At 33.9% G+C, this 114,048-nt stretch overlaps 5 protein-coding genes, 1 long non-coding RNA gene, 1 other non-coding gene and 3 pseudogenes across 12 annotated transcripts; 4 read left to right on the plus strand and 6 right to left on the minus strand.

Annotated features, from left to right (window-relative positions):
- The first annotated feature begins 15,151 nt into the window (after positions 1-15,151).
- On the plus strand, positions 15,152-28,264 carry LOC116106525 (annotated as a pseudogene).
- Positions 28,265-29,120: 856 nt separating this feature from the next.
- Positions 29,121-31,096, minus strand: LOC116106556 (pentatricopeptide repeat-containing protein At3g04760, chloroplastic-like). The gene is made up of 2 exons (XM_031392929.1): positions 30,640-31,096; positions 29,121-30,456 (listed from the first exon to the last, which is right to left on the minus strand). The coding sequence occupies exons 1-2, from the start codon at positions 30,973-30,975 to the stop codon at positions 29,431-29,433; spliced, it is 1,362 nt and encodes a 453-aa protein (XP_031248789.1). The 5' UTR covers positions 30,976-31,096; the 3' UTR covers positions 29,121-29,430.
- A 2,793-nt stretch (positions 31,097-33,889) lies between these two features.
- LOC116106552 lies at positions 33,890-35,859 on the plus strand (annotated as a pseudogene).
- A 3,222-nt stretch (positions 35,860-39,081) lies between these two features.
- On the minus strand, positions 39,082-45,379 carry LOC116106560 (protein phosphatase methylesterase 1). The gene is made up of 10 exons (XM_031392934.1): positions 45,261-45,379; positions 45,066-45,145; positions 44,350-44,434; positions 44,180-44,260; positions 42,253-42,347; positions 42,111-42,161; positions 40,564-40,644; positions 40,084-40,156; positions 39,917-39,994; positions 39,082-39,396 (listed from the first exon to the last, which is right to left on the minus strand). Exons 1-10 carry the CDS (start codon positions 45,318-45,320, stop codon positions 39,352-39,354), a joined length of 729 nt encoding a protein of 242 aa, XP_031248794.1. The 5' UTR covers positions 45,321-45,379; the 3' UTR covers positions 39,082-39,351.
- Positions 45,380-47,933: 2,554 nt separating this feature from the next.
- On the minus strand, positions 47,934-58,668 carry LOC116106548 (protein phosphatase methylesterase 1-like). 4 transcript variants are annotated; one of them, XM_031392919.1, is made up of 14 exons: positions 58,396-58,662; positions 57,401-57,478; positions 55,875-55,959; positions 55,730-55,800; positions 54,112-54,226; positions 53,917-53,996; positions 53,201-53,285; positions 53,031-53,111; positions 51,104-51,198; positions 50,962-51,012; positions 49,415-49,495; positions 48,935-49,007; positions 48,768-48,845; positions 47,934-48,247 (listed from the first exon to the last, which is right to left on the minus strand). In XM_031392919.1, exons 1-14 carry the CDS (start codon positions 58,521-58,523, stop codon positions 48,203-48,205), a joined length of 1,146 nt encoding a protein of 381 aa, XP_031248779.1. In that variant the 5' UTR covers positions 58,524-58,662; the 3' UTR covers positions 47,934-48,202. The 4 variants fall into 4 exon arrangements, with proteins under 4 accessions (XP_031248779.1, XP_031248778.1, XP_031248780.1 ...); XM_031392918.1 differs by having other exon boundaries at positions 57,401-57,499; XM_031392920.1 differs by lacking the exon at positions 57,401-57,478 and having other exon boundaries at positions 58,396-58,663.
- A 2,091-nt stretch (positions 58,669-60,759) lies between these two features.
- Positions 60,760-63,651, plus strand: LOC116106512. 2 transcript variants are annotated; one of them, XM_031392883.1, is made up of 2 exons: positions 60,760-60,911; positions 61,980-63,651. In XM_031392883.1, the coding sequence occupies exon 2, from the start codon at positions 61,984-61,986 to the stop codon at positions 63,430-63,432; it is 1,449 nt and encodes a 482-aa protein (XP_031248743.1). In that variant the 5' UTR covers positions 60,760-60,911; positions 61,980-61,983; the 3' UTR covers positions 63,433-63,651. The 2 variants fall into 2 exon arrangements, with proteins under 2 accessions (XP_031248743.1, XP_031248742.1); XM_031392882.1 differs by lacking the exon at positions 60,760-60,911 and adding an exon at positions 60,918-61,860.
- Positions 63,652-64,979: 1,328 nt separating this feature from the next.
- TRNAD-GUC lies at positions 64,980-65,051 on the minus strand. Its single transcript has one exon. It is a non-coding gene; the product is annotated as a tRNA-Asp (tRNA).
- A 149-nt stretch (positions 65,052-65,200) lies between these two features.
- On the minus strand, positions 65,201-68,761 carry LOC116106620 (annotated as a pseudogene).
- A 16,710-nt stretch (positions 68,762-85,471) lies between these two features.
- On the plus strand, positions 85,472-87,928 carry LOC116106584. The gene is made up of 2 exons (XM_031392955.1): positions 85,472-85,646; positions 86,275-87,928. The coding sequence occupies exon 2, from the start codon at positions 86,279-86,281 to the stop codon at positions 87,704-87,706; it is 1,428 nt and encodes a 475-aa protein (XP_031248815.1). The 5' UTR covers positions 85,472-85,646; positions 86,275-86,278; the 3' UTR covers positions 87,707-87,928.
- A 4,503-nt stretch (positions 87,929-92,431) lies between these two features.
- Positions 92,432-94,026, minus strand: LOC116106585. Of its 2 annotated transcripts, none has more exons than XR_004124334.1 (3): positions 93,595-94,026; positions 93,298-93,491; positions 92,432-92,888 (listed from the first exon to the last, which is right to left on the minus strand). It is a non-coding gene; the product is annotated as an uncharacterized LOC116106585 (long non-coding RNA). The 2 variants fall into 2 exon arrangements; XR_004124333.1 differs by having other exon boundaries at positions 93,298-93,473; positions 93,595-94,018.
- Positions 94,027-114,048: the final 20,022 nt, after the last annotated feature.

The following is a 114,048-nucleotide window of genomic DNA, read 5'->3' on the forward strand; positions in this document are numbered from 1 at the left end:
CAGCTTCATTGTGGTGGTTGTCACTTTCACGGTGGTGGCTGGTGCGTGTCTGCGATTTCGGGCAGTTGATTTCACGGTGGTGGGCTGTGGGCTGTTGGCTGGTGCGATTTCGCGATTTGGGGTTTGTGTGACTCTTTTTCCGGTTGTCGAGATCGGAGATGGCGATGGAGATGACTGATTTCACGTGTTTGGTTCGCGATTTGGGAATTAGGGCAAGTGGGCAATTGAAATTGATTTGGTGTATTCGTGTTATACGATTTTGCACTTTGGGGGGGTAACTGTCATTTTTTTAAGTTTTTCATTGGAAAATATCAGTTTAATACCTCATGGTTTAAAAATCACCAAAACACCCTGCGTAAGTGCACAGTGTATACACGAGCCGGACCAAGCTCGCGAGCCCACGAGTCGAGCTTCACTATGTTTGAACTTAACTCTGTTAATAAACCGAGTTTGAGCAGTCGACTCGATAATTACCGAGTCGAGCTCCAAGGCTCGACTGACAGCCTACTTACGAGTCACATTAGGTAAGACAGTTGCATAGTAATTTTTTTTTTCATGTACATGATTTGTTTGTGATGAATATTCCTAATATGTTATATTTAATTTATTTCAATTTGTTATTCTCATATCTTATCCATAAAGTTCAAATATTTTAGCAATTAATTTGATTCAGCATCCAATTTATTTATTGTTTATTGCATTTTTTTTTTTTTTTCAAACCAAGAAATCAAGCAACAAAGAATAGTTTATATATACCAAATCTTCAACTTTAATTCTCTTCTCCTTGATCATTGTGTAATCTATACACACATATATAAATATTCTTTTGAATTAACGCTGAATTTTATCACTTATTTATCCCTACATGGTAACCCTAGCTAATTTTATAGTATTACAAGAAAAAACGCTTTACACAACGATCTCTTAAACATGAAATATTTTATACGACAGTATTAAAATCCTATTTCAGTTGAAAGTTTCAGTTGAATTATTCTGTATCTCTATCTATTCTCAGGGAGATTGAAAAGTTTCACTGTATTATATTTAAAAATAAAATAAAGTAATTGTTTATTGCATTTTTTCAAACTAAGAAATCAAGCTAGAAAGAATAGTTTATCTATATTCTATACCAATTCTTCAACTTCAATTCCTCTCCAGCTTGATCATTGCTTAAACCTTACAGGAAAAACGTTTTTATACGACGATATATGGAATTTTTCATCCTACGGTGTTAAATTCCTTTTATAGTTTTCGTCAAATTCTTCAAAGATATATAGAAATCTTTGGCAGATTTAGCAAGCAAAGGATAACTCTCCACGAGTGTATAACTAACATGTTGGTTTGGTTGTGTTGTTCTATTTACAGCAAATTCCGAAATGGTGCATCTGGTTGTATTATTTGATGCCTACATCCTGGTCACTTAATGTTTTGCTCACTTCACAGTACGAGAGACTCAAACAAAGACATTGTTGTGTTTGAAGAAATTAAAAAAATCCCCACCTTCTTGGAAGAGTACTTAGGGTTTCACCATGATCAGTTAGCTCTTTCAACTCTTATTCTTATACTTTATCCCCTTGTTCTTGCTTCTCTTTTCATATATTTTATCGGACGCTTGAACTTTCAGCGAAGGTGAATCTCGCTTCTTCCTTGATGTTAACTTTGCACAAAGCCAAATGCTAACAACACCCTTTCTATTATTCTCTCGTTCTCCTTTTAATACATGCACATAAGATGAACTCTCCATTCTTTTTTTCTTTAAGAATTATAACTTAATTCTTTCATCGCTCCATGTACATTATCCTTATATTCAACCATTACATTTGTTCTCATAACGATTCTTTTGATCTGTTGATGCTGTATTTTGACACTAATGACCTCGCACGTGTAAAGTGCTAAGAAGGTCTTAGAAATTACATGTGATCAATTATGAGATTTGATTAAGGGTCACTGTTTTCACAGTAGCATGCAAAGACTTAATATAAAAAAGACGATGAGAATTTTTATAGTGGTTCTGATACTTTAAGCGATTCCTACATCCACTATTTTGTTTTATATGAGTGTTCTTAGTGATTAGCCAAGTTTACAAGAGGTCGCGAATATCGAACAGAATTACAAGTGTTTGGTATTCAGAGAGAATATTAAGTCAGTCTCTTTCCCGTAGGTTGTCTTTACTATTTACTTTGTTGAATTCAGAGTGTTTGATCCCCATTTTGTGAGGGGGAGCTCCCTATTTATAGCTGCTGAGTTCAAGATAATGATTACAAATCTACAAATGGGTAGGTATTGTGCAAGTCTTTTCTAGCCTCTCATTGGTTGATAACTTAGGAAATATCCTTAAATTAAATGAGGCTTGGACAAGTGTGCTTACCAAATTCATTCACAGACAAAACTTGAGTCAGCTGGGTCAGTGACAGCTATATTCTTTTTGTCTTGGGGTGACGTGGCAGATTCTAAGCGACGCAAAGCCTTCTTAAACTCTGATTGGTGCTCGCTTTAGCCCTGATTTAAGCTTACATCAGCCCTGATTTTTTAGGCATAACAGAAACTCCCCAGTTCTTGAGATTCAAGGAATCGAATCTTGAGAACTTCATGATTATGCTGCGATCTGACTTGACTTCAGAAATACTTGCTCGAGCTGAGAGCTGAGAGGCGTCACATTGTTGCAGACGACTTGAAGTCGACTACTTGATCTGATTTCTGGAATTCTATCTTGACATGCGAATTGGAAGCAGGTCGTGAACTATGACTTGAGAGTAACATAAGCGACCTGACGTGATCGTTTACTGAGATCTATCGACTTGAGCTTGATCTTGCCTTGACACCTCAGGAGCTGTTTTGAACTCTAACTATCATTCACGACTTAAAAACACTTAGAATATTCCATGGCTGAGAATTCTGAACCATCTTGTTTGGTGTTCGTGTTTGACATGTTTGAATAAATGTCTCTTTTGAACGACATTTTCATATGTTATTTGTTGCATTTAACAATTGGCTCTGTCAATAAAGTATTCTTTATCTAACAGATGTGTCTTTATGCACAATAAGTGTCAGCTATGAACATTAAATGCAAGCCATGCTGAAACAACATTCCCTTTTAGTGTATTAAATGCAAATGAGGATGTATTAAATGCGGATGAGATAATTATGCCGGCAATTGGTGTTCTCGATAAGGGGTAATGTCGGTTGGTTTCTGCGAGGCATAGGAGTTACTCTTCCTATGGATCGATGACACGCGATTGCAATCTACAGCCAATAATGAATTCCCGCCTAAACGTCGCTTATAAAGAAGTTGTAGCGTCGTCTTCTTCATTATAAAACCCTAACCTTGCCCTAACTTTTTAGAGAACTCGAACTTTTCAAAGAGAAAATATCATTTTCTTGCTCTCAAAAAAAAAATTATTCTTCCTTCACCAGTTCATGCGAACCCAACGCTACAACAGAGTACCTATTTCAGGCAACAGAGAGGTCAAGAAATTTCTTCCTTTTTCTCTTTTTCATATTCCTGCAAATTTTTTTTTTTTTTTTTTTTTTTTTTTTTTTTTACTTTTAAAATCATGGTGTTTATGGGCATCTGATAGTCTAGAAAAAGAGCACTTCTGGGTAGTGTTCGAAAAGAACATTTGAAGGCTTAAAACTTAGGGTAAAGAGTCCTAAAAGACTGTTTTTAAGAGTTTTTAAGGTTAGAAGTCTGGCGGCCATGGAAAAAACTATAGAGATTTCCTCCACTTCATCTGAGATGTCGTATGAGGTAGATTTTTCAGGGTTTGAGTCTCCCCTAAATGTCGTACCTTTACAAACTCTAAAGCCGATGGAGATCCTTGAAATGAGAACAGTCGACGAAGAAACCTCACACACATCAGGTACCTCTGCCGGTTTTGGGAAGGTGATAAGGTCAACTGCCACAATGGAAGAAATTAAAAAGGAATTGGACCAATACGCGATTGAAGTAGACATATACTGAAAGAGGTCGTACACTACTCAGGATCCTCCCGAGGGAATGGCTATGATCTTGGAAGCAATCTTTAAATGTGGAGTGAGAATTCCCTTCCACCCCTACATCAGGTCAATCCTCGATCACTTCCAGATCACACTATTCAAGCTGATGTCGAATGTATATATGATAGCTATCGCTATGTATATATTGTTCTGTAACCACAACCTCGGAGAGCCAATGACGTTGGAGCTCGCTTGTGCCTATATTTTGAAAAAGAGTAACAATAAGGACTTGTACTATCTCTCCAAGCGACCAATGATCGAGGGAGGAATATTTAGTTATCCCAGTAATGTGTGAGCTTACGAAACCAAATGCTTTTTCTTTAAGTACAACAGTGTCTGTAAATTTCAGAAACTGAGTAGGTTTTTCCCTTCAATTTCAGGTCCCTTGCCCCCTTTTTACTTGTTCTTTTTTTCAAAATATAAACTAACGAACTCTTTTCTTATGCAAAATACAAAACGACCAAATTGCAGCTGTTGACTGATCGTAACCACATTTAAGCATTTGGCCAACTTCTGGATAAAGGTCGCAATGCGAAGCTGCTCATGACGACTGAAAATCTTAGAAAGTAAAGATTCTTCCCCCTAGAAGCATACTTAGATAGTTCAGTTTGTAAGTTTGTCTTAAATTGAAAAACATAAGTCTTTTAAACATTTAGACTCTTTTCGCTGATCGTTTTTGTATGCCATGTAGTCGAAGAAAGCGAAGCGGTCTGCAGGAATCACATTCCCAACATTGAATCCAGATTCTCAAGCTAGAGCAACTCCACCTAATGTCCATGTAACGGGGACCCTAGTACCAAAAGGCAACTAGCTACGAAGCGACATGAAGGAAATGCCAAACCTGCTACGACACATCCAATGAAGAAGAAGACCGTAGGCATGAAGAAAAGGAAGACCATAACAGCAAAAGCGTCTAAGTCTGAGTCTGACGACTTCGGGGTACCACCAAACGAGCTGCAGCCTACCTAACTTCCTATTTCAAAGGCCCCTTCGAAAGATATGTCAAAGGCATCCCAAAAGGAGGAAGATGAAGCCACTCAAGGAAAAGGAGGAGCCGGTCAAGAACAAACAGAGAAAGTTCCCAACACGAGAGGTCGAGATCAATCCGTCTTAGACCTCCTAGGGCAGCTTCTCAATCACTTGAGGTCAGTGATCTTTACACTGCTTGAGTGCAAACTAGAGTTAACCTTCGAAAGATACATAGCCTCCAAACCTTTCTACCTTTTGGTCACCGTGCTCAAACTACAAAGTCAGGTAAAGCAAATCTTTCACTTTATGATCTCTTTAACGTTGATCGAGTTCCTTAGTTTTCTTACAAAAACTTAACTCTTATCCATTTTCATTGGCAATTTGTGCTCTCCTTGAACATTGCGCATAACAAAATGAAGATCAACTTTGGAGGTAAACTCCATGAAATGAAGGAGGAGATCATCAAATTAAGGTAAGCCCTTGCGGATTCTAATAAAGCCGCAAGTGATGCACAACTTTAGGCGAGCACACTTCTGGTAGAAAAGGACTCTACTCTATGAGTAAAGTTCTAAAAGCTAGAGCTTCAATAGAAGGACGATCAAACCAGAGAGCTGTAGACAACAGTTGTAAGGCTCACTAGAGATCTGAACTCATGAGAGTGTGAACTTTGAGAAAGAGAGAAGGAGTTCCAAGAGAGCATAAACCATGAAAAGGAGACAAAGGAATCTCGAGCTACTCTGTGGGCGAACACAGAAAAGAAAATGAAAGCCAAAGACATAGAGCTCGAGGTGACTCATGGGTAGGTCACTCTTGGGTAGGTCACGTCACTACCCGAGCAGATGTGATAACTTAGCAACGAAGTGGAAAGGAAAGCTAGTAATTGGTCGTTGCAAGTTATTCATAGCTTGCAAGCGAACAACCCAAACATAGATTTTTCCAGCCTCCCTGAAGAATATCAGGTAGCTCTTGCGTTGATGCAGTCGACTAAAGAACAAGAAGATTAAGAGACTGCCTAGGATGAGGATTAGCAAGAAAAAGAGAATCTCGAAGACCAAGCTACTGATCCTGAGATCGTAGTAACTGAAGTCAGGGACTCTGAAGTTCAAGAGAAGTGATCAACCTCCCTTTTGCCTGTCCTTGAAGAATCTCTTTTGTTTCTTTTTTTCTTTTGATGTAGCTCTCTGGTCATCTATGTACATATTCTTCAATATATAAATAGACTTTTATAATTTAAGTACTTCATGAAATGAATACAACCTTTGTGATCGCATAACTTGTAAAACATCGTAAATAATAGGATTATAAAAACTTGAGATTACGACACAAGTAATTATTGAAGAAGAATGAGAATAGTCTTATTGACAAAATTTACAAGTAAAACAGATTGTATAAGCTATACAAGAGTTTGAAATTTACTGATAATAAGGTCTTCCAAGCTCATGGTACTTCAGACCCATTAAGTCTTTTAAGACGATACGTCTCAAGTCGTATCACCTTAGCAACTCGATAGGGACCTTCCTAGTTAGGCCCCAATACCCTTGCGCTTGGCTCTTTTGTATGGAGAATAACTTCCTTGAGGACCAGGTCACTGACCCAAAAGTCTCTTCTCTTGACTTTGGAGTTGAAGAACCTTTTAGCCCACTGCTGGTAGGAAGTTACCTTAACCAAGCTTTGTTGCAGTGTTCTTCAATCAAGTCCAGACTAGCATGCATAAGTGTTTCATTGTCTGCCTTATTGTAAAATTCTCTCCAGAGTTAATTAGTTCATATTCAACTGGGACAATTTTCTCGTAGCCATATGCTAGCGAAAATGGTGTCTCTAAAGTAGAAGTTTTCGGAGTTGTTATATATGCCTATAGAACCTCTGGGAGATCATCGGCCCAATTACCCTTTGCTACTCCAAGTTTGGTCTTCAAAGTGTGCTTAATGGTTTTGTTGACAACTTCAACTTGACCATTAGCTTGTGGTCTTGCTACTGAGGTGAATTTCTTATGAATCCCTAACTCTTCGTAAAACTGTTTGAACTCCTCATCGTCGAATTGTTTGTCATTATCTGAGATGAGTGTATGGGGAATGCTGTAGTGGCACATTATATTCTTGAAGACAAAGTCTTTGAGCTTCTTCATAGTGATCGCGACTAAAGGCTCTACCTCGACCCACTTAGTGAAATAATCCACTACAACCACAGCATACTTGATGCCACCTTTATTGTTTGCAATGGGACCGATGAGATCAATTTCCCACATAACGAATGGCCAAGAACTGGTCATCACTGTCAACTAATGGGAAGGAGCTCGTGGGATGTTCGCAAATCTCTAGCATTTGTCACAGTTCTTCACAAAGTTGTAGGTGTCTTCATGAAGCAAAGGCCAATAATATCCTTGTCGGATAATTTTATTGGCGAGAGATCATGTGGCAGTGTGATTACCATAGATCTCTTCATGTATCTCTCTCATGATGTAGTCTACATCTTCATCTATTGGACATTGGAAGAGAAGAGTGCTAAATCCTCGTTTATACAACTAGTCTCCAATTAGAGTGTAACAAGCAACTCTAATCTGTAAGAGTCTTGCCTCAATCTTGCTGTTAGGAAGAACCCATTCTTTAAGATATTGAATGATTGGAGTCATCCAAGACATAGATTCAATTGTAGCCACTGTCTAGTCAGGTGAGTTGATGCTAGGAACTTCGATATACTTGACTGAGATCTTATCCGACACATCAGAGTCCAACGATGATGCAATCTTAGCCAAAGCATCCATGATAGAGTTGCAATCTCTCATGATCTGCTTGATCGTATAGTACTTGAAGAGCTCGAGTACGGCCTTAGCTTTCTTCAAGTAATTGATCATGTTCTCTTCCTTAGCTTGATATTCTCCTAATATCTGGTTGACTACCAGTTGGAAGTCGCTATTGATGTCAATCATTTTTGGTCCCATTTCTTTTACTAATCGCAGATTATGGGAGACGCAAAGCTTTCCTGAACTTTGATTGGTGCTCGCTGATGCAAGCTTACGTGAGCCTTGATTTTTTAGGCATAACATGATCCAATAATTTTATTTTTTTAAATGTCCGTTTACTAATTATCTCTAATGTTTGATTATGTTTACATGTATTTTTAAATTATGTAAAGTTTAACTTAACTAGTTGTACTTTTGTTGCATTAAATCGTTCTCGCTTTTTGATTTTATATATCATTATTTTTTAGTCAATTCGACAACGTTTTAACTAGATCCGGCCTTGAGGGAGTCGCTTGAGGCTAAATTCAACCTCATTGTTAGAGGTGGAACAAATGGGCCGAGTTAGGCATGTCAACCCTAACCCGACCCGTATATACCCCGCTAGACGAGCTGGGCCTTCATAGATCAGCCAGGTGACCTGGTGGGTTATATATATATATATATATATATATAAAAACTTGTCCAACCCGCTGGGATGACCCGCGGGTTGGACAAAAAAAATAATTTAATTTTTTTTTACAAATACCCATTTTATCCTTGAAATATAACCATCATCCCAGCGGGTTGGACAAAAAAAATATTTTAATTTTTTTTTTTTTTTACAAATACCATTTTATCATTGAAATATAACCGTTTTATAGCAATTGGAGGGGTTTTTTTTTTTTGTCATTTTCTTTTCCCATTTTTTTTCTATAAATAAGGCCTAAACTCCATATTTCCTCACATCCCAAAGTCTCTCATTTTCTCTATTGAAATCTCTCAATTATTCTCTTTGTTGTCAATTTGTTCTAATTTAATTTTTATTAGTTTTTGCAATTTTCAATTCATATTTCCAAATTCCAAACCAATTCTCCTTCTTTAATTCTTTATTTCTTCTATATCCAATTTTTTTTTTTTAATTAGAATGGATAAATATTTTCATCCCATCAGTTTCAATGATGAAGGAAATTATCCTAGTCCCTTTGAATTTACTAACGTAAATGTAGTAGATTCAAATAGTCCTGTTTTCTCATTCTCAAAATCCGATACACCTCATAATATTCCCCCCTTCCTTCCCATGCTACTACAACTCCCAATGGTTCTAGAAGTCATCCTCGTAATCGTCGTCCTCGTCCAACTCCATCTCAAGTAGAAGCACGTTCATCAACTGCAGTCAAAACCGACGACAGACACACATCAGACGTTTAGGTATATTTCGATAAGTTTTACGAGACAGAAAATGGAGTTCACGTGAAGAAAGCAAGATGTAAATATTGTGGAAATATTTATAAAGCTAATGCAGGAAATAGTACTAGTATTTTAAAAAGGCATGCTAATAAACATATTACTCAACATGGAAATAGAGAAACCAATCAAACTCAAATAACTAATATGGGTACTACTTGGCATTATGATTCTGATATATATATGGAACAATTAATTTTATATATTGCTGCAACTAATTAACCTATTAATATGGCTGAAGATAAATATTTTGAAAGATTTATTAAAAATTCATTTTTTTTAAGATTTAAAAGTTATTCTAAAACTGCAACTAGAAATGATTTAATAAAATTGTTTGGAAAAATAAAATTAGAATTAAAAAATAAAATACACAGTTGTTATGTTAGTGTGGCTCTAACCGTCAATATTTGGAGTGGTTGAGCTAAACAAGATTATATTTGTGTGACTAGTCATTAGTTTGATAACAAATGTAAATTAAATAAATTTTTATTGGGATTTAGATTAATGAATGTGGATCATAGTGGTCAACAAATTTATAATAAAATTGTTGAAGTTTTAGAAGATTATGATGTTGTTCACAAAGTGATAAGTTTAACTTTAGATGATGCAAGTGCTAATAGTAGAGCTATAAATTTTTTTAAAATAAATTTATCTTTTTATGACAATTTGAAGTTTTTTCACTAACGCTATGCATGTCACATTATTAATTTAATTATGAAAAGTGGTATGAAAAAAATTAGAAATAATATTGATAGAATTAGGGATACTTTAGCTTGGATTACTAGTAGTGATAGAAAAAATGCTGAATTTCAAGATGTTTATACAAAATCAAATATGTCTCCTAGAACTTTTGTATAGACATGCTTGTTAAATGGAATATTACTTATTTAATGTTTGATTCATGTTCACCTTATGCAAATTTAATTAGTTATTTTGTAGCAAATAATAGGGGTCCTCATTATTTAGTAGACAGTGATTGACATATAGCTCAAAATTTCATTCTTTTCTTAAAATTTTATATCAATCTAACTTACAACTTTCTAGTGTGTATTATCTTACTAGTTCATTGGTAATACATACAATTATAAAAATTTCAGATTTATTTAAAAAAAATAGAAACAATAAAATTTTAGTGGGACCAATAAAGGCAATGGAATTAAAATTTCAAAAATATTGGAAACTCATTCATTTCCTTTATTGTTTAGCTGCCATATTTGGTCCTAGAATTAAATTAGCGCGTTTAGAAAATGGTTTAAACACGTTAAGTGAAAATTTACGAGACGAAGCATATGTCAATCAACTAGGAGAGATAAGAAAGTGTCTTGCAGAGGCATATTTGCAATATGAAAACAGGTATGGGAACCAGCAAAGAGGCGAAATACTCAAGAAAGTAGCATCAGAAGAAACAAATGAAGATCTACAACAAAGAGCCGACTTTGATGTCTTAGAATATTGGAAAACTAAAAAATATATTTTTCCGGTATTATCAAGACTTGCCCTAGATGTTTTCTTAGTTCCGGTCTCAACTGTCTCATCCAAACAAACATTTAGTGCAAGTGGAAGAATTTTAAATGAAAGGAGGACTAAACTTTCACAAAAAATGATTGAAGTCCTCACATGTCTTCGAGATTGGGAACGGTCACACCATCAAGATCAATATGAGGTTGTCAACGATACTTTAATAGAATCATTTTAATTTTGTAATATATATGATACAGATGAGGGAGATCCTAGTCAACCCCTAAATTAGTTGTTTTGTAAATTGTAACTTTATAATTTGTAAATTAATTGTCAATTATTGCACTATTTTTTCCTTACCAAGTTTTTGTCCCAATTGGGTTTTTCTTGGTAAGGTATTTAACGATTCAATAATCGTTGTAATTTCTTATTTTATTTTTTGATAAATGAATAAATCTAACTTTTCTTATATTACAAGTTAATTGTATTAAAATTGAATTAGTATTTGAAATGTTAACAAAAAAAAATTAATTTAATTGAATGATTGATATTTGAAAAGTTAGCTAAAAAAAATTACACAAAATAAAAAAATTATGGGCCAGCCCGGCCTGACCTGCACCAAAACCCATCGGGTAAGGGTTGGCGAGTTAGGCTGGGCCAACCCTTCTAGCCAAGAGGCATGCTTGGTTGGTGGGCCCGGCCTGCCATTTTGTTTAACCTGCCACAGGCAAGGCGGGTCGGGTTATTTTTCCACCTTTACTCATTGTTGCTTTCCAAGCTGGTTCTAGCCTCTAACAACACTTCTTGAGGCCAGGCTAGCCTAATAACACCATAGAGGCCAAATTTGGCCTTGTGGCGCTCTGCTAGAAAAAATGGGGTGAAAAAGAGAAAAAAATAAAGATATGGGAGAAAAAGGAAGAGGATAAAAGAGAGAATGAAAGAGAAAAAGGAATAATAGTGTACTTCTCCACTCAAGTGATATCCCAAATTTTGTATGGCAAATTTCAACAGGGGTTAGGATAGTACTTTCCATATAAGTGAGCTGATACGTAGGGGGCTTTTTCATAATATCTGAAGTAAGAAGTTTATTGCTACTTTTAAAAACAAAAAGGAAGGATCATTTTTGCCTAAATTGAGAGATTCGTACTAAATTTAAAATCACGACAAGAAAATTAGCCACGATCTAGAGTTATGTTTTTGTGTGTGTGTGTATGTGTTTTTTTTTTTTTTTTTTACTTCTGTGACTATGTAATGTTTAGAAATTAGATACTAGAACAAAATTAAAAAAAAAAAAAATAGAGAGAGGGATTTGATGTGTTGTATTAATTTCTTTAGACCCCTTTTTAGGATATACATAGATGAGGATAGGTCAGTAAGGTGACTTTTGAGGGTCGTATGCCATAATTTTGATAATATGAATGTATGGTTGACCTGAACATGATGATTGCTAATCGACGTTTGGCTAAGATAGAAGTGGAGGAGAAAACTTTCTCATATAATAGAGTGCTAAATAAGAACTTTGTGATGTTTACTTCGTAGATTATATGGGAATGTGAATAAGGATGAGGATGAGAATATGAATGTGTGAAAGAATAAAATATGATTACGGTATTTACTTTTAACAATGACTAATACTTAATAGTGGAATGGAATAAAATTTTCGATTTTTGATGAAAAATAGTATACTGTATACCCTTAAGTTTAAATGATTATATACGTATTTTTATCACCACAGAGATTGCTTAAAATTATTTCTTAAATATTTATATTAAAATATAATTAAAAACTAAATAAAACAGTTATCCATTCCAATCCACATAGTTGGCCATTGGGTTCTTTAGCTTGTTCCATGGGCTTTTATTCTGGACTTAAATAAATTGGGGTTTATGTAATTTTATACCCGACGTTCTTACCGACAGAATTAATAGAATTTTCTTTTTCTTTTAATTAAGACCACGTACATGATACAACCCCACTAAGGTGAACTTATTAAATTAATAAATTATCAAAGTAAAATAAATTAGTATACATATCAATTGAGTCAAGATCTTCAAATTAATTGCTTAATTAAAATCACAAAGATTAATTAATGCTCACTTAGTTAATCTATCTTAATTACTAAAGAATTGTTTTAGATTAATTAATGTCTTTATTGGTAAGTAAATTAAGAGATTTATCATAAACAAACACAAAATCTTGAAAGCATGTGGGAAATCTCAATCTCAAAATTTGTCCATAGGAGATTATAGAATTAGTTATTTCTAAATAAAATATACCAAAAGATGCACGTTTCCAAAACAATCAAATAATAATAAATGAAATCAGATTAATTGTGACAGCTTCTTAACATCAATTACACAAAGCACAAAGATAAATTAATGCTAATAGTTAAATCTATTTAAAATCTTTCAAAATCTTATCTTTAATTAATTAAAAGTAAGAAGTAATTAATGTCTTTATTGGTAACTAAAGCAAAAGATTATTTATGAATTTAATTTGATTAGGAGAATCCATTTCATATTATTTGTACTTCTCCAAACTGAAAGATCAAGCATAATGATACTTTATATTCTTTAAAGTTGAACTTTCTTGGTTTTGTGTGTTCATGTGATAAAATTTGATTGATTATCACTTGGCTTTTAAGTTAATAGAACAACTTTGACATGGTTGAATCAATTAATTAATATGAGTTTAATGGGAGAATCATAGAATATCTTCAAATTTTGAAATTTATTTATTAATAGATCTTTAAAGTTTAAAAAATATATTGCTAATACCCTTTTATGTATAAACTGGACCCTTAATGTTTAAAAACTTTATCAAATACACCTTTTTACCCTAACTTCGTTATGTTATTGTTCGGTTTATAAATAACTTTCTTATAAGATCAAAGTAATCATTTTACTCCAACATTTCTTATAAGATTGAATTTATTATATCACCCATCTACCACAAACAATAACATACAGAGTTAAATAAAAGGGGTATCTACAATACAATTTTCCAACTTTAAAGGTTCATTTGATAAAAAGTGTGAAAGTTGTTATCCAAATGATAAATTTGGAAACTTAAAGTAATATATGATATTCTCCCTGGGTTTTATTGGCATACATTTCTAAAATCAAAGTAGTTTTAAAAATTGTACAATAATATATTTATATGATTAAAATAAATTTTATAGCTATTAGTTTTTTAAACCACTCGATCAAATAATTTTATAGTTATAGTAACAATGAGATGTTGAGTGCTGACCCAAACACAATAAGCTAACATACAAAGTTGGATCCTAATGCTATATGTCACATTATTGTACATAATAATATGTAATTGATATATTAACAAACAGTAAAGCTATGAATACAAAAGTTGTGATTCTAATTGCGATATATCAACATCAGATTAATCATAAGAAACGCAAAAACTTCACAAAATTGTATAATCAATATGATGTGGTGTTGATTAAATTGGCACCATATCAGTTAGAATAAAAAGTTGAGATACTATATCACTCGTTAGCAGATGAGGTGACAATCCTCTCATTCTTAATATAAAACAATATATGAACCCAACAATTAAAATATATATATATATATATATATAAAGAGTGTTGCTAAATCAAGGCTAGGTTTTCATAAATTTTACAAAACAAGTCAAGATTCCTGATTATCTATGGTTGGATAATTAATTCAACAGGAGTTTGTGATAACTTTCATGATCGCATCTGAATAAAAAATAATTAGCAACCTTAAGAGTTGATCCTCTCTCTCTCTCTCTCTCTCTCTCTCTCTCTCTATATATATATATATATATATATATATATATAAAGAGAATGACTTAATATCCGCCCTTGAGTTTTAGTCCCATTCAAGGTCCTAGCCATTCAAATACTGAGAAATACCCCTCTCAAACTAATAACCGTTACTCAAATCTTAAGTCCAATACAACATTGTTCACAGATAGAAGAGTCAATTAATGGTGAATTACCCATTTTCCATTTACGTATACGAGTGAATTATCTGTTTTGTCTTTACATAGGTTAACGTAAATTAGAATAAGATGAGGTCTATGTAATAGTTTAAACTGCTGGACCAGGTACATGACCCAAACCCTAGGGCGGTAAATGTAATTTTCTTTATTATATATCTTATCCTATATTAACAAGCGACTAATGTCATCTTAATCATTTATTAATTCATGTGATAATATTTTGTCAGTGACGTTGTATCACGGAAGTATCTTCCACCTAAGCATATCTCACCAACTCTGGCAATAAAGGTCAACCGCAGATTCCCAACACCAAATCAAGGATACACCAGCTATCATTTTCCATGTTTATACTCAGCAATTAATGACCTTGATTCTTAGATTCTTACTTAAAATGATTCCTGTTAAAGTGTATATATTCTCTCATATGAATACTTGTAAGATGTGTGAAAAACAACTGAATATACAGCATCAATATTAAATAGTAATATTCTCAAAATCTCATTACGTTGTCTCCTATCACTAAACTTTGCTTATATTTTAATTCTCTTCTCAAATCAATATTATATATTGAAGAAGCCGACTGGTTTACACAGAAAAGCATGGCTCAAAGAGGCGATTTAGCTTCAGGTTCTTTGAAGGAAGACGATGCAAATGATAATGAATATCATGATTTACAGTGGGGTGAAATTCAAAGGCTACCGACTTTTAAACGATTGAGATCATCATTGTTTGACAACGATGATGAAAACGGACGGCGGGTGACCGATGTTACGAAGCTTGAAGCTCTCGAGCGCCATGAATTCATACAGAAGCTCATCAAACACATTGAACATGATAATCTTCTGTTGTTGCAGAAGATTAGACGAAGAATGGACAAGTATTTCTTTTCTGGCTGCATTCATTCATGCATGCATGCAGTTTCGTTTTGGTAAATTGATTTTGTGTTTTCTGGATCGAAAATATTAGAAAAGCGTTCGTATTTCTACTTCAAAACTTACTATAAATATTACTATTTTTTTTTTTTGTTTTTTATTTTAATTTTTTGTGAGGAAAATCGATGGGAGGATGCCTTCGAAATCGAGTTAATTTTCTATTTATTGAATTAAAAAATATAATAAGAAAAATGCTTTCTATAATGTCTTCAAATAATAATATATTATTAAAAAAGTTTGTTTTATAAGTTTTATAAGTATTTCTTAATTTTATAAAAATCGTTTTATAACTTTTGTGGGTGCATGCATTCATGCAGTTTCGTTTCGTAAAATAATTTTGTGTTTTCTGAATTTGATTCAGAAATTCGAAAACCTTTTTTTATTTTTGCTTCAAATGAAAGATACCACACAAAATAGTTTTTTTTTTTTTCTTAAATTTTTTTTTTTTTTTGGATTTACTGAATTTAAGAAAAAAAAAAATGCGTTCGATGACTTGTTCAAAGTACTATAAAAGAATTGTTTCTCATTTTTGGAAAGAAAATAGGAAATAATTTTTGAGTTGGTGTTTTTTATTTATCAGTTTCCATATTGATGATTAATTAATGTATTATATTACATTTTTAATTGATTAATGTAGAGTTGGAGTAGAATTGCCCACAGTAGAAGTGAGATACAAGAATCTGTGTGTGGAAGCTGAATGTGAAGTGGTTCATGGGAAGCCCTTACCAACAATTTGGAATTCCATTAAAAGCACTTTTTCCGTAAGTATATGTTGAAAATAGTTTAATTTAGAGATATATCAACATTAAATTTTGTTTATATTAATTAATGACACATATCTAATATATATACTAGTTGTTTTAAGGTACAAAGGAGACAAGTATACTCCATAATTTTTTTATTCAAATTCTATTAATAAGCTATACATATATACAATTTTATTGGATCGCATATAAAATACAATTAATTAATATATATGTTGATTCGGAACTTAATTTCAGTACTTGGAGAGGTTGTTTGGTTCAAAGTCAAGTCGAGCAAAGATAAGCATTCTTAATGAAGTTAGTGGTATAATAAAGCCTGGAAGGTAAGTTACATAAACTTAATTTATGAAGTTCTATTTAAAGAAGCCGTTTAGATATATAAACTTTACGAAGTTCTATCCGAAAAAAAAAATTGTATCAAATGATGCAGTTGTCATGTTTATTTGTCTTGCAGGATCACTCTATTGCTTGGTCCTCCGGGATGTGGGAAGACCTCTTTTTTAAAAGCTCTTTCTGGAAATCTAGAAAAATCTCTCAAGGTAAATATGACAATAGTTTTTACATCATAGAACATAGGAATGAGGTGATGATGCACCAAACAAATCCTTCCACCATCGGAATTGAACTATCCACCAACGCTAAAGCCTGACGCCGCGACCTAGCGTCAATACAATTATAGTATGTCGACACGATTTCGTGTTGATATATAGTTTAATACCTTGATTCATGCGAGTTCTTGGCACAAAATTTCATGTCAAGGAAGGCTTACTTTGACACAAGATTTATCTTTTCCAACATCGAGCTTATTTCGGTATAAGACGTATTTCTAATAGTGTTTAAATATAGTTTTTTTTAATTTATACAATTAATCATGTTTATAGTATAGATATTTTTTTCTCTTACTTCTTTTTCTCTCAATTAGATTACAGGAGAAGTTTCTTATAATGGATACAAATTAGAAGAGTTTGTTCCCCAAAAAACATCTACATATGTAAATCAATACGATCAACACATTGCTCAAATGACTGTGAGGGAAACCCTAGATTTTTCGGCTCGTTGTCAAGGCGTTGGAAGCAAAGAAGGTAGATTAATTTCTATATTAGTTTTAAATACTATTAGCATATCAATTGATTGACTGATAGTAGTGACCATATTTTATTTTATTTTTTCCTCCTATTAAGAGATTATGCTCGAGGTCAGTAGAAGAGAGAAAGAAGCCGGAATTATTCCAGATCCTGACTTAGATACTTTCATGAAGGTAATATTTGGGCTGATGTCTTGGAAGCAATGAAATTAATTTAGCATATGTGGGCTTTTTGGTAATTTTAAACGTTATGATAAAATATTAATGAAACCCCAATGGTTTCTTAAATTTCACTATAAGCCAACATGAAGTATACTTGTCAAGTTTATAAGCAGGAAATTTCAAATGGGGTCAAATTAATGTTTAATGAATAAGGAGGCTAGATAAAAATTAAGTTTACGAGGTCAAAGTGTTAACGCATTTCTATATAAATTTTGTTGTAGCTCGGCTCTGAGGTTTATTGTTGATTATACTTGGATTAGTGGTTGATTAATTTTGATTAATTTTAAGTTAATTCGAAATAAATTATTTAAATGGCCAAAGTTGGTCAAACAAATTTAAATTGACTGAGATTAATGTTGGGTGGAACTTGACAGTTTTGGAAAACCAAAGGTCGGAAAGGGTTTGTTTGAAAAAGATGAGGTGGTGAAAAGTTTTTCCGGCCCAAATGTTATTAATGGCACTCGAAACGACGGCGTATCAATATCTCCATTCTCTCCTCTCTTTTTGAATCTCTATCCCATTTTCACTTCCAAAGTCCAAACTGTGTCCAGTCACTTTCAAATTTTCAATCTTGCAATCCCGTCCCACAGCCATTTCTCCTCCTCGTGATGAACCGGCGTCGTAGCAGTGAGTGCTATGGAGACTCATTTTCTTACGAAATTCAGAACCGAGTGGTTCCAAATTTCGGAGAACGCCAGCGAATTGGCTGCGTAGGTGAGTTTATGGGCATAAGTAACAAATCCCAGGAACATAATATTTCTCTTCAAATGGGTTTCGTTTTTTATTAATTATTTTTTTCCAGAAATTTTCAGCCTCTGAATTTTGGAAGCCTAAATGTTAAGTTATTCAAATCCCCAAATAGAAAGAAATTAGGAAAAAGAAAAACCCCTCTCAGTATTTTATGTCGACACATTTTGTTAAAATGTATTATTGCAATACTAATTGACTTCGTCGTGGTTGACGCGCTCGACAATTAGAACATGGAGCATGTTCAATGTAATCTTAAAATAAGAACTTGAGATTGTCATGTTGTTGAGCGTATAGAGTGCCCCTAATTAGTGTCAGGAAAGGGAATTCTGGTGCATTTTGATGAAAATGTAGTTAAATGTACAAGAATTTTTCGCAATATCTTTGAAAAATATGTTCATGTGTGCCATTATACCCTGATAATCTAAATGCTGATATAGCAGTAATTAACACTTATATATAGTCGAGAAATGCTGACAAATATCATTCAAATTCATACTTGGACCAATTTAGATTTATTCCTTAACCTGAAATTCAAGTCTTTAGGTATAATTGTTGTTTGAGTTACTGACAAGGGAGATCTCGAGTTACATTAGTAATATGGTTCAAAGATCTATTTTTTGGGTATTGGTAACTTGATGTTTCTAGTTTATGATGTTAGATATCAGTTATTTGGTAATTTATGTTATTGTATCTATATGATGATGATTGTATATGCTAATGCAAAAGTACCATGGTTATATCCGACCATATTAGATTACCCCTAGTACCATATTTTGACCCTGTAAGTTATTTTATTTTATTTTTTCGTTGATCTTATTCTAATAGCTTTCACTTTTTTATGACAATGAGTACGGTGTTTTTTTTTTTTTTTTTTTTTAAACAGGCAACTTCTGTCAGAGGAGTAAAGAGAACCCTTCAAACGGATTACCTACTAAAAGTAATATTTCTTGGAGACGGGAAATTATGCTTCCTTCCTATAACTCTTTTGGTATAAAAGTTTTATTAGTTAACAAAAATGTTTGTTTATTTTTTCCTTGGTTTCTCAGATCCTAGGACTTGATATATGTGCTGATACGTTGGTTGGGGATGCCATGAAACGAGGCATTTCTGGGGGCCAGAGAAAGAGACTGACTACAGGTACAGATACATATAGTAGCAGCAGCTTCATTGTACTAGGCATTGTATCAATAAACTTGTTAGAGTGAATACTGATGTCGGGCTCTTGTCGAATTGTTAGTTATCATGATGTTAGAGTTGGCTGACACAAAATCTTGTATTTCAACCCCTATGCATAACTTTTTTTTTCTAATAACAAATTTATATTACATTTATCTTGGTCTCATAGGAAATATTGGACCTTAAACACAGATTCATATTTTCCGTTTTGCTAGATCCATTACAGCTTATCAAATCTAGTATACAATATTAAAAATACTAATGTTGGACACTTGTTAAAATATGTTATATCTGGATCCAGTTTTGAGTTAAGCATCTTCTACTTATATTACGCAGGGGAGATGATAACAGGTCCAGTAAAAGCTTTGTTTATGGATGAAATAACAAATGGGTTAGACAGTGCCACCACATTTCAGATTATTTCTTGTCTAAAGCAGCTGACGCACATAACAGATGCTACTTTACTGATTTCTATTCTTCAACCAGCTCCAGAAACCTTTGAACTCTTTGATGACATTATTCTGATGGCTGAAGGGAAAATTGTGTATCATGGTCCACGTGAGTATGTTCTTAATTTTTTTGAGGAATGTGGGTTTAGATGTCCTGAAAGGAAAGGAGTTGCCGAGTTCCTCCAGGAGGTAATTACATCAATTTTTGAAATTCTTCTTGTACTATATGCTCTTACTTCTTATGATGAAGTATATATACTTGACCAATCTATGCAGGTTATCTCAGAGAAAGATCAAGCACAATATTCGTACAAAACGGAGCTTCCTTCCGATTATTTTTCAGTTGATATGTTTTCTAGAAAATTTAAGGAATCTCCCTTAGGGAAGAAGGTTGATGAAGAGCTATCAGTGCCCTATGATAAATCCAAAAGCCATAAAAATGCTCTTTCCTTTAGTGCCTATTCAGTTTCTAAATGGGAACTCTTCAGAGCTGGCATGTCAAGGGAACTTCTTCTTATGAAGAGGAATTCTTTTGTCTATATATTCAAATTAAGCCAGGTTAAATTTATTTCCTAAATTTTCGTTCAACTCCTTATTATTTAGTTGGCAGACTCAACTTGTTTAGTAAATGGGCAGCAGAAGTTTGTGATAACATTTATAAAGCTTTAGAGAGGCTTCCGACAATATTACAAGATATTTATGCAAATTTTCATATTTGATGGATGTTTCTTACAGACTTCAGAACCAATAGAGCCTGTCTATATTTTAGCTACTCCTAATGATTTTATCTCCTTTTGTGGGCATGAATATTGTATTGCTAAAAGTTAGGATTTTTTCATTTACAGGTTGCCATCCTTGCATGTATCACAGTAACTGTATTTTGGCATGCTCGAAATGCTACTGATTCTCGCCATGCTGTATTCTATATGGGTGCCATGTTTTTTGCACTCAACCTACTTCTAGTTGATGGGTATCCAGAGGTGCCAATGACTATTTCAAGACTTCCACTCTTTTACAAACATAGAGATCTGCGTTTTTACCCCGCGTGGGCTTATGCTGTTCCAGCCTCAGTCTTAAAGCTTCCTTTTTCATTCTTAGAATCTCTAGTCTGGACATCTATTACTTATTATGGCATTGGATACAGCCCTCAGTTTTGGAGGTTAGTATCACTTCTCTTTTATCTAATTATAGTCTTCAATCAGACGTACTAACCCCATCATTCATATGTTTGTCCAATTAAATCCAATCGCTATTTTTTTTTTTTTTTTTTTAAACCACCAATCATGGTAATGCTGGCAAGATGAAAGAGAATATAGATGCATATATAACATTAATTTTATTGAATGTTCATATAGATAACTTAAGCACATAATACTTTTTCTATTTTAGTTTTGAATAGTTCTATATTTCATGGCTATTGATTTTAGGCCTTCTATGATATTGACCTTTGCTTTAACATTTTAAAAAGTTAATAATCATTTCTATCACCACCAAAAAAAAAAAAAAAAAAATCCTTTAATTTTCATAACCATGGATTATGGTATCATATGTCTTTGGCATATGTCAATGAAAGACTCTTGGTGTCCATAATCTTAGAAAAGTATAATAATTTACAGCATCTAATGCATTTAAAATGTATGAAAAATCTACGTTGATGTATTATTTAGGAAGCATTTATTTTAGGAACTTACATATTTAAGTTAGATTACTGCTTGTTTTGTTGGATTTTATTTTCATGAAGTTGGTTTCTTTATCTCATTACTATTAGAATTATTTCTATATTATCTTTTGTTTATGACACTAGCCACTACAAATGGGGGTGTCAGTCAGATATTATAAGACTCTTAGCTGAGTGCAAAGCTCATGATAATTTTCTTAGCTTCGACTCTAAACTTTGATCATGTGCTTTAGGTTCTTTCGGCAATTGATTCTACTTTTTGCTGTGCACGCGGCATCATCATCCATGTTTCGTTTCTTGGCCTCAGTCTTTCAGACTCAAGCTACTGCTTTAGCAGCTTGTCATCTTGTATTAATTTCTGCCCTCACCTTTGCTGGCTTCATTATAACACGACGTAGGTTATGCATACTTCAATTTTGATTTTAGAATTATATATCAACTAAAATGATTAACTTAAGATGTGTGATAAATCGCAGCCTCGATGCCAATTTGGTTGAAATGGGGTTTCTGGGTATCCCCTTTGACGTATGGAGAGATAGGCCTTTCCATAAATGAATTTCTTGCTCCAAAATGGCAAAAGGTGAGCCTCTCATCTTAAAAGTTATGGTCCAGGTAAGGTGACTCCTAGTAACATTCTTGTAAGAAATGTTTGTTTTGGTTTTACTTTCTAGGGTTTTTTCTACTTTAATTCAAAGAACATTACTAGAATGGAAAAAAATTATAAATTGGGTAAATACACCTTATCCTATTTATGCCCCTCTCAAAAAATAATGCCACATTTGGATTTATTTTAGTTTTCTATCTATGTAGTGACGCAATGATTCTTAGAATGAATATATTTCTAGCAAGATTTTATTTGATAGACATATTGATGTCATGTTTGTTTGTCCATCTCATTTAATCATTGATGCTGTCTATTTTTGCTGAACTTAAAAAGTTTTGTTGCCTTCATATTAGTACATGATGAATATTGGGGCATGCATTTTAATTTCTTGATGGTTATGAAAATGCCAGATGAGTAACTAATTTTGTAACTCTATCATTCAGATCAAAGCACAGATGATCTCACACTTTTAAGTTTTCTGTTTATGTATTTGTAGACACTTTCAGCAAACACTACCACTACTATTGGACAACAAACTCTAGTCAGTCGTGGACTAAACTTTGGTGAAGAGTTTTACTGGATATCACTTGCTGCTTTAATTGGGTTCATTTTAATTTTCGACAGTGGCTTCAGTTTGATCTTGACTTTCTTCAACTGTAAGTTTCATCTGTTTATTGTACTTTATTAAACTTGAGAAATATAACAATCTTATAATTCATCACGTTACATTTTCAAACTCAGATTCCAAATCATCTTGTGCTATTGTTTCACTTGAAAAGCTCTCCCACATACGAAATATTGACAGTGGGGCATGCGTGGAAGTAAAGTCTAAGGATTCTCTTCCTAGCGATGACAGCAAGTCTAATAAAGGTTGATTTATTTTCTTGCTTTCCTTGTTCCCCATCAGTTCATTTTTATTTTAGTACTTGTCCCCTCTGGTTGAATTTGGTTCCCGTTAACATGTATCTGGAATTAGAAACTTTGGCTTTGACCTTAGAAAGGATAGGAACCTGATTGTATCCACTGCTACTCAGATCTTGTCCTTTTCAAGACTCTTGGCAGCAAGAGTTTTCCTTGATATGTGTACTTTGAACATACAATTTAACATTATGATTAATTTTTATATTTTCAGAAAAGGCACATGTTAATGAGATGGTTAGTTTTTATTCAGTAAGTTTATCAGTGTTTTGTTTCAATCAACAGGCAGGATGGCTTTACCTGTTGAACCCCTGACATTAACATTTCAGGATGTACAATACGCCGTTGATACCCCTTTGGTAATAACGTAAACAGTTTTTTCTTATTGTGTGGAATCACTTCTATCACTGGATATAAACAGGCATTTCATGGCATACAATAATTTCATCTTTTCTTTGGTACAAGGAAATGAGAGAAAAAGGATTTGCTCAAAGAAAACTCCAGCTTCTTTCAAATATTACGGGTGCATTTAGACCTGGTATTCTCACAGCATTAATGGGTGTTAGTGGAGCTGGAAAAACGACACTTTTAGATGTTCTTGCTGGAAGAAAAACTAGTGGTTACATTGAAGGGGAAATAAAAGTTGGTGGGTATCCTAAAGTTCAAGAAACATTTGCTAGAATTTCTGGTTACTGTGAGCAATTCGACATACATTCTCCACTAATCACTGTAGAAGAATCTTTGATATTTTCTGCTTCGCTGCGTCTTGATTCTCAGATAGACTCAAAAACTATAAAGGTAAGAAAGACTGTTAATGCTTAGTCTTAGAAAGGACATGAATTCAAATGAAAAGACTTTTCTCTTAAATCAATAGAATCTTTTATGTGTTGGTGCAATTTCCTTGTATCAAATTTTATTTTATTTTATTATTATTATTATTTTTTTTTTTTTTTAATTGTGCCTTAAACATTAGTTGGTCCTAAATCCATTTTTATTGTAAACTAACTCGTATGTGTCTCTGCAGCTGTTTGTCAATGAAGTCCTTGAAACCATCGAGCTTGATGGAATCAAGGATGCCTTAGTTGGCATGCCTGGTGTTAGTGGTCTATCAATTGAGCAACGGAAGAGGCTAACAATAGCAGTGGAGCTTGTTGCCAACCCCTCTATTATCTTCTTGGATGAACCAACAACTGGTTTGGATGCTAGAGCAGCAGCAATTGTAATGCGAGCTGTGAAGAATGTAGCTGATACAGGAAGAACAATTGTTTGCACTATCCACCAACCAAGTATCGAAATATTTGAAACATTTGATGAGGTAAAACTTTGTTTTTTTTTTTTTTTTTTTTCACTAATGAACTCCTTGAGATAGACTGAGGGGAACATCAGCCAACATTTTCTTGTCAAATGACAAAGTTGGGAAATTGATCTCTTTGTTTATAATATTCATTGCAGTTGATTCTTTTGAAAAGAGGAGGGCATATAATCTACTCTGGACCATTAGGACAACATTCATGTAGAGTTATACAATATTTTGAGGTTAGTTTTGTCTTTAGTATTGCGCCTATTAGATTATGCATTATTCTTTAGAGAGAGGCATAATATACTACCTGCTTGTACTAGATAATTATTTGTTTAAAGTCGTCATGTTAACAGGGTGTCTTTGGGGTGCCAAAGATTACAAAAAATTATAATCCTGCAACGTGGCTGCTTAGAAGTCACTTCTCCATCTACAGAAGCTGAACTTGGTATAGATTTTGCCCAAATATACAAGGATTCTACTCTATACGAGTAAGTTCAATTGCAATATTTACTGGTTTCGGACTTACTAATTGACCACTAGGTTACTTGGTATCAGAAAAGCCATTTTAAATAGCATAGCTATTAATTAGTAATTTAAAAGGCTTCGAGGTTGACGCATCAATCATCAGTATAACCAAATACATAAAAGCAATGTTAATATACCATAGCAAGTAGAAGTAGTTCATAATTTATTAGCAGCGTGAGGTATTATTAGGACATCTTTTAGAAGCTGGTGTTAAAATGGGAAATCTGTCATGGTATAATCCCAGTATTATTTCAGTAGTTACTTAACATGGTACGAAAGTGGCTATGTTATATATACGTCTGTGTTTGTATCTGTAAATCTGTGTGTATTTGGGCTTAGTCCATTTGTTCCATCTATTTTTGTTTTTTTTTGTTTTTTTTTGTAAGTATTTTAGCTATTGTCTATCCTCTTAATAGACTAAGCTTCTGTCAGGTGATTACTTAACATATTATCAAAGCAGAGGTTCTTTTTTCTGAATCCAACTTGAGTTTAGTTCACACTGCATACATGAGAGGCCACCTTTTTAAAGAGCTTAATACACTATAGTTTAGGATCTTTTACTAGCTTAATATTTTTTAACTCAATTCTACCTTGCAGTTTATTGTTTGTGGTTTTGCATCATAGATTTAAGTTGCTATACTTAGACTGTAACAAGCAAACACTTACAAACTTTTCATTTGTAGGTATAACAACGAGCTTGTAAGAGAGTCTAGTACTCCACCTCCCGGCTCAAGGGATCTGAATTTTCCAACTCGTTTTCCACAAAGTGGTTGGAACCAATTCAGATTTTGCTTGTGGAAACAGCATTTGTCATATTGGAGAAATCCTTCTTACAACTTGTCACGTATGGTGCGCGTGGTTGTAGGATCCTTGGTTTTTGGCTTACTATTTTGGGACAAGGGAAATAAAATGTAAGTTTATTTTTCTTTTAACTTCTTTCATCTGTTTTAGATTTTTTTATTTTTTATTTTTTTTGGTTACATTTTTATGTCAATTTGGATCAGCTTGTATTAAAAAAGTGATAGCCCTGATCAAATCCTTGATATATAAGTATGCAAGATAATTTTGTAGCATGTTCAAACACACATTGCTTATATGTAGGCAACATGTTTGCATATAAGCATCAATGACTTCCAAACAATATGTATGTCTTACTTTTAGTGACAAGAAATTTAGTTTTAATTGTGCATTTAATAGTTTTGGACCATCAGTTGGTTCATTAAGCTTACGCAACTGATTATCTTTAACATTTAATTAGTTTATTGAAAATGTTGACTTCACTCATGTAGTTGTACCATGGTATGATAAAGTACAATATATGTGTCTAGATATGCCTGAAGATTTTTAACGAGTTAGAACTTTACCACGATATTGAGAAAGTTTGTTGGGACATGTTTTTGTAATGTAAAGCATGTAATATTTACAGATCATATGTTGTTACAAGTTTATTGTTCAATGTTGCAAATATAATGTCCTACATTTTGAAAGACCTATTCCAGTAACTTTATTTCACTACTATTGTAGCAAAAGCTGATTAGGAATGACCATCAAATTTGAACTTCTATTCATACCTAGATTTAACTGATCTTATGACTCTGTACATGACATATGAGTTAGTCTTTGGTAGGCTAACTTTGAATGTCTTTTTCTGTCAGCAACAATCAGCAGGATATGCTACGCATACTCGGCTCAATGTTTATTTCTGTAATATTCTTGGGCATAACTAACTGCTCCTCGGTTGCACCATCAGTTGCAACAGAGCGCACTGTTATGTATCGAGAAAGATACTCAGGAATGTACTCCTCTTTGGCTTTTGCACTAGCACAGGTAATGCGTACAAGGACATGCTTTGAGATGTTTATAGACTTGATTTTCTAGACGCTTGTAATACCATACTTTGTAATGTACAATGTCATAAGTGTCATATTGTAAGAAATTTTCTCTGAGACAGCAGATGTGCAATCGTCCAATCACAATGCGCTTGCAAGTCATGTGCAATGTCATGACATGCTGTGATTGAACGGATGCTTGTTTCCCTTCTCACTAAAGAACTTTCACATATTAAGAACATTATTAGGGAAATTTTACTGGGATTCTGATTTTGATAACGTGCATACTGGTTTTCAGGTGACTATTGAGATTCCATATGTATTTATCCAGATAGTAATTTTTATGGCCATTGCATATCCGATGATTGGATTTTCTAGGTCAGTCCATAAAGTGCTTCTGTTCTTCATTGCCATGTTCTTTACACAGCTCTACTATCTTTATTTGGGAATGCTACTTGTGGCATTGACACCTGACATTGCGCTATCCTCAATTTTCACATCGGCTGTCTACAAATTATTGAGTCTCTTCTCCGGGTATATGCTTCCTAAACAGGTACGCAACCATTCTTTATCCAAAAAGAAAAAACTGCTGAACTTATGTGCCAAGATATAATGAAAACACTGGAATGCTTAATGTATAGGGTAAATCTTATTTATCTTCTGACCCATTTGGTTCAGATAGCCAAAGATTTATCCTATATTCTATAAAAAAAAAATAATAATAAATAAATGAATTTTATCATAGGTCTCTAACAATTTGATAATCCTTATATTGTTAATAGAGATTTTTTGACAAACTTCCAAGTTTAGTGGAATCTTCTTTGTATTTTAACCCAATTTCAAGAGAGGTCAATGAAACTCGACTGTTTGGTAGATTGCAATATAGATAACCCAAATAGTAAACTAATGGTAAAAGAAAAACATGGAATGAATTGTAAACTCAAATGTCTTAGGTTCGAATTGAACCATATAAAGCACAACATTTTTCTTACCATTTTAAAAAGATAAATGAACAACTCTTAAAAGAGTGTGTAACTTACATGTTGTTTTGGTTGTGTTGCTCAATTTGCAGCAAATTCCGAAATGGTGGATATGGCTGTTTTATTTGACGCCTACAGCCTGGACACTAAATGTTTTGCTCACTTCGCAATATGGGGATGTCAAAAAGGACATTGTTGCTTTTGGAGAAACCAAAAAAATTCCTGCCTTCTTAGAAGATTACTTTGGGTTTCACTTTGATCAGTTAGTTGTTTCAACAATTATTGTTATGCTTTATCCCATTGTTCTTGCTTCACTTTTCACATATTTCATTGGACGGTTGAACTTTCAGCGAAGGTGAATCTACCTTTGCCATAGATGAAATAGTTGCACAGAACTAATAAGCTATGAATTTGTACTGTGATATTACAAGGTTCAATAGTTATATTATAACTTTTACCATAAAAGCTTTGTTGTAAATTCATCAATTTTGTTTTTCACATAGTATTATGTTGTTAGCTTTTAGTCTATTTTGTATGGTTTTGTTTTGAGATCACCTAAATGTTCCAATACTTATCATAGGCTTGTGTTTTCTTTCCTACAGCCAAAACCTTGAGGTGAGGTTGGATCAAGTCCTCGTTTGTTTCTCATTAAAACAAAAGTGTTTTACTTGACATAAATGTAATGATAAGAAGCTGTGGTAACATTATTTTGGTAACAATTAAGAATATTTCAGTTTCGTATATTAATATTTTAATTACGATAAACGACTCTCCAGCTACAAAATTGTAACTATACTGAATCAGTATTGTAGCTTAACCCTACAGTCAACGGCATTGTTTGCTGACTTGCCACTGCAGAAACAGTCTTAACCTACCTCTTCTCAAGCACAAACACAAACTAAAACTGAATCATCCCAAAATTCATTTGAACAGCATTGATTACTTTTCAAATTTGTTTTATTACACACTTTAATTATTCGAGTTTCGATTTGTATTCCATATCCAACATTATATTCATTCTGGACACGGAAAAATTAGCACAGGGTAGCACAGAAGCAGATCTAAAGACATCGCAAGAAAATTTATCGACTAATACAAGCAAATAGAGAGTTTAAATCATGCACTTCAGCCGCTGTTTTTCTCAGCAATCACAGCATGGATGTGGAACTCTAAAATGAATACTAAAGCAAATATCTGACAATAATTTCCGACATTAATCACAGAAACACATATTGGAGGAGAAGGACATGAAATATTTTAAGAAACAGAGTCCAAATCATTCACCTTTATAATTATACTACAAAACTGAAGATCAAAAAAAGTTTAAGGCCAATAGATGGGGAAAATGGATTGTCATCATAATTTACAAAGGTCAAACTCAGTTTGCAACAGCAAGGGAAGTACAAAACAAAGTTTATCTTATTTTCAGCAGCCGACACCGATGCTTGATACAATTAAAAATAAAAAATAAAAAAATTCACAAGGCGGTGTTTCAGAATAATCCTCTGGCAAAAACTGCTCTTGAGCTTCATTTTAGCTGCAATGCTCCTAAAGGCTACTTTTACAGAGCTAAACTAAGAAGACGAAGAAATAACGTAATGGAATTTCATTTAAAAAAAAAAAAAATCATACAGATTCCTTAGTGGAATGTAAACTCAAACTAGAAAGCCCGCTAGCTAGAGAGCTAGCCATGTCTTCTCTATCTGCAATCTGCAGATGCTTCAATACTCTCCTATATACTGAAATGTTAGGTTTAAGACCTTTCTTAATCATTTCCAAAAGAATATTCTTAGCCATGACAGCATTTCTGTTTTTATCATGCAGGCTCGCAAGCAAACTGTACATCATGTTGCTTGAATTCTTATATTTATCAGCTGAACCAACCACATACTCATGTGCCTCCTTGTATCGCTGCAAGTTGAAATAACCCTTGATAAATGCAGCATGCGCTGCAGGCCGAGGTTGAATACCTCTCCCCACCATGTCATCGAAGAACTGAGATGCAACACTAAACTTCCCAAGTCTACAAAAGTTATGTATAAAAATTTCATAGGTTACAGCATCAGGAGGGCAGTTTTTTTCTAGCATATCTTTAAACACGTTACAAGCCCCATCATCTTCACCCTTCTTAAATAAACTACTAAAGATATAATTATAACTTTGACTGTTTGGTTCACACCCTATTTGCCTCATCTCATCAAGCAAATCTCTCACTCCTTTAAAATCACATTTCCGACACATTTGCCCAATCAAAATATTGTAGTAAGAAACTTTCTTCTCGGTGTTCGTTATCACATACCGAGCCATTTCAAAGGATCCAAGAACACTGAACCCCTCAATCAATGCACGTACACCAGAAACACGACATGAGCCCCTAACTTCATTCAACACCTTAACTACTCTCCTTATATGTTTCCTAGTTGAAGCCTTACTCGAAATCATTACCGGCAAAAACCCAAATGCCTTTTCAGTTAGACAAACTTTTTTCACATTGAACTCTTCCAAAAGAGCACGCATCTCTTCGTAATCATCCAATCGCCCACAATTATCAACAACCAAACTACAAATGTCAAAATTATCATACAACTCAGGCTGCACATGTTCAATCCACTTAAAGAAACGCAATGCACGAACTTTATCACAATTCAAAACCTGAAAAATCTCAATCAAATTAGCAGTAGACAAACTGACATTCATGGAATTCAACTTGGACTCCATTTCACTATCACTATCTCTAATCAACTGAATGATCTCAGAAACTTGCTTTGGAGTCGCATATGGCCCAAACGTATCAATACCCTCATTACAAAACTGAAAATTTCTACTATAACTTACAGTTAAAGAGGATGAAATGTGTCTACAATAACTTCGAGATGTAAACAAGCGAAGTTCCAACCTTTGACTTCTACGACCATTACAGTTCTTGAAATGTGAAGACTGAGAAGATTGAGAAAATGGATGCCGAATAGAATAAATTGAAGACGACCCAGTTGAGGAAACGAAGAGATAAGAAGGATTTGAAGTGGGTTTTAAGTGGAAGTGATTATAATTCAAGATTGGAATGGGAGAGAATGTGGGAAAAACTAGGGATTTGAGATAGTTAAGACAGAAATTAGGGTTTGAAATTGAAAAGTACCTAAGCATGTTCTTCGCGGGATTTGATAAGTCCATAGTAACACAACGATGAAGATGTGCAAAATCACATTGAATGAACTTCTTTCTCACAGCGGCAAAGAGAGGGTTTCAGATGTAAATGACTTCAATTTTTTTTCCTGTTTAGGTAATAACATGGACCTCCACCGGACGTTTGAGAAAATACAAAATGCCACCTAAGGATGAGTAAATTGACCACCTGTCCCCAGTGTTGCGTGAAATTATTTTTGTAACCTTTGAATGGCTTAAATAAAATTCATTTTAAAGGATTGTCCATGAATTGTTGCCTTCGTCGTCAACATGAATGGTGTCATCACAAGGAATACTTTGTTGGTGGATAACTTATAAGGATTGATAAAAATCTAGAGGATGGAGATTTGGACAACTAGAAATGAAATCTAGAGGATGGAGATTTGGACAACTAGAAATGTCCAATACGTACTACGCTGACATGTATCCAACAAGCGGAAATAATACGTGGAGCGTCAAGATTTTGCCGATAGAAAATTGCGCAGAAGATTTAAAAGAAATCTTGACTAATTTATCATATGTAATAAAAATATGTAAAATGTAAAACATTGTGTTAAACATGGGAAACACATGGGACCCATGTCATATTTTCTTTATGCTTTTTATTTCTTTTAAGTTACGTATTAAGTTTTGTTTAGATAAAGTCAAGTCACATGTATGTTGTGATTGACATGAGGTTTGTGTAATATTTATCTTATTCACGGATTCAAAAGATTTTGAAATCCGAACTTCTCTGTATAAGGAGAAGCTTTGTACATTTGTATTCAAAGAAAGTTAATAATATTTTCAGTTTTGAAATCAGAATAATTTGATCATTTTGATGCTAATAAAGGTGATGATGCACTTTATTACTAATTCGTTGGACAATGATATTCTATTGACCCGTCATGGTTCTTACTATGATTTCGACAAGATTATAGGTAATATCTATACCATTGTGTAGACATAAAAATTCAAGTTTGTGATATTAGCTATACTATTAAGAGTTTGTTTGACCGAGTTTATGAACATACGTTATAATCGTTTTAATTTAAGTTTATAAGCATTTGAAAATAGTTATTTTTTTTGTTAAAATATTATAAATGACTTATAAGTAGTTGAAAATTGTACTATATTATTTTATCAAATAATAAATTATACTAACTTAATTTTTTACTATAACTATCAAAATATATTTCGTCATGTTACAATATAATTTAATTTTAGAATTAAATACACAATACTTTATAGATAAATATTTATTAAAAATTTATATGAATAATTATAGAAGATTTTTGCAACGAATAGTGATAGAAGTGTGAGTTGATTGAAATATAAAGTAAGGTTTATATAGATTTTTAAATTAAATAAGGATAATGTGATAATATATTTGTCAACGTAACTTACAAGTGATGTTTATAAGAAAAAAAAAAAAAGAGTATATTCCCCAAACTTTTTTTTTTTTTTATTTTTTTTTTTTTTTTTTTTTACATATAAACTTAACTTATAAGTTCAAAAAAGTTGTAAACAAAATATCAGCTTAATTTTAAAGTTTAATTGATTTTCTCAGTTGATAAGCTCACAAACACCCCTTAAACTAGTTAGTTTAGTGATTCTATATTTTAATGATTTAATTTAAAAACTATGGATTTAAGTGTTTTTTTTTTTTTTTTTTTTTTTTTTTTAATATCTTGGTTATAAAATATGTTAGAATGTCCCTACTCTTCCCTATGCAATTGTTAGTTATTTTTTTAGCTTTCATTATAAACCCAATCTTCAAAATTAGATTATCAATGAGTATAAAAAGATTATATTTTATCTTTTGTATGAAATTGAAAAAGAATAGGTTAAAAATCTCTTCTCCTTTTTCATCCCATGACTAAATACATTTTTCTTATAATTGGTACAATAAGATTAAATTTTGACTTAAAAATATGGTTGATGGTTTACTGCAGTGTTGACTTAATATTTTTATCCCTATTCTGGATCCTATTCTCCAAATAAGTTTTGGCACACTATTCCAAATACTACCCTATTTTTTTAATTATATTTTAACCCCATAAGGTTATTAATTTCACTAAATACCCCCTGAAAAGTTTAAAAATTAACAAAAACCCCCATCACCCAACTTGTCAGATTCCGGCAACCACCGTCGGTGATAGCCGAATCTGTACAAACGCCTAACTACTCCGACCAGAAATGGCAGGAAGTTCACCGCTGTGGCTTCCTTTCCGCCAGATCTGGCCGTTACGACGGCCAAAGAAATGGCCGTCATTGACCGAAAAAGCCGGCCAAAGATGGCCCTCGTTTGCCTTTTCCGACTGTCGACGGCCATAACAGACCGTAGATCTGGCCTTTTTCGGCCAGTCCACATGTCTGGCCGGAAAAGGCCATAACGGCGTGTTACGGCACAGATCCGACCGGTCTGTGCCTAACGAAATTTTTCGGTCAGATTCCGGCGTTGGTGGCCGGAATCTGACACTGCAGGTGATGGGGGTGTTTTTGTCATTTTATATATTAGGGTCTTTAGTTAAATTAGTAAACCTAAGGGCTTTTTCACAAATTTTTAAAATTTACCTCGTAATACTCCCCTATCCAATAACCCAATACTATCCCTAAAATCCTATCCAAAATACTAAACCAAACGCACCCTTAGATATTCAACCCATTTGAGATTTTTACACCCGAACATAGTATCGGATTCCTGGCCACCTAATTCACACCGGACCCATTAGACACCTCTTCAACGCAACTTTCTATACCACTCCACCCAAACTTTTTAATACTACATATTAAAATGGATGGTTGAAATTGATGTTTCTTGTCACCACTAAAAAATCGACACGTGTAACTCCGCCCCAAAAAGAGCCATGCAGCCACGTGCTTTTCCCTCTCTGGAATATTCCACGAAACCCCGCAATTCTCAAGAAAACCAAATCAAATTACAACTTTACAACGACCCAATTGAATTCACCCACCAAAAGGTCCAAAACCCTAAAACTCTCTTTTTAAATACTCCCTCTCTCTCTAAAGTTTTCTCTTTGTAAAAACCTCTGATATGGCGTCGTTTAGCGAGGCTCCTCCCGGGGATGCGAAGGTCGGTGAGAAGATCTTCAAGACCAAGTGTGCCCAGTGCCACACTGTTGAAAAAGGCGCCGGTCACAAACAGGGTGAGTTGATTTATCATCAATTTTTATTGGTCTGATTTGATTTGATTTTGATGTGTTTGGATCTGATTTGTTTTAGATCTGAAAGTTATGGGCGGATTTGAGTATATTGATTTTGTTAGTCTTTGGTTGATTTGTTTATAGATTCGTGAAAGATTAAATTTTGTTAGGTTTTAGGGTTCAGAAAATTGATTAAAACATGTTAAGGTTTGGTGAGTTAAATTTTTTATTGACTGTGCGTGATGGAAAGGTTTAATCTTTTTTTATGTAAGCATGTGATTTGCTGATTTTTTTTTTCCCCCGAATAGATTTGTGTAAGAGTAAATTTTCCTTAGGGTCTAGCTTCAAGAAACTGATTAAAATATTTAGGATACGGTGAGTTAAATAATTGAATGTTGGTATTGGAGGATGTTTGATTTGTTGATAGATTTCGGGAAGAGTAATTTTTGCACAGGTTTTAGGGTTCAACAGACCGATTAGGGTGTGGTAGGTTGATTGAAAGTTTAACTTAAATTTTTTACATTGATTTATAGCCATCCAATGGTTTAGAAAGTTTCTGAATTCGACGTTAAAAAGCTAATAGTAATTTTGTAAGTAAGATTCTGTGTAGTTTCTTTGTTGCTGCAATCTTATTTAAACATGTTACAGTGTGATATTGTCAAGTCTTAACTTTAATTTGTAGCTCTAATTAAAAGTAATTTATGTAGCTGAGATGAAAATAAAAGGTTAAAAACTTTTTTGTGAATTGAATCAGAATAGTCAATTTCTATGTTCGTTATCATCGGTGCAGATAGAAAAGAAAAATAGATGTGTAGATTGTCTTTTTTTTTTTTTTTTTTTTTTGACGGGTGTATGGAGTATGGACATGTGGTTGTCAGAGGATTGCCGTGACTTTTCCTTAACCCAAGGGATTCTTCAATGTCCGTAGTGTGTTCAACAACATAGTTGGGAACCATAAATATGTAATTTAATTTGATGTTGAGTTGAGTGAGCTAATAGAGTCAGAAAAGTATTGAATTAGTTATTTGAGAAACTTGACATTTTAGGGTATTATAGCAATTAGAAGGTGCTTTTGTTCTGTCTAAATGGATGTCATTTGCAGGGCCCAATCTTAATGGACTGTTGGAAGGCAATCTGGTACAACACCTGGGTACTCCTACTCTGCTGCTAACAAGAACATGGCTGTGAATTGGGAGGAAAAGACATTGTACGACTACTTGCTCAACCCCAAGAAGGTATGATCCCTATATTATAAGGAAAAAAAAAAAAAAGGGCAGTTTGTGTGATCAATCCTAGACAGAATTAAAACTTCTTCTGTACCAAAGTGCTTCTTAGTATGTCATGTTGAGTTTTCTGACACTTTTGAAACCTTTATGCAGTACTTCCTGGAACAAAGATGGTTTTCCCTGGTTTGAAGAAGCCACAGGATCGTGCTGACCTCATGCATACTTGAAGCAATCCACCTCATCTTAAAACATTTGCCGATACTCTGTTTTTCCAACCATGCCATTTTGCAGTTGTTGGAGATCGTTTCGCAAAGCGGATGTAGTACTATTTTTTACCATAAATTTAATAGACCATTTAGGTCACCAGCCATGCTCTTTGTACAATGAGCATTGCTCGTCATTGCGCATTTGAGAAAAAAAAAAGGTTGCTGTCATGGCAAACATATCATTCAATTCAAATTGCTGGTTCTAATATATTTTATGAATATTTTTTTGGTGAATCTTATCTGCAAATTATTCCATTTTATTTACATTTTTTATGAAATTGCGTCACAAAGCACTTCACTATAAGTTTTATCATTCTTCATTTTTTTTTTTTTTTTTTTTACCATACATGATTGTCGTTTGCCTTGGTTATTTAGCACACATTTGTTTGGTTATACACTTATTTTTATATGCATAGGGGCTTTGGCAAGTATAGCGATTTTGAGGGATTTCCTTCTTCTGATGAAATTTTTAGTAATTTTTATGTATTTTATGGTTAACTAATAGCATGAACATATGACGAAAATTAACTTACTATCATTTTATAACATATTGGTTGGATCATATAGTCTTGCTTCATTATTCGTCGGTCGGATCATACAGATATTTCTTTAACACAATAGATGGTCAAAAAAGTTTTGTAGACTACCAAATGGTCCAAATCACAAGAGCCAATGAAATTGGATTCCCATTTGAAAATGCATGGCTGCGTTTGGTTCAAAATTTAGGGGTTTGGAGAAAAGTTTTTTGAAAAAAGTTAAAAAAAAGTTGAATTGGGCGGGTATTAGACGGTAAATTTATAAATTAATAAAATCTCCTTTATGTTTGTTTTTTTTACAAAATACCCCCTATAATAAAACATTAAAAGTTAACAAAAAACCCCTAACCCACCCTTAAACACCCCGCCGGTGACCACCACCGGAGGTGGCCGAAGTCGTCGTATGGGCGCATGACCGGTTGGATCTTGCCGGTCATGCGTCGCTATGGCCTTTTCCGGCCAGACCCACGGTGGATCTGGCCGGAAAAGGCCAGATCTACGATCAGATCTGACCGTATTTGCTCTCAACGACGGCCAACAAACGGTCGTCGTTGACCATCAACGACGACCGTTTGTTGGCCGTCGTGACTGAGTGTTACGGCAAACGGCCAGATTTTGGCCTTAGATCTGGCCTTTCCGGCCAGATCCACCATGGATCTGGCCGGAAAAGGCTAGATGGCGCACTGCCGGCCAGATTCAACCGGTTAGTGCGCCATTCTACCAGATTCGGCCATTTTCCGGTGGTGGTGGCCGGAATCTGGTAAATGTGGATTATTGGGGTGTTTTTGTAATTTAAAAAAAAATATTTAGGGGTATTAATTAAATTATCAAATTTAAGGGGTTTAAAAAAGTTGAATAATTTTGGGAGTAGTATTCCCAAAAATCTGAATTTTTGGATATTTTACTGTTTAACTTTTTTGGGAATACTAAAAGTGTATTCTCAATGTGAAACAAACGCAGCCCATAATTCTATGTATAGGCATCACTTCATTTCAATTTGAAATTTTCCTTCGAAGGTATCCACAACCACAAGGAGTTGCAATGAATAATATTTCATTCATATAGATAAAAAGTTTTCTATTGATTCTAATGTTGAGCATTTGGATAGAAAAAGAGAAAAACTGAAGATTTTAGACTGATTTTTGCTTTTAAAATCCACCCAAAACCCTTTCAATCTCTTTATTAATATTTAAGAAAGACATATATATATTACAAACCAAAAATTACTAAAAGACACATCAATCATTGTCTTTTACAAAATAACTTTTTATTTTCCTCTTCTTTACCATTTTTATCTTTTTCATTATAAAAACCCTAGATTTAGGCCGGCAAACCCACAAATAGTTGTGATGCCTTGCTGGCAGCCCAAGTGTTTGTTAGCAGGCCACAAGTGGCTGCGTCGTGGGCTTGTTCGCAACCCTGGTTTTTTAATCTACCACAATATCATGGACGCACCCTTAATCAGCACACAACTTGTTTACATATGTTCTCATTTAAGAGGAAAGCTTTTTATTTTGTGAAAGCAAAAAGAGAGAATAGTTGTTTTTGAAATTTTTATTTGTGTTTATCATTATCAACCAAAAGTTCTCATTTTCTAGGCCATAAAGTGGTTGTACATAAACTCTCTTTTATGAAAACAAAAATTCAAAATTAGCAACCGAACATGGTTTACAAGTTTCACAAGAGAAAAAACTTGAAAAAACAGAAAATAAAAATGTAAACGAACAGACCCTCAAAATAGAGACTTAACCTCTAAAAATTTGTTCATTTACATTTTTATTTTTTGTTTTCAATAATTTTTCTACTGAAAAACATGTAGACACTGTTCGGGGCTGTTTTTCAAGTTTGTTTTCATTAAAACGAGAACACATGTACAGCTTCTTAAAGCATACAAAATGAGATAGAGAGAACACTTTGTAGAAACTAACTATAAAAGACAAAATATTTCATCCCATCTTTTTTTCACCTCTCTCACTAAATAAAATCAACTCAAGAGTTCTATCTTAACATTGACAACTGGAAACCAAATATTAACATACTCTTGACAAACTCTTCAAAACAAACAATTTGAATACTGATTCAAGGATGTGTTTGTGGTGACGTTGGTAAATAAAACCATGTCTCGAAGTGGGCCAAGTTAGGCCCGCTACGCGGCCTGGCTATTGCCAGCAGGTCCCAGCAGGACCGCTTGCAACGAAGCTTCGGCCACCAGCAAGGCACTGTAAGTAGCAAGCTGTCGGATTGTTTTCTAAACCTAGGGCTTTGAAGTGTGAAGATAAAAAAAGGGGTGGGCAAGAAAAAAGAAATAGCAAAAAGCCAAAAACCCAGGATTTTAAAGCGTAAAGATAAAAAGGGAGGGAAAAAAAAAAAAAACGAGATAACAAATTGGACTTGGGCCTAGATATCTCATATACCTAAAATAAATAAAAAATAAAAAAAATATAAGATAAAAGATAAAAAGGGGGTGGAGAAGAAGGAAATAAAAAAAATTAACAAAAGTTGATAATGCTAACGTGTACTGTAATTTAACTTCATTTATATATATTTTTTTTATATAATTACTAATTTATGATAACATATTAAATTCTTAAAAAAAAAAATAGAAATACTTTTAGTAGAGGTAAAATACCATTAAATATTAGATTACCTAAAAAGCAAAACTTAGTCCAAAAAGTATTAGATTAATTAGTAATAACAAAATTAATGAATATTTACTAATTAATTAAAGTTAATGCATAATAAAAGTAATCTAAAATCATTTTCAAAAGGTTGTTTTTAAACTAATATGTCGAACACATTTTCAATTTTTTTATTTTCAACATCCTATTTTAAGACAAACGCCAAAATTTGTTTTAAAACTCTAGACACATGAATTTAAATTATTATTTTTTTATTATTTTAAATATTCTCATAAAACACAAAAACAATTCATAAACAAACAGCCCCAAAACCTCTTAAATTAAGAAAACAAAAGACAAAATCATACCAAAAGGAATACCACTAACCATATTTACTAAAGCTTTGCACATAGCACAAACTCTTTATGATCATACATAATACCACACCAGTATCACCAAAAATAAAGGGAAAAAAACACGCACACACACAAATAAGAGACGATATGTTCTTACTGAAATAGTAAAGAGATAGAGAGAGAGAGAGGATTGTCAGATCAGTATGCAGGGGGTTCTCATTGTTGCGAATGTGACTGCAATGGCCGACGGAGTCCGGGTATCTACAACACAATCAATCCCGTGACTTCATAAGAATCACAGAATAAAAATGCCCTATTCACAAGTTTAAAGAAATAAGAACCAGCTTATTGCTGAATGATTCCTAACTTGATGGATGTAAATAAGCTAAAAGAGTAATGTTACACATCTCGTCTAATATTCCAAAATTTTAATTTCAAGTGAAATGACATTCTACATGACACTATTTTGTAAATAATTAACTAATATGATAAGTGACATGGTAAGATCATGTAGGATTACATGTCATTTAGGACAGAAATTTTGAGACACTGTCAAAATCTATAATATTACTCAAATCAAAACAATAAGCACAAGACAAGATTGACCAGTATGACATTCATTACTATCGAGTATAAAATGCTATTCTAGGAATAAAATTAGATGCTTTTTGATCGATTAGGACAACAAAAGGACCAAGGATGGAACTACAGACATAAGAATCAGTTTGTGAACAAGTTCAGCGAATAAGTACAGAATTGACAACAGGATATGGATACCAACCTCAACTCCTTGGGGGCCAATTCGGTTACGAGATATAAAATTGAGTATCAGAGTTGCAAATTCCTCAGGAGAGTCTTCCTATAATAATTTGGCATATGAAAATTGCAATTGTTCAATACTAAGTTATAAATATAAAGAGCGTGTTAAGAAATATAACTGATGTGGACCTGTATAGCATGCCCAGTATGTCTCACAACTACCATCTGAAATTTTCCTTGCATTTGCCCAATTGTGAGAGATCTGTTACAGAACAGTGAGAAATTTTCTCAGGATATCAAGTTGAAGAGTTTTCATGTTTCGGCAGTAGCATGGCTTGCTGAAAACTAATCACTACCAAAGAAAGAATTTATCTTATTCTATCCAGCCAATGCCATTCCTTCGGAACTGAACAATGATGAACAAAACAAAGTGTAGAAAATTCTTCAAGCTTTAGATACTGATTGCTTAATTACCAGAGCTTTGGATTATGACATTGATCCAAAATATTGTTTGGAATAATGTGAAGCAAGTTTGGCTATGCCTTCAAAATCTTATCCATGTTTTAACATTTATTCCTCAAGAAATAGTTTTGTTATTAATAAACATGGTTTCGAATAATGATATTGATTAACTTCAAAAATGATCTATTATAACTTAATAAAGACAACCTGTCCAGTCTGTCTGTTCCTGCTAGCAGCAAGACCTTTGGGACTGGACATGACAAAAATATATCCGAAAGCCCTTCATACCTGCAAGACAATTCAAAGGTTCAATAGAAACGAATTTTCGCAAATAATTTTTACTGAAGAGAAAGATAAACATCCATTTACACACTAACATCAAAATACTGTTACTTATATTTACTAAGGCATGTATTTGGTTACCATGTGATAGAGACTTGAGAAACCAGTTGACATATACAAACAATAAAGTACTACAAGCAGTCTTAATTAGAAATAGAATTTTTTTCGCATTGAACTTTGATAAGATTGACTTTGCTGTCAATTATGATGATCAACAGTTACTCTGACTGCCAAAGCAATTTAATGCTCTGAAATTCTGAAGTGATAAATTGAACCCAAGCAAGCCTCAAAACAGAAGTTGTATTGACTACAAGAATCCATTGCTCTGTTACACCCAGTCCAAGCTTAATTGTTGCATCCTAGCACATTTCAAAGCAAATTTATAGGACTACTGGAGTTACTTGATAGCTAGTGTAAAACTATGGTAATATCCTCAGAAGGTCCACTTTGAAATTTAATCTGCCAAACTCAAATGACAGAATCTAACTAGAAGGTTGACAAAAGAAAAAAAAGTGGGTGTCTTTCCCCGTTTAACCAAAAGGAACCTTCAAAGTTAACGCTTATAAATTAATAGAAATAAACAAAGGCATGATCTTCTTTTCCCAAGGAGATGGTTGACCCTTCTCATCTCCTTAAACTACATTTCATCCTACCATCAGATATACCTTTGCAGGTGAATTTCAAATGAGAATGAAGCTTAGTAATAGTTAATATATGTTAATAGATGGAGATTCTAAACATACTTGCCTAATTGATGCCAAGTTGTTCAAATTTCATATATGCATCATATCCTCGAAAAAAAGGCAAAAAATCATTATTATGGTCATTCCACCAGTCAAGTGTATGCCACATGCCCTAAAGTCCATAAAAGTTACAGGGAAAAATTGCCAATACCCAATCGTCCCAACACAAAAGTCATCTTTATCCAAGCACCACAACCTTCTGTGCCACCAGCATTGCCCTCATCATTGTTGTACAACATTTGCTACAAGAAACGGTGATTTCTAGTTCAACGATTTAGGTGTGAGATGAAAATTTTGAACACTTTATTCATTATAAAGATATCTATGATTTGGTTTTTCAGCAGGAAATTATGAAATTTTATGAAATTACCTGCTTAGCCAATAATAAAGAACATTAAATTTTAAAGACAAGTTTTCCAAATCATTCTTACACTAGCTCAAATTATCAAAGTTTGTTTCTTAAATAAGAAAACAAAGAAAGAAAAAAAGCTCATATTATCAAATGTTCACAGAGCTTTGCCCTTCCTTTTTCCATAATTATTGTTATTGTTTCATCTTTTGCTTTTCATAATCTGTCTAAATTAAAAACTCATTATATTACCCCTCACAATCAACATTAATCCACATATCAATGATACTTTTCAGTTTGACTATAAATAACAAACATACCATCCTCTCCAATATTGTTCAGTTTCTACCAAACGTGCTCGATGGACATAACTGCAGAATAAAGTCAAAACAGCATATGTTAGCACAAGGACTTGGAAATTACACAATGACAATTTGTAGTTAGAATGACAGATGCACTTACCACTTCTTTGAATCATCATACTTTAATGTGGAAGGGATAGAAACACGGGCAGAGTCAATATTTCTCAAAGCACCTCCTTTGACACTCCATTCAATCTGTTAAATTATCAAATTAATTGAGAGAGACAAACATCAAGGGTAAGCAGAAGCTTACATTCAGAAAAAAAATTTCCAGCTTAATACTACATTAGACTTTTTGGGCCATGTCATGGTAGATTAGATTGTCTAACATGCAACTTCCATCCCAATGCCGTAGGCATCCATAGTTGCCATCAACCAGATACATTCCATTTAAGTTATTTACATCAATATGGTGATTCGTCCATAATCTCGTGGTCAGTCTTGGGTCTGTGGTCAATGTCAGCAGTTTACCAGCCAATAAGTCAACTTTTATCAGTGGTATGTCATCAAAGCTTCTTAATAACACAATGGTATTTGCATCCTTTCAGATCCTTTTAACGAGGGTGTCACTTTACGGCATATATTTCTTCACCCGCTATATTCATTATTATCAGAGTGTTCTATAAAAATAGGCCTACTATCTTCTCTATTCAACGGCAAAGGGTAATTAAAACAATCAAATCTTCATCTATTTGTTAAACTTCATTATCATCCACTGTATGCTTGTTTAATCAAACACCAGACAAAGAATATTAAGTCAACCCCTAGAATCTAACCGATTCTCAAATACTACTTGCATAATATATTGCTAAACTGCAGAAGTTTCAACCATGCTCTGGCAATATCGGATACAGTAAACGTATTGTGATCGGTATCAATAGGCATAACCCTTTCAGGATAACTAGATTACATCTATGATTTCACTATAGAATGCTTTTTTCTTTTCAAAATAAATTTCGGCGGTCTTTGTTCTTTTAATTTGTTATTACCTTTGGAGTTAAGTCATAAATAAATAAATCAGTATGTGAACAAACGATGAATGAAGCTTGTACATGCTTCTATATGCAAGCATGTGCATTCAAATATATTTAACCATGTGTAAGTTGTATTTTTTAATGAAATATAAGTTCCTAAATGATCATCCATCTTATCTAACGGTTCAAAGAGTGTAGTTCATTAAAGTCAAAAAGTAGCTTTTAACCCAACTTAGCAACTCTCTAAATCTTTGAATTAGAGCATATAAATGTTTGAAAGTTTGTGGCCGATTTTAAATAAAAAAATTTAAGTCATAGTACCTTGACCATAATCTATTATTAATATAAATAATATATTACATATTTGGAAGATATTATAGTAGATAGCATATAATGAAGGCAAGCAAGAGGTCATTGCTCATTGTGAGTTAAGTTTCGCATTTCAGTCCTAAACTTAACACATTTATTAACTGATGGCCTTTGGGCCAACTAAATAAGGGAAGATCTAATGTAAAAATTGGTGAGGACCTCTACCATATGAAATAAGTTTGATAAGAGTGGACAGCCACAAAATTTCATGCTCATTAATCCAGAGTTCTAACTTGCTCAGTTGGCTTTGATTTGAATAAATAAATAAATAATACATCAAACAAAGGAGAGGGAATAACTATTTAACAAGAGAATCAGTTTAATAAAGCATCCAGGAGTTGAATAGAATAACCAAGTCCTAGACATTTTTAAGCTCTAAATTGAATATTATTTTGTCTAAGAAAGAGTCATTCCATTTCCACTCCGTATAACAAAGATAAGGGAAAAGAAAACAATTTTCTGTCTTTAACTTAAAACAATAGAGTGGATGTTTGATAAAAGCAGGGCGTCTTTGAGCTAGGAATAAAGTAGGTTCCAATCATGGCACATGTGAATAATTCAAATACTGAAATCAAGGTCAAACACCAACCTCCACATCATATACTTTGAACTATTAAATATTTCATCAATATAGCCAATAATAAAAACGCGGGAACAACTGGGGTGTGAAGGAAATGTATATACCGCTTTTTCGATGCTTGAAAAGTGCTGCACTCTGCTTGATAGGATTTTCTGCATATGGATCAATGAAGCCATAGCTGTTCCCTGAAAAGACAATCAATATCGGTTCAAATTCCACGTTTTAGCATATAGACACAGTAAATGATGAGAATGTTGCTCCGTAGAAACCAAACCTCTACAACATCCACAACAACCAACCCAGCCAAGGTACGCAATGTTTTCTTTGCAGCAACATGCACAGCAACTGAACCTCCCATGCTGTACATTAATGACAAAATTCATATATATAGTTGGCCTTGGGGGGCAAGAGAGAGATGATGAATGCATCAAAAATGTTCTATTGACAAGAAATTAATAAACAGCTCAAGTCATCATCATCAGCCATTTTTTCTATCAGCAAACAGAACCTTGACAAAGAGTGCAGTTATACATTTTGAAAGCAAACAGATAGCATATTTTGCATTTATAAGAAAAATGATAGCAGCAGCATGGAGATTTTCCACTCATATAAGCATTTAGCAACAGAAACCTAATGATTTCAAGGTTACCACTTTGTCCAAAGGGCAGCACTTCAATTGAAAGGCTTGACAATGTTGTGTGTCAATCTGATGTATATTCTCCTCTAGGGGTTTATTTTATTTACACACTAACATAATCATTCAAATTTTACGCCAGGTAAGGACTAAAATCATTCAACAGACAAAAATAATCAGCTAGAATCTTTGACCAATAAAACATAAAATAAAGTAAAAAGGCCCTGCAATTGACAAATCCTGTTTGATTAATGCCTTTAAAAGTTTTAGCACCTTGTTTTGGCCTCCAAAAATGCATTACATGGTACCAGTGCAACAGAACTTAAAAAGGAAATAATTTATTGAAGAAGCACAACCTGTGGCCGACAAGCACAATAGCAGGAGGGGATTCTCCATACATTTCCTTTATAACAGCTAAAACGTCATTGCACATAGTCTGCACACAGACAATTACCTTTTAATTTCAAGGATGCAAAGCTAAAATAAGAAACTTTCACAACATAACAACTAAAACATCCTTATGTATTTCTTCTACTATTTATTATCTGTACCTCAACAGAGAGGTCAAGATCGTTTTCCGAGGACGATTTTCCATGTCCTCTCAGGTCCATAGCAACTACCCGAGCTTTCTCCTTAATTTTACCAGCTGATAAAGTAAATGAAAGTCTGCCAAAATGAGTTCAGTTAATCAGACAAAACAATAACGCAAAATGTGATTTGGTCTCTACAAATACAAAGAGTTAAAAAAAAAAAAAAAAAAAAAAAGCATTTAAAGTTCTTGAGGAGTATTTAATCGATTGTATACAAAAGAGTGAATTTACATCAAACTGAAAAATATCCAAATATTAGAGGATTTGTTCATATTCATTGATAATCTAAGACAACTACACTTGAAATTTAATCTGCCAAACTCAAATGACAGAACTAACTAGAAGGTTGACAAAAGAAAAAAAAATGGGTGTCTTTCCCCGTTTAACCAAAAGGAACCTTCAAAGTTAACGCTTATAAATTAATAGAAATAACAAAGGCATGATTTTCTTTCCCAAGGAGATGGTTGACCCTTCTCATCTCTAAACTACATTTCACCTACCATCAGATTACCTTTGCAGGTGAATTTCAAAGAGAATGAAGCTTAGTAATAGTTAATATATGTTAATGATGGAGATTCTAAACATACTGCCTTATTGATGCCAAGTTGTTCAAATTTAATATGCATCATATCCTCGAAAAAAAGGCAAAAAATCATATTAGGTCATTCCCAGTCAAGGTGATGCCACATGCCCTAAAGTCCATAAAAGTTACAGGGAAAAATTGCCAATACCCAATCGTCCCAACACAAAACATCTTTATCAAGCACCACAACCTTCTGTGCCACAGCATTGCCCTCATCATTGTTGTACAACATTGCTACAAGAAACGGTGATTTCTAGTTCAACGATTTAGGTGTGAGATGAAAATTTGAACACTTTATTCATTATAAAGATATCTATGATTGGTTTTTCAGCAGGAAATTATGAAATTTTATGAAATTACCTGCTTAGCCAATAATAAGAACATTAAATTTTAAAGACAAGTTTTCCAAATCATTCTTACACTAGCTCAAATTATCAAAGTTTGTTTCTTAAATAAGAAAACAAAGAAAGAAAAAAAGCTCATATTACAAATGTCACAGAGCTTTCCTTCCTTTTTCCATAATTATTGTTATTGTTTCATCTTTGCTTTCATAATCTGTCTAAATTAAAAACTCATTATATTACCCCTCACAATCAACATTAATCCACATATCAATGATACTTTTCAGTTTGACTATAAATAAACAAACATACCTCCTCTCCCATATTGTTCAGTTTCTAACAAACGTGCTCGATGGACATAACTGCAGAATAAAGTCAAAACAGATAGTTAGCACAAGGACTGGAAATACACAATGACAATTTGTAGTTAGAATGACAGAGCACTTACCACTTCTTTGAATCATCATACTTTAATGTGGAAGGGATAGAAACACGGGCAGAGTCAATATTCTCAAAGCACCTCCTTTGACACTCCATTCAATCTGTTAAATTATCAAATTAATTGAGAGAGACAAACATCAAGGGTAAGCAGAAGCTTACATTCAGAAAAAAATTTCCAGCTTAATACTACATTAGACTTTTTGGGCCATGTCATGGTAGATTAGATGTCTAACATGCAACTTCCATCCCAATGCCGTAGGCATCATAGTGCCATCACCAGATACATTCCATTTAAGTTATTTACATCAATATGGTGATTCGTCCATAATCTAGTGGTCAGCTTGGGTCCGTGGTCAATGTCAGCAGTTTACCAGCCAATAAGTCAACTTATCAGTGGTATGTCATCAAAGCTTCTTAATAACACAATGGTATTTGCATCCTTCAGATCCTTTAACGAGGGTGTCACTTTACGGCATATATTCTTCACCCGCTATATTCATTATTATCAGAGTGTCTTATAAAAATAGGCCTACTATCTTCTCTATTCAACGGCAAAGGGTAATTAAAACAATCAAATCATCTATTTGTTAAACTTCATTATCATCCACTGTATGCTGTTAATCAAACAACAGACAAAGAAATTAAGTCAACCCCTAGAATCTTAACCGATTCTCAAATACTACTTGCATAATATATTGCTAAACTGCAGAAGTTTCAACCATGCTCTGGCAATATCGGATACAGTAAAAGTATTGTGATCGGTATCAATAGGCATAACCCTTTCAGGATAACTAGATTCATCTATGATTTCATATAGAATGCTTTTTTCTTTTCAAAATAAAAAGTTGATAATGCTAACGTGTACTGTAATTTAACTTCATTTATATATATTTTTTATATAATTACTAATTTATGATAACATATTAAATTCTTAAAAAAAAAAAAAAATAGAAATACTTTTAGTAGAGGTAAAATACCATTAAATATTAGATTACCTAAAAAGCAAAACTTAGTCCAAAAAGTATTAGATTAATTAGTAATAACAAAATTAATGAATATTTACTAATTAATTAAAGTTAACGCATAATAAAAGTAATCTAAAATCATTTTCAAAAGGTTGTTTTTAAACTAATATGTCGAACACATTTTCAATTTTTTTATTTTCAACATCCTATTTTAAGACAAACGCCAAAATTTGTTTTAAAACTCTAGACACATGAATTTAAATTATTATTTTTTTATTATTTTAAATATTCTCATAAAACACAAAAACAATTCATAAACAAACAGCCCCAAAACCTCTTAAATTAAGAAAACAAAAGACAAAATCATACCAAAAGGAATACCACTAACCATATTTACTAAAGCTTTGCACATAGCACAAACTCTTTATGATCATACATAATACCACACCAGTATCACCAAAAATAAAGGGAAAAAAACACGCACACACACAAATAAGAGACGATATGTTCTTACTGAAATAGTAAAGAGATAGAGAGAGAGAGAGGATTGTCAGATCAGTATGCAGGGGGTTCTCATTGTTGCGAATGTGACTGCAATGGCCGACGGAGTCCGGGTATCTACAACACAATCAATCCCGTGACTTCATAAGAATCACAGAATAAAAATGCCCTATTCACAAGTTTAAAGAAATAAGAACCAGCTTATTGCTGAATGATTCCTAACTTGATGGATGTAAATAAGCTAAAAGAGTAATGTTACACATCTCGTCTAATATTCCAAAATTTTAATTTCAAGTGAAATGACATTCTACATGACACTATTTTGTAAATAATTAACTAATATGATAAGTGACATGGTAAGATCATGTAGGATTACATGTCATTTAGGACAGAAATTTTGAGACACTGTCAAAATCTATAATATTACTCAAATCAAAACAATAAGCACAAGACAAGATTGACCAGTATGACATTCATTACTATCGAGTATAAAATGCTATTCTAGGAATAAAATTAGATGCTTTTTGATCGATTAGGACAACAAAAGGACCAAGGATGGAACTACAGACATAAGAATCAGTTTGTGAACAAGTTCAGCGAATAAGTACAGAATTGACAACAGGATATGGATACCAACCTCAACTCCTTGGGGGCCAATTCGGTTACGAGATATAAAATTGAGTATCAGAGTTGCAAATTCCTCAGGAGAGTCTTCCTATAATAATTTGGCATATGAAAATTGCAATTGTTCAATACTAAGTTATAAATATAAAGAGCGTGTTAAGAAATATAACTGATGTGGACCTGTATAGCATGCCCAGTATGTCTCACAACTACCATCTGAAATTTTCCTTGCATTTGCCCAATTGTGAGAGATCTGTTACAGAACAGTGAGAAATTTTCTCAGGATATCAAGTTGAAGAGTTTTCATGTTTCGGCAGTAGCATGGCTTGCTGAAAACTAATCACTACCAAAGAAAGAATTTATCTTATTCTATCCAGCCAATGCCATTCCTTCGGAACTGAACAATGATGAACAAAACAAAGTGTAGAAAATTCTTCAAGCTTTAGATACTGATTGCTTAATTACCAGAGCTTTGGATTATGACATTGATCCAAAATATTGTTTGGAATAATGTGAAGCAAGTTTGGCTATGCCTTCAAAATCTTATCCATGTTTTAACATTTATTCCTCAAGAAATAGTTTTGTTATTAATAAACATGGTTTCGAATAATGATATTGATTAACTTCAAAAATGATCTATTATAACTTAATAAAGACAACCTGTCCAGTCTGTCTGTTCCTGCTAGCAGCAAGACCTTTGGGACTGGACATGACAAAAATATATCCGAAAGCCCTTCATACCTGCAAGACAATTCAAAGGTTCAATAGAAACGAATTTTCGCAAATAATTTTTACTGAAGAGAAAGATAAACATCCATTTACACACTAACATCAAAATACTGTTACTTATATTTACTAAGGCATGTATTTGGTTACCATGTGATAGAGACTTGAGAAACCAGTTGACATATACAAACAATAAAGTACTACAAGCAGTCTTAATTAGAAATAGAATTTTTTTCGCATTGAACTTTGATAAGATTGACTTTGCTGTCAATTATGATGATCAACAGTTACTCTGACTGCCAAAGCAATTTAATGCTCTGAAATTCTGAAGTGATAAATTGAACCCAAGCAAGCCTCAAAACAGAAGTTGTATTGACTACAAGAATCCATTGCTCTGTTACACCCAGTCCAAGCTTAATTGTTGCATCCTAGCACATTTCAAAGCAAATTTATAGGACTACTGGAGTTACTTGATAGCTAGTGTAAAACTATGGTAATATCCTCAGAAGGTCCACTTTGAAATTTAATCTGCCAAACTCAAATGACAGAATCTAACTAGAAGGTTGACAAAAGAAAAAAAAGTGGGTGTCTTTCCCCGTTTAACCAAAAGGAACCTTCAAAGTTAACGCTTATAAATTAATAGAAATAAACAAAGGCATGATCTTCTTTTCCCAAGGAGATGGTTGACCCTTCTCATCTCCTTAAACTACATTTCATCCTACCATCAGATATACCTTTGCAGGTGAATTTCAAATGAGAATGAAGCTTAGTAATAGTTAATATATGTTAATAGATGGAGATTCTAAACATACTTGCCTAATTGATGCCAAGTTGTTCAAATTTCATATATGCATCATATCCTCGAAAAAAAGGCAAAAAATCATTATTATGGTCATTCCACCAGTCAAGTGTATGCCACATGCCCTAAAGTCCATAAAAGTTACAGGGAAAAATTGCCAATACCCAATCGTCCCAACACAAAAGTCATCTTTATCCAAGCACCACAACCTTCTGTGCCACCAGCATTGCCCTCATCATTGTTGTACAACATTTGCTACAAGAAACGGTGATTTCTAGTTCAACGATTTAGGTGTGAGATGAAAATTTTGAACACTTTATTCATTATAAAGATATCTATGATTTGGTTTTTCAGCAGGAAATTATGAAATTTTATGAAATTACCTGCTTAGCCAATAATAAAGAACATTAAATTTTAAAGACAAGTTTTCCAAATCATTCTTACACTAGCTCAAATTATCAAAGTTTGTTTCTTAAATAAGAAAACAAAGAAAGAAAAAAAGCTCATATTATCAAATGTTCACAGAGCTTTGCCCTTCCTTTTTCCATAATTATTGTTATTGTTTCATCTTTTGCTTTTCATAATCTGTCTAAATTAAAAACTCATTATATTACCCCTCACAATCAACATTAATCCACATATCAATGATACTTTTCAGTTTGACTATAAATAACAAACATACCATCCTCTCCAATATTGTTCAGTTTCTACCAAACGTGCTCGATGGACATAACTGCAGAATAAAGTCAAAACAGCATATGTTAGCACAAGGACTTGGAAATTACACAATGACAATTTGTAGTTAGAATGACAGATGCACTTACCACTTCTTTGAATCATCATACTTTAATGTGGAAGGGATAGAAACACGGGCAGAGTCAATATTTCTCAAAGCACCTCCTTTGACACTCCATTCAATCTGTTAAATTATCAAATTAATTGAGAGAGACAAACATCAAGGGTAAGCAGAAGCTTACATTCAGAAAAAAAATTTCCAGCTTAATACTACATTAGACTTTTTGGGCCATGTCATGGTAGATTAGATTGTCTAACATGCAACTTCCATCCCAATGCCGTAGGCATCCATAGTTGCCATCAACCAGATACATTCCATTTAAGTTATTTACATCAATATGGTGATTCGTCCATAATCTCGTGGTCAGTCTTGGGTCTGTGGTCAATGTCAGCAGTTTACCAGCCAATAAGTCAACTTTTATCAGTGGTATGTCATCAAAGCTTCTTAATAACACAATGGTATTTGCATCCTTTCAGATCCTTTTAACGAGGGTGTCACTTTACGGCATATATTTCTTCACCCGCTATATTCATTATTATCAGAGTGTTCTATAAAAATAGGCCTACTATCTTCTCTATTCAACGGCAAAGGGTAATTAAAACAATCAAATCTTCATCTATTTGTTAAACTTCATTATCATCCACTGTATGCTTGTTTAATCAAACACCAGACAAAGAATATTAAGTCAACCCCTAGAATCTAACCGATTCTCAAATACTACTTGCATAATATATTGCTAAACTGCAGAAGTTTCAACCATGCTCTGGCAATATCGGATACAGTAAAAGTATTGTGATCGGTATCAATAGGCATAACCCTTTCAGGATAACTAGATTACATCTATGATTTCACTATAGAATGCTTTTTTCTTTTCAAAATAAATTTCGGCGGTCTTTGTTCTTTTAATTTGTTATTACCTTTGGAGTTAAGTCATAAATAAATAAATCAGTATGTGAACAAACGACGAATGAAGCTTGTACATGCTTCTATATGCAAGCATGTGCATTCAAATATATTTAACCATGTGTAAGTTGTATTTTTTAATGAAATATAAGTTCCTAAATGATCATCCATCTTATCTAACGGTTCAAAGAGTGTAGTTCATTAAAGTCAAAAAGTAGCTTTTAACCCAACTTAGCAACTCTCTAAATCTTTGAATTAGAGCATATAAATGTTTGAAAGTTTGTGGCCGATTTTAAATAAAAAAATTTAAGTCATAGTACCTTGACCATAATCTATTATTAATATAAATAATATATTACATATTTGGAAGATATTATAGTAGATAGTATATAATGAAGGCAAGCAAGAGGTCATTGCTCATTGTGAGTTAAGTTTCGCATTTCAGTCCTAAACTTAACACATTTATTAACTGATGGCCTTTGGGCCAACTAAATAAGGGAAGATCTAATGTAAAAATTGGTGAGGACCTCTACCATATGAAATAAGTTTAATAAGAGTGGACAGCCACAAAATTTCATGCTCATTAATCCAGAGTTCTAACTTGCTCAGTTGGCTTTGATTTGAATAAATAAATAAATAATACATCAAACAAAGGAGAGGGAATAACTATTTAACAAGAGAATCAGTTTAATAAAGCATCCAGGAGTTGAATAGAATAACCAAGTCCTAGACATTTTTAAGCTCTAAATTGAATATTATTTTGTCTAAGAAAGAGTCATTCCATTTCCACTCCGTATAACAAAGATAAGGGAAAAGAAAACAATTTTCTGTCTTTAACTTAAAACAATAGAGTGGATGTTTGATAAAAGCAGGGCGTCTTTGAGCTAGGAATAAAGTAGGTTCCAATCATGGCACATGTGAATAATTCAAATACTGAAATCAAGGTCAAACACCAACCTCCACATCATATACTTTGAACTATTAAATATTTCATCAATATAGCCAATAATAAAAACGCGGGAACAACTGGGGTGTGAAGGAAATGTATATACCGCTTTTTCGATGCTTGAAAAGTGCTGCACTCTGCTTGATAGGATTTTCTGCATATGGATCAATGAAGCCATAGCTGTTCCCTGAAAAGACAATCAATATCGGTTCAAATTCCACGTTTTAGCATATAGACACAGTAAATGATGAGAATGTTGCTCCGTAGAAACCAAACCTCTACAACATCCACAACAACCAACCCAGCCAAGGTACGCAATGTTTTCTTTGCAGCAACATGCACAGCAACTGAACCTCCCATGCTGTACATTAATGACAAAATTCATATATATAGTTGGCCTTGGGGGGCAAGAGAGAGATGATGAATGCATCAAAAATGTTCTATTGACAAGAAATTAATAAACAGCTCAAGTCATCATCATCAGCCATTTTTTCTATCAGCAAACAGAACCTTGACAAAGAGTGCAGTTATACATTTTGAAAGCAAACAGATAGCATATTTTGCATTTATAAGAAAAATGATAGCAGCAGCATGGAGATTTTCCACTCATATAAGCATTTAGCAACAGAAACCTAATGATTTCAAGGTTACCACTTTGTCCAAAGGGCAGCACTTCAATTGAAAGGCTTGACAATGTTGTGTGTCAATCTGATGTATATTCTCCTCTAGGGGTTTATTTTATTTACACACTAACATAATCATTCAAATTTTACGCCAGGTAAGGACTAAAATCATTCAACAGACAAAAATAATCAGCTAGAATCTTTGACCAATAAAACATAAAATAAAGTAAAAAGGCCCTGCAATTGACAAATCCTGTTTGATTAATGCCTTTAAAAGTTTTAGCACCTTGTTTTGGCCTCCAAAAATGCATTACATGGTACCAGTGCAACAGAACTTAAAAAGGAAATAATTTATTGAAGAAGCACAACCTGTGGCCGACAAGCACAATAGCAGGAGGGGATTCTCCATACATTTCCTTTATAACAGCTAAAACGTCATTGCACATAGTCTGCACACAGACAATTACCTTTTAATTTCAAGGATGCAAAGCTAAAATAAGAAACTTTCACAACATAACAACTAAAACATCCTTATGTATTTCTTCTACTATTTATTATCTGTACCTCAACAGAGAGGTCAAGATCGTTTTCCGAGGACGATTTTCCATGTCCTCTCAGGTCCATAGCAACTACCCGAGCTTTCTCCTTAATTTTACCAGCTGATAAAGTAAATGAAAGTCTGCCAAAATGAGTTCAGTTAATCAGACAAAACAATAACGCAAAATGTGATTTGGTCTCTACAAATACAAAGAGTTAAAAAAAAAAAAAAAAAGCATTTAAAGTTCTTAAGGAGTATTTAATCGATTGTATACAAAAGAGTGAATTTACATCAAACTGAAAAATATCCAAATATTAGAGGATTTGTTCATATTCATTGATAATCTAAGACAACAATCACCCTTCAATAGAAATTTGAGATAAATCAAAAAATAGACTAGACAGAAACCAATTCCCTAGCAGTAGAGGAGAAAAAACCAATTAAAACAGTCCACTGGTTAAGTTATCCTATCATGCTGACAAACGAAAAGATTCATCCATTAAAAAATGTACATCATGTAAAAATACAAGATTGGAACTTTTGAGTTACTAAATAAAAATTTGAGCTATTGCACTATCCAAGTTGACTATATATTCTTCAATCAACATTCTATTGATATGATATTCCACTTGGTGAAGTCCAGAAAGTGCAGATTTAATGATCTATTCATGTGGAACTTACTTGGACGATTTTTGTCAATTTTAAATCATTTATATATAATCTTCTTTTTCGGCATTGGTAATTCATTAATACTTAAGTTTAATTCATTTAAAGAGTTAAATGAAGATCCGTAGTTTCCAGAATTGCTGGAAGAGGCCGTAGATTGCGTGAACCTCTTATATTAACTTTATTTGCCTAATTAGTATTCCAGAAGTAGTTTTAATTTGGCCTTCCCCTGTCAGAGCCTGAAAATCTTTTGTTTCTTTAATAGGAATCCTACATGAAGTATATGCAGTCTGTCAAATAAATTTTTAAAGCTTTTTAAACTCTACATGAGGGTGTGACATCCCCTTTTTCCCTGGTTGCAATTTTTCAGGAACCTTATCGTGATCAACACTGAGGTTGAACCCCAGAAACTTTTTTCATCTTTTTTTTTCTAAATTTTTACAATCTACCTATTGTCTCCAGCAGCTAAATAACCTTAAACATCAAACCTTTTCACGTAAAATCAATTACCAATTTATTTGAAACATATTCTCATCAACCTACAACCACGAATTCACATACAGTGCGTAAGATTCTGCATTTCCATTTTACCTAATTAATCCTATTCTTGGGACTAAAAAGGAAGCAATTATGCTTGGCCTTGAATGCATTTTTGGCAGTTGAGCTGCCATGGAAGCCAAATACTAAGTAGCATCCATTAAATCATTTTTCCAGGTATTTTTATACACGTTCAAAATAGCAAGTCATCATAGGTTTTTCTTGGAACTAGCATTTTACAGACCTTGTGAGAGTATGTGAAACCAAAGTATTAGAATAAGCATATGACATCAGATGCCTATTAAACTGCAGAACTCTTATTACCTACTTATTTCAACAGACCATTCTATAAATATTACACACAATCTTAAACAATCATCTTCATTAATTTTTAACATTATGAAAAACGAACAGTTTCAGCTGAAGAATAGTCAATCATACCCAGAATATCCACCACCATGCAGGCAAAAAACAACTGGTCCTTCTGTTCCTGCCATATATACATGAAAGACCTAACATGATAAAGCATATTAGAAGAGAATAACTGCAACTAAACTTGAAGATTGTCGAAATTGTCAACACTAACATCATTTGAGTCAGGAATGGGGATATCCTTCTCTTCATCAAAATAGCCCAACCAATCCAAAGGTGAGTATTTTTGCAGAGAACTCCTGCAAGTAAATTTTGGTAAATCAACATACACCTTAAATTATATAGTGAGAAAGAATGCTAAAACTAAAGATATTAGTGAAATTACTTCATGCATAAATATTATATCTTGGCCAGCCCTATAAATCTGAATAACTTGCCACAGTTTTACCCATCTCCCTCTCTCTCTCTCTCTCTCTCTCTCTCTCTCGGATAAGAAACAGATTTTGTATTAAGTGCCAAATTTACAAAAAAGGAAAACAGGCTATCCTCCACCATAGAAGAAAGCATATAGTTGCAGCATGAGAGCCAAAAACATCCAACAAAAAAAAGCAGGACACTCTAAAAGAGTCCTGACAATTTTTTTTTTTTTAAAAAGAAGCCACAAAGTCCTCCACTGCCCCTCCCATTAAACTATACAATAATTCAACTCAATCATAAGACAACTGCTTCCCAATCATGATGGATAAAGAAACGACGAATTCCCCCAACTTTGGAAGTAGCCAACACGTAAAACAGAAGCCCAGATTCATCCCATGAAAAGACTTTTTTTTTTTTTTATTCCATCAATGGCAAATAACCTCAAGGAACATCTTCAAGCACTTCCTTTCCACACCAAACACAATGACAAAGGGAATCCCTTCTAACCCTCCACCTTAATGGAAATATAATAAAATGATGTCCGTGGATATGGTTTTCAACAACTTTTCATGTATCATGCCCATGCTCCACATACATGAAAAACATATCATATATTTCTAGAAATCAAGTTTCCACTTCTGCTAATCTAGCAGAAAAGTTTCCACTTTATGAATCCCTTGGAAAAGCTACCCGCATATCAGAAGTATAAAAAGGGAAAAACTAAGAAAATTCAGTGAACCCCAATACGTATAACATTTTCCACATATATACCCTGAAACTGACATTGCAAACCTGAAAACAAATCATAGCAGCATCACTTATCTTCTTTATTCTTTTTCACAGGGACCTTATACCCATATTTAGTTTTCACCGAAAGAGTATAGACTTATTTTGATAAGATTAGAGACTGACAAACAATTTACAAATGGAGTTAACATATTCTTTTATTCTTTTTTCTTCTAAACTACTATTTAGAAAGTTGTTCAATTCACCAAAAGCCAAGTAATACCGAAATTAACAACCTTGTGCACAGGGATTACTACTTTGAGGAAGTTTGTTTTCTCTTTCAGGAAGCCTCTACAAAAATGAGGCGTCATAGCCTCATCAACAAAATTTACGTGTGAACAAACAAAAATATGAATCCACTACTAAGATGCCAATACCTAAACACTTAATTTAACCATAATAAGAGTGTTATTAGGAGCATTTCCGTAAAAATCCCTTTCAAATAAAAACACCTTAAACCTGAAGGTAATAGTCAAGTAATCAGACATGCAGTTTGATCCAGCAAGGTCAAAGGTTCCAATCTTGAGGACCACCTACCTAGCAACAAGCCATGAGTTATCTTCTTCGGAAAGATTGTATGATTCAGCGGGGGGCCCAGTTCCACACTCAAGTTTGCTAAGCGGGTTCAAAGGGACTCTGGGTTATAAAAATAAATAAAATAAATAAAGCAAAAAAACACTTTATACAATTTTTCAAATACTAATCAATTGCTTCTCCTAAAAACATTTCAAGTACTTTTTACTCAATCCGTGCTTCCTGAAAAGGGAATCTATCCTCCCAAGTACTTCTCTCAAAAGTAATTCAAGTGCTTGCTTTCTTAATCTCAAAAAGCGCACCCAAATGCATTGTAACACGATGATTCCAATTTTCAATCTAGAACAAATTTCACATACCATTACAAGAAACACTACATGCACAGAGTAGTCATCCCAACTGTGTATCAAATGACATAACAACTAATTTATCCTAGACATTTCCCTTTCTAAATCATCGTGCCATCAACGCAATGATTCCATAATCAACCACCACATCAGCTACAACACAAAATTCAGATAATTACTTTATAATCGAAGCATTATCAAGTCATTAATTACTGCAGTTATAAACCCCCAAATTTTAGTATATCAAAAACCTAGGTTGATGAAATGAACTGAATTCAAACAAAAAAAAAACTATCTTAAAAAGAAATCAAATTAGAAAACATGAAAGCTCTCGCTCTCAATTATCAAGTTTACGCAATGAACAGAATAAAAACAAAATTCAGAAACTTACTATATAAGTGACGCATATCAAGCCATTATTTACTGCGCTTATAAACCTCTAAATCTCAATATGTCATAAACCTAGGTTGATGAATGAACTGAATTAAAAAAGATTATATATATATATCAAGAAATCAAATTATAAAACTATGAAAGCTTTTATACGCTCTCAACGACAACAATTAAGTTTACGCAATGAAAACCATAAAACAACCGAGAAATTGAATGAAACGTAAAGAGTTAACAATTGAAAAGGAGTTGAGAGCTTACTGAGAGGGAGGGCGTAGAGGAACAGAGGCGTAAGCGGAGGGCAATGGCGCTTCGTTCCGTTGTGGTGGTTGTTCTAGTTCTTCTTCTAAGCTCTCTTCGGGTAGTGAACTGAGATTCGACGAATCCATTGCTTGATCAGTTCAATTCACTTTTCGGTAGCTCTGAAATGGAGGAAAACGAAATTGGAGGGGACGATTGATTAATTTGATTTTAGGTGTGGGAGATTTATATCTTTAATTTTAGAGGGGTCTTTTCAAGAAATATATAACTATGTGGTACTTTACTAATCTCGCTGATGAATAATGGGAGATCTATTATATCTTTAATTTTAGAGGGGTCTTTTTTGGTGATATTTAACCATGTAGTATTTCTGTATTTCATCAACCTAGCCGTTGAATTACTTAGAAGGTCAAGAAATATTTAACTATGTAGTATTTTATCAACCTAGCCGTTGAATAACTTAGAAGGTCAAAAATACCCTTCCTACAATTTCTTCCTTTTCTCTCCAACTAATAAAATTATATAGAATTTGAATACAATTTTCTGTTTTATAAAATTAGAAATATAGTGAGTGTTTATATTTCATTGAATTATATTGAAATTATTAGTATTTTATCTTTTTGCATATGAATTTGGCTTAATTTTTACTTGGTATATATATTTTGTTAATCGTAGTGTAAATTTTGAAGTATTGAATTTCATCTTTTTCACTTGCAAAAACAAAATATGACAAAAATTAATTATCATAAAATAACATTACAAAAAATTAAATATTCATTTCTATTCCAAGAAACTAATTCTTGCAGGGATCTTTGTTCCCATTCAGGGATCCCCATCCTTATCCTCATATTGGTTGAATGGGGGATGAGGATGATGATCCCTGATTACCATCTCTAAATAGATATAACATAAAAGACAATAACAAATACATATCAAGATTAATAGGTATCACATAAAAAAATACATAATGACTTATCATGGTTCAATATAACCCATCTATGGAGGAGAGAGAAACCTACTAATAATTTCATTTTTATTTCGAAGATCTAGTTCTTGTGAGGATCTCCATTCCTATTCAAAGATCCCTATCCTTGTCCCCATATTGGTTAAATAAGGGATGGGAACGGGGATGAGGATGATGATCTCTACCCTGATTGTCATTCCAATTGAATATAATGTAAAAGACGATAATAAGTATACATCAAGATTAATAGGTATCATATACAAAAACACACGATGACTTATGGTGGTTCAATATAACCCACCTATGGAGGAGAGAGAAATCTACTAATAATATTAATACATACGCTAACGAGTATAAATACCATGAAACTTATCATCAACAAAATCATAAACATTCTCAATCTTGTTGCTTAATTTAAATCACTTTTCTTATATCATATAACATCTATCTTTTGTAATTCTTTTTTCGCTCGTAGCCTAAAATTGGTTTATGTAACCCATTTTTGACTCATAATTGAAAATGAATTATCACCGTTATATATTATATTTATAAATAATATTAATACATGTAGAGATAGTTTATTCTTAATGTTAATGGCTTTTCCACAACTAAATATTACCGGACAAAATATCTCAACAATCTTCACATTAACAAGTTTTCCTTCCAAGTAATGAATGTGATAAAGGTAACACTTCAACATCACGACATCTATATTGCAATGCAACCATCAAGATTATAAATTGAGGATCATTCCATCTACAATTTGAATCGTTATGGTCAATATCTTTAGTATTCCACCTCTCGGAAAAAAAAAAAAAAATTCATCTCCCAATTTAGAAAACTCTCATACTATCGATATAAGGCCACCCATAGGATAAATAATAAACATGCATCGAAATTAAAATGTATTACATCATACAACATGATAATTTAACATGGTATCAAAAGCCGATCATTGCTGATAATCTTTATTCGAGAAATAACTACAAATTGTCAATTTTGAATGGCATTTTTGCCTTTTGAAAAACTGATTTTGTTTTCACGGAAAAGACCCCTCTTTACCCTTTAATTTGCATATTTTATTTTATTTTAAATAATCTTGCTTGCTAATTAATCTAGCTAATCAACAATCAAGATAGACCAAAACACCCCTATTACACTTTCCTCATCATGTCCCTTTCGTCTTTTCGCTTTGTTCTTCGGCAATTTTGTTGCTTCCACTTTTAGCCGTTGTAATAAGCCTATTTGTGCTAATTTAATTTCCCCTTACCACATTCGCCTCTCTCTGGACTGGACTGGGCCGGGCCGGGCTTCTTAAAAAATACAGAAGGCCCAAAACTTAAAAGCCTTTTGCTTAAATACCCTTTTAGCCCTCTGAAGTCTGAACACTCGAATCTTTCGTCTCCAAAGTGAAAACGAAACAGACACAAAATATTACAAAGCAAAACAGAGAGAGACGACTAAGCGTACGACTGCTGGAGAAGAACCGACGGATCGGTTGGATGTGACGAAAATTCTACATCCATTTTGAAGCTGAAAAATCAGCAGAAAGGTAAGATTTTTCGATTTCTTTTTCTTCTATAATCCTTTTGTTTCGACGAAAATTTAAAGTATAGAAGCCATTTTAGCCGTTGTTAGAGTCGTGAGGTGTTGAATTGGGGTGGTTTTTCTTATAGTTTTCGCGAGTTCATATGTAGAAAAAGAAGGTTAAAAAAGGTAACTTTGGCAAGAACGACGTCGGTCTGGACCATAATGTTGGAGCTCGTGTGACCCTTTTGAGCAAAAGGGTGTAAAATGTAGAGGAAAGGGCTGAATTTGGGGAATTAGGGCGGTTTCACGGTTTTGTTGCTAGGCCTTTAGGGCAGGCTAGATTAGGCTGGAGGACATTTTGCTTGCTTGGTTGAGGGGAAGGATGGAATTTAGGAGATTATGGGAGTTGTTAGATAGGAGTGGCAGTTTATGATACAATTTATTGAGGAGAATGGTCGAATGTCGGAAGTTAGGACTGTTGTACAATGGTGTCAATAGACCATGTTCGTGTTGGATTGGTTGAGGAAAAGGGTAGGATTTAGGAAATTGGGATGGTTGTTAGATCGTGCTAGACTAGGCTTGAGGGTCATACGGGAGACGACAGTTGGATTGGTTGAGTAAGAAGGTAGAATATTGGAAATTATCTTATGTGCATGTGTTCATGAGATTTATGTGATTTGTTAGATAGGGGAAGGGTGGAATTTAGGAGATTATGGGAGTTGTTAGATAGGTGTGGCAATTTATGATACAACTGATTCAGGACAAGGGTTGAATTTCGGAAATTAGGACGGTTGCACAATGGTGTCGTTAGACCATGTTAGTCTAGGCTTGATGACCATTGTATTGGATTGGTTGGGGAAAACGGTAGAAGTTTAGGAAATTGGGATAGTTGTTCGACAGTGCTAGACTAGGCTGGAGGGTCACGGTCACGCTCACGCTAGAGATGACCATTTGATTGGTTGAGCAAGAAGGTAGAATTTTGGAAATTATCTTATTTGCATGTGTTTATGAGATATATATATATATATATATATATATATATATATGTGTATGGAAATTTGTTGGGTTTTTATATGCTTGTTGGTTGTAGGGACATGGAAGAAGTGAGAGTGTTGGTTAGGTTTGGTGGAAAGTGGGAAACTTCTGCTGGTGGGCGGTATGCATATAATGGTGGTAGGTTGAAAGGAATGAAAGTTACCAAGCATGTTGCATACAAAGATTTTGTGGAAGAATTATATCAGACTATTGAAGTGGATGCAAATGAATATGATTTAAAAATGGAAGTCTTATGGCGGTCAACTTCCATGCCCATTCCCCCAATGGAGATATCTAATGATAATGATCTTTGCTTTTTCCTGGATGGGGTCGTTGGGCCGGATGATGACTTTATTCCGCTGTGTATCACACTTGTTCCTAAGGCTTCTATACTTCCTGTAGTGAGGTCTCCAGTTCATCAAATATCGAATTGTTACACTCATTTTGTTTCGGGTAGTGGAAGTAATCAAATAGGTTCAATCACTTGTAGCCCAAACGAGCCAGAAGTAGAGACAAATCCATCATATGTTCCTGTAAAGACGCTTGAGGAAGAATTGCCCTTTTCACAGCCACAAATGTCAGAACCGACATTGTCTCAGCAACAAACCTTGGTCAAAAATGATGCAGCGCATAACACACAAGGCAATGCACATCAAGTTGATGGAACTGGAACTAATACCGTAGATGGTAATGCTATGATGGATGACAAGGGTGTTTTGGAAGGGACTAAGAAGGGGAATCAGGTGAAGGATAATGCTCCTGTGAAAAGTGTGAACGGTTTGCATCAGAATCTTCAGAATGCTATGCCTTCAAAGCGATTTTCTTATTTGCCTTATTTGCCAGAATGTGACGCTACCTCATTATCTGATGATGACGACGCATTATTAGTCGGGAAGACATTCTCATCCAAAAAGGAGCTGCAAAAGAATCTGGGCCTTCATGCAGTAAAGAACCACTATCAATTCAAAGTCAATAAATCATCCACAAAGCGTTTTGAGGCACTTTGTATAAATAAAAATTGCAAGTGGCGTGCCCGTGCAGTAAAACTTGCAGAGAGTGATGCTTTTGAGTTAAGGAGGTTGGATCAAAACCATTCATGTGCAACTCGGCAAGCAACCAACCATTCATATGAAACTCAGCAACCATCTGTACGCCATCGTCAAGCAACCAGTTGGTTTATAGGTGATTATGTCAAGGAGCGGCTGCAGGAGAAACAATATAATTATAACACAAAAGAAATCAGAGAGGACATACGAACTGATTTTGGAATCGAACTTTCTTACACTACATGTTCCAGGGCTAGGGCATCTGCCATCAAACAAATGAAAGAATCACTAGAAAATTCAAATGAAGTGTTTCCTTCTATAGATGAGAAACTCGGACAAAAAAAGCACGAGCTAAGCAGCAAAGCACAAAAAATGTGTGGTCGATGTGGCATCTATGGACACAATCGAAAATCATGTAAGAATCCAGTTCCTCCCCAACCCTCATGTGAAGGTAAAAGTTAGGCATGAACAACAAATCTGCATCATCTTTTTGCATAAAAATTTAACATATAATGTAGTTATGTTTAGATATGAAATCTAACTTATTGTGACACTGCAATGCATGTTATTTTATCAGATAAATTGTGGTTAGAGGCTATTGTACAAAATCCTATTAAACACTATGAATATTTCTAACCAATACTACTTCATCTGTTCTCATAAGATTAGCAATTGCAAATTGGGTGGTGGTTTGAGAAATTAGTCATGAGAAAGTCCTGGTACTGTAGCCGACCCTTTCATCGAATTACTAGGGCTAGGGTTATCGCTGATTCTTAACTATTGGATCATGGTTGAGTCTATCTGTGGTAATTAAAGATATGAGTTGAAATAATACACAATGTCTTTGGCACAATTGTGAAAATGAATCTGAATGTGAATTTTTTTTTAAATTAACTATCGATCGCTTGTTTATATTTGTTAGGGTAAAAGTTCAGATTTGTTGCTCGTTAATTTCGACTTACATTTTTTCTCAAGAAAACTCAATGAAAATGATTTGAGAGGTGGCAAATAAATGCATAGTTCAAAAATTGCTTTCACATTTTTATATAAGGAAATTATTACAAATAGTTTAAAAAAAAAAAATTTGGTTTTTTTTAATTTATATATATTCTAGTGGTTGGGGGGTCAATTTCAAGGTTTATTGAATATTTTACAAGTAATCAAGTAAGTTACAAAAGTGATAAGTGGTTGCTGGTCATCTGATGAGATTTGAATGCAAGATCTTGGGATAATTTAAGGTCTTGCCATCCGACCAGAGTTTTTTAGTTATTTTGTTTTAAATAATAACAAAAATTTTATGAAATCTTCATTAAGTTTAGTTTTAACTTTTAAGGAATAATCTAGGCAATTGAATACACATCCTTAGAATTAAAAGCATGTTTTGTTTTATTAAAAAAAAAAAAAAAAACAAACTGTGGATGATAATATAAGATGTTTAGAAATAAGAAATTAAAAATATTTTGTTAAAGAGCTTTAAAAAACTATTGATCTTGTCTCATTTTATTTGTTTGTATGACTAATTATATGACTTAATTGTAAAGAAAATATTATTGATTTTTGAATATTGTCTTAAAGAGCTTGCAAAAACATAGATATAAGCAAAAATCATTTATAATTGATCAGTTTTAAGTGCAATTAAATGAAACAAGGAAAATACAAAACGGTTATAGGTAATAAGATTTAAATATTAAACAATAACAAATATTATCAAAATCATCCTATATTATACTGCATTCAATAATATAATAATTGTATACTTAATATAATAAAAATATTGAGAAAAAGTCAAATTAATATTATGGCAACAAATATATAAATAAAATAAAGTAAAATGAGACAGTATATTTGATTACACAAAAAAAAAAAAGTCTATTTTAAGTCCAACAACCATAATTAAAACCAAACAAAAAAAAAAAATTAGTGAAAGTGAACAGAAACAATGAAAACAAAATATTAAAGTGAAAAAAAACAGTAGCAATGAAGAAAGCGAAAAAAAATTTATTAAAATTCGCCGTTGCCGGGGATCGAACCCGGGTCACCCGCGTGACAGGCGGGAATACTCACCACTATACTACAACGACTTGTTGACATGACAAATGTAGTTAATATTTTAATAATAATTATTGACCCCACGTTTTATCCTTTTTCCCCCTTAAAAGATGAATATATTTAAATCAATTAATTAATTAATTTTCTGTAGAAATTATAATTTTCTTTAAATGTAATTTCATTAGCTCTTAAGATTGCTATACACACCAATGATTTCCTCTTTTGTTAACTGATAAAGTGCAATATTGGTCTTTGCAATGATTTATCAATTGTTGAGAAATTTGATTACAAGTTTTTCATTATTCATCAAGCTTAAGGTCCATATTTGTTAATATAAATGATTTTTTTCAGTTGGGGATAACTTCACATTTTCTGCAACTACGCATCAACTCCTAAACATTAATTTAATATGAAGAGTAATACCACTTCACTGCCTCTTGTAAAAATCAGTTGATGTTGGAGGATGCTTTGGTTCATATCTACACGAAAAAGCGATCTGTATTCATTTGCCTCTTTGTGTCATCTCCTCGAAGCTTCTGTCCTTCCTCTCCTTGTCTAAATCGAGCTTCTGCTACAATTCCTTCTCCTTCCCATCTATCTGAACCATGAGAGCAGGCAAAGTCAACTATTTTAAGTAAAGGTTGGGAGATAAGATAAATCATGAAGAAGCATTAAAGAAAATATCTATCTTACTGCATCATAAATCTCATCATTCCTCTCAAAGTCGCCGCTTTTCCGTGGGAGAATATGGATGTGAACATGGGGCACTGACTGTTCCGCCTCAGGCCTATCCTTAGATACAAAAAACACAGAAAATAAGTTTATTCAGCCACAACAATACCAGGTTGGCAGATTGAATATGAACTCATGCACTGCACATGTTTCGTTCTAAGAAATATCGTGCAGTCAAATTGCCCCAACTTCTAAAGAGAAGGTGGTGCCTTCAATTTATAGTAAACACATCAACACATCAATTACTTGATGTTCTAAGTGATGAACACTAAATTGCAAATAGAAATTAACGATTCAGATTCAATTCAACAAAAAGTTATACGTATGTCCATTTATATAAGAAGATTGTCTAACATAAAAAGTTAACTGGAGAGCTAAAAAGACGCCTCACCATTTAGATATGTTGACAGAATACTAAGAAGATACAGCGGATTATAAAATTTTCTCTTCAATTAACCATCCCATAGTAAATGTGTAATTTATAGGCAATAGACGCAATACAAACAAGAACATGAAGAAAACAAATAAATAAATAAACACTCGATAGAAAAATATATCAAATGTGAGCAAATAAAACATAAGATCAAAGAAAACGATCAGCTTAAAGAGGTTCACAGCTATATGACTTTCATTAATGCCGTACTATGGAAGACATCTTGACAAATAGAAGCATCTAACACAAGACACAAGTAGCAACCATGAGAATAAGAATCCACCAGAGATTTGACTTACTTGAATAGTGATTGTGAGTGATGAATCTTTGTGGTAGCTTTCAAGTTATTTGCCAACCTTACTGTGCCGATAGCCATAAATCACTAGTTTCGTCAGCAGTGAGATCAAAAACACGTTTCACTACACGCTTTGGGACGACAAGCACATGTAAATATGTTAAGTCCACTGAGTATAACATACTTGCAAATGCAGAAGTGTGCATGTGCACCCAAACGCACACAAACACCGGAGCAAAATCATGCACAACCGCATAAAGAAGGTTAAACAGGTTTCCATTGTAGGTCAGATATCTGAGTCTAAATTATAGCATTTAAATATGTAACTTAGTCCTACAGTTCTGTAACCATCATGCTCAAAAAGTGCACATACATAAGCACCATTAGAAACTATATTCAAGGCTGTGGCACAAGTTCTACCTTAATTTACTGATAGATATAGAGTTATATACGCACTTCCAACTATCACTTATTTGGCAACTAGTAGTACTTGCACCAGCTTACTTTTTCCAATTATATTATCTGTAACAAAAATATATAATATATGTTACAGGCCTACTAAATGTCAAAGAAAAAAGATCATTTCTGATCTAGCCATGATATGCTTATAAGTCTACCAAAGCAGCAAACCAAAGTTTATACAAGGCTCCAATTAATATATCCACACCTGAGGGTACGGACTATCTTTTTTGTCTAACCTAACACACGGTAATGGGAGAATCCTACTGAGATATACATCCCACAATTACCTGCTCCTGTTTAGGCCTAGACCCAAGATTTTACTTTCGAATAGCCGCCAAAAAGACTTCACACTATTTGAGATAACTATATAAATACTCGTTTACTCAAATCAAGTAATGTGTAATGGCCTCTATCTCACTATGTGTTAGTAGGCCCGGATCTTGGGTGTTACATATACATTTTAAATATGCAAACTCAATAATTATTTCTAGCAATCAAACGCTTTCTTTCAAGTCATCATTGCTTGATTTATGTGAAAAACACAATAACATTCATCAAATTCCACTAAATGAAATTTAAAAGAAATAACACCATGATCATTCAAAAAAGGATGTGACCTGAAAAGAAAAATAGAGAAACCGATGCACATATAAAAGCAACCAGAGACATTTAAAGAAAGTAAATAAAATAGAATAAAGTACCAGGAACAACAGGGGTTCGGAAGAAAAGGAGGATCCGGACAAAATCGAGGAAACAGAAGAGATCCGAGTGAATGGAAAGGAAAAACAAAAAACAAAGCATAAATTCCACTTTCACTTTAAAGAAACATGCGATAGTTAACCATGGCAAACGAGAGATTGGTAGAACTTAAAAGCCTCCATCAACATCTGAGCTCAGTTCAACATTATCATTACCACCATTGTTTAATGTTAATCAAACAACTAGTTGATTAATTTACTTGCCTTGTTTGTGGAGATGAAACGGTTGTGTTTTGATAAGTGTGGAAAGTACCACCACCGGCTGCTGTGTGTGAATGCAATGGATTGTAGCAACACCTTTACCATTCACCTGCTTTCAATTGAGTCTCTTATTATAAGTACGAGAAAGATGAGAAATTCTAAAATTAATTCGGTTACTTCAAGATTAGCAAAACTTTGACAGTTGCAAAAAGGGCCTTGCTTAATTTTTTTTCTTATTAAATTCATACGTTCAGATATCTGAGATGCTTCAAACTACTAATTTAGTATGCATAAGAGTCAAAACGAGGAAAAACTTCATAGCTTGATTTGCATCAATTTTAAAGAAATTAATGGATATTATGCCTTTTAACTTGGATGGAAGTTTGAAAGTTGGTTTGTGATGTTTAATCTTTTCCACAATTTTGGAAAGAATCAATTTTAACAATAATTTCAAGTGTGTTTGGTAAATCATAATCTTAAGGTTGCTTTTGATTTCTAAACCCTTAATTTGCGAATTATTTTTATGTGTATAATGACTTAAAAAAAAAAATATATTACTCCTTAAAATATTTTCATAAAGTATATTTTAATATGTATTTTGTACTAATACAAAATATATTAGAATAATTTATATTAATTAAAATTTATTTAATCAAATATTTGGGGAAAAAAAAAAGGGGGCTAGTCGGCAACCAACTGCCGGAATCCGATAGCCAACCGCCTGAATTAACCTAACCCCACATTTATTTGAAATTTCACTGGGATACCCACAATTACATTTTAGTTAACCTACCTGGCTACCCAAGCAAAACTATTTAAACATCCATTAACCGCCACCCGAATGCCCAACTTCCTCTCCATACTCTTAAGTTGAGAAGGGCGAGACTGTTATTTAACACTTTTTGACTGGACAAAACCTAAAAGGCCTTCTCTAACCGTCATCCTCACCTTCCACTTCCTCTCACTCTACCCACGCCTTGACCTTCCTAATAGTACCTCGCGCTATCAGCACAGACATCAAAACTCATTCTCAAGGCCAAACATTCACGTACATCAAACCCCCATCTCAAACGTTAACATACATCAAACCTCCATCTCAAACTTTCAAAAACATCAAACAAGGTTGCAATAGTAGTCTCGCAAGTCCAAGCAAGGCTGCTGTCTCGCTTCAGGCTATAATGGATTGGTGACCTCACAAGGGCAAGATTGCGGCCTCAAATGAAGTCACAACAATGGCTTAGCAAGGCTAAGGTCATCGCCTTAGTGGCAGAGTTAGGAGTTCAAGTGAGGAGAGGCAAAATTCATTGATAAAATAATTTATAATTTTTAACATAATGTTGAATATAGAAACTTTAATATATATATTGAAAAAAGAATCAATATAAGGCTAGCAGAAACACTTATTTATAATATTTACTAAGTCTTAATAACATAAAGAAATCTAATTATAATATGAAAATGTTTACTAACTAGTAACAATTACTTGATATAATAAAAATAAAATGTAGAATTTAAGAACACAGTATAATATATTTGATAAAGCAAATAAAAGAAATCATAGTAACATAAGGAAAATATAAAATTAGAAAAAAATCATAATTTATTCACGGGAAACTGAATTAAAAAAAAAAAAACCAAGTGAGATAGGGTTTCTAATATGACATCTCACAAGCATTTCATCAAACATAGGGGTGAGTGGTCCCGGGTACCCTGCATTTTTTTGGGAAACCGGAACTAAAATCGCATAGAGCAGGTTCCCAAAAAAAGGAACTAGAATTGGCATCGCACAGTGTAGGTTCTTAAATTCAAGGAAGTAGAACCTAAAATGCAGGTTATGGTTCATTTCCCAAGTACCTTATAAAAAATCAATTACCTACTATTAGTTTAAAAAATGACAAAAATACCTTAAATGTTTATAAATACACTCCTAACAAATTTTGATCACTCATTCATTTGTGTCCAATATGACTCATAAATCCTCTAATCTGTAGGCAACACTTGAATTCAATCAATTCATCACAATTTACATAAAATTCCTCAATCAAAACCAAAACACAAAGAATTAATTAAATTAATTAAACAATCTTACTACAAATCTATAAACTACAAATCTATAATTTAATATTATAATTAATTAAATTTCTAATCATTTAATTAAATATTGTACTAATGTTTATAATAGAGTATTATAATTTATGATTAAGTAATCATATTATAAATCTATAATGTAATGTTAGAATTAATTAAGTAATTATTTAACTATAATGTAATGTTTTAATTAATTAAATTTTTAATCATTTAATTAAGTATTGTAGTAATGTTTATAATAGAGTGTTATAATTAATTAAGTAATCATTTGTTTATAACGTAATGTTAATTAATTAAATAATCATACTATAAATTTTTAATGTAGTTTTATAATTAATTAAATTTCTATTAATTTAATTAAGTATTGTGCTAATGTAATAAATTACTAATATTTATAATATAATGTTATAATTAATTGAGTAATCATTTAATTATGTAATGTTATAATTAATTATATGATCATATTATAATATAATGTTATAATAAATTAAGTAATCATATATAAATCTTTAATGTAATATTATAATTAATTAAATTTCTAATCATTTAATTAAATATTGTACTAATTTTTATAATGGAATGTTATAATTAATTAAATTTCTAATAATTTAATTAAGTATTGTGCTAATGTAGTAAATTACTAATGTTTATGATACAATGTCATAATTAATTGAGTAATTATTTAATTATATAATGTTATAATTAAGTATGTGATCATATTATAATTTAATGTTATAATGAATTAAGTAATCATACTATAAATCTTTAATGTAATATTATAATTAATTAAATTTATAATCATTTAATTAAGTATTGTATTAATGTTTATAATAAAATGTTATAATTAATTAAGTAATCATTTAATTAAGTAATTATTTATTTATAATGTAATTTATAATTAATTAAATAATTATACTATAAATTTATAATGTAATCTTATAATCAATTAAATTTTTAATTATTTAATTAAGTAATGTACTAAATTACTAATGTAATGTTATAAACTTTTAATTAATTAAGTAATCATTTAACTATAATGTAATGTTATAATTGATTAAGTAATCATTTAACTAGTAATATATTAATGTTTATCAATATATCATATATAATTAATTAATTTCTAATTTACTACAGATATACTTAGAACTTAATAATTGAAGTAAATAACTAAATATTATATTATTACTCAATCAAATATACTATTTTATTAAAAAATAATTCATGTGATAATATTTAAACACTTTTAATTGGTCCTAATTCCAACTATACACTCAATTAATTAAAACTTTAATATTAATATATTATAATATATTAAAGTTTTTTATGTGGTGTAATTTATATGCATGTAATAAGTATAGTTGTATATTTATTTAATTAGGTTATTGTAAAAATTTAAACTTTTTCCATTTTAAATTTTTTATATGTAAAATTACAATAGACCCCTTATTTTTCACAGATATTTCATTTTAGCCCAAGTTCCAAAACAAGTTCTAAATCGGGTACTTGCTACAAGTTCCAAGCCGGGTACCCATTGCAGGTTCTTTTTTCCAGGTTCCGATTCTGGTTCTGGTTCCTCCACATGTAGGGACTGAAACTGAAACCGCATAGTATCGGTTCCAAAAAAATGGAACTGCAACCTACCCACACAATGTCGATTCTGGATAGGTTTCGATTCCGATTCCAGTTCTACCCGCAAGTTCCAGTTCTACCTGTTACCCTTGCTCACTCCTAATTCAAACACTTGGTAGGCATCTCAAGCCAACAAGGATCCAACACCTTCCACACAATTCTAGAAGTCTCGAGTTCTATAAACACTTGTAGATATCTCTTGAATTACTAGTAGTTGGTAGCAAATTCTAGGCCTTGAATCTTCATCATTGAATGTGGAACACTTATGTAAATTTAGACCTTTTATTGTAAGCTAGAATTGCTATAAATAGAGGGAGACCTCATTTGGCTAAACCATCCAAGAATTGTAAGCTTCTCTTAAGTAATAAGAGTTTATGCAAGTTTTAGTGAGTGCTCTCCTTTATTCTCAAAACTAACAAGCTTGAGTGAGCAAGGTTGATTTAAAGCCATCAAGGGAAGAATTGGCGTCTAAGGCCGTATGATCTAGCAAAGAAATAATCAGGTCGTGATAGTTGATATTAGAGCTTGAAGTTCTTGGATCACTCACATCTCTATTGTGAAAATATGTCATCGGAAGTCACTCAGGAAGATCAAAGGGGGTAGGAAACCAATCCTCACCCCAACACTCCAAAGAAGGGCTTGCGAAATGGCAAAGACAAATCCGTTAATATGATGAATTCCATGAAAGCGCAAATGATGCGCAATGAGGTGTCTGTTGCTAAAGTAAAAGAATGCCCCCATGTCCTCCAACAAAAGATGAACGATGTTGAAGGCATGATCGAAACCCTGGGTGAGGTTTGCCATGATGTTGCAGATAAACACCAAGCCTTTGTGGAGTTTCAAGCAATAGTGCTAGACTCCAGTAAGACATTACAAGCTCAAGTGAAAGAACTTCACTTAAGCCTAAAGGAAACCAAGGGCGATTAGGCGTTTTGCAAAAAGGCAGGCAAACGAGATTGTCACCATCAACGCTGTACATCCCGTAAGGGTCGAAGTTCCAAGACTGTTGAAGTATGGGGGAAAGTGGGATGCCCAAGAGCTAGAGAACTTCCTATAGTTCATGGAGAGATACTTCAAGGCTACCAATGTTCAAAATAAACAAGAAAGGGTAAACGTCGCAACTAGGTACCTCAAAGATCATCCGATTATGTGCTTACAACATAAGCATGCAAAAATCATGCAAGGGACATGCATCATCAACACTTGGGACTTACTCAAGTGTGCACTCAAGAAACAATTCTATCTAGGTAATGTAGCATACGAAGCTCGAAAGAAGATGTGAGAGCTCAAATACACAGGGTCTATTTCCAAATATGTTGACAAGTTCTCCAAGCTCATGCTTCAAGTTGACAACATAAACTCGGAGGACTTACTTTTCAACTTCATGGAAAGGCTCCAACATGGGCACAACGAGAACTCCAAAGGCGTCAAGTTACCAATATCTCCACGGCCCTTACCAAAGTCGGCACCTTTGTAGAATTCTACAAGGGTGAACCATCTGTAGCCAAAATAAGATAAAAAAAACCCTTCTTTGGAGCGTTGGGGTTAGGATTAGTTTACATCCCCTTTTGCTCTTCATGAGTGACTTTTGACGACATATTCTTACAAGAGAGATGTAAACGACCTAAGAACTTTGAGCTTTGATACTAACTGTCATTACCCAATTATTTCCTTGATGGCCCTAAGTCAGTCCTGCTCAATCAAGCTTGCTAGCTTTGAGAATGAGAAAAACAATCACTCAAACTTACAAGATTATGCTAGAGAAGAGAACACTTTTAATTACTCAAAAGAAGCTTACAATTCTTAGATGGTTTAGCCAAATAAGGCCTCCCTCTATTTACAGCAATCTTAGTTTACAATGAATAGTCTAGATTTATACAAGTATTCCACATTCAATTATGAAGATTTAAATTCTAGAATCTTCTATCGACTACCAACAATTCAAAAGATATCTACAAGGGTGTAGAGAACTCAAGAGAGTTTTAGTATTGTGTGGATGGTGTTAGATCCTTTCTAGCTTGAGATATCCCCCAAATGTTTGGTGAAATGTTTGTGAGGCGTCACACTTGGTAGAATTATAAGCATATCATGGCTAGATCAGAAATGATATTCTTTCACATTTAGCAAGCCTTTAACACATTATATATTGGTTACAATTAATATATTTGGATGAAGTAGGCTGGTGCAAGTATTACTAGTTGCCAAATAGCTAGGTGATAATTGAAAGTGCATATGCAACTTTATATCTATCAATGCATTATGGCAGAACATGTGTCCAACCTTGATTATAGTTTCTAATGATGCTCATGTATGTACATTTGTTAACTATGATGGCTCCAGAACTATAAGACTAAATTACATATTTAAAAGCTACAGCTTATTTTTGTTTATAATATGAAAAGTTGGTGAAAATAGAGAACAATAATTGATTAGTCAAACCTAGAAACTTGACCTATAATGGAAAACTGTTTAACTTTCTTTATGCGGTTGTTCATAATTTTGTTCCTGTATTTGTACATAGTTGCGTGCACATGCACACTTTTGCATTTGCCAGTATGTTATATTCAGTGGACTTAACATATCTACATGTGCCTGTCGTCCCAAAGCTTGAAGTGCAACGTGTTGTTGATCTCACTGTTGATGAGACTAGTGATTTATGGCTCATGAAAAAGAACATTCTTGATCTTATTTTTCCCCCTTTCTTATTGGATAATCTTCCTCTCCCCCATCACTTTCTCATTTCATTTGAAAACTATAGATCTAACAACAAAAAAATGAAGATCTATGAACTAAAAACACTAGATCTAAAAAATTAAGACAACTACATGGTGAGGCGACCAGATAGCGATGGGTAAAAATGGGTAGGATAGGTAACAAATTATATAGCATCACTATAACTGGCTGCATACTATAAGAATTATATGAATGTTATCGAAAGGATTGAATTCTTCAATGGATAAACTCTCTCCAAGATTCCTTATCCTATGGATGTCGAAAAACACCTTCCTCACCAATACATTTGTCATGATGCCAATGCATATCCTTTGTTGTGTATCTTGACATGGATAAACATTGAAGTTTGGGTTTAAGTGGGAAAAAATGGACTTTTGTGGCAAGTTACTTACACTATCAGTATAGCATTTATATCTCAGTTCATGACACACTATAAAACTATCATAGTTTGCATTATGCTTCCAATGTGACACACAATCAAACTTGTATGCATACATGTCTTCATAACCCAAATCCGAATCCTTTAACATTTTCGTTGTTTAAGAGAAGGACTAGGGAAGAGTATTGCCATAAAGGAATTGTTTCGTGCAATATATCTAGCAGTATTTCTACAAATTTTTTACTCCAACGGTTTATGAATTTGTCATGCATCAACTTCAAAATAAAAACTCAATCTAGATAGTTTTGAATTGGGAAACGAAAGTCTTTTGGATTTATCTAATAACCCATAAGGATGTGGACTTCCTTTGGTAGTTTGAACCAAATTATCTAAATTTTGTGGCGGATCAAACTCCCAAAGTATATATCCTGTATAAGATTATGCACATCATCATTATTTCCACCAAAATCATTGTCATAATCATCATTATAGATGATATTTTGTCTGTAATTTGTCCCATACACTACATTTTCTAAGGATTCACCACTATAAATCCATAGCGATATGTCAATGACATACCTGATTCAAACAAATGACTTTCAATGTCTAATGGTTTTAAAAAGCGTTTTGACACAATTTACAAGGACAATGGACTTCATTGTTATGTCGACACACTTTTTCTCTAGTTCCTTGAACGACTAGATACCCTTAATGTATTCATTTGAAAGGGTTTCTAATCCAACTCCTATCCATATTAAACCTTATTTCTACAAATGCGTAAGTGTTAATTTACCTCAATAATTGAAAAGGTTTTTATATTTCTAAAAGGAACCACTTAGATCAGGGGTATATAAGAGAACAAGATAATCTTCGTTTATTTTGTAAGATTCCAGTGTTTGGTTTGCAAGTAATAAAATATTAGATAATATTTTATTGCAAATAATGTTTACTGTTGGTAATGTTAGACGTAATTTGATTACCTTGTTAGGGGGTGTTATTAAAACATTATTGGAGTAATTTGATTTTTTTACCCATTTTGCCCTTAATTAAAAACCATTTTGGACAAAATTGCCTCAAATGGCTATCAAATAACAATTACCCAACCCCCCTATATTTGAGAAATTAACTACACCACAGTCATAAAAAAGTTTAAAAGTTAACAAAATACCCTCAACCACCCAAGACCACTGTCGACCATGACTCACCACCGTCGGCCATCGGCGTCAGCTGCCGTAATTGTGCACGACCGATAGGATTTGGCCATTCATGCATCGGTAAGGCCTTTTCTGGCCGCCAGAAACGGCCAGATCTGGCATTTCTATGGCTGTTTCACAGCCAAAGATGTGATCATGAAACAGCCACAAATCTGGCTGTGAAAAGGCTAGATCTTTGGCTGTGCTCTGGCTTTTTCATGGCCACATCTTTGGCCATGAAATAGCCATAAATCTGGCTATTTTTCGGCCATGGATTTGTGATCCATGGTCATTTCTGGCTTTGCCGATGCACGGTCGACTATATATGACCAGTCATGTGACATCTGTCGAATAACGGTTGGACCGGCGGGTGCTACAATGCACTGGTCCAACCACGGGTGTAAGTGGGCAAACTGATATAAGAGGTTTTGAGCCTCTCCCGACCTGGCTCACTAGCTTCATATATAATATAATAACAATGATCTCTCTTAGGTATAATATAATTATAAATCCCCTTAAAGTTTCAAAAATGACATAAATCTCCCTATTGTTAAGTTTTAAGTTTTAAAATAAATAGTAAGAATGCAATTTGATAATATTTATTAACTTATAACAATATAAATTTTAATGGCTTACTAATAATTTATTATCAATATTTGACTATACATTTAGAGAAAGATTTTTATGTTATTGGGATAACATTATTTTTAATTAAATCATATTTCAACCAATCACATGGGAGGTAAAACTATTTTCAGTACGTAAATTTATTTTCTAGAAAGTAATAAAAAGTATGCTTAAATCTATTTTTGACCTTATATATATATATATATGATATGATATTTCTTCTCATTTTTTTCTTTTAAATTTTGTGATTATAATTTTTTTGGGTAGCTAAGGGAATACAGTTAAACCCAAAATTATTTTTGAAACAAAAAATTTATGATGTATTTTTTTTTTTTTTTTTTTTGAGAGATAAAGTTAGAAAATAGATATAATGTGGAAGATGACAAAAGAAAAGTTTAAAGTCTCAACTACCCCCACTATATACCAATTTTTTTCTAGATTAATTTAGATCATATAATAAAAATAAAATAAAAAAAGAACAAAAAAATGTGGGGTGGTTGGCTAAAAAGACAAACAAATTAATACAAAAGGAATAAATAGAAAATAAAAATAAAAATTTGCTTTCTATGGGCGCCCTTAATAAAAAGAATATTAAATAATTGAATGGTCCAAAATGAAATGCTATGTATATGTTATCAATTGTCTATATGTTCAATATTCCAAAATTGAAGTAGTGTGATTGAATGTGATTACAAAAGACATTATTAGGAAATGATTTAATTTATTATTCTTATTTTAATATCAATAATTACACATAAGCCCATTTAAATAACCCTTTTAAAACATTTTATTTGAAGTATATACTACTTTTAATGTAAAGTTAAATTAAACATTGTAATTGAACTTGGTATTTATATTTATAAGATTAATTATATACTCAAAATAACTTAATTTTTCATTTAACATCAAATGAACATGTAAGTTAACTGTTAATTTTCATATTCTCTTTGTTTGTAAAAACAAATTTAACAATTCATGGTATTAGAACTTGTAAAAATAAGATTTAACACAGTAATGCGAAAGCTCACATATATTAATACGGTCTTGTTAAATTGTAGATACAATTCCATGCTAATGCAATAACATAACACTGGAATAAATTGTCCATACAATGGCACTGGGATCATGCTTTCTTCTTATTGCTTGGTCATCAGAAAAAGAAATCATCATCCAAACTTTCTTTAACTTCCTTTAATTTTCTCAGAAACCAAAACATTTAAATAAATAATAAAAAAAGCGAAGATCGAAACCTGAAGAGGAAGGAGAACCTAAGGAGGAGTAGGGAAGGACGATGAGGAGAAGGATAAGAATGGAGCGACGGAAGTCGGAGCTGGAGGTGAGAGGTGGCTGTGGAGGTTTATATTGCATGATAAAGCAGCTGCTGCATGTCGGTTTACTGCAGCTACATGTCGGTTGGATATAGGCTAACTTCTTGCTGTATTTTTTGTTTATTATTCTTTTATTCTATGTTTTATCCTCTCTGTAAAATAGCTTGTCCCTTTCTGTAACTGTTTTCTGTTAGTTTGTTGTGTACAGTGCCTTTATATTGTTGCCTTTTGTAATCATTTGAGAGAACGAGAAATACACAGTTTTCTTCATCTTTTTCCAGACTTCTGTTATTCGGCTTTTTTCCTCTGTTTTACCATCTTACATGGTATCAGAGCCTAAGCACCAACTCCATGGAAGATCCTCTCGAAAGTTCAGCTGATTCATCCTCAACCCACGCCGAACAATCCTCCGGCAACCCACCCGACCCTCGTGCCATTAAACTGGCTCGTTACCTGAACCTCAGTGATCCCGGTAATCCCTTCCGGCTAGATAACGGCGACAATCCTGCTGTTATTCTCGTCACCGATTTGCTTACCACAGATAATTACATCACTTGGTCGCGTGCTATGCGACGAGCCCTTCGTGCCAAAAATAAATTAGGTTTTATCTCTGGAGATATCCCCAAACCCATTGACCCTACAGACCCTCTCCTTGAGCTCTGGGAGCGTTGCAACGACATGGTAGTGTCGTGGATTCAAAACTCCATCAGCTCTTCAATCAAATCCAGCGTGGTGTTCGTTGATGATGCGCGCGACATATGGCTTGATCTTCAAGCTCGATTCTCTCATCAGAATGGTCCTCGGATTTTCCAGCTAAAGAAAACCTTAGCCAGCCTTGTTCAAGACGCAGACTCTGTCAGTATCTATTATGGTAAGCTTAAAACTCTCTGGGATGAGCTTTCCATTTACGATCCGATCCCTGTGTGTACTTGTGGAACTGCGAAAACTCTCCTGGATAGATATCAACGTGACTCTGTTTTTCAATTTCTTATGGGTTTACATGATACCTATTCTAATGTACGTGACCAAATCATGATGTTAGACCCTCTCCCACCTGTGAGCAAGATTTTCTCCCTCATCCAACAACAAGAGCGCCAACATCAACTCCTTCCCCCTAACCCCTCCCCTGACTCAATGGCCTTAGCCATCAAAAGACCTTTCATCCAACCTGCTAAGCCATACACTCCGACCAAATTTACCCCTAAGAAAGACCGTGCCTATTGTACCCATTGTAAGATTTCTGGTCACACATTTGAGACCTGTTTTAAAGCTGGAAATGCAGAAGCCCCTATCTGTTCTCACTGCAATTTGTCTGGTCACACCATGGAGAGGTGCTACAAATTGCATGGCTATCCACCGGGTCATAAGTTCTTCAACAAAAACACCAGTTCTGCCGCTCTTGTTACACAGAATAAATTGTCTAATGCCTCTGACCTTGATGAGGTTAGTGATGGAAGAGTGGGTTTAACTCAAGCTCAGTATCAGCAACTACTAGCTTTACTTCAGCCAAGGACACCGTCTGCTCAATCTCCCCCTCATCAGATTCAGTCCAACTTTACTTCTGCCACCTTACCTAATCCGCAACCTAATCTCTCTGGTATTTCTTTTTGTCTCTCTACATGCACACACTCTCCACTTCACTCTAATGTTCCTTGGATTATTGATACAGGTGCAACTGACCACATGGTCTGCTGCACCTCTTTGCTCACCACCATCACTGCTCCTGTTAATTATTCTGTTAAAATGCCAAATGGTACTGAGGCCCCTGTCACTCACGTTGGCACTGTCCAACTCACTCCTTCCATTTCTCTGCATGAAGTTTTGTGCATACCATCTTTTCAGTTCAATTTAATTTCTGCAAAAAAATTNGAGGTTGCCCGCTCATCCAAAGGCATCCATCTATGCCAAAGAAAATACGCTTTGGATATCTTAGCCGATTCGGGTACACTTGGGAGCAAACCTCTCACAATTCCCCTTGACCAGAACTTTAAAATCAGCAAGACAACGGGTGTTCCTTTGGCTGATCCAAGTCCCTACCGTCGCCTCATTGGGCGTCTCTTGTACTTAACAATCACTAGACCCGATATATGCTATGCTGTCCAGTTATTGAGTCAATTTATGGATCATCCCACCTCTTCACATATGGCCACTGCACACAAAGTATTGAGATACATCAAAGCTGCCCCCGGCCAAGGTATTTTACTGTCCTCTAACTCTCAACTTCAACTCAAGGCCTTCTGTGACTCAGATTGGGCCTCTTGCCCCGACACTCGTCGCTCCGTCACGGGTTATTGCATCCTCTTGGGTAACTCACTTGTTTCTTGGAAAACCAAGAAGCAATTAGTGGTGTCTCGCTCTTCGGCTGAAGCCGAATATCGTTCCATGGCCTCTACTTGTTGTGAACTCACTTGGTTGCGATTTTTGCTCAATGATCTCCAGATTTCTCATCCTCAACCTGCCCTACTTTATTGTGACAATCAGGCAGCTTTACACATAGCTGCCAATCCGGTCTTCCATGAGCGCACTAAACACATTGAGTTGGATTGTCACTTAGTTCACGACAAGATTCAAGAAGGCAGCATCACCACTTCTCATGTCTCTTCTCACAGCCAGCCAGCAGATATTTTTACCAAAGCCCTGCCTTCATCACTTCTTCAGTCACATTTATCCAAGATGGGAATAGTAAACCTCAATTCTCCATCTTGCGGGGGGCTATTGCATGATAAAGTAGCTGCTGCATGTCGGTTTACTGCAGCTACATGTCGGTTGGATACAGGCTAACTTCTTGCTGTATTTTTTGTTTATTATTCTTTTATTCTTTGTTTTATCCTCTCTGTAAAATAGCTTGTCCCTTTCTGTAACTGTTTTCTGTTAGTTTGTTGTGTACAGTGCCTTTATATTGTTGCCTTTTGTAATCATTTAAGAGAACGAGAAATACACAGTTTTCTTCATCTTTTTCCAGACTTCTGTTATTCGGCTTTTTTCCTCTGTTTTACCATCTTACAGTTTATATCCTCTCTCTAGTTTGACTATTGGGCGCAATGGATTTTAAATGCCAGCTTGGTAACCTCCAAAACTAGTCATAGGATGGGAGCTGTCATTTATTATAAAAATATGTGGAAAGAATCAAGAACACAACGAAGGTATTACCACTCTCAAGTGATATTGTTACTACGTCAACAATATCACCGTCATACCTTAGATTTTCCCAAATGAGCCGCTTCTGTGCAAGAGATGGCGGGCAACTAAGGGGATAATAGAAAGCTGAGAGGAGGCAAGAGGCGGCAACAACGCTTGGAGCGGGTGCCTAAGATCTTGAACAAGTTAGGAAGGAAAGACAGCAAAAGGCAAACAGAATATCTTATAAAAAATGGAAAACGAAGAAAGTCCTAGAGGTAAGGGGTTGAGGTATTTTTGATTGTTTGTTGACTTGGCCTTCCATCAAATTTTGATCTCACTTGACCATGCTTCTTTAATCTTTACTTCTCTTTCAGCCAAACCTTGAAGCTTTCTGTTGATGCCAATCTTATTTTGTTACTAATTTTTTGTACCATGTAAGAGCAAATAGATTATAGAATGAGAAATTATGCATAATTATAAATATTTACATTCTTGAATTCGCANTTTTAGTCATAATTTAATTGGTCAGCCCTTGCAATGAATAGTACCTCGTTTTGACTAAATGGTGCTAAATTTTCTCTGCACTCTATAGATTAATTTGAAGATGTGAACTTTTCTTATATATACACCAGCCCCCTATCCGCTCCGCATAATTTAATGAATCAGCTCCTTTGAAGTGCATATCCTGTTATATCATTTCGCAGTCAATTATAAGTTAAATAACAAAGATTTGTTCAGAGAAATTAAGCCTTTGAACTCAATAAACGCTCCAGGTTACCCGAATTTAACAGTTCAGCATAAAGCATCTCTGTTGATGTGATTTTTCACACAACGAAAAATACGTAAATCTCGTGATGAAACCTATGCTAGGGTTTGTAGTAAACTGGTGTTTTAATGCTAGATTAATACTAAAATGATAAATAAACACATAGAATTTTTTTAAAGTGATTTAGATGCAAGGTGCAAATCTTACGTTCACTGTTATTTTATTACTTGTGTATTTTTTAAGTACAGGAGAACTCAAATCTTAATACAAATGAAACAGTTTTTACAGTAAGAATTAGTGTCAAAAGATCCCTTCATTAGGGTGAGAGACCTGTTTATATACTGTTACCTTGGTGGACTTATTGATGAAATAATCCTTATAGAGAGCGACACACAACTTGGAATGGACTTACACATGAATTAAGTAACCATCTCATAAGGTGACATGTGGTCTAATTGACAATTCAGTCCTGAGACTTACCACTGAAGCTATCTTTGGCAATCTTACAAGTGAAGTAACCCTCTCATGAAGCGAAATGCGGCCTGGTAACAATACAACCTTGAGACACATGGCGTGAATCCATGCAATGTGGATTTACCGCACAACAACCTCCTACAGTAAATATAATTCCAGAAGTTTGTCACATTTAGCCCTTCCCTAATTGGCTTCCAGAAGTTCCCTTACCAAGTAGCAAGACACAAAGCCAGGACAGTGCTGTTGAATTTTAACTATAGACTTTTATTAAACGATAATTGATGAAATAATAACATTGCCATCATATACTACAATAATATTACAAGTCCAGAATTATATCATCATAATCTATACAAATTGTTCCTCCAAAGGCATTGCATTACTTTAGCAGAACTATCTCTCATTTGAAGTAACCAAACCATTCATTGTAATTTCTGCTTCACTGATGCAACTGTCATCAACTAAGTAACCCTGAAAATAGAAGAGAGAAAATGACAAGAAATTATAGCATGATCTATAAATAACTGATCATTTCACTATTCAAATTGAAACTGTGTTAATTAGTTTATTAGTCTCACCTGCACATTCAATGTCATTTCCTTCTTTCTGATCTTTCACACGAAGAGTGAAAGTAACAAACATTTTACTACCCCGAGGAGTAAGATAGATATATAGAAATGTTGTTACCCTTAGCTTCTCCATCTCCTTTAGGAAAGAGCCGAACATTCCTGCAAAACATTAATCATCATTAGCAACTTTTAAACAACGAGAATCAAACATGCGAGAGCCAAACTCAATTATATACCATTTGTAGATTCCAAATGTTTTTGATCTGTAGCTTTCGTTAACCAGGATGGAAAAATTATCAACTTTCCGCATATGACAATCGGTGGCGGTCTTCATCTTAGATTACTACTCCACATAACATTAGAAGTACATTTGACAATGAAAACTTCCGCTCCAGAGACGCGAGTGTCATTGATAAGGTATGCATTTTAAGGATTCCGAAATGTACGTTTCCAGGTCCAAGAATTTGGAGATACCCCAATCTGTCTTCATTGCATGGAATCGCCTTAATCTCGCATCTGCATAATAATACTCTTAGCCTTCATCTTACTATCTTCGAACAAATTTGTTCACTATTAATTATATCTTGAAATCAAGCATGGAAGATATATATAACTCCTGAGATCGCTTCTCCAGTTGAGTTCTTAAACTCCATAAGTCCAATAACTGTAGCGAGAGTATGAGTGTTGATGCTGGATTTTGCCCTGCTTTTGTGAGTTTCTAACTTTCTTTTCTTTTCGATAAGATGACTTAAGTCTCCTTGTTTCGGTAGGTTTCTTCTTTTTGGTAGGGTCCATCTCAGGGAAGTAATCAATACCAAATAAGAAGTTGGGGATTATTTCCTAGAAAGATTATGATAAGAATGATTGCATCTACTCTTTCTAGGAAACAGTATCTTTTACCATAAATAAGGATTGGAACAAGGCAAGGTTAAGTGATATAATTCTAGGATTTTTTTATTTTTTTAAAGCGTATATGAAGCAGCAAGCCCAGTACAAAAAAGGGTAGTGGCATGCATCCATGATACTTAAAACTGTAACATTAAAGGAGATGCAGAATTATATCAGAAAACAATGCATGGGTTTAATTAACAGTAGTCATCGTAGCGATACATATAGCAAATGTTCCTGAAAGCTTGCAACATGTTTAACAAAAGTATTAAGACTGTTTTATGAGACCAAGTAATGTAACTTCTGCTTCAATGATGAGAGTGTCAAACATCAAGTAGCCCTGTTTCGTATCCTTCAACTTAGCCAACGACAATGTTGGAAAACCCCAGTCAGGAACAGAGGGAGATAACAAGAGTTCAGCTGGAAGTAATTAAAAATCAAGAAGGCAATCAGAACATATAGAAAATTAAACTAGTTAAAGGCTTAAAGCACTAATAAATGTCAACTTCAATTTTCCTGTAATGAGACTGGCTTGTTTTCATGTAGGGAGAGTCTCATCCCTTGAAATTCAGTGAGCATATATAACTCTTACTTTGATGTGACAAGTCCTCTCCACGTGTATTTTTGACACGAAGAATGAGTTTCACGAACAGTTTGGTATTTAAAGGAACACTTGACTGAGCGTAAGATAGATAAATTGAAACGTTGCTGCCCCTGGCTTCTCCATTTCCTTTAGGATAGAGAATAATATTCCTACAAAACGTTAATCAGAGCAAATTAACATCCATCAAAGGATCAAAAAGATCAAGAAAAGACAAAAGTTTGACCAAATTTCACACGCTAAAGCCTACAGGACATCACAAAATTTTGTTTTACAACAGTTTTCACATGTCAGGAAATCAGGGAGTTTGCTTAAAAAAATGACTATATATACCAGTTGTAGTCTCCAAATGGTTCAGAATTGTAGCGTTGATCAAGTAATGACGAAAAATTACAAAGTCTCCAAGAATAGTAGTGACAACTAGCAGGTTGCTTCGTCATTGATAAGCACTCCCCTTTAAAAGTGCTTTTGGCAACAAAAACCTCCGCACCAAACACACAAGTGTCATCAATAAGATATCCATTTAGAGGATTATGAAACGTTTTCAGGTCTATGAATTTGGTGATGNTACAAAATTAATAGATAAATATTTTAATTATATATAAAATAAAATTATAACAATTTTTCTAAAAAAATTGATGAGAAAAATGATTTCAATAATGTACTTTTATTAGAAAGTCATCTAATGACAAAATTTTTAATTTTTCACAGATTTTTTTTCAATTTAATTGGATTTATATTAATCATAAAAGAGGTGTGGAAATAATTTTGGGGTGCTTTTTTGTTGGGCCTAAATGGGCCGGGCTTCGAAAATACACCAGGCCCAAAACGGAAAGGCCCTATAAAAGAACACCCATTGAGTTTCTTCTTCTTGGGGTTTTTCAACACCCCTGAGGTTTAATCCGTATTCCCTCTGTTAGCATATAGTTATATATACAATATTTTTTATATTATGTAATATGATGTGGTAAAAGATTATTAGGTGAAGCTTTTACTATATTATGTTGTATAAAAATGTTATACGTATAATATTATGAATTATAAATTTATAGCACAATGAGTTCAATATATATTATTTATCATATCATCTTTTTACGTTATTTTAACACCGAAAACTTAATATTTGTTATTAATATAACAATACGAGGATTTTGTTATTTAATCGTACCTCGGGAGAATCATTGTAAACCCCTTCTTCTTCTCCAATGTTAAAACGAAACAAACAGAGACTCTGAAATACACAAAACATTTTAAGGCATAACAGAGAGACGACTGAGCGAACGAGAGTTACAGAAGAACCGACAGGTCGGTTGAATGTGGCATCGATTTGAAGCTGGAAATCAGCGGAAAGGTAAGATTTTTCTTCCATTATCGTTTTGTTTCGTCAAAATTTAAGCTTTTGAAGGAATTTTAGATACAGTTGTTGAGCTGCAAACACCCACAGTTGAGTTTTGAGTTGTTGAAAATTGTATGACATTAGCGAGTTTTGTTAATAATAGGTAAAGAAAGAAGCTGATAAAATGTAATCGTGGTAAAACGACGCGTCGTTTCCCACTGTGGGGTCGAGCAAAAGGATAGGGCAGAGTGTAGGGAAATATGAGGTTTCTTTGTGGAGCAGTAAAACATGTTAGACCATCCTGGACTGCACTAGGCGACCACTGTGCTCGAGCGGTCGAGGAAAAATGTGGAACTTGGGGGATTAGGATGGTTTTGTGGTTGTATTGCTAGACCATGCTAGACTATGCTCGAGGGCCAATTTGCTCGACTGGTCGAGGAAAAGGGCAGAATTTAGGGAATTAGAATCATTGTGCTGTTGTGTTTCTAGATAACGTTAGACTAGGCTCAGTGACCATTGTGCTCGATTGGCTGCGGAAAATGGTAGGATTTAGGAAATTAGATTGTTTTCATGTTTATGAGATTTATGTTTTTGAGTGTGTTTATGAAATTTGTTGAGTTTTTTATATGCTTGTTGGTTGTAGGATTATGGAAGAGGTGAGAATGTTGGTTAGGTTTGGTGGAACATGGGACACTTCGGCTGATGGGCGGTATGCTTATAATGGTGGTAGATTGAGAGGAATGAAAGTTGCGAAAGGGATTGCATACAAAGTTTTTGTGGAATTATTGTATCGGACCATCGAAGTGGATGCAAATGAATACGTTTTGAAAATGGAAGTATTATGGCATTCGAGTTCCATGCCTCTTCCCCCAATGGAGATATGTAATGATTCTGATCTTTGCTTTTTCTTAGATGGAGGTTCTGGGTCAGCTAATGACTTTATTCCATTGTGTGTCACACTGGTTCATAAGGATTCTACGCTGACTGTAGCAAGGTTTCCAGTACATTACATATCGAATTGTCACACTCATTCTGTTTCTGGTAGTGAAAGTAATCAAATAGGTTCAACCAAGCCTAGCCCAAACGAACCAGAATTAGAAACAAACCCACCATATGTACCAGTAGTGACATTTAAGGAACAGTTGTCCATGTCTCAACCACAAATGTCACCATCACCATTGTCTCAGCAACCAACCTTAGTCAACGATGACACGCAAGGTGATACGCATCATGTTGATGGAACTCTGAATACTGCAGGTGCTTATGCTGTGTGGAATGAAGAGGGTGTTTTGGAAGGGGTTGAGAGGCGGAACCAGGTGAAGGATGATGCTCCTGCGAACAATGTGAAGGATTCACGTAAAAATGTTCGTGCGAGGCCTTCAAGGAAGTTTTCTTATTTGCCATATCTGCCAGAGTGTGATGCTACCAAATTAACTGATTCTGATGATGATGCATTTGTAGTTGGGCAGACATTCGCATCCAAAAAAGAGCTGCGAAAGAGTTTAAACCTTGATGCGATCAAGAAGCATTATCAATTCAAAATCTCTAGATCAACCACAAAACGGTTTGAAGCAATTTGTATAAACAAAGATTGTAAGTGGCGTGTCTGCGCAATAAAGTCTCAAGAGAATGATAATTTCAAATTAAGGAGGTTGCATTTATACCATTCATGTGCAACTGACCAAGTATCCGGAGGCCATCGTCAAGCAACCAGCCGGCTTGTTGGTTATCACGTCAAGGAACAGCTACTAGACAAACAATGTGAGTATAAACCAAGAGAAATCATGGAGGACATGCGAAATCGTTATGGGATTGAACTATCTTATAACAAATGTTGGAGGGCTAGGGACTGTGCTATCAAAGAAATCAAAGGATCACTAGAAAATTCTGATGAATTGTTTGCGTCAGCTGAGAAAGTAGTAAGAAAGCGTGCTCCCAGTGGCATTGTACGGAAAAAGCGTGATCCAAGTAGTATTGTACCAAAAAAGTGTGGTCAATGTGGTGCGTATGGACACAATCGTCAAACATGTAGGAATCCAACTCCTCTTCAACCCTCATCTGAAGGTAAAACTTAGACATGAAGAACAAATCTGCATCGAAATCTAACTTATTCCAGTGTTATGTAGGTAACGAATATCTGATTTATCATGGCATTATATGCAAGTTATTGCATTTTATGTTAATTTATCAGATGGAGGTTTATTAGACAATGTTGTATCATATGCTGGTATCTACTATTTAACAAAAACATATTAATATATGTGAGCTTTCACATTACCGTGATAAATCTAATTTTTAGAGGCTCTAATACTATGAATTATTCAAACACATTACTTAGTTTGGTTGTGATTTATCTAATAATTTATCACCATATTATGTTGAGAAAAAGGTAATTCTGGTTCAGCAGGACCCTTTTTTTTTATATTATCTCCGTGAAATTTGAGGTGCTTTTGCCATCAGTTTTCAGTTTCGCTAAGCTTTCTTTACTAGGATCATGATGACCATTTTCCTATCAATTTTGTTCACATGCATGCTCGTCTTGTCAATGGCTCGAAAGTAATAAGTTTTATCGATTTCCTTTCTATTTAATTTATCTTACGATCTTACTTGGCAGCTTACACAATTTTCAGTTTATTTGTAAGTCGTAGTTCTTGTGCATGTGTTTGTAAAAGTATATATTGGTTGCTTGTATGTTTTTCATGAAGGTAATAGTATTGCAGGTAAGCTCGTCAGGCTTTTTGCATTCTTCTACTCTTCATTGTGTAGTGTTTCGTCCTGAAATGTTGCATGTTCCTTGAGGCTCTCATTGCTTTTGTAGTAGTTTCTGCATTATCAAAGGGAAGAATCATTATATCTCCTTCACCTAAATGTAGTACTTTCTTTTTCATTTATGAGAATTTTGAGGATAAATTTTATCAGAAATGAACTAGTGGAGGCCCTAGGTTGTCACCATTTTCAGCATCCTTGATGCTAGAGTTTTGTTATCCTTTCTATAATTTTATTGATAAGAAATGAAAATGAAAAGTAGTTTATATTTATTAAATTATGCAAGTTTATCCTAAAGAAATATTAAATGACCCCTATTGGTTTACAAAATATAAACTGACCCTTAGTATTATCTAGGCAATATGATACATTAAGGTTTTTTGTGCGTTTATATTCTCACAAACATAACAAATATTGATTTTTTAAGTGTTTGGACTATAAGTCTATTAAAAAAAGTGTACCGAACGTGGGTAAGAGTGTTTTATTAATTTATAAACTTTTATTGTGAAGGGTAATGTTTTAAATGTTTTAAATTGATAAAAATATGATGATTTTGAATTGAATTGTAGATATTAAAACAACACATTTTTCACTAGATTGGACAAGATAGTAGAACATAATAAAGCATAAAAAGTGTACCAAATGCAGCCCAAATATTTTTATTAATTTTTATGCATATAAAATCTTGAATTTTTAAGTGTTGGAGTCCATGTATTTTTCGTTATAAGTTTTATTCTTCAAGCATACTGACTGTTTATAGGCTTAAAAGACTAATTTTAATATATTGTGAAAAAAAAAATCACTTCTTTGACCTTTCAAGGTGTAATGAGGCAAAAAGTGACCACGATGATAATACTGGAGGGCGTTGGGTTGGTGGGTTATGTGGATTACTAGGGTTAAGTCATCTATATTACTTGATTACTATGTTTGATTTGTCAAGTAATATAAGATTCTTTAATCTTTAAAACCAATAGTGATTATTGTTAGTAAATTAGAGGTAATCTGATTACCTTCATTTTCTTAGATTATATAAATATTTTGGGTAATTTTTTTTTTTTTTTTTACAATTCTACCCTTAATAAATTTTTAGAGACAACAATGCCCTTATTTTAATTTATTATAATGAATCTTGATTTTACCATTTCACCCCATTAATTAATTTTTGGACAAATTACCTTGAAATCAAAACAAATTCAGCTTACCCAAGCACCACACCCCACCCATTGTGCCGCTTGTCGCCAGCCAAACCACCGTCGCCATCCGGAGCGGCGAGGTCTCGGAAGTACATGGAGTCGCCGTGAGCAGCCCACGGTGACCGGGAGGCCCGATATGCCGTTTCTAGCCATGTTGATGGCGAAAAGGCATATTGGAGTAGATCTGGCCGTTACAAGGACCAACCCTTGCTTTATAACAGATCTGGCCGATTATGGCCAAGGATTTGGCCGTTAATGGCGAGAGAAAATTTGGCCATTTCAGGCCTGATATGGCCGTTTTCAGCCATCAATATGACAGAAACGACCTATCGCGAGCCTCGTGGTCACGGTGAGCTACTCACGACGACTTTTAGAGACTTTCGGCGATGCTTTGCGGTGGACGGCAGGCGCGGCTAGGGTGGGGGTGATTTTCATAATAAAAGTTTTTATAAGCGGGTGTTTTAGCAAAATGCAAATATTGGGGGTAAAAAATAATAATATATTTAATATTTAAAAAGAGGGCAATTTAGTAATTTAAATAACATACCCACCAATTTATTCCTCTTAACCAACATATTAATATAACATACTCACCAACACCAAACACATTTTCCAAAGATTCTCAGTAATCTTCAAGGTAATATAAGATTCTAGTAATCCAACATTCCCTGAACAACGGCCCCCTTAGGACAAAGCTATTTACCAATCCTACAAAAAATTTTAAAATTTAATATTAAAAAGATATAATTTCATCCATAATTTTTCTGTACTTTGGTCCCTATACAGAACCTACACTTTGACCCCGTCAATAAAACTTTTTAAATTCACTTTTTTAACGTAACCCTCTTTCGTTAACATTACACTTTGATGTCAAAATCATTTTCTTAGCTTAATACTAGAATGAATCATGTACACACACACACACCACACACATATATTATAGTAATTGGCATCAGTATTTCGAACAAATATCTAAAATATCTTATTATTATAAAACTACACTATATGCAACACAAAATTAATAGATAAATATTTTAATTATATATAAAATAAAATTATAACATTTTTTAAAAAAATTGATGAGAAAAATGTTCAATAATGTACTTTTATTAGAAAGTCATCTAATGACAAAATTTTAATTTTTCACAGATTTTTTTTTCAATTTAATTTGATTTATATTAATCATAAAAGGTGTGGAAATAATTTTGGGGTGCTTTTTTATTGGGCCTAAATGGGCCGGGCTTGAAAATACACCAGGCCCAAAACGGAAATACCCTATAAAAGAACACCCATTGAATTTCTTCTTCTGGGGTTTTTCAACACCCCTAGGTTATCCGTATTCCCTCTGTCAGCATATAGTATATTATATACAATATTTTTTATATTATGTAATATGACGTTGGTAAAAGGTTATTAGGTGTATTGAATCTTCACCGATAATCTTTACTATATTAGTTGTATAAAAATTTTTATGTATAATATTAGAATCATAAATTTATACACAATGAGTTCAATATATATTTTATCATATCATCTTTTTACGTTATTTTAACACCGAAAAAATAGGCTTCGTTTGGTTGGGATTTTGGGAATACTACTACTTTTAGAATTCCCAAAAAAGTTAAACAGTAAAATACCTAAAAACTCACAATTATTCAACTTTATTCAACATTTTTTACACTCTAAATTTGTTTATTCAATTAAATACCCTAAATATTTTTAATGTTTTTGTTACGGCAACTCCGGCCACCCTCCGACGGTGTGGCGGCTGTCCGTATTTGAGGGTGGTTGGGGGTGTTTTGTAACTTTTAATATTTATTATAAGGGGTGTTTTATAAAAAAAAACAAAACATAGGGGGGTACTTTATAATTTGTAAATCTACATCGTAAATACCGTCAAATTCAACTTTTTTTAACTTTTTTCAAAAAACTTTTCCTAAAAACACAAAATTTGTGAACCAAACGGAGCCTTAAATATTGTTATATTATATAACCATACAGAGGTTTGTGTATTTAATCGTACCCTGGGAGAATCATTGTAAACCCCTTCTTCTTCTCCAATGTTAAACGAAAAAAACAGAGACTGAAAACACAAAACTTTAAGGACTAACAGAGAGCGACGAGCGAACGAGAGTTACAGAAGAACCGACAGGTCGGTTGAATGTGGCATCGATTTGAAGCTGGAATCAGCGGAAAGGTAAGATTTTTCTTCCATTATCGTTTTGTTTCGTCAAAATTTAAGCTTTTGAAGGAATTTAGATACAGTTGTTGAGCTGCAAACACCCACAGTTGAGTTTTGAGGTGTTGAAAATTGTATGACATTAGCGAGTTGTGTAATAATAGGTAAAGAAAGAAGCTGATAAAATGTAATCGTGGTAAAACGACGCGTCGTTCCCACTGTGGGGGCGAGCAAAAGGATAGGGCAGAGTGTAGGGAAAATGAGGTTTCTTTGTGGAGCAGTAAAACATGTTAGACCATCTGGCTGCACTAGGCGACCACTGTGCTCGGCGGTCGAGGAAAAAAGTGGAACTTGGGGGATTAGGATGGTTTGTGGTTGTTGTTAGACCACGCTAGACTAGCTCAAGGGCCAATTTGCTCGACTGGTCGAGGAAAAGGGCCAGAATTTAGGGAATTAAATCATTGTGCTGTTGTGTTTCTAGATAACGTTAGACTAGGTCAGTGACCATTGTGCTCGATTGGCTGCGGAAAATGGTGGATTTAGGAAATTAGTATTAGAACTTGTAAAAATAAGATTTAACACAGTAATGCGAAAGCTCACATATATTAATACGGTCTTGTTAAATTGTAGATACAATTCCATGCTAATGCAATAACATAACACTGGAATAAATTGTCCATACACGCCACATTGACCAACAATGCCACTGGGATCATGCTTTCTTCTTATTGCTTGGTCATCAGAAAAAGAAATCATCATCCGATGGGTTTTGGTTTTGCTCTCCTCAGAGAAATGGCATACTCTGTGATACACAACGGAATAAAGCCAGTAGCCGGCCCACCAGCATTATCTAAGAAAAAGCAAAGAGTAGGATAATCACATATCCTCATGGGGGGAGCAGACATGTTAATACAAGGCAATAAGACTTCGATTGCCAAAGAACATTTATTTGCATCCACGTTAATGGTCCTGTGCAAGTCTTCCATAAAACGTTCGTATGCGATCCCCTTCTCAACTCTCATTCCAGTCGTGCGACCACCAACATAAGCATAACGCCCATCAGCTGAAGTTGTCCATGTTCCATCAAACCTAATCACAACGCTCACCTTTTCCATGCTCCTACAACCAACAACCACAAAAAAAACTCAACAACTTTCATGAACACACACAAAAATGAATCAAAACAGAAAATAAAACTAAAATGACTGCATCACATTTACAGAAATCCAAAATTTTCAATTCAATTAACAAAGCAACACTCTCCAAACTCCTTGGTACAAATTACAGATCAAAACTCAAATTTTATTTTATTGTTTCATTTTCCTGCATTTTCTTGGCAACCAAACAAAAAGTAAGAACTAAAACCACCGAACCAGATCTTTAAAATCCGAAAATTACGATTCAATCACAAAATCAACACTCTCCAAAAAATTACGTTATCAAAACTCACAAACTTTCTTTAACTTCCTTTAATTTTCTCAGAAACCAAAACATTCAAATAAATAATAAAAAAAGCGAAGATCGAAACCTGAAGAGGAAGGAGAAGCTAAGGAGGAGTAGGGAAGGACGATGAGGAGAAGGATAAGAATCGAGCGACGGAAGTCGGAGCTGGAGGTGAGAGGTGGCTGTGGAGGTTTATATCCTCTCTCTAGTTTGACTATTGGGCGCAATGGATTTTAAATGCCAGCTTGGTAACCTCCAAAACTAGTCATAGGATGGGAGCTGTCATTTATTATAAAAATATGAGGAAAGAATCAAGAACACAACGAAGGTATTACCACTCTCAAGTGATATTTTTACTACGTCAACAATATCACCGTCATACCTTAGATTTTCCCAAATGAGCCGCTTCTGTGCAAGAGATGGCCGGCAACTAAGGGGATAATAGAAAGCTGAGAGGAGGCAAGAGGCGGCAACAACGCTTGGAGCGGGTGCCTAAGATCTTGAACAAGTTAGGAAGAAAAGACAGCAAAAGGCAAACAGAATATCTTATAAAAAATGGAAAACGAAGAAAGTCCTAGAGGTAAGGGGTTGAGGTATTTTTGATTGTTTGTTGACTTGGCCTTCCATCAAATTTTGATCTCACTTGACCATGCTTCTTTAATCTTTACTTCTCTTTCAGCCAAACCTTGAAGCTTTCTGTTGATGCCAATCTTATTTTGTTACTAATTTTTTGTACCATGTAAGAGCAAATAGATTATAGAATGAGAAATTATGCATAATTATAAATATTTACATTCTTGAATTCGCAAACTCTACTCGAAATAACCATGTAACTACTGTGATAGCTTCGTATATAAATCAATGAATTATGTTGATTTTTTTTTCTCAAACTCTCTCTACAACACAAACCTCTCAACATTATGGTCACTTCTTTCCCAAACTTTGCTAACATATTATGGGTAAAGAACAATTTCCCCCTTGCTTGTAAGAAAAGTTACGGTTGCTTCTAACTCATAAAAAGAAAAAAAAAAAAAAATAAATAACGAGGAAAGGGTAAGATTAAAAAAATTTCCGTATATTGAAATTTTTTTCCCTTTACTAGTAATTGAAAAACTTTACTCATGATTTTTAAGAATCGTAAATGACCCCCTATTGGTTTCAAAATATAACTGACCCTTAGTTATTATCTAGGCAATATGATACATTAGGGGTTATTTTGTGCGTTATATTTCTCAAAACATACAAAATATTGATTTTTTAAGTGTTTGGACTATAGTCATTAAAAAAAGTGTACCGACACAGTGGTAAGTGTTTTTATTAATTTATAACTTTTAGTGTGAAGGGTAATTGTTAAATGTTTTAATTGATAAAATATGATTAGATTTTGAATTGAATTGTAGATATTAAAACAAACACATTTTTCACTAGATTGGACAAGATAGTAGAACATAATAAAGCATAAAAGTGTACCAAATGCAGCCCAAATATTTCTTTTTATTAATTTTATTATGCATATAAAATCTTGAATTTTAAGTGTTTGGAGTCCATGTATTTTTCGTTATAAAGTTTTATTCTTCAAGCATACTGACTGTTTATAGGCTTAAAAGACTAAATTTTAATATATTGTGAAAAAAAAAAATCACTTCTTTGACCTTTCAAGGTGTAATGAGCCAAAAATGACCACGATGATAATACTGGAGGGCGTTTGGTTGGGGGTTATGTGGGATTACTAGGGTTAAGTCATCTTATATTACTGATTACTATGTTTGATTTGTCAAGTATATGATTCTTGTAATCTTTAATACCATAGTGATTATTGTTAGTAATATTAGAGGTACATGGATTACCTTATTTTCTTAGATATTATAAATATTATTTGGGTAATTTTTTTTTTTTTTTTTACAATTCTATCCCTTAAATAAATTTTTAGGACAACATGCCTTATTTTTAAATTTATTTACATGAATCTTGATTTTACCATTTCACCCCATTTAATTATTTTTTGGACAAAATTACCTTGAAATCAAAACAATTTCAGCTTACCCAAGCCACACCCCCCCACCTTTGCTGCCTGTCTTCCCAGCCAACCACCGTCAGCCATCGCGGAGGTCGTCGGAAGTCACATGAGTCGCCGTGAGCAGCCCACGTGACCGGGAGGCCTCGATATGGCCGTTTCTAGCCATGTTGATGGTCAAAAGGCCATATGGGAGTAGATCTGGCCGTTACGCCATACCCTTGACCTTTATCAACCAGATCTGGCCGATTATGGCCAAGGATTTGGCCGTTAATGGCGAGAATAATTTGGCCATTTCAGGCCTGATATGGCCGTTTCAGCCATCAATATGATCAAACGACCATATCGGAGCCTCGTGGTCACGGTGAGCTATCTCACGACGACTTTTAAGACTTTCGCGATGCTTTGCGGTGGCGGCAGCGCGGCAGTAGGGTGGGGTGTGATTTTATCATAAATAAAAGTTTTATATAAGCGGGGTGTTTTTGGCAAAATCTGAAATATTGGGGGTTAAAAATTATAATATATTAATATTTAAAAAGAGGGCAATTTATATTTAAATAACCTCCCACCAATTTTTCCCCTTAACCCCATATTAATATAACATACTCACCAACTAACCAAACACATTTTCCTAAAGATTCTCAGTAATCTTCAAGGTAATATAAGATCTATGTAATCCAACATTCCCTGAACTAAACGGCCCCCTTAGACAAAGCTATTTACCAATCCTACAAAAATTTTAAAATTTAATATTAAAAAGTATAATTCATCCATAAATTTTCATTTTTCTATTGGTCCCTATCATTGAACCTACCTTTGACCCCGTCAAATAAACTTTTTAAATTCACTTTTTAACGTAACCCCTCTTCTCGTTAACATTACACTTTGATTGTCAAATCATTTTCTTAGCTTAATACAGAATGAATCAGTGTACACACACACACACAACACACACACCACATATATATAGTAATTGGCATCAGTATTTCGACAAATACTAAAATATCTTTAGTATTATAAAACTAACATATATATGCAACACAAATTAATAGATAAATATTTTAATTATATAAAATAAATTTACATATTTTTTATAAAAATTGATGAGAAAAATGATTTCAATAATGTACTTTTATTAGAAAGTCATCTAATGACAAATTTTTATTTTTCACAGATTTTTTTTCAATTTAATTTATTTATATTAATCATAAAAGAGGTGTGGAAATAATTTTGGGGTGCTTTTTTATTGGGCCTAAATGGGCCGGGCTTTGAAAATACACCAGCCCAAAACGGAAATACCCTATAAGAAACACCCATGAATTCTTCTTCTTGGGGTTTTTCAACACCCCTTAGGTTTAATCCGTATTCCCTCTGTCACATATAGTAATATATTATACAATATTTTTTATATTCTGTAATATGACGTGGGTAAAAGGTTATTAGGTGTATTGAAATCTTTCACCGATAATCTTTTACTATATTATGTTGTATAAAAATTTTATATGTATAATATAGGAACAAATTTATAACACAATGAGTTCAATATTATTATTTATCATATCATCTTGTTTACGTTATTTTAACACCCGAAAACTTAGGCTTCGTTTGGTTTGGTTTTGGGAATACTATACTACTTTTAGAATTCCCAAAAAGTTAAACAGTAAAATACCTAAAAACTCACAATATTTTCAACTTTATTCAACATTTTTTAACCTCTAAATTTGTAATTCAATTAAATACCCCTAAATATTTTAATGTTTTGTTACGGCAACTCCGGCCACCCTCCGACGGTGGTGGCCGGCTGTCCTTATTTGAGGGTGGATTGGGGGTGTTTTTGTTAAACTTTTAATATTTTATTATAAGGGGTGTTTTATAAAAAAACAAACATAGGGGGTACTTTATAATTTGTAAATCCTACATCGTATACCCGTCAAATTCAACTTTTTTTTAACTTTTTTTCAAAAAACTTTTCCTAAAACACAAATTGTGAACCAAAACGAGCCTTATATTTGTTATTAATATAACCATACGAGATTTTGTTATTTAATCGTACCTCGGGAGAATCATGGTAAACCCCTTCTTCTTCTCCAATGTTAACACGAAACAAACAGAGACTTGAAATACACAAAACATTTAAGGCATAACAGAGAGACGACTGAGCGAACGAGAGTTACAGAAGAACCACAGTTCGGTTTGAATGTGGCATCGATTTGAAGCTGGAAATCCCGAAAGGTAAGTTTTTCTTCCATTATCGTTTGTTTCGTCAAAATTTAAGCTTTTGAAGGATTTAGATACAGTTGTTGAGCTGCAAACACCACAGTTGAGTTTTGAGTTGTTGAAAATTGTATGCATTAGCGAGTTTTGTTAATAAAGGTAAAGAAGAAGCTGATAAATGTAATCGTGGTAAAACGACCGCGTCGTTTCCCACTGTGGGTCGAGCAAAGGATGGGCAGAGTGTAGGGAAATATGAGGTTTCTTGTGGAGCAGTAAAAACTGTTAGACCATGCTGGACTGCACTAGCGACCACTGTGCTCGAGCGGTCGAGGAAAAATGTGGAACTTGGGGGATTAGTGATGGTTTGTGTTGTTTATGTTAGACCACGCTAGACTAGCTCAAGGGCCAATTTGCTCGACTGTCAGGAAAGGGCAGAATTAGGGATTAGAATCTTGTGCTGTTGTGTTTCTAGATAACGTTAGACTGCTCAGTGACCATTGTGCTCGATTGGCTGCGGAAAATGGTTGGATTTAGGAAATTAGATTGTTTTCATGTTATTGAGATGATTTTTTGAGTGTGTTTATGAAATTTGTTGAGTTTTTTATATGCTTTGGTTGTAGTTATAAGAGGTGAGAATGTTGGTTAGGTTTGGTGGAACAGGGACACTTCGGCTGATGGGCGGTATTCTTATATGGTGGTAGATTGAGAGGAATGAAATTTGCGAAAGGGATTGCATACAAAGTTTTTGTGGAATTATTGATCGACCATCGAAGTGGATGCAAATGAATACGTTTTGAAAATGGAAGTATTATGGCATTCGAGTTCCATGCCTCTTCCCCCAATGGATATATGTATGATTCTGATCTTTGCTTTTTCTTAGATGGAGGTTGTGGGTCAGCTAATACTTTATTCCATTGTGTGTCACACTGGTTCATAAGGATTCTACGCTGACTGTAGCAAGGTTTCCAGTACATCACATATCAATTGTCACACTCATCTGTTTCTGGAGTGAAAGTAATCAATAGGTTCAACCAAGCCTAGCCCAACGAACCAAATTAGAACAAACCCACCATATGTACCAGTAGTGACATTTAAGAACAGTGTGCCATGTCTCAACCACAAATGTCACCATAACCATTGTCTCAGCAACCAACCTTAGTCAACGTGACACGCAAGGGGATACGCATCGTTGATGGAACTCGATACTGCAGGTGCTTATGCTGTGTGAATGAAGAGGTGTTTTGGAAGGTTTGAGAGGCGAACCAGGTGAAGGATGATGCTCCTGTGAACATGAAGGATTCACGTAAAAATGTTCGTGCGAGGCCTTCAAGGAAGTTTTCTTATTTGCCATATCTGCCAGAGTGTGACGCTACCAATTAACTGATTCTGATGATGATGCATTTGTAGTTGGCAGACATTTGCATCAAAGAGGCTGCGAAAGAGTTTAAACTTGATGCATCAAGAAGCATTATCAATTCAAATCTCTAGATCAACCACAAACCGGTTTTGAAGCAATTTGTATAAACAAAGATTGTATGTGGCGTGTCTGCGCAATAAAGTCTCAAGAATGATAATTTCAAATTAAGGAGGTTGCATTTATGCCATTCATGTGCAACTGACCAAGTGATCCGGAGGCCATCGTCAAGCAACCACCGCTTGTTGGTTATCACGTCAAGGAACAGCTACTAAACAACAATGTGTATTAAACCAAGAGAAAATCATGGAGGACATGCGAAATCGTTATGGGATTGAACTTCTTATAACAAATGTTGGAGGGCTGAGGACTGTGCTATCAAAAGAATCAAGATCACTAGAAAATTCTGATGAATTGTTTGCGTCAGCTGAAGAGTAGTTAAGAAACGTGCTCCCAGTGGCATTGTACGGAAAAGCGTGATCCAAGTAGTATTGTACCGAAAAAGTGTGGTCAATGTGGTGCGTATGGACACAATCGTCAAACATGTAGGAATCCTCCTCTTCATTCCACCCATCTGAAGGTAAAACTTAGACATGAAGAACAATCTGCATCGAAATCTAACTTATTCCAGTGTTATGTAGGTAACGAATATCTGATTTATCATGGCATTATGCAAGTTTTGCATTTTTGTTAATTTATCAGATGGAGGTTTATTAGACAATGTTGTATCATTCTGGTATCTACTATTTAACAAAAACATATTAATATATGTGAGCTTTCACATTACCGTGATAAATCTAATTTTTAGAGGCTCTACTACTATGAATTATTCAAACACATTACTTAGTTTGGTTGTGATTTTCTAATAATTTATCACCATATTTATGTTGAGTAAAAGGTAATTCTGGTTCAGCAGGCCCTTTTTTTTATTTATCTCTGTGAAATTTGAGGTGCTTTGTCCATCAGTTTTCAGTTTTGCTAAGCTTTCTTTACTAGGATCATGATGACCATTTTCCTATCAATTTTGTTCACATGCATGCTCGTCTTGTCAATGGCTCGAAAGTAATAGTTTTATCGATTTCCTTTCTATTTAATTATCTTACGATCTTACTTGGCGCTGACAACGATTTTCAGTTTATTTGTAGTCGTAGTTCTTGTGCATGTGTTTGTAAAAGTATATTTGGTTGCTTGTATGTTTTTCATGAAGGTAATGTATTGCAGTAAGCTCGTCAGCTTTTTGCATTCTTCTACTCTTCATGTGTAGTGTTTGTCGTCCTGAAATGTTGCATTTTCCTTGAGGCTCTTATTGCTTTTGTAGTAGTTTCGGCATTATCAAAGGGAAGAATCTTATATCTCCTTCACCTAATTTAGTACTTTCTTTTTCATTTATAAGATTTGAGGATAAATTTATCAGAAATGACCAGTTGGAGGCCCTAGGTTGTCACCATTTCAGCATCCTGATGCTAGAGTTTTGTTATCCTTCTATAATTGTATTGATAAGAATGAAAATGAAAAATAGTTTATATTTATAATTATGCAAGTTTATCCGTAACCTTGTATAAAACTTTTGAACATGGTAGAAAAATATGTAACATTATGGTTTAAAAAAAAAAAAAAAAAAATTCCATCCATTATTTGTGTTGCTCAGACCTAAAAAGTAAAAGGTGACTCAAATAAATTGTTAAAATACTAAAATTTAGTCTAATTTTTTTTTTTCTCATTGGTTAATCTTATCATTATGGTACTATGAATAATTATTGATACAAATCAAAATGATTGCTTTGTGCGACAATATGTCAATCCATCTCATGTTTATTGAAATTTTGTTGGAAAAAAAAAAAAAAAAAAAAATTTAAGAAAACCTATATATATGATAGACTCGAGTCGATGTTGTAGATACGAACATTGAGAGTTAGATGGTATTTGTTTTTTTTATCTGAAAACTGAATTAATTTTATTGGTGCAAATTTAATGGATATTCTGAATAATAGTCATAGTGTTAATTTTGTTTTAACACAAAAAGATATGAAAATTAACATTTAAATGAATATAAATATATTTGAGCAATATTCTGAAAATCGGACCGGACAATAGACCGTTCAAGGTCCGATATCCGTTTGACCAATGGATCTGTTGGTTGGACCGTAATTTGGAAAATTAATTTTAGTCCCTGAATGTTTGAAATTCATCAAAAAAAAAAAAACCCCCTAAATACTCCCTAAGTTTTGAAACTCTCTAAAACACCCCTGTCGCGCGAAGATTCTGGTGAGTGGTGGCGGCAGCGACGATCGACGGCCAATCGAAGCTGGAATCTTGGAGCTTTTGATGTGTAGGTGTCGGCGACTCTGATGGTGGTGCTAGGGAGTTCCATCGTCGTTGGAACTCGCCGGAGTCAACGAAAGAAATCTGACATCGCATCACGCGTGAACTTTAGATGGACGGCGATCGACGTAGGCTATACGACGGCGACTGAAAATGGATGGTTTTGGTCGTGGAGATGTCGTCGGTCGAATGGGGGTGTTTTCTCCGTCAAAAGATGCCAGAATCCGGCAGGGTTTAGCTGCAATTGGACAGCGATTCAGCACTATTCCAACGGTCCAACCGCGGTCCAATCCATTTTAAATCAAAATGACGATTTTTTATATATACTGGACCAGATTTGTCGTCGGTTGCTGGTCGAACCGGTTCAATCGGACGGTTCGGTCCGATTTTCAGAACATTGATTTTGAGTATATAATCTTAAAAATAAATATAAATACAAAATTAAATCAAAATGTTTAATCAAAAGAGTTTAACTTAACATGAAAAGTACATACTTGAAATAAATAAAAAAGCATATACGTTAACGTGATTGTCAGTCACATTAAATTAATAATATCATTCATTTTCTTTGCTTTAGTTTATTCGTATGAATAAGAAAAACGAATGAAATTGACGATTTAAATTAACAAAAGGACATAAACCTAACACACACAATAATAATTCATTCATATAATTAATAAGAAGAAAGAGAGAAGAAATGTTTTTTTCTTCTTATTTTGTTTTTCTCCAATAATTTTAATTTTGGTGCTTACCATAAATATAATTACACACGCTTGATGTTTATTCTTTATTTAGTATTTATGATAGATGGATGCACCTGTGTCCGTTTCATGAAGATTATTTTTTAATATACATTTATTTATTAAATATGGTAAAAGAAATTCTCATTTATTAGTTCAATAACATTATCATACCACAGTTTTAACCACTATTAGGTGATTCAACGATTAACTAATGTTTTTTTGGTGTATTATTCAAAATACTTTGAGTTCAATCCACCTTAATTGTTAATAGAGGTGATTAATAACTATTAAAAGAATTTATCCGATTATTAAATATTAATTGAGATACATATAAACTAACCCAAACATCCTAAATAGCTAAAAAAAACCAAGCACCACTTTTGTTAAAGGTGCTTTTTACAAATAGAGAATTCACGGAAGGAATCTAAACATCAATACCTTTCTAATTCACCCCAAAAAAGCAAAAGGAAGCAAACACAACAAGCAAACACAACATTTATGCTTCTTACAAAGCTATTGATTTATATATTTTAGTTAATAATATAAGTTATTCCCATTTTTCCTACACGGCCAACCTTAAACCACCACAACCGCCTCTCACCTCTAGGTCCGACTTCCGTCTCTCGATTCTCATCCTCATCCTGGCCCATAAAAAGAACACCCATTGAGTTTCTTCTTCTTCTGGGGTTTTCAACACCCTGAGAGTTTAATCCGTATTCCCTCTGTTAGCATATAGTTATATATACAATATTTTTTATATTATGTAATATGATGTGGTAAAAGATTATAGGTGAAGCTTTACTATATTATGTTTGTATAAAAATGTTACTATAATATTATGAATTATAAATTTATAGCACAATGAGTTCAATATAATTATTTATCATATCTCTTTTTACGTTATTTTAACACCGAAAACTTAATATTTGTTATTAATATACCGATACGAGGATTTTGTATTTAATCGTACCTCGGGAGAATCATTGTAAACCCCTTCTTCTTCTCCATGTTAAACGAAACAAACAGAGACTCTGAAATACACAAAACTTTTTAAGGCTAACAGAGAGACGACTGAGCGAACGAGAGTTACAGAAGAACCGACAGGTCGGTTGAATGTGGCATCGATTTGAAGCTGGAAATCAGCGGAAAGGTAAGATTTTTCTTCCATTATCGTTTTGTTTCGTCAAAATTTAAGCTTTTGAAGGAATTTTAGATACAGTTGTTGAGCTGCAAACACCCACAGTTGAGTTTTGAGTTGTTGAAAATTGTATGACATTAGCGAGTTTTGTTAATAAAGGTAAAGAAAGAAGCTGATAAAATGTAATCGTGGTAAAACGACGCGTCGTTTCCACTGTGGGTCGAGCAAAAGTAGGAGGCAGAGTGTAGGGAAATATGAGGTTTCTTTGTGAGCAGTTAAACATGTTAGACCATCTGGACTGCCCTAGGCGACCACTGTGCTCGAGCGGTCGAGGAAAAATGTGGAACTTGGGGGATTAGGATGGTTTTGTGGTTGTATTGCTAGACCATGCTAGACTATGCTCAGGGCCAATTTGCTCGACTGTCGAGGAAAAGGGCAGAATTTAGGGATTAGAATCATTGTGCTGTTGTGTTTCTAGATAACGTTAGACTAGGCTCATGACCATTGTGCTCGATTGGCTGCGGAAAATGTAGGATTTAGGAAATTAGATTGTTTTCATGTTTATGAATTTATGTTTTTGAGTGTGTTTATGAAATTTGTTGAGTTTTTATATGCTTGTTGGTTGTAGGATTATGGAAGAGGTGAGAATGTTGGTTGGTTTGGTGGAACATGGACACTTCGGCTGATGGGCGGTATGCTTATAATGGTGGTAGATTGAGAGGAATGAAAGTTGCGAAGGGATGCATACAAAGTTTTTGTGGAATTATTGTATCGGACCATCGAAGTGGATGCAAATGAATACGTTTTGAAAATGGACGTATTATGGCATTCGAGTTCCATGCCTCTTCCCCCAATGGAGATAGTATGATTCTGATCTTTGCTTTTTCTTAGATGGAGGTTCTGGGTCAGCTAATGACTTTATTCCATTGTGTGTCACACTGGTTCATAAGGATTCTTGCTGACTGTAGCAAGGTTTCCAGTACATACATATCGAATTGTCACACTCATTCTGTTTCTGGTAGTGAAAGTAATCAAATAGGTTCAACCAAGCCTGCCCACGAACCAGAATTAGAACACACCCACCATATGTACCAGTAGTGACATTTAAGGAACAGTTGTCCATGTCTCAACCACAAATGTCACCATCACCATTGTCTCAGCAACCACCTAGTCAACGATGACACGCAAGGTGATACGCATCATGTTGATGGAACTCCGAATACTGCAGGTGCTTATGCTGTGTGGATGAAGAGGTGTTTTGGAAGGGTTTGAGAGGCGGAACCAGGTGAAGGATGATGCTCCTGCGAACAATGTGAAGGATTCACGTAAAAATGTTCGTGCGAGGCCTTCAAGGAAGTTTTCTTATTTGCCATATCTGCCAGAGTGTGATGCTACCAAATTAACTGATTCTGATGATGAGCATTTGTAGTTGGGCAGACATTCCATCCAAAAAGAGCTGCGAAAGAGTTTAAACCTTGATGCGATCAAGAAGCATTATCAATTCAAATCTCTAGATCAACCACAAAACGGTTTGAAGCAGTTTGTATAAACAAGATTGTAAGTGGCGGGTCTGTGCAATAAAGTCTCAAGAGAATGATAATTTCAATTAAGGAGGTTGCATTTATACCATTCATGTGCAACTGACCAAGTTCCAGGCCATCGTCAAGCAACTAGCCGGCTTGTTGGTTATCACGTCAAGGAACAGCTACTAGACAAACAATGTGAGATAAACCAAGAGAAATCATGGAGGACATGCGAAATCGTTATGGGATTGAACTACTTATAACAAATGTTGGAGGGCTAGGGACTGTGCTATCAAAGAAATCAAGGATCACTAGAAAATTCTGATGAATTGTTTGCGTCAGCTGAGAAAGTAGTAAAAGCGTGCTCCCAGTGGCATTGTACGGAAAAAAGCGTGATCCAAGTAGTATTGTACCAAAAAATTGGTCAATGTGGCACGTATGGACACAATCGTCAAACATGTAGGAATCCAACTCCTCTCAACCCTCATCTGAAGGTAAAACTTAGACATGAAGACAAATCTGCATCGAAATCTAACTTATTCCAGTGTTATGTAGGTAACGAATATCTGATTTATCATGGCATTATTGCAAGTTATTGCATTTTATGTTAATTTATCAGATGAGGTTTATTAGACAATGTTGTATCATATGCTGGTATCTACTATTTAACAAAACATATTAATATATGTGAGCTTTCACATTACCGTGATAAATCTAATTTTTAGAGGCTCTAATACTATGATTATTCAAACACATTACTTAGTTTGGTTGTGATTTATCTAATAATTTATCACCATATTATGTTGAGCAAAAGGTAATTCTGGTTCAGCAGGACCCTTTTTTTATATTATCTCTGTGAAATTTGAGGTCTTTTGCATCAGTTTTCAGTTTCGCTAAGCTTTCTTTACTAGGATCATGATGACCATTTTCCTATCAATTTTGTTCACATGCATGCTCGTCTTGTCAATGGCTTGAAAGTAATAAGTTTTATCGATTTCCTTTCTGTTTAATTTATCTTCTACGATCTTACTTGGCAGCTTACACATTTTCAGTTTATTTGTAAGTCGTAGTTTTGTGCATGTGTTTGTATAGTATATATTGGTTGCTTGTATGTTTTTCATGAAGGTAATAGTATTGCAGGTAAGCTCGTCAGGCTTTTGCATTCTTCTACTCTTCATTGTGTAGTGTTTCGTCCTGAAATGTTGCATGTTCCTTGAGGCTCTCATTGCTTTTGTAGTAGTTTCTGCATTATCAAAGGGAAGAATCATTATATCTCCTTCACCTAAAGTAGTACTTTCTTTTTCATTTATGAGATTTTGAGGTAAATTTATCAGAAATGAACTAGTGGAGGCCTAGGTTGTCACCATTTCAGCATTTTAATGCTAGAGTTTTGTTATCCTTTCTATAATTTTATTGATAAGAAATGAAAATGAAAAGTAGTTTTATTTATTAAATTATGCAAGTTTATCCATAACCTTGCATAAAACTTTTGAACATGGTAGAAAAATATAGTAACTTTATGGTTAAAAAAATAAAATAAAAATTCCATCCATTATTTCGTTGCTCAACCTAAAAGATAAGACTCAATAAATTGTTAAAATACTAAAATTTAGTCTAATTTTTTTTTTTTTCTCATTAATGGTTAATCTTATCATTATGGTACTATGAATATTATTGATACAAATCAAAAATTGTCTACCAATAATGTCAATCCAATAACTCAATGTTTATTGAAATTTTGTTTAAAAAAAAAAAAATTAAAGAAACCTATATTCATGATAGACTCGATGTCGTAGATACGAACTTGAGAGTTAGATGGTATTGTTTTTTATCTGAAAACTGAATAGTGCAAATTTAAATGGATATTCTGAATATATGTCATAAGTGTTTAATTTTGTTTTTACAGAACAAAAGATATGAAAATTAACATTTAAATGAAATAAATAATACTTGATTACTATGTTTGATTTGTCAAGTAATATAAGATTCTTGTAATCTTTAAATACCAATAGTGATTATTGTTAGTAATATTAGAGGTAATCTGATTACCTTCATTTTCTTAGATATTATAAATATTATTTGGGTAATTTTTTTTTTTTTTTTTACAATTCTATCCCTTATTAATAATTTTTTAGGACAATAATGCCCTTATTTTTAAATTTATTTACATGAATCTTGATTTTACCATTTCACCCCATTTAATTAATTTTTTGGACAAAATTACCCTTGAAATCAAAACAAATTTCAGCTTACCCAAGCCACCACCCCCACCCATTTGCTGCCGCTTGTCGCCAGCCAAACCACCGTCAGCCATCGCGGGAGGTCGTCGGAAGTCACATGGAGTCGCCGTGAGCAGCCCACGGTGACCGGGAGGCCTCGATATGGCCGTTTCTAGCCATGTTGATGGTCGAAAAGGCCATATTGGGAGTAGATCTGGCCGTTAACGACCATACCCTTGACCTTTATCAACCAGATCTGGCCGATTATGGCCAAGGATTTGGCCGTTAATGGCGAGAATAGATTTGGCCATTTCAGGCCTGATATGGCCGTTTTCAGCCATCAATATGATCAGAAACGACCATATCGGAGCCTCGTGGTCACGGTGAGCTACTCACGACGACTTTTAGAGACTTTCGGCGATGCTTTGCGGTGGCGGCAGGCGGCGGCATAGGGTGGGGGTGATTTTATCATAAATAAAAGTTTTATATAAGCGGGGGTGTTTTAGCAAAATCTGAAATATTGGGGGTTAAAAATTAATAATATATTAATATTTAAAAAGAGGGCAATTTAGTAATTTAAATAACATACCCACCAATTTATTCCCCTTAACCAAACATATTAATATAACATACTCACCAACTAACCAAACACATTTTCCTAAAGATTCTCAGTAATCTTCAAGGTAATATAAGATTCTAGTAATCCAACATTCCCTGAGCCAGACGGCCCCCTTAGGACAAAGCTATTTACCAATCCTACAAAAAATTTTAAAATTTAATATTAAAAAGTATATAATTTCATCCATAAATTTTCATTTTCTACTTTGGTCCCTTATACATTGAACCTTACACTTTGACCCCGTCAAATAAAACTTTTTAAATTCACTTTTTTAACCGTAACCCCTCTTTCGTTAAACATTACACTTTGATTGTCAAAATCATTTTCTTAGCTTAATAACTAGAATGAATCAGTGTACACACACACACACACACACACACACACATATATATATAGTAATTGGCATCAGTATTTCGAACAAATATCTAAAATATCTTTATTATTATAAAACTAACATATATATGCAACACAAAATTAATAGATAAATATTTTAATTATATATAAAATAAAATTATAACAATTTTTCTAAAAAAATTGATGAGAAAAATGATTTCAATAATGTACTTTTATTAGAAAGTCATCTAATGACAAAATTTTTAATTTTTCACAGATTTTTTTTTCAATTTAATTTGATTTATATTAATCATAAAAGAGGTGTGGAAATAATTTTGGGGTGCTTTTTTATTGGGCCTAAATGGGCCGGGCTTCGAAAATTACACAGCCCAAAACGGACAAATACCCTATAAAAAGAACACCCCATGAATTTCTTCTTCTTGGGGTTTTTCAACACCCTTAGGTTTATCCGTATTCCCTCTGTCAGCATATAGTTAATATATATTACAATATTTTTTATATTCTGTAATATGACGTGGTAAAAGGTATTAGGTGGGTGTATGAAATCTTTCACGATAAATCTTTTATAATGTTGGTATAAAAAATTTTTTATAGTATAATATTAGGAATCATAAATTTATAACACAATGAGTTCAATATATATTATTTATCGATCATCTTTTACTTTTACGTTATTGACCACGAAAACTTAGGCTCGGTTTGGTTGGATTTTGGGAATACTATACTGATTTTAGAATTCCCAAAAAAGTTAAACAGGTAAAATACCTAAAAAATCACAATTATTTCAACTTTATTCAACATTTTTTTTAAACCCTCTAAATTTGTAAATCAATTAAATACCCCTAAATATTTTTAATGTTTTTGTTACGGCCAACTCCGGCCACCTCCGACGGTGGGTGTCGGCTGTGGCTGTCCGTATTTGAGGGTGGGGGATGGGGGTGTTTTTGTTAACTTTTAAGAATTTTATTATAAGGGGTGTTTTATAAAAAAAAACAAAATAGGGGGGGTACTTTATAATTTGTAAATCCTACATCGTAATAACCGTCAAAATTCAACTTTTTTTTTTTAAGTTTTTCAAAAACTTTTCCTAATAAAAAACACAAATTTGTGAACCAAACGGAGCCTCGCTAATATTTGTTATTAATATAACGATACGAGGATTTTGTTATTTAATCGTACCTCGGGAGAATCATTGTAAACCCTTTTCTTCTCCAATGTTAAAACGAAACAAACAGAGACTTGAAAACACAAAACATTTTAAGGCATAACAGAGAGACGACTGAGCGACGAGAGTTACAGAAGAACCGACAGGTCGGTTGATGTGGCATCGATTTGAAGCTGGAAATCAGCGGAAAGGTAAGATTTTTCTTCCATTATCGTTTTGTTTCGTCAAAATTTAAGCTTTGAAGGAATTTAGATACAGTTGTTGAGCTGCAACACCCACAGTTGAGTTTTGAGTTGTTGAAAATTGTAGTGACATTAGCGAGTTTTGTTAATAATAGGTAAGAAAGAAAGAAGCTGATAAAATGTAATCGTGGTAAAACGACGCGTCGTTTCACTGTGGGGTCGAGCAAAAGGATATAGGGCAGAGTGTGTAGGGAAATATGAGGTTTCTTTGTGGAGCAGTAAAATGTTAGACCATGCTGGACTGCACAGGCGACCACTGTGCTCGAGGGGTACGGAAAAATGTGGAACTTGGGGGATTAGGATGGTTTTGTGGTTGTATTGTTAGACCACGTAGACTATGCTCAAGGGCCAATTTGCGCGACTGGTCGAGGAACAAAAGGAGCAGAATTTAGGGAATTAGAATCATTGTGCTGTTGTGTTTCTAGATAACGTTAGGAGAGCTCAGGGACCATTGTTGTGCTGATTGGCTGCGGGGAAAATGGTTGGATTTAGGAAAAATTAGATTGTTTTTCATGTGTATGACGATTTTATGTTTTTTGAGTGTTGTTTATGAAAATTCGTGGTGAGGTTTGGTATATGCTTGTTGGTTTGTACGGGATCTATGGGAAGAGGTGAGAATGTTTGGTTAGGTTTGGGTGGAACATGGACATTCGGCTGACTGGGCGGTACTATGGTCTATGCTTATAATGGTGGTCGTTGAGAGGAGAGGAATGAAAGTTGCAGAAGAAAGGGATTGCATATCAAAGAATTTTTGGGCGAATTATTGTATCGGGCTCATACGAAGTGATGCAAAATGGATATTTGAAAACTGGAAGTATTATGGCATTCGGTTTCCATGCCTCTTCCCCCCAATGGAGATTGTATTGATTACTGATCTTTGCTTTTTCTTAGATGGAGGTTGTGGGTCAGCTAAGACTTTATTCCATTGTGGTGTCACCACATGGTTCATAAGGATTCTTACGCGACTGATAGCCAAGGTTTCCAGTACATCACATACTCGAAATTTCATCAATCTGTTTATGTAGTGAAAGTAATCAAAAATAGCGTTCAAACCAAGCCTAGCCCAAACGAACCACAAGAATAGAAACAAACCCACCATATGTACCAGTAGTGAATGTAAGGAAACAGTGTCCATGTCTCAACCAAAAATGTCACCATAACCAGTGTCTCAGCAACAACCTAGTCAACGATGACACGCAAGGTGATACGCATCTGTTGATGGAACTCTGATTAATGCAGGTGCTATGCGTGGGAACATGAAGAGGGTTTGTTTTTTGTTGTATTTGGAAAGGGTTTTTTTGGAGCGGAGGAGGACCGGAGGGACACCAGGTGTGAAGGAGGCATGCTCCTGTGAACAATGTGAAGGATTTCACGTAAAAATATTCGTGCGAGGTCTTCAAGGAAGGTTAGTTTTATTTTTGCCAATCTGCCAGAGGGTGACGCTACCAATTAACGGAATTCTGATTGCTGCTGCAGTTGTCGTTGGGCGACATTTGCATCCAAAAAAGAGCCGCGAAAGGTTTAAACCTTGATGCGATCAAGAGACAGCTTATCAATTAAAAATCTTGTCACCACCCAAAACGGTTTTTGAAGCAATTTGTATAACACAGATTGTAAAGTGGCGTGTACGCGCAATCCATAAAGTCTCAAGAGAATGATTAATTTAAATATTAAAGGAGGTTGCATTTATGCAATTCATGTGCAACGGACCAAGTATACGGATTGTGCAGGCCATCGTCAAGCAACCAGCCGGATGGCTGTTGTTATCCTCAAGGAACAGCCTAGACAAACAAGGTGTAAATAAACAAGAGAAAATCATGGAGGACATGCCTGACGGAAATCGTTATGGGATTGGAACTATTTTATAAACAAATGTTGGAGAGGGCTGAGGACTGGCTATCATAAGAAAATCAAAGGCATCACTAGAAAATTCTGATGAATGTTTGAGGTAAGCTGAGGGGAAAGTAGTAGAAAGCGGTGCTCCCAGTGGCATTGTACGGGAAAAAAAAAAAAAAAGCGGTGATCCAAGTGTATTTGTACGGAAAAAAAGGTGCGTCAATGGGTGCGTAGGACACAATAGTCAAACATTAGGAATCCAAACTCTCTTCAACCCTCATCTGAGTGTAAAACTTAGACTTGAAGACAAAATCTGCATCGAAATCGAACTATTCAGTGTTATGTAGGTAACGAAATCTGATTATCATGGCATTATATGACAGTTATTTGGCATTTTATGTTAATTTATCAGAGGCGGTTACTAGACAATGTTGTATCATTATGTGGTATCTACTATTTAACAAAAAACATATTAATATATGTGAGCTTTACAGTACCGTGATAAATCTACTTTTTAGAGGCTCTACTACTATGACTTATTTCAAACCCATCACATACTTAGTTTGGGTTGGGATTTATCTAATATTTCTCACCTAATTATGTTGGAGTGTAAAAAGGTAATTTCTGTGCAGCAGGGCCTTTTTTTATATTATCCTCTGGAGAATTGAGGTGCTTTGCCTCAGTTTTCAGTTTTGCTAAAGCTTTACTTTAATAGGTAGATGAACATTTTCCTATCAAGTTGGTTCCCATGCCTGTCGTCGTGTCAATGGCTCGAAAGTAATAGGTTTTATCGATTTCCCTTTCGTATTAATTTATCTACGATCTTACTTGGGCAGTGACACGATTTCAGTTATTTGAAGTCGTAGTGCTGTGCTGGGTTTGTTAAATTGTAAAAGTATATATTGGTTGCTTGTATGTTTTCATGAAGGTAATTCGATTGCGGTAAAGCTCGTCAGCTTTTGCATTCTTTCTACTCTTCATGTGAGTGTTTCGTTCCTGCTGAAATGTTGCATTTTCCTTTGAGGCTTCTTATGCTTTGTAGTAGTTTCGGCATTAGCAAAGGGGAAGAAATTATATATCTCCTTCACCTACATGTAGTACTTCTTTTTCATTTATAAGCTTTTCGAGGAGAATTTGAACAGAAATGAACAGTGGAGGCCAGGTTGTCACCATTTCAGCATCCTTGTGCTAGAGTTTTGGTATCCTTTCTATAATTTATTGATCAAGAATTAATTTTAATGAAATGAAAGTAGTTTATTATTTATTAATTCAGCACGTTATCCGTAACCTTGTATAAAACTTTTGAACATGGTAGAAAAATATAGTAAATTATGGTGTAAAAAAAAAAAAAAAATTCCACCAGTATTTTGTTGCTCAGACATAAAAAGTAAAAGGTAAGACTCAAATAAATTGTTTTAAAATACTAAAATTAGTCTAATTTTTTTTTTCTCATTGATGGGTTAATCTTATCATTATGGTACTATGAATATTATGGTACAAATCAAAGGATGCTATGTTGCTGACCAATAATGTCAAGTCCACTTACTCTGTTTCTGAAATTTTGTTGGAAAAAAAAAAAAAACAAAAAAAATTTATAAAAACCTTAGTATTGATAGCTCGAATGCGATGTTGTAGATACGAATTGAAGTTAGATGGTAATTGTGTTTTTTTATCTGAAAACTGAATTAAATTTAATTGGTGCAAATTTAAATGGATATTCTGAATATAGTCTAAGTGTTTAATTTTGTTTTAGACAGAAAAAGAAGAAAATTAACATTTAAAATGAATAAATAATTGGAGCAAATATTCGAAAATCGGACGGACAATGAACGTTCAGGGTCCGATATCCGGTTGACCAATTGGATCGTTGGTGGCCGTGAATTTGAAATATTAATTTTAGTCCCTGTAATGTTTGAAAGTTCATCAAAAAAAAAACCCCTATAATACTCCTAAGGGGTTTGAAATCTTACTAAACACACCCCGTGCGCGCGAAGATTCTGGTGGTTGGGGCGAAACAACACAGGGCAGCGACGACGACGGCCATATCGAAGCTGGCATCTTGGAGCTTTATGTGGAAGGGTCGGCGACTCTGATGGTGGTGCTAGGAGTTCCCATCGTCGTTGGGAATCGCACGAGTCAACGAAGAAATCTGACATCGCATCACGCTGAACTTTAGATGGACGGCGATGACGTGGCTATACGACGGCGTTAAAATGCATGGTTTTTGGTCGTGGAGACTGGCGTCGGTCAATGGGGGTGTTTTCTCCCGCAAAAGATGCAGAATCCGCGGGTTTGCTGCACCATTGGCCAGCGATTTCACACTATTCCACGGTCCAACCCGCGGGACCAATCCATTTTAAATCAAATGACGATTTTTTATATATACTGGACCAGATTTGCGTGGGTTGCTGGTCGAAACCGTTCAATAGGGACGGTTGGTCCGATTTTCAGGAACCATTGATTTTGAGTATTAATCTTAAAAATAAAATAAAATACAAAATTAAATCAAAATGTTTAATCAAAAGAGTTTAACTTAACAGAAAGTACATACTTGAAATAAAAAAAAGCATATACGTTAACGTGATTGTCAGTCACATTAAATTAATAATATCATTCATTTTCTTTGCTTTAGTTATTCGTTTGAATAAGAAAAACGAATGAAATTGACGATTTAAATAACAAAAGGACATAAACCTAACACACACAATAATAATTCATTCATATAATTAATAAGAAGAAAGAGAGAAGAAATGTTTTTTCTTCTATTTTGTTTTTCTCCAAAAATTTTAATTTTGGTGCTTACCATAAATATAATTACACACGCTTGATTTATTCTTTATTAGTATTTAGATAGATGGATGCACACTGTGTCCGTTTCATGAAGATTATTTTTTAATATACATTTATTTATTAAAATGTAAAAGAAATATCTCATTATTAGTTAAATAAATTATCATACCACAGTTTTAACCACTATGGTGATGATCAACGATTAACTAAGTTTTTTGGTGTATTATTCAAAATACTTTAGTT

The sequence above is a fragment of the Pistacia vera genome, unplaced genomic scaffold (genome assembly GCF_008641045.1).
Source record: "Pistacia vera cultivar Batoury unplaced genomic scaffold, PisVer_v2 Contig52, whole genome shotgun sequence".
Lineage (NCBI taxonomy): Eukaryota > Viridiplantae > Streptophyta > Magnoliopsida > Sapindales > Anacardiaceae > Pistacia > Pistacia vera.

Excerpts from the sequence above, each read along its gene's own strand:
- LOC116106556 (XM_031392929.1), bottom strand. The coding sequence starts at position 30,975 with ATGGACTTATCAAATCCCGCGAAGAACATGCTTAGGTACTTTTCAATT. Across the intron at positions 30,457-30,639 it reads ACATTTCATCCTCTTTAACT|GTTTTGAATTGTGATAAAGT; the intron begins GTAAGTTATAGT and ends GAGATTTTTCAG.
- LOC116106560 (XM_031392934.1), bottom strand. The coding sequence starts at position 45,320 with ATGGACCTGAGAGGACATGGAAAATCGTCCTCGGAAAACGATCTTGAC. Across the intron at positions 44,435-45,065 it reads ATTGTGCTTGTCGGCCACAG|CATGGGAGGTTCAGTTGCTG; the intron begins GTTGTGCTTCTT and ends ATTAATGTACAG. Across the intron at positions 39,995-40,083 it reads ATACTGGGCATGCTATACAG|GAAGACTCTCCTGAGGAATT; the intron begins GTCCACATCAGT and ends AAATTATTATAG.
- LOC116106548 (XM_031392918.1), bottom strand. The coding sequence starts at position 58,523 with ATGGATTCGTCGAATCTCAGTTCACTACCCGAAGAGAGCTTAGAAGAA. Across the intron at positions 53,286-53,916 it reads ATTGTGCTTGTCGGCCACAG|CATGGGAGGTTCAGTTGCTG; the intron begins GTTGTGCTTCTT and ends ATTAATGTACAG. Across the intron at positions 51,199-53,030 it reads TTTCAAGCATCGAAAAAGCG|ATTGAATGGAGTGTCAAAGG; the intron begins GTATATACATTT and ends ATAATTTAACAG.
- LOC116106512 (XM_031392883.1), top strand. The coding sequence starts at position 61,984 with ATGGAAGAAGTGAGAGTGTTGGTTAGGTTTGGTGGAAAGTGGGAAACT.
- LOC116106584 (XM_031392955.1), top strand. The coding sequence starts at position 86,279 with ATGGAAGAGGTGAGAATGTTGGTTAGGTTTGGTGGAACATGGGACACT.